The sequence below is a fragment of the Crocodylus siamensis genome, chromosome 4 (genome assembly GCF_052110815.1).
Source record: "Crocodylus siamensis isolate JL-2025a chromosome 4, ASM5211081v1, whole genome shotgun sequence".
NCBI lineage: Eukaryota > Metazoa > Chordata > Crocodylia > Crocodylidae > Crocodylus > Crocodylus siamensis.
In genome coordinates, this window is record NC_143398.1 from 138655141 (window position 1) to 138787678 (window position 132538).

At 43.5% G+C, this 132538-nt stretch overlaps 2 protein-coding genes across 7 annotated transcripts; both read left to right on the forward strand.

Moving 5' to 3' along the window:
* The first annotated feature begins 42749 nt into the window (after positions 1-42749).
* DYRK4 (dual specificity tyrosine phosphorylation regulated kinase 4) lies at positions 42750-69835 on the forward strand. Its single transcript, XM_090041618.1, has 14 exons — positions 42750-42773; positions 45397-45480; positions 47300-47452; positions 50329-50470; positions 51886-52049; positions 53300-53436; positions 54773-54913; positions 58120-58258; positions 59909-59990; positions 62967-63139; positions 65138-65198; positions 66058-66187; positions 68638-68819; positions 69365-69835. The coding sequence occupies exons 1-14, from the start codon at positions 42750-42752 to the stop codon at positions 69520-69522; spliced, it is 1770 nt and encodes a 589-aa protein (XP_089897744.1). The 3' UTR covers positions 69523-69835.
* Positions 69836-79599: 9764 nt separating this feature from the next.
* On the forward strand, positions 79600-105555 carry PARP11 (poly(ADP-ribose) polymerase family member 11). Of its 6 annotated transcripts, none has more exons than XM_090043901.1 (9): positions 79600-79748; positions 88597-88725; positions 88823-88943; positions 91312-91387; positions 97446-97518; positions 97646-97776; positions 102291-102442; positions 103659-104016; positions 104888-105553. In XM_090043901.1, the coding sequence occupies exons 1-8, from the start codon at positions 79713-79715 to the stop codon at positions 103970-103972; spliced, it is 1032 nt and encodes a 343-aa protein (XP_089900027.1). In that variant the 5' UTR covers positions 79600-79712; the 3' UTR covers positions 103973-104016; positions 104888-105553. The 6 variants fall into 6 exon arrangements, with proteins under 6 accessions (XP_089900027.1, XP_089900029.1, XP_089900033.1 ...); XM_090043903.1 differs by having other exon boundaries at positions 104916-105553; XM_090043905.1 differs by lacking the exon at positions 79600-79748 and adding an exon at positions 85290-85974 and having other exon boundaries at positions 104888-105554.
* Positions 105556-132538: the final 26983 nt, after the last annotated feature.

Consider the following 132538-nt stretch of genomic DNA (forward strand, 5'->3'; position numbering starts at 1 on the left):
TGCTTTTACCCTCTATGAGATTAAATATCTGTAAGCACATTGGTATTTATCTGGATTATATGTTTGAGTGGTCCTATTGTCTTTGCTGAATTTAGTCTGACAGGCTGATGGCTATGTCACTGTACACCACAGGTGCCCAACCTTTTTTAAAAGTGGGCCAACCCTTAAAATCAGAAATGAGCCAAGGTCTGCGTAGGAAAGCATTATAGTTCTGTAGTTGGGTATATCCTAATATTAAATATTTTAAGTAATATTAGAAAGGAAAACATGCACTTTGTTATTTTAGGCTTATTAATACAAAGTAAAAAATTCAATATTCTGCAGTATTATTTCAAATTTTATAAAAATAATTCAACTTTGAACTTTAAAATTAAGTTACCTATGTAGCAGCAGGGATTGCAGTTGATGGGCCACCAGGTTGTCACTTAATTCTGTGATTCTTTATGCAAAAAAATGTCCTTTGCATTTCAACACAATTCAGAGAGTCCAAAAAGCATGGGTTGATCTCAGCTGACATTTGGCATCATCCTACCATAAGCCCAATGAAATGAAAATCTGATCTTATCTGAATCAAATTAGTTTCTGCTGGGTTATATATTCACTGTCCTCAAACACACAGGGTTCAACAAGTTTGTATAAGCACTTGTCTGGAATGGTTTAGATAGGCATGATTCTACCTTGAGCAGGGGGTTGGACTAGGTCGGGGTGGACAAAATATGGCCCAAGTGATTGGATCCAGCCCACAGGGGGTGCCTGCCGGTTGATAGGACCCAGCTGGGTAATGTAGGGCCCCTGTTAGACTCAAATGGTAATCTTGTGACTATGCCAGACAAGAAAGCCGAAATTTTTAACAAGTTCTTTGCCTCTGTTTTCTTGGACAGGAACCAGGACAGCTCTCCCACCACAGGTAGGGGCAATCTTGGGGATAGCACTGCCAGGCCTTGGGTCTGTGCAGAAGTAGCTAGAGATCTTCTGGAAGGGCTGGATGTTTTTAAATCTGCAGGCCCTGATGCCCTCCACCCACGGGTGTTGAGAGAGCTGGCAGGGGTCATTGTTGTGCCCTTGGCCCAGCTGTACGAGCGATCATGGTCCATGGGCCAGGTGCCCGGAGATTGGAAACTAGCTAATGCGGTCCCCATTTATAAGAAAGGGAGAAAGGCGGACCCAGGAAACTATAGGCCCATAAGCCTTGCATTGGTTTTGGGGAAAATCCTTGAAAAAATTATCAAGGATCACATCTGTGAGGCACCAGCAGGGGAGATCATGCCCAGGGGAAATCAACATGGGTTCATCAAAGGCAGGTCCTGCCAGACCAACCTGATGGCCTTTTATGACCAGGTAACTAAATCCCTGGATGATGGTGTTGCTGTGGACATAGTCTTTCTGGACTTTAAGAAGGCCTTTGACACTGTCTCTCACCCCATACTCATTCACAAATTGAGTGACTGTGGCACTGATGCCTACACAGTTGGATGGGTCAGAAATTGGCTGATGGGGCACACCCAGAGAGTGGTGGTGGATGGGTCATATTCGACCTGTCAGGATGTGAATAATGGGGTCCCCCAGGGCTTGGTCCTGGGGCCTACGCTGTTTAACATTGTCATCAGCAATTTGGATGAGGGGGTGGAAAACCCATCCAAGTTTACCGATGACACCAAGATGTGGGGAGAGGTAGGCACGCTCAAAGGGAGAGAGAGGCTGCAATTAGATTTAGACAGACTGCATAAGTGGACGGATAGTAATAGGATGGGCTTCAATGTAGATAAATACAGGGTGCTGCACCTGTGGAGAAGGAATCCACAGCATACATTCAAGCTGAGGAGCTCCCCCCTTGCGAGCACAGAGGCAGAAAGGGATCTTGGAGTCATTATTGACTCCAAGATGAACATGAGCCGCCAATGCCAGACCGCAGCCAGCAAAGCCAACCGCACTTTGTTGTGCATCCAAAGATGCATCTCAAGCTGGTCCATAGAGGTGATACTCCCCCTCTACGCGACATTGGTCTGGCCTCAATTGGGGTACTGCGTCCAGTCCTGGGTGCTGCACTTTAAAAAGGATGTGGTCTGCCTTGAAAGGGTTCAGAGGAGGGCCACCGCTTGGCTGGAGGGCAACAGGGCAGGCCCTATGAGGAGAGAGGCTGAGGGACCTGAATCTGTTCAGCCTCAGCAAACGAAGGCTGAGGGGGGATTTGGTGGCTGCCTACAAACTCGTCAGGGAAGATCAGCAGCAAATAGGAAGGGTCCTATTCCCCCAGCAGCACCTAGGGTGACAAGGAACAATGGCAGAAGCTGCTGGAGAATAGGTTCAGGTTAGAGATTAGGAGGCACTGTTTCACTGTTAGGGTGGCTAGGATCTGGAACCAACTTCCTAGGGAAGTGGTCCTCGCTCCCACCTTGGGTAAATTAAAAAAGAGGTTGGATGAACAGCTGGTCTGGGGTTATGTGATCCTAGCGTGTGCTCCGGCCAGTGGCAGGGGGTTAGACTAGATGATCTCTTTAGGTCCCTTCTGACCCCTAACTGCTATGAAACTATGAAGCCCTCAGCAGCTCTGGACAGGAGCAGGCAGGGCTTGACCCTATGCAGAGCACTGCATGGACCACTCTGCCCAGGCAAGCTCTGCTACACCCACTCGCTGCCCCCATCTCCTTCCCCCTCACCCCCAGCTAGCTCCTGGGACCTAATGCCCAGGCACTGCCTCCCCACACAGTTGTGTACACCCCCACTCCACAACACCTTCCTCCATAGGGCAGGGGTGTGCAGGGAGTGGATTACTCTGTCCTGGGCCCCAGCCATGTGATCTCAGGGCAGAGACGTGGTCTGCTCCCTGCATGCCCCTGCCTGCAAAACCCATGCCCATTGCAGGGATGTGCAGGCAGCAGATAGGAGCTCTGACCTGGGCCACAGCCCTGTTCTGTCACTGCCCTGTGATTTCAGCCTCACCCACCCGTCCCACTCCCAAACACCACTCCCCATCCTCCTGCAGCCTCATCCCACATGGGGAGTTTTGGTGAGTTGATGCAGGGGTGGGGGAGAGGTGCTTAACAGGCCCCTGAATTGCCCCCCATGCACCAGGTGACCTTCTGAAGTCCCTTTTAGGCCTATTTTTCTGTGATTTGTATGTGTTCTAATAAACGCCTCAAGTGTCTTCCCTTTATTTTGATAAGTGATAGAAAAAAGGTCTGAATTGTGAGGATTTGAAAACATGCATTGCTTCCACATCAGTCACTAATCTTGCTCTCCGTTAATTTTCTCTCTGATTCACCACTTGTTGTTTTATTCTTCCAAAGCTGCTAAAGAACAAAAAAAAGCATCATTCATCTTAATATTGTTCTAATAAGAAAAAAAGAACAGAAATAATGTATCCCTGTTGTTCAGTGAGGGTTGGTGATAAGGACTCAAAAAGGCACCTATCTGTTTTTTATTTCTGACTAAACTAATCTGTGTGAGTCTGCTTTCTCTTTAGTATACCCATTGGTTTGGTATCTAGATTTCTCTATTTTATGGACCTTTACATTCACAATTTTAGTCATTGTGGTCAAGGCAACCACATTTTTGATGCCACCAAAACTTCCTACAATTGAAAGCCTAAGAAATCATTTGGGAACTGAAGTTAGGAAGCTATAATTGTTCTTCTCCTTATACTGGTGAGGTTTTTATGTAGACATCTCATTTCTTCTCCTTGGTTAGTGGTCTGAGAACAGAAAACTTTAATTTAATTTTGTGCATTTTCCAGCATTATTTATTATGTATTAGATTGATATGACACCCTCCCCAAAAGAAGCTTAGGGTGGCTTAGAATAAAAACAGATAAATGATAAAGACACATAAAATATTAAAATAATATATAATAGAACAAATTTACCATCTGGATTGAGAGGTTGATTATAATCAGCCCACTCTCAGAATATCTTAAGGTACCATGTTAGGAGAAACACAAGACGCAGATTGCCAAACTGCATGTGTGGTGCACAGCTGATTGGAGAGTGGCAGATAGGGCAGGAAGCAGAGCAACAGATCAGGCAGGGGAAAAGGATTGGAATGGCACTGGGGAGGATGTGGGGCTAATTTGGCATGCTTGCCAAAAAGGTTGGCCCTCGTTGCATTAGTGTATACAAAAAAAAATGCTCTGTGCACAGGAAATCAACGCTAGATGGCGGTATAATAAACGATGATTAGGCTGTAAAAAGGCAGGGACACGGTGCATTTGCACCAAAAAAAGAAGATGATTTGTGTGTGAGCATACAAGATGCTATAACTAGGAATAATGGATTCAAGTCAAGTCAAGTCAGTCCCAAGGCTACTGTGACTGTTGGACACCTTAGACTCTGTCACAAACCTCCTTCACTCTGTCCTGTGTTTGGATAGTTTTGTGCACTCTGTCAATTGAAGCCCTACCCAGTCCTTGAGATTGGTTCCCCAGCGCTTCTTGGGTCTACCTCTTTTTCTCTTTTCCTCCACAGCAACCTGCATTACGGTGTTGGCAAGTGTGTCCGGCCTTCTCGTGATGTGTCAAAACCATTGCAGCTTCCTTCATCGCACAACCTCCAACAACGGTTCGTAGGTTCCAGTTTCTTGACAGATTTGCTGTTTAACCGACTCATTGGTCTGGTGCTCAGCATATGAAACATGCAGCAGCCTCCTAAAGCAGCACATTTTAAATGCTTCAATTCTGTCCTCTAACTTCTTATCCATGCCTCACAGCCATAAAGTATCACAGAGATAACCCCAGTATGCAGCAGGTGTAACATAATATTGCTGCTTGTCCAGATTTTCTTTAGCTTTGTTAGTTGCCTTGTAGCAATGGCTATTCTGGTCTTAACTTCCTTTTCAGACATTAAGTTTTCTGTGATGGTGGCTCCCAGAGACTTAAAACCAGCTACTCTTTCTACTTTTTCATTACCGATCTTCACATCAACATTGCTGTTGATGATCTTGGAGGTTGTCATCACTTTGCTTTTCTCAGCACTTATTTCCATTCTGTAGTTCTTTGCAGTTTTGTCTAGTGTTTTGTAAGTTCTTAAAGGTCTTCACATATTCCTGATCAATGCCATTGGCAAAGCACAGGTTATTGATCTTCTGCCCTTCAATTGATACAGTTCCTGTGAAATTCTCTAAGGCATCTGACATGATTTGTTCAAGGACAAGGTTGAAAAGGCATGGTGAGATCAGGCAACTGTGACACACTTCAACTGAAGTTGCAAACTATTCAAAAATGTTGTCGATCAGCACTCCACTAGTGACACTGCTGTAAAATGTTTCTATTAGTGTTATCAATGATCTGCTGATATTATGCTTTTTCACTGTGAGCTAAATTGCTTTGTGCCATATCCTATCAAAAGCTTTCTTGAAGTCTATGAAGTTATGGTGAAGTTCTTTTTGGTGATCACTGTACTTTTCTCACAGTACTTGGGTGTTAAAGATTTGCTCTGCGGTACTTCTCCCCACTCTGAACCCAGCTTGCTCTTCTGCCAGCACGGTCTCTATTTGAGGCTTGAGTCTGTTCAGTATTATTCTTAGAAGTACTTTGCTTGGATAGCTGATCAAACTGATGGTGTAGTAGTTTGTGCGTTGGTGGAGATTCCCCATTTTTGGAAGGGGAATGATGATGACTGACTTCATCCACTGGGTGGCCAAGTTTTCTCACTCCATATCATGCTGCAAATTTTGTGAAGCATGCTTGTTATGTTGTCATCTGTCTTCAAGAGTTCTTCAGGTATGTTGTCTACTCCAGATGCTTTCCATTTTTTAATGGCATTGTAATCCATTATTTCCCAAGGAAAGCACCTGAGAAATAAAGAGAAATCAGGCTGTGGACTGGTTTTGCAAAATAAATGTTAGAAGTTCTAGTTTTCAGAACATTGAAAAGCAGATTGATCAAAGCTCTGCATGAGCATTTCTCATGTACAGTTGGCCCATGAGCAGCAGTCAGGGCGTGCTGTAGCAGGGTGGCGTGCTGTAGCAGGGTGGGGGAAGAGTTGGGTGACTGCCCCAAACACCAAAGCAAAGGGGCTCCAATAGGCAGTGCCCAGGTGGGGTGCAGGATGGAGCCTGGAGTGGCTTGTTTGTGGGGGCGTCGGACTGGGGGAAGAGTGGTTCCTGCCACTGCGTGCACTCTGGGCAAGTTTTAAATTTTACCTTTCCTGTAGCTGCAAGCAACATCAGGGAGTCTTGTTGGCATCATGTTGTCTGCAAGTTGGGGACAGGGTGATCTTCTGAGTCTTTCCCACATTGAATTTCTCTGAACAAAAGATAGTTACTAAAAAGCAAGTGAGTTTTCAACCAGGTGAGAACTGGTCACCAGATATGGGGTGTAGGGAATACAGCAATGACAGCAGTCCTCATAAAATCAGTCCAGAACAGGCGAAGGCGCTCTTAATTCATTTGGACGTTTTTGAGTCGGCTGGTCCAGACAACCTTCACCTGACAGTGCTGAAAAGAGCAGGCTGAGCTCTTAGCGGTGCCTCTGGCGGGGCTGTTCGAGGAGACGTGGAACTCAGGAGTTGTCCCTAATGACTGGGAAAAGGCAAATGTGGTTCCCATCTTTAAGAAGGGAAAGAGGGACAACCCTGCCAACTATGGACAGGTCAGTCTGGTCCTGAGGAAGATCTTTGAAAAAATTGTCAAGGAGGCTATCAACCACAAGCTTGCATCTGGTGGGGTACTGAGTAGCAATCAGCATAGCTTTGTAGAGGAGAGGTCATACCTAACAAACCTGGTGTCCTTTTATGACCAGGTAACTAACCACCTGGACATGGGACAGGAGGTGGACAGCATTCACCTGGATTTCAGCATGGCCTTTGACACTGTTTCCCATGAAATCCTCTCAGTTTAAGTTGGAGAGCACTGACCTAGACCAGGCTATGGTGAGGTGGATTGGGAACAGGCTCAGTGGCCGATCCCAACAAGTCGTAATTGGGTGGCCTTATCCTGGCAGGCCATCTCCAGAGGTGTACCCCAGGAGTCAGTGCTCAGGCACATGCTCTTTAACATCTTTACTAATGACCTGGATGAAGGAGTGAAAAGTGCAATGATTAAGTTTGTGGATGATACCAAGGTGTCAGGACAAGCAGGCACATCAGAGGACAGATCAGGGATTCAGGATGACCTGGACAGGCTGGTCCTATGGGCTGAGCAAAATCATATGAGGTTCAATAGGGACAAATGCCTGGTCCTTCATCTGGGTAGGAAAAACCCTTACCATATCTATACAAAGGGTAGTGGTCCACTGGGTGGCACTGCATCCGAAAGGGACCTAGGGGTGACAATTGACCAGAGGATAAATATGAGCCTCCAGTGTGACAAAGTCACCAACAGAACAAATAGAACTGTGGCGTGCATCAGCAGATGTGTCACCAACAGATCCAGAGAGGTGCTCCTCCCCCTCTGTTCAGCATCGGTGAGGCCACAGCTGCAGTACTGTGTCCAGTTCTGGGCACTGCATTTCAAGAAGGATGTGGATAAGCTCGAAAGGGCGACCCGCATGAACAAGGGCCTGGGGGACAGGCCCTATGAGGAGAAACTTTGAGATCTGGGTTTGTTCAGCCTGAGCAAAAGAAGGCTGAGAGGTGATTTGATAGCCGCCTACAAATATATCAAGGGAAAAGTTTTGGCTAGACATAAGGAAAAACTTCATTTCCGTACATGTAACTAGAATCTAGAACACGCCTCCAGCCGCGGTGGTGCAGTCGCCATCTCTGGCGGTCTTTAAAAGGAGGTTGGACAAATACCTTGTTGAGCTCATTTGAGCCCAATTACCTCCTGCCCATGGCAGGGGACCGGAATTGATGATCTTACAGTCCCCTTCTGGTCCTTCTTTCTATGATTCTATGATTCTTTAAAATTCTGATAACCATTTCGTATACCATTTTCTATAAGCACAGTACAGGTTATTTTTTCTCAGCCATTGGACACTTGAAGACCTTGACCTAGCCTGGATGTATGTGTTATCTCAAGAGAATGCAACCTGCTGTACAGTTTTGCTTTAGGTAGATTTACAAATCAGTGGCTTGGAGACACAAAATATTTATGCTGGTGTAAACAAGGAGTGAGCACACCGCATGCAGACCTACAGTGCTGTAAACTTACTTGAACTTAGTGGTGTAGAATTACCCTTGGAAAAATCAGAGGTAGAACTGTACAGAGTAAGTTGTACTGTTGTAAGTGGTGTTGTGGCTGCAGTTTGTCCTGCAGTTTATTTGCTTAAGGCAAGCAGGCTTTTACGCAGGCTTCCCCCCTCAGAGTAGCAAAGTATTATCATTGGCTATTGTGTGCAGCTACCCACAGGTAGTTGCTCAGTCTGCTTGCTCTGGCTCCCTGTTTAATTTAGAAAACTAATGTAAATTCTATTGGTATAATTGAGCCACAAATCCAGGCCCTTAGTTGCTCAGAAGAAGCAGATGTGATTTTAGGCTTACATTTTTTCAGTTCTCATATTTTAAAATGTCTTCAGAATGGAAGAACAAGTGAATGTTTACTAGCCACTAGATCTATTCTTACACTGTTTTCCAGGGGAAAAAAATATTGGGGATATATATAGATATCTATATATATAGATATCTCAATCAACATTTCAATGTGTTTCAATGCATCTACTAGCTTCATTACAGAATGTCTTTTCAGCATGGCAAGTATGTATGTTCAAGATAGTTTTCCCATGAACAAAGTGAATTTAATACCTAACTTGGTAGCAGTAATATGTATATATGTGTGTGTGTGTTTGGTTGTGTGGTCCCACTGATTAATTTAACCTGTTCTCCTTTCTCAGGAAGAAAATCACCTCCAAGCGTGGTAAACTACAAATAAGCAGATCTAGTGTCCTCCCTATCATAATTAAATCAAGAGAAAAAGTGTATTTAACACGTGCAAAGGTAAGAGCACTTGACTTTTTGCCATGCATTGATCTCAAAAGTTAGAGAAGTAAGTGTAAGGTCATGTTAATTCAGAATGCCCTACTACTGGGCAGTGCCAGAAGTTGGGATCATTTGGCAAATGCACTTATCTGAATGAAGCCACACACACCAAACGTTATGACCAAAGACTTTAATGGCAGTACACAAAGTTGCTGTACCACATGGGGATATCTGGTCCACTGTGTTTAGGAGCATGTTGTGCACACCTACTGTTGGAGACAGTGCTTATTCTTTGTCTTAAGGTTAGCAATGCAATACTTAATTAAACAAAAATGGATTTGAGGATTTTTCTGAGAATAGGAATGTTACTATTTTAGCTCAGTTCTGATCCTGCTCCTCCTCTTATTGCACCCAGTTTTGCCATTGACTTCAATGAGGATAGAAGCAGACAATCTATGTGAAGCACAGACTTGTAAGATCATATTTTAGTTAGTTTTGTAATAGCATCTGGGCTGGTCTCTCAGGGAAACAGCACTGGCTTGTTATTCTTCCCTATAAATACTGATACCTTTTCTGTCCATTTATTCTCTACGATTATGAAACCTGGTGTTTATCTAAACAGCACCACCTACAAGAATCAGTTTGTTAGTGGTTTTGTGAGGTACTAACAGTAGTAAGATTTTCTAGGTGTCTAGGTATCTAATTTTTTTTGACAGAGTACAGCATTTTTCATAAAACATACAGTTCAGCTTTCATACTTGTTTGCTTTCTTCTCACGAATACATCATATTGCTGCCATCCTCCCATGCTAAATGTCAGCATAATACACTTTGAGGAAAACAAGCTTACAGTGAAAATTCTAGAGTTATCCTAGCTATGTACCCATTACAGTGGCCAGCTCCATCTCCTTAGTACTGTATTTAAGGACCTCACAGTCCTTAATTAAAAAAATAATCTTTAATTAAATCCCTGTGAAGTGGGGAGTGCTGGTAATTCCCTTTTCTCTCTACTTCTGCATTTCCATACAGAAAAACTCTGTGCCTTGCCCAATGTCATCTTGATTTTCATTGTCAAGAAAAAAGTCATAGAAAAGCAGACCAAACCCTTCTATGAGCTACTGACTGACAGCACTCTCCTTATAAACATACAAACTGAATTGAAGGAAGATCTTTTTTATCCCCAACCAATTTGTGACTCATTTCCTAGCTCAGCAATGCAGAGAAACTCTTTGAAAATACACTAGAGTTGTGGTTCCACGTGCTCATTTATACATCTTTACCATATTATGATAGTAACATGTCATGCAGAACATGTTACTGCTGCTGCATTGCTGCTGCACAGCATTTTGCCTGGGGTTCAGCAGAAAGGTACAGTGAATTTTCACAGACAAACCCCGCAGGGGTAGTGTTTCCTGGTATAGAGCATTAGCAAAACTCGGGACTGAGCGGCTAAAAGAAATGTGGAGATAACAGTGTAATGCTATATATAGAGAGCACTGAAAACAAAATTTTAAATTCTGTTTTAAAATGATTTCCAATCAGGTCTGGCAGCAGGAGCAGCTTCAATACACTGATTAATTTTTTGGGTGTCTTGGCTACTGAGACTGCATGTAGAATTCAGCAAAACTGCTTGCTGATAGGGCTGTGCGAAACTTCAGCAGCTATTTCATTTCGGAGGTGTTTTGGCCCATTTCAAAATGAAATGGAAGGCTCCAAAATATCTCCGAAACAAAACGAAACTGTCTGAAACATTTTGGAAAATTTTGGAATTTCAGAGCTGGGCTTGCAGGGAAATAGAAACTAAGAAGAGGGAGGGGGGAGAGAGGGGAAGGACTGCTCTGATATTGACATCTGCAGCTAGCCAGTGTCTGTGATCTGTCACTGAGGCCCCTTCCAATCTCAGTGCTCTGGGAGAGGGACGGCAGTCTGCTGTCATCCTGCACATGTATCTGGGGGCATACACTCCCCGGGAGGAGTCTGGTACAGCCCCACAGCCCTCCCAGAGAGCGCAGGCCCCCAGATCTGCATGCAGAATGACAGCCTGCTGGAGCCAGCACCTGAGTCTGCTTAGCGCAGCCTGTGCCCAGTGCCAGAAAGAACCCAGTGCTGACGCTGGCCTCAGCCAGCAGTGGCAGCCTGCTGTCATCCCATGTGCAGATCCGGGGGGTGCGGGCCCTTGGATCTGCATGCAGAATGACAGCCTGCTGGAGCCAGCACCAGCACCTGAGTCTGCTTGGCACAACCCACACCGAGCACTGGAAAGAACCCAGTATTGCGGCTGGCTCCAGCTGGCAGTGGCAGCCCACTCTCATCCCGCATGCAGATCCGGGAGCCTGCACCCCGCGGGAGGAGTCTAGCACAGCCCCACTGCCCTCCCTTTGGGCACGGGCCCCCGGCTCTGCACGTGGGATGACAGCATACTGCCACTGCAAGCAAGTGATACAAGTTTTGCTTTGAACAGTTTGAGGTGCAGTTTCGGAGAAACCCCTGCACCTGTCTCCTTGAAACTTGGCAGGGTTTATGCCCTCAGAAGGGGCTACCATTTCTGCAATTTCCATCCATCCAGGCAAGAAATTACAAAGTTATAGGCATGTTAGTGATTCCCCATTACAGCCTATGGCCAAATCACTGAAACAGCGTTGACACTCTGAAACAGATTTGGCTGAATTGAAACAGAACAGTGATCTGAAACATCAAAATGAATCATTGTCCCTCCAAAATGCCCAAATCTGAAACTGAATCAAAACATAGCTCTTTCACACAGCCCTACTTCCTTATTCTTATTTGAATTTTACTGAATAATCAGTGAACTTTTCTTTGTATTGGCACTCCCACTTCTCCTGATAATAAGTTACTGGTGATTCCTGGCCTCTGAGTTTTTAACAGGCACCATGGTCACCTTGGGGGACCTGATTGACTCCTGGCACTGCTTGGTGTTTCTCATAATTTTTGCTTGTGTTGGGTTGTCCAAATTCTGCTTGTACACATGATAGCAATATTGATCTTTGCTTGACCTGATATGCCACTATAATTACAGTCAAGATCTTGGTACTGTCCTTGTTCCAAATGACTGCTCTATCATTGTTGGCTATGACTAGTCTGAGACTTACTTCATTGGCCCAAGAAAATGAAAGTGGATTCTGGTAATAGGATGTATACTCAGGCTACCTCTAGAACTCTAACTGCACATGTGGAGCTTTTTGGTTATGCAGCATGCATAAGCCCATAAGTGATATATATTATACGGCAGCAAGAGTATAGTATAGGGCAATGTGCTGGGGTACCATGGGGTGCTGTGAGATCCTTTTAAGGGAGCAATGGGGTGCTGTGCAATATCAGCACTGTTACAAGCACACACATACAAGGTTCACAAGATAAACACACAGATTTCAAAACAGAAATCCATACTGTCAAAAGCATTTTGACTTGTCATGATCTTTTTGAGTTCTTTGCCACAGAAGAACTAAGAGCTAGCATTTTCTGAAGAGTGCTTTGACTAAAAAGGTTGAGAAACTAGTGTAGGGGTTTGTATTTTCCCTCTCATATGAAGTATGATGGCTTCTGAGAGTGCCATTTCAAGGAGAAGTGCAAATTAGGACCAGCAAAAACAACCTCAGCCCAGGCAAGACTTCACAGCCCCCCTAGGGAGAAAGGCCCATGTTTAATTTCCTCACCAATAATAATAAAGAGCATAATGGCATGTTAATACGCTGTTAAACATGTGGTTGACAGTGCTTAGGGGTTTTTTTTGGATGTTATGGCCAAAAGCCAAAAACAGAGACTGTCTAAAGGTTTAATTAAGTTGCTACAGAATTCTTGGCTTAGAATTGTGCACCTCCTAATATATCCATTACCTCTTATGATCTGCTTGTTCATCTCATTCAGCCATTGTATTTTTTTGCATTTAAAGAACAGTAAATCAGAAGGGACAGTCAATGATTATATATTTATATAGCTCCAGAAAAATGAGCCCACCCAGCTGAGACCTTTAAGCACTACGTGAATATTAATTTTAAATGTTTAATACTAATGGTGATGATAAAGCACAACAGAAGCTCTTGCTCTTGCAGTTGGATACCCATGATCACCTCTTGGCCAAACTGCCCAGTTGTGACCTTGGCTCCACCACGATCCGCTGGCTGGGAAACTGGCTTCGTGGTCCGACCCAGAGGGTTGTGATTGATGGCAGTCACTCATCGTGGTGCCCTGTGACCAGTGGGGTCCCTCAAGGCTCTGTCCTGGGACCCATACTGTTCAACATCTTCATTAACGATGTGGACATCGGAGTCAGGAGTGGACTGGCCAAGTTCGCCGATGACACCAAACTTTGGGGCAAAGCATCCACGCCAGAAGATAGGCGGGTGATCCAGGCTGACCTGGACAAGCTCAGCAAATGGGCAGATGAGAACCTCATGGTGTTCAACACCGATAAATGCAAGGTTCTCCACCTTGGGAGGAAAAACCTGCAGCATCCTTATAGGCTCGGCAGTGCTACGTTGGATAGCACTACAGAAGAAAGAGACTTGGGGGTCATCATTGACCACAAGATGAACATGAGCCTCCAATGCGATGCTGCGGCTAGTAAAGCGACCAAAATGCTGGCGTGCATCCATAGATGCTTCTCGAGCAAATCCCGGGACGTCATTCTCCCCTTGTACTCGGCCTTGGTGAGGCCGCAGCTGGAGTACTGTGTCAAGTTTTGGGCTCCACAATTTAAAAAGGATGTGGAGAAGCTTGAGAGAGTCCAGAGGAGAGCCACGCGCATGATCAGAGGTCAGGAAAACAGATCTTACGATGACAGGCTGAGAGCCATGGGACTCTTTAGCCTGGAAAAGTGCAGGCTCAGGGGTGATCTGATGGCCACCTATAAGTTTATCAGGGGTGACCACCAGGATCTGGGGGAACGTCTGTTCACCAGAGCGCCCCAAGGGATGACGAGGTCGAACGGTCACAAACTCCTGCAAGAACGTTTCAGGCTGGACATAAGGAAGAATTTCTTTACTGTCCGAGCCCCCAAGGTCTGGAACAGTCTGCCAGCGGAGGTGGTTCAAGCACCTACATTGAACACCTTCAAGAGGAAATTGGATGCTTATCTTGCTGGGATCCTATGACCCCAGCTGACTTCCTGCCCTTTGGGCTGGGGGCTGGATTCGATGATCTCCCTTCCAGCCCTAATGTCTATGAAATCTATGAAAGCTATGAAATTTCACATCAAGTGCATATCTCTCATTTGCTTCATGTTGCTGCAGTCTTCGTATTGTTAGTTTACAGAAGTTACATTTGCCTCAAAATAAACTATTTTATCCCAAGATAAAATATAGTCATTCAGACATCCATGTCCATTATCCTGGAACAAACTCAAAAAGGTTCATAGGATAAGAAGTTTTCCTGGGACATCGTGAAGTGCATTTGAACAGTCAATCCCTTGACTCTTCTGTTCCAAGATAAGCACAGGCATAACTTGTCCTGTTGCTATCACTATCATCTCAGGAGACCTTTACCTGCTGCTACCTAGTTCTTTTCATTGTGGCCATCAATGTCACATGTTCTAACTGAACCTGTATAGAAACCAGCTATAAAGTTGTTACACATTTTCAAGCACTAAATTTGCAGCTGGTTGGCTCTTTTTATAGCTGGATGGATATTTTTCTGGCATGATAATTACTTTGCATGTGTGGTTGGTCTAAATTTTTTGCGCCATTAATCAGTTAATTGCATAATATACATAATGCGGCTATAGCCCCAGCGTACAAATTGTTATTCAAAATGCACTACATATTGATAATGTTTTGGCCTCAAGTTCACAAGCAGTTACTTATACTCTGAAAACTGTTTTTAAATAATATAGTGCACTCTTACCACCTGCACTGACTCCAGGTTTTGTTTCATTATGGGCTCCAGGATCAAATCCAAAATCTCTAGTTCTAGCTGTTCATTAGATATCATTTATCTAAATCATTCTTCAGTTAAAGTATGAAAAGTAAGGAAGTAATTAGAATGATGTGTTTTTAAAGTCCTAAAATGCTAGAGTTTAAAATTCAGCTTGTGTTGAGAAGGGTTTCCTGAGCTTGAGGGATTAGCTGCATTGAACAATATCACATTGTGGAGTTGCTTTCTTCTTACAGGACATAAGGACTGTTAAGACTCCAGGATTGTATATTTCAAAATCCACTGGATATATTAAAACTATACTTAACTCTTCTCAAGCATTTTTCATCAGTATTTCTCATACTAATTTACAAAGGAGATCAGTATCACCGGAGATATAAATACGAGTGCAGGACCTGTAAGCTATTTCATTCATCATGGTCTTGGGTCACACAATGATCACAATGAAAAAACTCCAGCTGTATAATGGAATCTTTTCTCTCTCTGATTTATAAGATTCTCCACATAGGATCTAGTTCTCCTTTCTCATCAGGCTTGCATGGCCTAACTCCATTCATTTCATTCAAATTAGGTTGTCCACCAATGTGAAATAAGAATTGGGTTTCTTCTCTCTACTGAATTCTATGTTCTTGTGGAAAGTGTGTGTGTGTGTGTGTGCGTGCACACGCGCGTACGCGAATGCATGCGTGCGTGCATGCTTAGGAGGTGGGTTTTTTGTGATATCTCATTATTGGACCAACTCTACATTTGGGATAGACAGCCTTTCAGGCACAAACTGACCTTCCTTATTGGGGTTTTGGATCATTAGAGACCAAGTTCTGTTTCCCATATTTAATTACTTTATTTTGTCCCATCTGTCTAACCAATAAGATTTGGAGTCGGCTCCTCTGTGGAGGTTGCAGTTAAAGTAATGTGAAATGTTTTCTCACCCCAGCTGTACCACAATCCCTTCCTAACCATAGAATGAGAAATGTGTAGCTAATAACACAATTTTTGACCTAAGAATACTTGGGGAGTGTGTGTGTGTGTGAGAGAGAGACAGAGAATTACTTCTGCATACATTTCTGATCCTTTCTGTGCACTTCACTGCCAGAAAGGCATTTCTGATTAAATTTTCTATAGTTTAACTGTATTTCTTCTTATTGCAGTGATATTATTCTTTTATACACAGTTACCAAATTTATCTTGCTCATGTCATCCTTCCACACAGGGAAAGGAGGTGAGTGCTGTTGTTCACAAAAGGAAACAAGACCATGAGAAAAAAAATATCAACCTAGTTCAGCTTAATTCCAGTGCATATGGTAAGCAATGAAATTATAATCATATTTCATGATTAAATGAGAAGGTTTCTTCTTCTTCTTATCCATGTAACCCAATACATAAGTGAACCTTATTACTAGTTCCCTAAAGTCATAAGAAAGCCCCTCTGTGGTACACTATTTCCAGTGAAATAACAATAGTGCAGTTTAGGCCACGTGTAGACGAAACGACGGGCATGCGTGCAAGAGTTTTAGTTTGCTACCCTACCAGCTGCGGAGTGAAGCACCAGGCTCTGTGCAACTCGGGCTCTGCAGGAAGCCCTGCAGGCAGCCTGGCAGCAGCCCAGGAAGGCAGGCTCTGCCCAAGAGAGGGGAAAAAAAAAGCAGCAAGCCTGATCTTCCCTCCCCACCTTCCCAACCCCCCATTGGGGCCCGGTGCTTCTCTCCACAGCTGTGGTGCCCCCTGAGACCGCCTGAGCCGGGTGCCTGTGGGTGGGTGCTGCTGGGGGAGGGGGCCGCTGCTGCCATGGTGGGAAGTGCCAGCCCCCGCCTCCCCCCTGCCCAGGAATGCACCACCCGCCAGCAGCTTGCCCTCCCCTTTCCGCCACCAGAGAGGCAAGTAAGTCAGGTGTGTGCACGACATGGGAGTTTAACTGGCCCTAAATTGAAGCAGTATTTTCAAAAACCCACCACTTCAATTTAAGGCCCCCATATCATCTACATACACCATAGTTTCTACTCCCAGGCTTAGGAGTGCGTGAAAGTCTCAGGCCCAAGGGACTGTAGCAGCCTTGACCTCTCAGGCTCAAGGGTGCAGGAAACCCCAAGGCAGCTGGGATCCCCAGGCCCCAGGGGTTTCATTTATGAATCCCTGGGGCCTGTGGGTTTCACCCGGGGCATCGTGCATCCCCTGTGGCTGGGAGTCTTGTCAGCTGACGAAGTTCCCAGCCACAAGGAAGACTTTGCTACTTGTGCAAATTAAAGCTTGATAGTAACCAGGTATTTTTGAGGTCCAACTTTATATCTGGTTGGAGCTTTTATCCTGTGATAAGTACTTTGCATGTGTAGCTGGTCTTAACGTAATTGTGCAATTAACCAGTTAATTGTGCAGTACCTGTAACGTGTAGATGAGGCGCATACCTCCTTCCCTAAAGGGAAAAAACTTTGCATTTGCTGCTAGATGAGGTGAAATTGATAATCATTGAGTTTTAGGTAAATGAACAGGAGTTACTTCTCTAAGTAAAGCTTTGCAGGTTAAAGTTGATTAGAAATGAGTTCCTTATTTCTTCCCTTCTTTCTCAGACTTATTGGGCACTTGTCCACATAATTGGCATTTACCCACTAAAAATGTTCCTGGTTTAATTTTCCTTTCTTAGTTTGTGATGACTAATTCAGCAATGTGGACATGATTTACCACATAATGAGTTATTATGCTATAACTAGTAAAATGCGCCTGGGGGCACATTAGAACAATTTTACCCTCCTGCCCTTTCAGTACTACTTTACTGCCAGGTGGCGTTTCAGGACAAGATTTGATATTTTGGTTAGTTTATTTTCTTGGGTTGTGCCAGGTTGCTTTTTGGGGGGAATTGTTGGTGGCCTTGCTTGAGAGCCACGGGTTTTTTGGGTAGGGGGTTTAGTTCAATAAGCAGTGCAGCCTGCCTCCTTTGCAAAACCTCCCACTTTTTTCTGGGCACTTGTTGTGAGTCATCCCATTGGCTTCAGTTATGCCACATTGGCCTACACACTTCCCATACTAACAGACTTTTTGGATATGAGGAGACATCAGTTTTGTAAGCTCAAACAGTCTTTGTATTAATTTAAAATAATCTTAGACCCTTCCCCTTCAAAGGCAAAGTTAATTTATTTTTCACATTTATTATTAATCAGTGAATTTTACTCATGCAGTATAGCATAAATTGATACTGCACTGATATCCTTATATAACAAAGCAGGCAGGCTTATCTTGAAACACACGAACAGTCCCACTGAAATGCATGGAATTACTCATATGCTTTACACTATGCATATGCTGAAGTGTTTTTCTAGACTAGGGTCTAAGGAAATTAGTTAATGAACTTCTCTTTCACCAAGATGGGTTTTCTTGATGACTAATATATATTCATTACAGTCACAGTGAGCACTCACTGAGACACATGCAGCATAGATTATAGTCTAAGCCACAGTGACTTTACCATTGTGTCTAGGCACTTCTAACTCTCTTAGGTACCTTTATGCACCTAAATAACAAAAAATGTGGCCCTAAAACTAGGGATAGGAATTACACACAAACTGGTATAAGTGATCAGAAACTGGTTCAAATCTGTAACACAACAGAAGTTGAACGCACTTAAATTACTTTCAAAATGACCAAAACTGGTTTAAGATAAACCTGGATAGATGTAGTATCAGGCTTAACTGATTTAGTTAAATCAGTTTATTGAACTTCTGTCTCACATCCCCAGCAGATTTAAGGCAACTCACAGTTCCCCAGCATCCCAGGATGCTTTGCACCTCCCCTGCAACTTCCCCCACCAACCCCCTCACAGGGTAGGTGAGTGGGCTAGCCTTGGCCCAAGCTGTCTACTCTAGCTGAGCAGGGAGGCATATTCTAGCACCCCCTGGCTTCTGGCCTGGGCCACTGCAGGCATGTGGCTGCATTTCTGGAATCAAAAGTGAATGTCTGTTCATTTCTTATTTCAGTCTATGGAGCTTAAACTAACCTACCAAGATTGAATCAATTCAGCCTTGGGCTTTTTGACTGTCTTTACTTAGCCCATGTGTTTGTGTTCCATAGGGACCAGTTGCTGAAAAAGTCTGTCCCTTCCTACCTCCATATTCTCTTCAAAGCAAGTAGCTTTATGCTGCCTGTGAAGTATTCCCACCTCTGAAAATGTGTACTTTATCATGTTTTTCTAGAACAGTGGTAAACAATAGGGCTGTGTGAAGGTTAGGGTGCTGATTCGATTTAGAGGAGATTCGGCCTGATTCGGTGGCCGAATCTCCGAATCTGAATCAAATCAGGGGACCAATTAAAAGGTGTGAATCGATTCAAAGCTCTCCGAATCTTTGGAAAAGATTTGAAGAGTTTCAATGATTTGTGCAGTCCCCAGTGGCTGCAGCAGGGAGCTGGAGCCGAACATGGAGCAGAAGTAAGGGGTGGGGGAGGGGACCATGGGAGGACCCCTGCCAGGCCGCATCCCTTCCCTGCTCCCCCAGCCCACCCCATGGCTGCCCTGCTTGCCCCAACTCCCAGTGCTTTAAAAAAAAGTCCCATTCACTGGGTGCTGCTGGGTGGGGGGGCAATCCCTGCTGCCCCCCCACTGCCCCATGCCATGTGGGGGGCTCTGCCACGAGCCCCCCAAACCCCCCTCACTCCCCTGCCTCCCCCATGGCTGCCCTGCCTGGCCCAGCTCTGGCCCTTTAACAAAAAAATAAACTGAGGAAAACCCTAGGACTCACCGCTCCTGCAGCAGCCTCGGGGCTTCGGGGGGTTCATGCAGAGCCCCCTGCGGGGCAGCAGCATGGGGGGATTTCTTCCTGCTGGGCAGTAACAGTGAGTCTCTGAATTAAATTTGGCTGAATCGATTCAGGACAGTGATTCAAATCACTGAATCGAATCACAGCCTCCCAAATTGGTCGATTCTGAAGGGAATACTGTCCACTTCGCACAGGCCTAGTAAACAATGTTTTTGGCTGGCGGCCCAGATAGGCAGTGTCCAGGCTGCCTGTGGGCCAGATCTGGCTGGTGGTGCTGATTTTGTATGGAGCGGTCACAGCAGGGCCCCATCCAGCTGCACAGAGCAGGGTAGGGGCCACCCTTGCTCCAACCTGGCCCTGTAGGGGGATGGGGGGGTGCGCCTGGCCCCACGGGGGAAAGGGTCATGGCTAACCCAACCCTAACCCAGCACCAAGTGAGGGAGGGGGGATAGCTCAGCCCCGGAAGGGATAAGGGGCATGGCCCAGCCCCGGCATAGCCTTATGGGGCATGGCCCAACTCCACAGGGGGAAGAGGGTTTGATCCAGCCCCATAAGGGGGATGGTAGCTTGACTTGGTACCAACATGTTCCAATTAAATGAAATATTTGGGAACCAGATAAGGCTGCTGATTCACCTTTTTAAGGCTACCTTACCTAGCTATGACCAGCTCCTGGCCAAGAAGAAATTACTAGCTTTTTGGAAGTTTGGAATGTACTTATTCCAGTGGCTGACACCATTAGGCTTCTTTAAAAAAAAATTCAAAACTAAATGTACAGAGAATAAAATAAATGTTGAAGTTTCAATCAGAGTGAAGCAGGACAGAACTGCAGTGCAAAACAGTTCCTTTGTTTCATCCATCCCTTTCCTTTGTCCCATGGAGGTTAGGGGTGCGGCTCAGCTCCAGCCTGGCCCACAGGAGAGATGGGACATGACCTGGCCCCATCCAGCCAGGGGGAAGAAGTGTGACCCAGCCTCATCCAGCCATGGGATGTGGAGAAAGGGCCATGACCTGGCTCCAGTGTGCTGCAAGGGGCTTGCAGTTTTGGGAATTTGGCAGTGCGGAAGGGTGATCCTATCTATTACCACCGCTCCCCTGCTGCTAAATTTCCCAATCTGTGGGGAGCCCCAAAGTCTAGATAGCTATGGCTCCGTGGGCTGCATTTGGCCCATAAGCTGGAGATTGAGCGCCCCTGTTCTAGACACAAAAGAGAGAGAAATGGGATTTACCCGATCAGTTAAAATAAGTAAACTGTCCATTCTGGTATGCTGCCCTCGCTGGTTTTTAATAAATGATGTATCTAAGGAAAGTGACCACCTCCTCCTCACGATGGAGTGTTGTAGGTTTCTGGTTATTGGATTTTCCCTTTGCTTGCATTAGTTTGCATTATCACAAATTAGTGGTCACAAAATTATTCAGGTCATGATAGAGAAGTAGAATGCTTCTTCCATTTTCACATTCCTGGATATAGAACAACCTCTACCACACATTTTGATTGTTGTCACACATTTTTGTGGTATGGTCCCCAGTGGTCCAGGTCACCACTTCTCCATACAGGAGTGATGTGTCTAAAAGAACATTGCTAGAGGCAACACAATGATAAACCAGGCTGAAAGCTTCTGTTCCATCATAAATATTATGTCATAAAAATGACCGTATAAGCCCTTTTCTTTATTTTAGACCTTTCTCACAGTTGGAAACATATGTGTTTCGGATGCTACCAGTCATTTGTTATCTCCGTTTCAAGAATTAAACTGATGTGGATAGAGATAATGTGGTGTTTGGTAAATGTTCATGAGCTGCTCTGGAAGCTGTGGCAATGAATGTTGTTACTGTTCCCCTGCTGCCAAATCTGTGGACCCATGGGGAGCCCTGTGGCCAGATGATGCAGACCTACAGGCCAGAGACTGAGTACCGTTGGTTTAATATATTAGAAGGGTTATGTTGAAAAGCTAGAATTAGGTGAGAACATCACAAATCATTTTCATTTGTTTCATCCACCCCTTTCCTTTGTCTATTATGTTAATCATGAAGTCACCCACAGTTGCTAATAAGCCCCAGGACTCCTTTTGTTCCTCATATTTGCTCATGTTGAACCCAAATTACACAAGCACTTTAATTCTCTCACTGCATCTGTTTTGATATATCATCAAGACATACATGTTTAGGGCTGTCTTCAATGTTTTTATCTGCGTATACGCCTTTCCTCATCTTAACTAAACAGTCTCGCTGCGTTTTTTAAATCTACTAGCAGTGCTGCAGCAACAAAGTTTGGTGCCCGGGACAAAGTCCACAGCAGCAGTCTGAGAGCCACCCTTCCCCCTAAATCTTTTGCCCCTGTGGTTGCTTCAGCCAAGCGCATTTGTGCCAAAATGTAATGCCTATCCTATTTTGTTGGTTGGACCTTGTTTTTCTTCCATTCTAAAGATATAATAGGATAAGGGGTTAATATTTTCAGGCTATTGTACATAGTTTTACATCGCTGTCTATGCATTTGTGTTCAGCAATTTGCTTTGCTTGTAGTTTATAATGTTTCTAGCCTGCCTGCTCAATTTTTAAAGTTTAACCCTGATAGTTAAATCTTACTATTTTTCAACGCCTTTTCCAAACTGCTTCTGGATACAAACCCCTGCCTATCAACTGTGCCCAAGCAGCTGGTGAAAAAAAATTACTTGTTTCACTTAATCTGATCATCTTCCCCCTATACAAGCCTGTTTGCCCTATACCATCCTGTCATTTTTAATGAGTCTGTAACTTTTGGGGATTTTAGGGGGGGTTTTTTGTGTAATGCCAATATGAAACTCAGCACAAAGTTGTTCTGTTGAGGGCCTCCTGTTGCTAACATGAGTTAATATGAATTAATCAGAAAAGCTGAGGTTAAATAAAAAACTCTTTGAAGAACTTACATCTTGGACATAGGCAGTCAAGAAACTTTTGCATAGCATAATCTGGAATATATTGAGTATATCTGAATAATTTTTATGTGCATTACTTTGTTGTGAATTTCGCGAACTATGCTATCTATTTAATGATGCTGATGATCATCATTCTTGCATTGCTCCAAAATTGTATGTGTATTTTACAGTACAAATAAAATAACATTTTATCTGCCCTGAAGTTCTTAACATCATTTGTGATATGCCTCAAAAAAAGGGACTAACAGAAATCAGAGAATGGCATTGAGCAGAACAAAGTATATGCTAATGAGCTCTCACAATTACTCCCTTGAGTACGTTTAGGGCCCTGCCTACCAGAATGACACGTTCGATCCCATTCCCCATCTAATTTAAGTGCACTGTTATCTCTAGTTGTTTTAATGATTTTATTCCCTCTGTACTATTACTGGATTTATCCCACATGTGATATTCCTTGAAACAGGAAGGGCCTGTAAAGGAGATGTGTGCCATTCAATATGCAAAAGAAAAACAGACCAAAACCAATCAAGTGAGACAAACAGTATTCAAGTACCTTTGGTAAGCAATCCAACTATGACAGGTATTCGAAATCGTGGGATGTATGGCCAGTCATAAGAACTATGTATGGGATGTATGGCCAGTCATAAGAACATAAGAACTGCCTTTATTGTAAAAGAATACGTTTTTAAAGAACTACTTAGTAACTTGGAAATATATGCACACAGGCAGAAATACAACATATTGTGGTCTGTTATCATTACAGTCCTTTCCTGACCAGACACCTGTAGACCAAAAGTGGAAACATGTAGAGTCTGATATCCATGATGGCAGTTACCCAAAACACAAAATCATGAATGGAAATTTGCTGCAGACAAACCAGAAGGACCTGCTGGAGGAGGTTAGAGAAAATGGGAGATAAGTGGGTCAGTTCTTTACTCAAGATACATTGATGTAAATCTGGAGGAACTCATTTAGTTTCAGTAGAGTTGCTCCAAATTTACACAGGTACGGTTTAGAGAGGAATCTGGATTTTGTGTAGTTTAAAGGGACATCAGAAAACGTGTTCTGAATTTTAAATATTTTAAAACCAAACTTTTAATAATATCTAATGGAAACAAAGCAAATATTTTAAACATATATATAAAAAATCTAATACTACATCTATGCAGTATCTGAGACTTTAAAGTTGCAGTCCTGAGGACACTTTCTGGTGTTCCTCATGGGAAAACTTGAATTATCTGTATATGGAATCATAAGAGCACTTAGCTATAATGTGCTACATTGTCAAAGTGTATGCTTGAAGTATTTTATGTACACTACTAATAAGCTATTAGTTTAATTTTGTTTTGAGCTCTCATTATGGGCAAGTGAAGCAACTCACTTTGAGAAAAAGGCAGACAAGTGTGGCTTCATCAAGAGCAGTGCCTTCAAAGAACTTTTATTACATGAAAGCATTATTCTCCAGAAATAGGTAGGATTATTAGGGCCACAGGCACAATTGGCTTCATTTTTTGTGAAAATGTGGTTAACCCTTGAAAAATGTGGAAATGTGCTTGGACTAAAGGAGTGAACTGGGGGTTAGAAACTCTGAATTGTACTCCCAGCTCAGTCACCAATTTGGTGTGTGGCCTCTGGCAATTCATATAGAGCTCACTTTTCAACAGAGCTCAGTTTTCCTTTAGGTACTCGAATGAAGTTGTTGGGTTTCAAAAAGCTCAGCACTAGTCAACTCCAGTTATCCTTTTGGGAGTGATTTCAGCTTCAGCAATATACAGATGGTAAGTCGTTATCACACAGTGGAATTTGTTGTGTAGTATAACCATTTTCATATGGACTCTGTTACTTGCCCATTTAAAATCCATTTCTTTCCAGCAATCTAAGAAAAGCTTTAATTCTATCCAGATTTACCTGGCAATTTATCATAAAGTACTCAAAAACACATTAAAGTCCTTGCAACCACTTGTCAGGTTTATAAAGCGATGGACACTTTTGAAACACCTCAGTAAGAAAGCTTCTGCCATAAAACGAAAGTCATCCTGACAGGCTTGTTGGAAGCTTTTAAACCACTTTTGTGCTGTGAGCTCTGAATCTTTCATGGAAGGGTAATTTTCTGGTGTCAGAGTAAATTGGTGTTGCAGACTCATCCAAGGCTGCTAGCTAAGATAGTGATAGAGTTTCACCTTAATGAATCTTTTATCCTGTCAACATTCTTCATACACCTGAATGTATATCCCAAAGAGGGGGGTTTTTTTGACAATGCTGTCAAGGTTATAGAGTTGTCATAGCTCAGCCTCGAGAATGTAATTGTATAATTACATTCCCCACTGTCCTTTGGGCATATATTTAGGATGGTAACTGGCAGAAGCAGAACAATTTCTGATACCAGGTTTACAAAAGTTTTGATAAGACATGGGCAAAAGGTAATTTTGTGTTCTTCTGATCAGCTTTTGGAAGTACTAGTTTCTTCCATCTGAGGTCGTATGACTTTCTGCCTCTCTTACCTACCTGTCATTAACTCAGACTTTCTAAACAGCAACTCGCTTTAATTAGTGCTTCCTGACTATCTCAGAATTTCACCCATCCCATCTGAGCCATGGCAAAGTTTTGATCCAAAATTACAACCACCACAAACTCAATATCCTCTCAAATTCAGGCTCGTTGCAAACGTGAAACATCTCAAAAGCAAAAATCATATTAAACACCCCATCAATTCAAGCACTTCTTTTCAGTTACATTTTCACAATGAAATATTTACAAACTTATTGGGACAGACAGATTCCAGACAGATTAGGATGATAATTTTTATGAAGCTTCCAGGTTTTCAAGTTTCCTGTCTCTTTTTCCGTCCTTCAAAACACCAACTGTTACTCCCAGAAGTACAGAAGACCAAGTGCTACCCCACAGAGGTAGAGACTGGTGTTTATTGTGGACCTTGTAGTACAGGCTACAGCATTTGTTATTTTTTGTTGATAAATCTCCTGCAATACAAAGTAACTACTTTCTCATCCTCTAACATGTTTGTTGTGGTTTGAGAGTCTACTTATACAACCTGGTTGAAAAATACTTAATTTGCTTTGTAGAAAATTTGGAGGGGAAACAATATTTTCTCAAGATGTCTTGATTTTTTTTTTGATGGAAAAACAACTTTTGGTTTTGGTTTCACTTTTCTCTTTTGGTTCATAATTTCTATCTTGTTCCCTCCTTTTTTTCCATTTTGCCACTCAAACTGAAAAAGGAAAAAAGGAAGAAAAACCCAAAACATTGGCATGTTATTTTTCCACCACAAATGTTATGGTAAAATTTAGGAAAGAAAAGTCATCAGAGCTTTTTTTTAAACTACAGCTCTTTTAATTAAAATGCTTTGAATTAAAAATGTTGCCCAGCTTTAATTTTAGATGTTCTCAAAGAACATTGATATGATTTTGACATCTGTTTTTTAAACTAAACCTGAAAGCATAGAATCAGAAAATTAGAGTTGGAAGGGGTCTCAAGGAGTCATCTATGGCAACTCCCTGCTCAAAGCAGGACCATCCCCAACTAGATAATCCCAGCCAAAGCTTTGTCTAGCCGGGTCTTAAAATCTTCCAAGGATGGAGAGTCTACAACCTCTCTGGGCAACCTGTTCCAGTGTTTTACTACCCTCCTAGTGAGAGAGTTTTTCTGATATGAAACCTAAACTTCTCTTACTGCAACTTGAGACCACTGCTCCTTGTTCTATCATCTACCACCACTGAGAACAGTTTAGCTCTATTCTCTTTGGAACCATGCTTCAGGTATTTAAAGACTATTTAAAGACTTCTATTAAATCCCTCCTCAGTCTTGTCTTATCTTCTCCAGACTATATAAACCCAGTTTCCTCACCCTCTCCTCATAAGGCATGTGCCCCAGCCCCCTCACTGTTTTCATTGCCCTCCATTGGACTCTCTCCAATTTGTCCACTCCTTTCTGTAGTGGATGATCCAGAACTGGACACAGTGCTCCAGATGTGGCCTCACCAGTGCCAAATACAGGGGTATAATTGCTTCTCTCGATCTGCTGGCAACGCTTCTACTAATACAGCCCAGTATACCATTAGCCTTCTTGGCAACAAGGGCACACTGTTGGCTCATATTCAGGTTATTCACTGTAACCCCCAGATCCTTTACTGTAGAGCTGCTGTTTTGTTAGTCAATCCCCAGCCTGTAATGGTGCAGGGTCATGTTGCTTGTCTTGCTTTTATACTTTATTTTCATAAAAAGCCTTTTTCCCCACATCCTACCATTTGACAGATAGGTTTGCTTTATCATTCTTAGAAGGAAAATACAGGAAATTGATGAACAGAGATTGATAGCTGTTTCCAGATGGAGCCTGCTCAGAATGTAAAACCAGATTATGGAGTTTTTTAAATAGTCTTGAATAAACGATCACTGAAGTCAGTTTCCTTAGTATTCCAAACTAAAGCTGCTCTCTCTCACTCCACAAGCATTTATTTTGCTAATGGAATATGTAAAAGGCTGTCAGGATTTGTGGGGGGATTAAACCAGAAGCAGCAGCAGGACTACTGAAAAGCAGTCATTTTAGGACTGTTCTAAGAACAAGCATAAAGCAGTGGGTGGGATGCACAGTATTCTTTGGATGAAAGATGCTTTCAAACTGTAAATTATCTTAATTAAGGAGTATGTGTTTACAGCAGCAAAGTCAATACTAAGGATGCTTCTTCAAAAGAAATGGAAAGAAAATGATACACCTTGTGCCTCAGGGGACAGTTTTGCAATCATGCTGTGCCTAATTGACGAACATGTTGTGCTGGCACTAAGTCCTCAAAGATTTCCTAGCACGTCAGCAAATATGCTAATATTCATAGTTGGGGTTGATGTTACTTGGTTCATGGCAGTTCTCTGGAACTGTGGTGAAGCAGTGTATAATTTGATACCAGGGATTTGACCATAAAAGTGGTCAGACAGGACACACTGTTATTTGCAGAGGCATTACCTGCTTGACAGATCTGGATTAGTGGTGACGGACTGAAATTTTAAAAGTGAAAAATTTCATGGAGACAGGTTTAAAACATGGATCTTTGTCATTATGGGGGGAGAAAGGAGCAGCGAAAACTGCTGTGATTTCAGCTTCTTCAGTAATTGTTGTTTACCAATGAGAAGAAACAGAAGAATCCAGCCTAAGGTAATAGGTAATGGGCATTTGTTTAGCTTGTATGCTGCAACCTTTCATGGGTTTGCCCTATGTTCTGACTTGGGCATTGTACAGAATAAACCGATGACAGAAAGGGGGAAGAAGTCAACTCAGTTATATGTAGTGTATGTGGTCAGTTCTGTATGACACATTTACTGAATTAATCATTACTTGTATTTCACATAATTTAAAGGAGGCAAATTGAGAAGCAGAAAATATTTAAGAAAAATATATATATTATTAATGCTGGGAGCTCATGCAAGGTTTACATTTTCATTTAATAGGGCCACTTCAAAGGTTTCATTAGAACCTGTCAGCAAATTATAGTTTTTTAGATTCCCAAACTATCCTTCCCATGGTTTTCACTAAGGTTTTGTGGTCTGCTAAGGAACTGCCTTTTGTAAACAGCTTGATTTTAATAATTTGCCAGCAAGGGAAATATGATCTGTAGAAGTCCTGATGAGTCAAAGCCATCTGAAATCAAATATTTTGCTTTTGAAAAATCTGTGTTTTAAGCATTTAATTTTAAATACAGCCTGTTAGTTTCACTGACTTTCTGTCTAAAGGAACATAACAATGTGAAACCTCATTCAAAAATAAGCTACTCCGGTTTTACACTGGAATAGCTCAACTGAAATATACAGTAGTAAATCAGGACCTGGGTCTTTAACTGTGAAGATTGCAGTGTTTACGAAGTTGTCAAGACAGAGAGGCAGCTGTTCTTCGGAGGTCAGTGGCATCTGTGACGGCCTTTTGTAAAGATACCATGGTAAGGATGACAAGTGCAATAATGGTGAATCTGACCAACACAGGGAAGACATGTTTCCTTGAGTTCATCACTTCTTGCCAACCCCCATTCAGCTCATCCCATGCATGATGAGTGGTAACAAATATAAGCTTGAACTTCTGTATGATTTCATGCCTCAGTGAGGTTCAACAACATCTTAGACATTACTTCAGAGGGTTGAGGATTCCTCTTCATTTTCAGCCTCCTTTGCCTGCTGCCTAAGTCCCCATGTCTTCTTAGTATAATTAGGTATCATACTGCAGTCCCTCCCTGTTATTTCTGCATCCCCAATATGTGTACCTTTTCCTAATTCTACTCCCCCATCTCTCATCCCTGTAAATTATGCCTCTTGGCATAGTTATGATTTTGGAGCTGCTATTTTGTTTAGAGTACTGGAACAGTCCTTGAAAACATCATTATGGTTTTGGGAATACTGTTGCACATCAATTTAGCAAACCAGGCCCTCATACAGACGTTCAGTTTCTGCTGGGAGATTCACAGATGTTCAGGCCTTTTCCACCCAGGGTAAAAATGGTCACTGCAGGAAAAAAAAAACAACCTTGGAATGACCAGGGTTAATCACTCTCAGGAGCGTTTCTTCTGAGAAAGCAAATGTCTGTATGTGCCACGGCTTTTCTCAGAAGAGAACATGGTCCTCCAGCATTCTCCCCTTGCCTCAGCATGTCACTCGCTGGACTCTGCTGCTCCAGCAGAAAGTAGAACATTCTCTGAACAATCCTCACATTGTGCTGCAGGGAAACGCAGGCTGACCACGAGCAGTCTTGGTCAGCCAGTCAGGGCTGCCCTATGCAGTGCTGCCATCTGTCCCTGGGCAGACTAAGGGAGCCTGCAGAGCAGAATGAGATGGGTGGTCAGGGCCCTCCCCTCCCCCCAGCTACATAGGGTTACTTACCATTGCCAGCTCTCCATTCTTCAGGGCCTCAGCACTTGAATGTTTGTACATGCGACTCTGGATATGTTTCTCTACCAGGGGAACAAACCTGGGGGAATTCTTCCAGATAATTTGAATGTGTGTCTATAGCCCAGGCTCTTAACTCACCCTACTGTGTTTCTCCTTGGAGTAATCAAGCTGCTGAGCACTTAATACCACTGGTAGAACAGAGTTTAGCAATTTTCTTAACACCCATTTTAAGCCCCTTGCTTTTGAAAACTATTTCCTTGACCCTCTCTGTGCCTGAGTTTTCTCATAGGTGAAATAATGGAACTTACCCATCCTAATAAAGTGCTTTGCAATCTGCAAGTGAAAGGTGTTACAGAACTGCCAAGTATTATGAATGTATTGTTGTTCACTATAAGCATGTCCAGATACTAATGGTGAAACACATTGACAGTAAGTGCTAGGAGAGCTGATGGTTGGCAAATAGGTAAAGTTTTATGAATTTTGCTTTCATTCAGTCGCATCCTAAACTGGTACAGGAATCTTTAGAACAACAGTTCATGTGTTCAGTAACCTAGTTATCAATTCTGTTTCAAAGGAGCTGGGTTTTGTTGGTGTTTGTTTTGGTTCATTTTTTCCAGGTAAATCTTAGAATTTATGGGTCCTTTGAAAGTGCTCTAAATATCAGGTTATTTCTAATTTTGCACAGATTAAGAAGTGTATTTACTGATCATCTTCATATATTACAGCAAATGGGACAGAAGTGGTATTACTAGTGCTGCTTGGATTCTTTAGCAACTGATCTCACCATTCTCTGGGGACCATCGTTTTTAAATTTTCTGCTGCAGGCTCTTCTCTGAGTGGCAGCATTGCATTTTACCATGCAGTTCAGTTATCAAATCCATATTTACATCCCTCAGTTTGCACCAGTCCAATTGCTGGGCACGAAAGGTTCAATTCATTGTTGCTGCTCACCTTGTGTAGCCATTTATGTCAGTGCAAAATGTGTGAGCATCTGTGTATGTGCATGCACATACATATAAGCATGCAGCTTGGGGGTATTAAATGCTTTCAGATTAAAACAGAAATAACTCATAGCCATCTTGAACTGGTGAAAATGATGGCATAAGGTGGAAGGTGATAATGGATGACCTCAAATGTCAGAGATGAACACAAATTAAGGGGCACTGAAATCTAACTTTAAATCTTCCATGAAGCAGATGGTCCTTGCCTGGAAACTGAGAGTTAGATGGAAATCCTGTTTGTTTTTTAATCTATTTACTGCTTTTTCTGATGGTAATTTTACCCCATGGTCAGATTGGTATGGACTGTGCGGGGTTTTTAGCCCTTTACCTGAGATTTCTTGAGCGTGTGTTAACAGCCTTGTATAGACAAAAGACATTGGCTGCCATGGTCCCACTGTTTTACCTGTGGCAGGTTAGGATGTTATGCCTTGTGTTGTGTTAGGGCTGACTGTAGTTTTACTAAGAGGTTAGATTATGGATTTCTGTAGAATGGTTTGGATAGGGACGATTTTTCCTCAGGAAGGAGGTTGGACTAGATGACCTCTGGAGATCCCTTCTAGCCTTACTTCTCTATGATTCTATGAATGGCTTCTGTTCACTGGATTTCTGAATTAGGAGTCCTTGCTCACTGGCTCCCTGTTTAACTTCTATAATGCCAATGATTATGTTTGACATTACCATTTGTTCAGAAGTAGCTCAGTGAATTTCTACCAGAATCAAGAGCGGTCCCTTTCCCTCCAATGAGAACAAATAATGTCTAAAAAAAACTTAATAGAAGAAGGAATAATAAAGTCTACCTGAAGAAAACCATGAGATTTTCAGATATCTGAACATCTCTTTTTTAATTCTAAAAACCCATGTGTAAAGCCCATAAAATGAGCTATTAGAGTGGAGTAGAATTTGTCCTTGTGTCTGGATCTTGGAGGAAGGCCATGTTTTGTAAATAAAAATGTTCTGTAAGTAGCATCTGAGCCTCATGGGTTCACAGGGGCAACATTCCTTAACAATATATTTCCAAAGCTTCTGTTTAATCTTTCACACAACTCTGCACATGAAAAAATAGGAAAACGTGCCTCTTTTGCTGCAGTAGCTTTTGTTTTTGAAAATTGTTTTACAGAGGAAATGTGACATTTTCATCTAACTGAAGACAGAGCTTGTCCACTTGGGGAACATGCACTTATTTGTCCCCATAACTTGCATTCCTCTGGTAGCAAAAGTTTGCTTCTCATCTCTCGAGCTTATGTTTTATACTGCTGCAATCTTACTGCATTAGTAATGTTCTCTTCTGAGCCACCATTTCTTTAAGGTTAATCTCGGGAGCAATGGTTTTTTGTCAGGGCAGAAATCTAGGAGCTAGGAGCTATATCTTGGCTCTTGTGTGTGACCAGGGCGAATCATGGTATGTCTCTATGCCTCTATTTCCCCATTTAGAAGATAGGAATAATAATACTTCCCTACCCTACAGAGATATAGTTGAGCTTCGTTAAGATGTTCCTGTACTGCTGTGATTAAGCCCATACAAATACCTGTAAAACATTTATGAATCTGTAATATATAGTTTGTGCTTTCTGGATACTGCTTTTTCACTTAATTTTGGGAGAGTCAGTTTTATTCCAAGAAGGTACCTCTTACCTGCTGTCTTTTAAATGTTGTTCTTCATAGTAAGCAACAAGTGCCGCAAACAAAGTGAGTGGAAATACTGCACATGCTTTTTGATCACCTGCCCTGCTGCATGTACTTGATGTTCACATAGAAGTCCACATGGAAGGATGGCTCAGAAAAAATAGCCTAGCAGACTTGTAAGTGAGGAAGTTGGCTAGTGTTTAATGTAACAGCAAGACTTTTATGTATATGCAACACAACTACGTTACAGGAATTGAGGCACTACACAGATAACATCCAGTATCAAAACTGTATTTTTCACAGTTAAAATGTATGCTGTATTTGTTTGTTGCCAGATGACTTCATTATCAAGTTACTCATAATTTTGGATTCACAAGTGAGAGTTAAGATTTAGAGTGTAAATACATACATCTGCATGTCTTTGTGCACACATTTGTGCATGTTTCAAATTCAACTCATTTAATTTATGATGTTACCATTTTTGTTACATTTCTTTATTTGGCTTCACTTTATATTTTCATTTTCTTTGAAAATGGTTTGCTATAGTAATTGAACATATTTGTGGGTTGGAAACTGTGTTCCTTTTGGAAACTGGCTGTGTACTTTTTGGTATGAAATTTAATTTTGGCAGCAGCTAAATTGGCTTAGAGAAGCTTCAAGCTTAAAAATAGAAGGCTAGAAAACAGGAGAGAGACTGCCAGTTGCTGAGTGTGGCATCTTGTTCCTAAGGCAGCTACCTCATGGACTATGTGTATAACAGTGTTTGTAATCAATAGGGACACCATGGGGATTGCTTAGATCTCTGAGACTATGGAGACACTTGCTTCCCCTCTGACAGTGTTGTCAGAGAATAATTCTGGGAGAATCGATAGAGATGGTAGGAAAACAGTTGAGTAGCTGTTGTGGGTGAATATAAATGTTAAGTTTGAAAGATCAACCCCTCGTTTTATAGCAAATGGTATTTCTGTGTATGAGAGCTTTGAAATAAAGATTAATAGGCTTAGGTGGTAATTTGTGTGACCTGAAAAAACAGGATTGTTCTTTGGTAACAGGTGAGGGAATGACTATTAATTATACAAGATGTGCTGTTCTTGATGAATTATTCCTAGCATTATGTTTCCATGGGGAGTCTCCGCACCATTACTGATCCAAGCTCTCAGGGGAAACTGTCAACAACCTTAAAATAGAATATGATTATTATTATTAATCATTATTTGTATTACATATTTATACTGCATCATAAATTAGCACAGCATTAATGAAAATATGGTCCCTGCCCTACAGAGAATAGAGCTTGAAGCCCTAACGTAACCTGTATGGAATCCAGTAGGATTGAGCCCTAAATTACAAAAAGAACCACAAATGACAAAATAAGGCCCAGCGAAAGAAGCCGCAAGGTTGTTTTCAGACAAATGCAGGCAATATATTAGCATTCCTCTGAAGCAGGTGTATTTTTGCAACATGTTAACAGAAATTAGAGCCAGTATTGAATATTTTGAAACTTCTCTGTGACTATTAATAGAGATAAATCTCCGAAACCCAAGCACCTAAAGATGTGCTGTGTGAATAGTGGAAATGAATTGTATCCACCAGTGGTGACAAATTAGACAGTCAGTTCTGCATTCTGTTTATAGGCAGCAGATGCTCCATTCTATCCGGCTTACAGGACCAGGGCTAGCTTGAAACAAGCAATTCTGTAGGTGCGTGTCTGAGATGTTGTCATGGATTCCCCAGGGGAGCACTTGCCTAGGATCCTCAGCCTTATACAATCTCTTGGGCTACAATAGATGTCCTATTTGTCTCAGGAGAAACCATTTTATCTGGACAAAGTGCACTAGTTCAGGTGTCCATGTCTGTTGTCCTGGGACAAACCCTAAAAAGGCTCATAGGAAGTATTAACAGTTTGTCCTGGGACATCACAAAGTGTGTCTGAATGGTTGTCCCAGGATTGCATCATTGAATCAAAGGCAGAAAAGTGGCAGTGCATTCAGCCACACACTAAACCCTGATTGGAAAAGTGATGTATGTATATGCCAACACTTTGACTTTTCTGTTCCAGGACAAATACAGGCATCACTTTTCCTGAGGCAAATACATCTTTTCCTAGCCTTGGAGAGCCCCCTGAAACTGCCAAGACACAGCTTGTAGATTTCATAGATTTCATAGACATTAGGGCTGGAAGGGACCTCGGGAGATCATCGAGTCCAGCCCCCTGCCCAAAGGGCAGGAAGTCAGCTGGGGTCATAGGATCCCAGCAAGATAAGCATCCAATTTACTCTTGAAGGTGTTCAGTGTAGGTGCTTGAACCACCTCCGCTGGCAGACTGTTCCAGACCTTGGGGGCTTGGACAGTAAAGAAATTCTTCCTTATGTCCAGCCTGAAACAGTCTTGCAGGAGTTTGTGACCGTTTGACCTCGTCATCCCTTGGGGCACTCTGGTGAACAAACGTTCCCCCAGATCCTGGTGGTCACCCCTGATAAACTTATAGGTGGCCATCAGATCATCCCTGAGCCTGCGCTTTTCCAGGCTAAAGAGCCCCATGGCTCTCAGCCTGTCGTCGTAAGATCTGTTTTCCTGACCTCTGATCATGCACGTGGCTCTCCTCTGGACTCTCTCAAGCTTCTCCACATCCTTTTTAAATTGTGGAGCCCAAAACTGGACACAGTACTCCAGCTGCGGCCTCACCAAGGCCGAGTACAAGGGGAGAATGACGTCCTGGGATTTGCTCGAGAAGCATCTATGGATGCAAGCCAGCGTTTTGGTCGCTTTACTAGCCGCAGCATCGCATTGCAGGCTCATGTTCATCTTGTGGTCAATGATGACCCTCAAGTCTCTTTCTTCTGTAGTGCTATCCAACGTAGCACTGCCGAGCCTACAAGGAAGCAGCAGGTTTTTCCTCCCAAGGTTTGAGAACCTTGCATTTTTCGGTGTTAAACACCATCAGGTTCTCGTCTGCCCATTTGCTGAGCTTGTCCAGGTCAGCCTGGATCACCCGCCTATCTTCTGGCGTGGATGCTTTGCCCCAAAGTTTGGTGTCATCAGCAAACTTGGCCAGTCCACTCCTGACTCCAATGTCCACATCATTAATGAAGATGTTGAACAGTATGGGTCCAAGGACAGAGCTTTGAGGGACCCCACTGGTCACAGGGCACCACGATGAGTGACTGCCATCAATTACAACCCTCTGGGTCCGACCACGGAGCCAGTTTCCCAGCCAGCGGATCGTGGTGGAGCCAAGGCCACAACTGGGCAGTTTGGCCAAGAGGTGATCATGGGATACCAGATCAAAAGCTTTTTTGAAGTCAAGATATATGACATTAATCTCTTCTCCCTTGTCCAGGTGATAGGTCACCTGGTCATAGAAGGAAATGAGGTTGGTCAAACAAGACCTACCTGCAACAAACCCGTGCTGGCTATCCCTTAGGATGTTAGCCTGGGCCAGTCCATCAAGGATGGCCTCCTTAATAAACTTTTCTAAGATCTTCCCCAGGATAGAAGTCAGGCTAATGGGCCTGTAGTTAGCCAGATCCACTCTCCTCCCTTTCTTGAAGATCGGCACCACATTGGCCTTCTTCCAGTCTTTGGGCACTACACCAGACCGTCAGGAGTTTTCAAAGATCCGTGCCAGGGGCTGGGCTATGACACTTGCCAGCTCCTTGAGTACCCTGGGGTGCAGATTGTCAGGGCCGGCTGACTTGAAGGTATCCAGCTTCTCAAGGTGTTCCTTCACGAGGTCAGCATTTATGGAGGGTAGGGGATCCCCATCACCCGGATCTCCCTGTCCCATAGCAGGCATGGGTGTCCCATGGGACTGATGAAAGACTGATGCAAAGTACCTATTTAATAGGTTGGCTTTTTCCTGGGCGTCAGTTGTCAGTTGCCCCATCTGGTTTAGCAGGGGTCCAACATTGCCCTTGCTTTTCCTCTGGCTCCCCACATATCTGAAAAAGGACTTTTTGTTGTCCTTGATGCTTGAAGCTAGTTGGAGTTCAGTTGCAGCCTTGGCTTTCCTGGTTTGCTCCCTGCAGGACCGGACCACCGCAGAATAATCCTCCTTGGAGGGGAATCCCATCCTCCATCCTTTGTAGGCTTTCCTTTTTAGCCGCAGGAGGTCCGCTAGGTCCCTAGAGAGCCAGGGGGGCTGCTGTGCCTTCTTGCTGCCTTTCCTCCACTCTTCTTGAACTCCCATCTCCCTGGGGTCACAGTCCCTGAGGGCCTGACCGACAAGCCTCTTGAGCTTGTCAAAGTCGGCTTTTCTGAAGTCAAGGACTTCTGTGTTGCTGACTGACTTGCCAGCTTTACGGCGGATGCTGAAGGTGATCAGCTCGTGGTCACTGTCACCCAGCTTCCCATCGATCACTAGGTCGCCGATTAGGTCATCCCCCATAGCCAGTACCAGGTCGAGCAGCGCTTTGCCTCTCGTTGGCCCATAGACTTCTTGAGTCAGGTAGAGGTCATCCACGCACGAGAGAAAGCTTTGCGACTGCTCGGATTTTGCTGAGTGATCTTCCCACGAGATGTCCGGGTAATTGAAGTCATCCATGACAACCAAGGTCCTGGAGCAAGCGGCCTCAGTCAGTTCCCGGGCGAACTCCTGGTCAAGCTCAGGACTTTGAGTGGGAGGTCTGTAGTAGACTCCCACCGTTGTGTCCCCTGTGCCGTATTCCCCATGAATTTTTACCCAGAGGGTCTCTAGCTGTCCATGCTGGTCGCCAACATCAGCTTGCAGGGACATGTAGCTTTCCTTCACATAAAGAGCTACACCCCCGCCCTTTTTGTCAACACGATCCCTCCTGTACAGGGTATAGCCCTCTATAGCCGTGGTCCAGTCATGGGTGGAGTCCCACCAGGTCTCCGTTATCCCAGTGACGTGATAATTCTTTGCACTAAGCAGGAGGACAAGCTCCTCCTGCTTGTTGCCCAGGCTCCTGTCATTAGTGTACAGGCAGGCAAGTGTCCCCTTGGGGGCTCTTGCCTTGCCCACAGGTTGTGCCAGGGCTGGGGCAGGGGTGGGCTCCCTTAAGTGCCTTGGTCTGCTGGCTTTGCAAGCGTCACTCAGCAAAGGTGAATCCTTTGCTGTGTGGACTCTAAGCCCTAACCTTTTGGTCCCAATCCTCCTGGTTATCTGTGGGTCTCTCAGGGAGATACTTTTGAGATTATCTCCTAGAGAGGGCTTTTACCTCCTCAAGGAGATGGAATGCACCCAAAGTCAAAGCAAGCAGCTGTTCAGGTTCAGGGGTTGGATCAGTGGTGCTATGGTGAGTCATCGTATACAAATCTGTCCATTTTGGTCTTAATGCCCTGTTCCTCACAACTTCTTTCTTATACTACCCCTACTAATAGAGCACTTTTGCAGGTCTGCCTCAAAGGTACACTTAACTCCTTCTTTCTCTGTATACAACCTAGTCAGGGAAACTGAGGCATGTAACATTATTGTAACATAAATACATTTAGCCTTAGAATATTATAAACACCACCATAATCTGTCACAGGGACCAGGAAAGGATCTACATGAGGGATCCCCACATTTAAAAGCCCTTCTCTTGGGGAAGTGCAAGAGCTTCCTCCTTAGTGTTCCCCCAAGTAGGTATATGATCCCAAATGAGGCAAGGATATGGGAAGATCAGAGATTTCCTAATGGGGGGTTCAGCATACTGCCACCCAAACTATGTGCAGATGGGGGTGAGGTGTAGCTAGAGCTCTGGGAGCAGCAGAGGACACTGGGGAGCCAGGCAGAGAAGACACCCAAGGCACACAAGTGTGGGACATCCAGCCCTGCCAACACCTCTGCCACTGTCCTGGGCTGAGCTGGGAGTGTAGAGGTTGGGCCAGTCACTCCTGCCCCACTTCATCTGGGAGCTGAGGAGTGGCTGCATGGCATGCCAGACTTGGCCATAATAGCAGCAGTGCATGGATCCTTCCTTCCACTGCCTGCTCCCTGCCTGCCCTTTCTTATCCTCCCTTCCCCCCTTGTGACCCTTGTAGGCCAGGAACAGGTGGTAGAAAAAGCTTCACACCACCACCCCAGCCCCCAGCTGAGCCCAGCTTCCCACACAACTGTTCTTTTTGGTACAGGCATAAGTGGATTAGGAGTTGTTCTAAGGCTCCCCCCGTGCTTATGTCAGCCAGGGACACCAACCCAGGTTCAATGAGAGACACATGCAAGGGAGGCACAGGCAGTGAGCAGACACTGGAAGGAGATGACTGCACTGACACTGCTCCCTGCTGAGCCTGGCACCCTGCAGAGCCACAGCCTGCAGCTGCAGTTGCTCTGGGACTCCCCTTGCACCCGGATCAGCCAGGGGCAGTAGTGAAAGAGGGGTGCAACCACACTGCTGTCCCTTTTCCCTGCTCCCCCAAGCATGCCTCCCATCCCTTCCTGGTCAGGGAAGAGATGAAAGGATGTCAGGTCCCATTGGAAGAATTCTGTGACAATGGAGCTTTATGCCATTCCCAACTTTGACAAGTAATTAGATACCACAGTTTGGTCCTCAGGGCTAGGGACAGACATTCAAAAAGCCTGAGCCTGAACGGATTAAATCTTTGCGGATTAGTTTAACCTGGCTAGGTTAAACTGGTTTGTAACTATACAGACATCCCAGTAATGTCGGCACATGCCTGCATGACTCATGTTAGAAGCTGGGGGGCACTAAAGCAGCCTTCCCTTCCCTTCTATAGTGCTGAGCTGACAGGGGCTGGGGGTTGGCTAGGCCCAGCTTGATGCTCTGATTAGGGAGGGGTTCCCCCCCCCCCCACTTGATTACAGAGCATTTATCAGCTTTGTTAACAGCATTTAACACCCCATCAGAAAAAAAGTCCTTCATTAATTCAAGCTCTTAACTTTTTCCAAGGAAGGGAACATTCCAAGGAGGGACATTACCAGCTACCTGTTGATTAGCTCCAAAAAGGACACAGTCTTGTCTATCTTTGTCTCATTTAACTCATCACGGACTGTAGTCAGCATGTGGTCTGCTAGCTAATGCTGAGAGGTGTCTGTGTAAGGCAGAGGGAAGGGGGGAATCCCTGCTTATCAAGTAGTGGTAAGGGAAGGGAGAGGAGCAAGAGGAAGCCAGGCAGATGCCTGCAGTCTCTGCCGGAGCTCCAGGCAGGGAACGGAGGGGAGGAACCAGCTCTGCTGTGGAGCAGAGAGCCCACCCCAGACAGCATGCCAGGATGCTAGGGGAGTCTGGGGAGTCTGGTTTAATTTAAACCAGGTAGGATAAACAAAGCTTATTGGCCTGGTAGAACAGCCACTCCTGCTGTCTTCATTTACAACCATCTTCCATGCAAGCAATGTTGGGGAGGAAGCTACACTGGCTGTTGAGAAGGGTTTCTAGGACTAAAAGATTTGGAAAAATAAATAATCTGATATGAGTACAACCCTTTTTCCACACCATCAGTGCTTTCTGATGATTCAGTAAAGAACGGAAAGCAAAGACGAATTCTGTTCATAGCCTGTCTTACAAGTGATATTCTGTGTTACATATGGAGAATTATTTTTGGCTAGAAGGCAGTGGAGAAATGAAGCAGATGGGTCTTAAAAGAATTCTACAGCTAAAGAGCCCTGTTACGTCTTCAGAAAGATTCCAATCTGAAGCCAAGTGGAAGTGTTGTCCATTTCTCAGATCAGGATACTATGTGGCTGGACCGGCACTTGGCATGCCCTGACAGGAAGAAGAAGGACGTTTTAAAATGCTTTCTGAAAAGGGAATGAGCAGCCTCTCAAGCAGCTAATAGTTCTAGCAGTTATGCTGACAACAGTAAGTGACAAAGCCAAGAGGAAATGTTTGGATTTCTGCTGTGCTCTGAATGGAGAATGCATTTGCTCTGCAGCTTTTAAATACACTACTGGATTTACCATCCTCTATATTACATAGCCTCTGCATAGTTTACAGGCTTTGTTCAGTTTTGATAGAGAACTGAGAGGTGAATTCAAAGCAATGTTTAGGCACCTGAATTCCCATTGACTTCCGTTGGGATTAATTTTAGTGGGAGTTTAAGTACCAAGACAAGGAAGTGCCTAGCTACTTCTTTGAATATGGCCCTTAGTGAATAAGGCTTTGATATAAAGGATGAGTTAACTGATTCCAGGTCTTATATACCTGTATAGTTGATCAGCCCAATAATGCTAATATGTTTCATAGTTTTTATGTTCGAATTGCCTTTCTAATATCGTTGCAGTTGCACAAACTCTACTGTTTTGCTCATGGCACTGCCCTGAATTGTATGAGAAAAAGCTTATCACTTTAGGCAATTGTCTATTGTAAGCATTGTAATTTCTAAGCAAAGTAACACGTACTAAGCATACAAAGCTCTATACCTTACAGGTTATGTAGCAGATGGTGGGAGGTACTGTGACCCATTTTAGAAATTGAGACTGACTAGATGGTGATCAGTAAGATTTGTTTTGAAAGGGCTAGAGTACTGAGGTTCATACACTGGGAATGATGTGAGCAGTGGCCCAGTATTATAATAGCAGAATAGCACTGAAATAAAACCAGGAAGCGGGAGAGAGAATGGAATAGGTGGAGTTGTGGCAGTTTGGCTAAAGGTGTATCTACCAGCAATAAACCAACAGCCGTTGTTGTCAGCTCTTTACTTTAATTACTGTCAAGTACAGATCTTCCACTGTGTGGCAGTATGGCCTTTTGCAAGAGCTGGGCCCTATCTTGTCTCAGTTTATCCATCTGAGAAAGAAAATAATATTTATCTCTCTCACAGAGTATTGTGAGGATTAGTTAGTCCCAGTTGTAATGTATTTTGTAAGCCTCAAATGAAGCATGCTTATCAACCAGAAAGACTTAAGCACTCTGGAAATGGCATAAGACCAAATATAGACTCAGATTCTCTTGTAAGTTACAAAAGCTACAATTATGGGACCAATTCTGCTCTCAAGTACACTGGCAGAAATCAGCAGGAACTTCACCAAAGTTGATGCCTCTTCACAAGTGTCATGTTGATATAAGTAAAATTAGAACCAAGCCCAATGCACACCTGGCTATTTTTTTAGTAGAGAAGCAGAAATTCTTATATTAGATCTTAGTTAGTGTTAGTCTGATGTTGTAGCTGTGATGGTCCAGAAATTATGTGAGAAGCAAGGATTTCTTAAGGTGATATCTTTTATTGGACCAACTGCATAGTTGGGATAGAGTTAAACAAGCTTTTGAATGTAAAACATTCTTCATCAGAAGCTTCAATTGTGCATTTGTAACTCAGTGGTGCTCTGGCACTGAGCCCAATGAGTGGTGTGAGGCCAGTCTGTAGGCCAAGATCAGGTCCTGAACCTTCCCTGTATGCTGGGATCAGGCTCTGCCCAGCCCCATGTCCTGTGACTGGGGCCCTGCACCATCCCCGTGTGCTAGTATTGCCACCACCCCTACCCAGCTGTGTGGGACTCTAAGCCTGGTGCATACCACACATGCCCATCAGGACAGGCCCTGCACCCGCCCAATCCATGCTGGGATTGTGTCCTGCACGCTACCCTCTGCTCCTGAGCCAGTGTGCAGGGTCACACTGTCTGGCCCACAGGGTTCCCCATGTGTCTAACTCTTATCTAACTCTTTTGGAACTTTGCTAATTCATACTTCCCAAGGGAACAAAAATCAAAACAATTCAAGGATCATACATTATACATGTGCTTGCACCCCTCTGTGCAGGACTTCTCAACTCAGCACATTCAAGATCTATAGGATTCAAGCCCAGCCATTCTCTGAAAAGCTCATTCCACTGAAGCCTAGATAGAGCAGGGCTGCTTCTGCTTTGGAGAGTCGCATGAATTAAGAAGATGTTTGATGTGCTTTTCATTATCCACAAGAGCTTGTTAAGGTACAAGATGCAGAGTTTAAGCTTTCATTTCTGGATGAAGCTATTAAGGATTCATTAGATGTGGAGAGGAGTTGTAAAGCTTCCGTGACCGTAAGGGACAAGTCTATGCCATTCAGCACACTGTCCATCAGGCAAGCAGCACTGCAGCCTACTGCAGAGAAAATGGCATTGAGGAATGACCTGTTATCAACACCCACAGTAGCACTGAAGCTCTTCTTATAGGGCTCACCTACCATGATGGCAGCAATAGTACTGCACTGGCCAGTATCAAACAAGCTAGCCATACATTCATAGCATACCATCACTTAGGCTTCAATAAGCCTTCATATGGTTGTGTCTGCCATATTCAAGGAAAAGAAAGAGACCTCTTTGGCTAGCCTGCTTACACCAGTCTACGATGAAATCTCAAGCCTCATGGCAGAGTAGCAACAGCCTGTTGTTTCAGCACTAAATGACTTGTCATTTCCGTCATTCAACATCCTTAGCATTGATATTGGCACCAGCTGACTCATTACAAAAGCTCTTTGTGCGAATTGCTTCAATTCTAGAAACAGAGATGTTTTTATCTGTGCTGAGAAATCTTACCAGGTATGAGGTGTGAGCAACTCTGTGTCCAGCCAAAATCACTCTTCCTTGTAAACAAGGGGCTGCTTGATCCATGTAAGGTACTGTGTCTGATAGCAGCTACAGTAATTCTGATGTCAGAACATGGAGAGGAGTAGGGCTTGGTTCCTTTATTTAAGTAGGACTACTTCTGTGCCCACTCCAACATGGAGCCCTCAGCTGTTTTGTCAGTACAAGAGAAGTCAAATGCTAAAAAAAGCATCCCTAAGTAAAAGGTCCCTAGAAGGGTCCACCTATTCAGGAACAAACTTCACTCCTCTTCCTCCTTTCACCTTCAAATTGCCAGGACTTTGTTGGCCACATGTGACTTCTTGGCTTGGAATAAACCAAGATCCTTGAATGCCTACAGTGAATGCCTCCAACATCACCACCAGATCTGTGGTCATGATGGTGGGTATGCGCATACAATATGGCTCGAACATTGGAGGTACAGGTATTGATTGGGCCTCTGATATTTAAGGGCATTACATTCATTAACAAAAAAGCTAACAGGTAGCTATACTACCCAACTGACATCTTGCACTTCCTGGACAGTTACATGCCAGTCCAGTATAAAAAGTCATACTGATGAGGCAGATGGGTGCCATCCTGTCACTCGGGGCAACCTAAGCATGATGCTAAGAAGCAGCAGAGATGCAACAGGAGCTGCTAGTCACTTTCTTCCTCAGTGGCACACACCATATTCCTGTGCCACCTTGGCAAATTTGACAGGACTGTCATGGACCATATGAGAGCCAACCCAAGAAACTACACCTTCAGAAACTGTCCTTGTCCATTGCATTCCTCATCCATGATCTGCAGTAGCATTGAACAGTTAGGTTTTAGACTTCATTGCCCATAGCTACCTCAGCTATTTCACTCTTTAACCCCTACCCTTCTCTCTTCCATGCCACCTTGTTGTGAGGGTTTGGCTGGGACAGGTGGCCAGGCCTGCAGCGAGGTCCTGGGGGTGAGCAGGGTGGGGGTGTAGGTTACTGGAGCTGAGAGGGAAGATCCAAGAGATATAGTTCAAGGCATAATCCAAGGTCAGGGTCAAGGAAGCTAAGCCAAGTCAGGATGCCAGAAAAACCAGTGCTAAGTTTCAAGGGAAATCCAAGATCAGGGTCAGAAAAAGCCAAGCCAAAGCCATAGAGGCTCTACAGCAGGGCTGGGCAAAATATGGCCTGTGGGTCAAGTCTGATCCACAGAGCAATTTTGCCTTGCCTAGCCACACAAAGGGCATTTGCTTGAGTTTTGTTCTGGGGGATTGTCATTCAGTTTAGACATCCTGAAACAGTAAAGTATTTAGTGCGGAGCATTAAGAAAGGTAAGAGCTATTCACTGGTCATGCAATTTAAAAATAGTGCAAAAAGCCCCTGCACTGCTGAGCACAAATAAGTACTGGAAGTTCAGTCTCCTAATATATATATATTTAGAAGATCTGACCCATTTCCATCACATGGGATCAACCTACCATTATATACAATAAAGGGAAAGGAACAATAAAATGTTTAAAAAGTGAGGGAGTGGAGAAAAGAGACAGTATAAGAAAAATTATTTGGCTTCATCTTCCCCTTATAGCAACAGCTCAGGGGAAAATAAGCTGTACTGCAGTACGGTGGCAGACATGCTGTCTCTGTGGGCACATCTACATACAGTTGACACAGTTAAATAAACTCTGGTGCAGTTCATGGCCAAGTTTATTGCTCCTGGGCTCAGTGTGTACACATGCACCTGGGACCACAGAAAGTTGAGCATAGCCCCAGCTGGCAGTGGGTCTGGGGGTCAGACTGCCAGCCCACAGCTGCTCCACCCTGGCTCAGCGTGCTGCGGAGGAGCTCGCTGGGGCACAAGGGTGTTATAGTGCGGGTTAGCTGGCAGGTCACCTTCTAGACATGCATTGCAGCACACTAAATACTCCACCATTGGATAGTACTTGTGTCGAGCAGTACTATTCTACAGTGGAGTTAATTCGTTTACTCTGACCTAATAGTGCTGCAGGTGTAAACAGTGATACTTTATTGCAGAGCTAATTAGTCTGTACACAGTCACAATAAAATGCACATGTAGCTGTCCCCTGTGTGTTCTGGGGAGACATTTGACCTCCTAGTGGCATGTTCTCTGTGATGCAGGGTACCTCTGCCTTATTGCCGGTACAACATTATTTTTAAATGACATGATTGAAATCTTTATGAACGTGTGTACAGGATGCTGGCACATCACTGTCCACCTCTTTTCATTGTGCCCACTCTATCCCACAATAGGGCTATGTTTGCTGCCAACTCCCATCTTTGAGTTTGTAGGCATATCCCACTGTCCAGCTGGACAGAATGGAGGCAGTTGCATGAAAGGCCATGGGCACTGGCTGGTACAGGTGCAGGTAGTCTCATAAACAGGATAAGTTGCTCAAAAAAGTTAGGAGCTCAATTATGTTGCAAGAGCATCTACCACTGAGCTAGGTGAATCAATTCTGACAGTAACATTGTTTTGCCCTGGATGAAAAAAGTAGAATATTAGACAAACTGCCTGCAAATGAAACTCAGAGATGTTGAATTGTGATCATATTAATGTGATTTTGCTTCTTGCATTCCCATTTTCTTACAAAATGGTGATAGCAGGTTGCCAGAAGCAGCATAACAGCAACAGCCTGAAGCTCTGCAGGGGACTAATTTATCTTCTTCCAAGGACACATCCAGTCCATAGTGGGAATATAACCAAAATGTGGTATCAAATAGAAGTTTACAATCATAGTCGTATTTACCATGGAAGTGATTGTTCTTTTTTATAAAAACACAGGTAAAATCCCAGCAGAATAAAAAAGCTATTAGCCACTCCGCAGCCTGCCCACTTGTTTTACCTAAGCACAATTACTGCTAAAATGATCATCTGTGCCATTTTTCTAAACCAATCTAATGGAGTAAATAGAATATTACATTGTATTTTTACATTACATTTTCATGATAGATTAGGTAGCTGCACTCAGGGTAGTGTTAATGGAGCCAGCAAAATTGAAAATATTGCAGTGTCATTTTTTTAGAATCGTCTTTATGAAATAAAATGTCCCATCATCTTTTCAGTCTTCCCAAGTAGATGCATTTTCTCAGTCCCGGCTGCCAACACAGGAGAGCAATCGTCTGGGATCTAACAAAGTCTTCCGTCAGGTACAGGAAACTTCAGTTAATTTTAAAGAATATCCTAATGCTTGTTTTCCAGGCAATCCAGCCAAAGTGTAAGAAACCTGTTCATCAGTATTTTGGAGCTATATCCTCTGTTCATTGGGGGATAAACAGACTTCCCTCCTACAGGATGTTCTCATGGGGTATATCTACATATGCAAATAATGCGCATGAATAAACTCGAGTCTATTGCACTGGAGTTTATTTGTGCACTGCACATGGAGCCCAGTCAGAGCAGACTGGGGCTGGCAGGGGGACGCAGGTCTACTCCACAGCAGCCTCTAGAGCAGCCTGCCAGCCCAGGGCTGGCTGGGGCACGAAGGTGCTCCATTGCAAGGCTGGCTGGCAGGCAGCCCCTGTGCTGAAGCACTCACATGCCCCAGCTATCCCTCTCACTGTCTACACATGTGCTGCAGTGCATGAAACAATGCCACTGTAGGGGACTACCCTGTGTTGCTATTTATTAGTCTACTGTGACGTAATAGGGTCACATGTGTAGGTGGTGACATTTTACTGTGGAGCTAATTAGTCAGCTCTGCAGTAAATGTCTCGTGCAGACATGCCCGTGGAGATCTCCATGACCCTCAACTCTAAGAATTTTCAGACCCTTCCATAGCATTTCCTACAAAAGAGAAAATATACTCATTTAACAGGGGTCAGGTTCAGCTGGTTTGGATTGTTTGTCTGTTTTTTAAAATACTACTGAAACTCAATTGTCATGAATTAATCCAGAATCAGACTTCCTTCTGCTAAGAGCTTAAAATTGCCATTGGGGAATGAAGATTTCAGTATGGAATGTGAGGTTCTGGTCTGGCCGCTAGGAGCACACAGACCAACTGTTCCGGGATTTGAGCCTATTTTTTGCATCGGTACCATTCAACAGAAGAAGTTTTTTTACCTTGAAAGGTTTCTTTGCAGATATTAAAGAGGATATTGTCTTCTGGATGCTAAATAATATTGCCTCCCAGCTTTCACAAAGATTACCACTACCCACATAAATAACTGACTTGAAAACACGTATGATCTGGAAATGTTTCATAGATAATGAAAGGGTCTAGTCTTCAAGGGTGCCTGTGGACATGCAGGATGCCTGCTCTGACATGCTATAATTACAGTGCATTGAAACAGACTCAATTAATGCTAATTATCACAAATGGTGGCAGAGGAGCTTTAACTACAGCTTGTCAAATGAGCTTTCATTAAAGCACCCTTACCTCCATTTTGAGCAGTGGGACACTGAATACATGAAAGTCTATAGACACTTTAATAAAAGCGGTTCCTGAAAGCCGCTCTAATTAAGGTACCCCCCTCCCACAGCACTTGCCCCAATAGTCTATCTCTTCTGAAAATTTCAAAGTATAGGTTGCATCCACTTTTTAGTTGTGTGTGGATAAAAAGCTCCTACATTTTATTCATAATAAGAAAGATGTATTGTGTTTGGCTCCAACACTAATTAATTTCTCAAATTTTTCAACAAATAAAAAATTGAGGCTGATAACATATAGGAAATTTTGAATTTAGAAGATGCATGTTTTGAAAAATAACAGTTGAGGAATTGAAACCAGATCATTTCATGGAAACTTTTTATATAAATCCATAATGAAATCTACTTGTGTTATACAGCACCTGTTTATCTGTTAATAATTTTCTTCTTGAACATATTTTTAAAATATATTCTGACAAATTATTTTTAAAAATACCATAAATAACTGAGCTCAGGCCTTCAAACTAAACTATTTATTTAAAAAAACCCCAAAAAACCCATTTGTCATTTATTATGTTATTTGTTTTATTTTTACTTTAGAAATTCAATAGCAGTGTTAGTTCACTCCCTCATCTGGAAGGCCATGCCAGGCATGGTGGTGTGATTGCAAGTGCTGCTAAAATTCATCCTCAAGACAGGAGCCTTCCTCAGATAGCACACAAGAATCTACAGAATGCACATACATCACTGCATGTAAGTTGAAGAACATCATCTAGTCTCATATTCCTCTGGGGTTTTTAACCTCTTTGTTTCTAATGGACCTGTGGATGTTTAAGGAATCTAATTAGTGAGTTTCTATCACTGGTTTCTAAATATCAGTGGTTTCTAAACTGTAGTGTGCCGACCGCTGAGGCCATGGTAGGCGGTATGTAGATGACCCCACATCTCCCCTTTCCAATTAAAAGTTTAGTGATGAAGGAGAATGGTGATCCATGTGTGCTGGAGATGAAATAGTATTGTGGTGCAAATTTGGAGTGTTGACCCAAAACTCTGTGAACAAGCAATTTGTCTGTGTGTATGTGTGTGTGTGCACACATCTGATAAATTACTGTATATATTTCCTTCAGTTTGTAACTTTCACTGGCATAGTTCTATTTTAAGGAACGTGTCAGTGAAGGCCAAGCACCTCAGGTTTGGCACCTTGATCTGGAAATGCCCTCAAAAGTTGTAATGTTTCCCTGAAGTGACACGAACTTTTGGAAGTTCTCTCTACTGCTGGCCTTCGGAAACCCAGCAACATCCTCCTTTTCTCATTCTTCTTTCTCTTTACCCTATCACAGGTGTCTTCATTCCTCTTTTTTGTGATGCAGATTAAATCTGTAATCTAAAATTGGTGATTCCCTTTCCCAAAAGCATAACAAGAAGTTTCTGCACCCTGAGCAGTTGGGAGGCAGGAGGGTGGGAGTGAGCAGAGAGAAGCAGAAGCAGCACGGAGCGAGCAATTCGCAGTGTGGATGCAATTTACAGCTCCCCAGCCCGGCACAACCCTCCACTGGCTGGATGCTGAGCTCACACACAGCCAGGGAGGAGCACGGTGGTGACTGAAAGCAGCAGCAGTGGCACAAGCAAAGCTCTCCAGCTCTGTGGGCCAGATCTAGTAGCTCAGCTGGATCTGGCCCACAGGCTGTATGTTGCTGACTCCTTTCCTAAGAAGCTGCAGCGAAGATAGCCTCCCTCCTTCTGCAATGCTTAGAAATTTAGAAGAAGCATAAAAATTGCAATATGGAAAACAAGCCAAAGGGCTTGCTATTTGTACTTGATTTTTAAATCTGTTTGTTGTATCTTAGCAATATAGATGCCGATGGTGAATCATGCAGTCGCAGAAGTCAGAGATGGAAAATACCATTTAGATTTTGAATTTGTAAACCTTTCCTATAAAAAAGTTAAAAGGTGAAAAAGGAAAAGTATTTCCCCCTCCCCTCCTCCAGGCCAAGCAAGAAACACTTGCCAGTAACAAAACACCCATTTCACCAGAGATTAAAACACCCTCCCCAGTGTCCTTCTTGGGGTTACATATTTAGGACTGGCTGTCTATCTTCCAATCTGCACAGTGCCCCCTTGATGGACCAGCAGAACTGGTCCACATTTTGTTGCGAGGTAAAGTATCGAAACTCAAAGGAGACTTGTGCCTAGTAGGGCTGTGCGAAGCTTCAGTCCCTTCTTCGATTTGGTGGAGATTCAGCCTGATTTGGTGGCCGAATCTCCGAATCCAGACTGAAGCAGGAGACCCTTTAAGCTCTCCAAATCAAATCGGAACCCTCTGAATTGATTTGGAGAGATTCAGAAACATTTGGAGGTTCAGACATAGACACAGCTTTAAATATTTTTTCTACATACCTCAAGGTAGCAGGCGGCTCCTGAATGCTGAGATGGATGGAGCATCCCACAGGAGCATGGGGGGGTCCCCAGAACACTTAGTGGCAGACCCAAAAGTGGACCAGAAGCACTTTCAGTCCACTTCCAGGTCTGCTGCAGAGTGCACGAGGGACCCCTGCCCCTGGCTTGGCGATTGGTGCCTCTCGGGTCTGAGGGGGCACCCAGGGTCTCCCTGTGGATGATCTGAAAGTATTTCTGCAGACTCCCCACCCTGCCCCCAAGCATGCAGACTCCCCCGACTGCCCCCATGGGATGCTCCATCCGCCCCACCATCACAGCATTCACGAGCTGCACCTGCTACCTCAAGGTATGTAGAGAAAGCATTTAAAACTGTGTGTATGGCTGAATCACCAATTCTCTGAATCAACATCAAATCTTCAGATTCAGATTTGGCTGAACCAAATTGGGGACAGTGATCTGAATCAACTAATTGAATCACTGTTCCCAATTCGGGCTGAATCTGAGTCCAAATCAAATGAGTCCCGTTTTGCACATCCCTAGTACCCAGAGCAGGAACTGGAAAAATTGAAGGGCATTATCAGAGCTGGCCCCTGCAAGCCAGTTTGTGCAGTTCTTCAGGGTTGTCATCTTGACCTAGCTCAGCAGGGAATTGGCCTAAGAGATCACATGCCTTTCAGCCACTTGGGACAGGATAGGGAAAACACACATAGTCTTAGAGAAGTCCAAGTCTAGCATGCCAAAGTGGGTGCTAAATGTGGCAAAGAGCAGGCACAGTCAGGGCAGTCTAGGAAGATACAGAAGATCATCTCCTCCTCCTCCTCACAGAAAGGCTAACATTCATGGGTCTAAATGGCAGACAAAGGTGCTGGTGGCCAGGGCCCTTTTAGAACATCTTGCCCCTTGCCTCCCACCCCCACCCCATACCCATTAGCAGAAAGACCAAGGGCTGCATCCTCACTTGATGTAAATGTTTATGGTATAAACACAGTTGGAAATTTCCGTGGCTATTGCTCATACCATACTTGTTTTGTGGATAAAGGGAAAACTGTAATCTTCAAATCACCTTGCCCTTTTCCAGTGCAAAATAAACATTGCAATCTCTCAAAAAGTCCAGAGCTTTCAGAGCTTTCTTGTGAGTAAGATACACATAGGATTTTTATGTAGTGAGAGGAGTGAGCTGAAAATGAGGGAATATAAAAAAAATCACAATAAAAATCTTTGTTGGTTGGCAGGAAAACAGATCTCGAGTCCAGCCACATTTTTCCCGATTTAACATTGCAGAAAGCCTGCCTGAAAATGATATCAAAGTCCAGTCAAATACATCAGAAATAGAAAGTTCCAATACCAGTCTCAAGCTCCCTCTGACAGCTTCAGGTACAGTATGGACAGAAAGCATGTATCCTAGACAAACTGGAGTAGCCCACAATACTTACTGCAGTAAATGTTCACTGAAATGCTTTATACAGGCTTTTGGGAAGAGGGAACAAGGATGTGTTACTGGATTTTTTTAAATTAATTTTTATTTTATTTTTTTTACATATTGGAAGCAAATAGACTAGTTTAAATAGTCAAGTGTTATTCAAAGTCCATTTTTGGCAGAAATTGTAGTGCAGTGATTAACATGATCTGACATGTCTCATTAAATGATACTATTTTCAGTTGACTATAACTTTGCCAATCTTTAACCATTTGGGCTCAGAATGTCCCTATTAGGAACCCATAGCCTGATGTTTTTGGGGTGGGGGCGAAGGATAGAGGAGGGGCAGTATGGAATTTCCAGTACGAATGGTTCAGACATTAAATGTTTCTGAGAATGACGCTTGGGAAAATACATTATTTTGCCTATGTTAAAATGTTTTTGCAAACTGTTTTGCAAAGCTCCCTTACCGCAATGCTTTTGAGCAGTGCCTTCGTACTGGGTTGTGGCATGACCTTTCTATCAAGTAGCCCTCAAGTACAAATTTGGTTAAGTTGTTGACCTTTGATAAACTGCGGTTAACACATGCTCACTCAGTAGAGACTTGCTAGTTATTAACAGCTAGAATCAGATTCTGCTGCTACCTCAGCCACTCTGTTTTTCTCAGAGCTTCTAGTGCTGATCAGGCTGCATATGTGTCATCCCCACAGAGTAAGTGAACATAGTTCAACCCATGGTTTTGAGAGCTCAGAAGTACTTTCTCCATGACGGCTTCTCCTAAATGCTTCAGGCCAGGGTGGATCTGGGCACTACGGGAGCTTGTACAAAATGTTACATGAACTAAAAGCAGGGATACCCCTCCTGCCTAATATGTAGGATACCTGGAGGAGGAAGCCACCTGGTTTGAATGGCAGAGGATCAGAGAAAAAGGAAGGAGTAAAGGACAGTAATGAAATTGGAACTGGAGAAGAGAAAAGAAAATGGAAATGAGACCCACTGGGCAAGAAGACTGAGAACTGGGGGTCAAAGAAAGCTTTACCTGAGAGGGACAGAAAGCTGGGATTGCAAGTTACAGTGGGGAAGCAAGAATGAAACTGGTTGGGAAGGAAGACCAGGACAGGCACAAGAGATTGGGACTAGGAACCAGTTAGTGGAGGGCTTGGAGTACCCAGACAAACAGAAGCATGAGAAGGGAGTGAGGGGACTGGAATTTGCTGGACAAGGAGACGGGGCTAGAAAACAATGTGGAGGGAAGTAGGGGTGGGAGAAAGGAGACCAATCTAAAAAAAGCCCTTCTTAAGAATGACAGTAGAATTGTATGGCTCAGGTGATTCACATCTTCCCCATTGTTGTTGCTGTTTCTCCTATTTAGAAGCCTTGAAATATTTCAGAAACCAATTAACAGTCTATGAACAGAAAGAAATTCTAAGCTATGCAGAGCTGTGGTTTCTTGGCCTAGAAGCTAAGAAGGTTGAAGGTTTGCCTGAAACGCAGAACAATAATTGTTATGATGATGAACATGGTTCCTACCTAAAGGTAAGGAAATTCTGGTATTTAGAATCTGGATGAGAATATTTGTAATGGGGATTGTCTGCCCTTGGCGTCTGGTCTGTGTAGGGTAAATGTTCTCAGGCCACCCTATCAGAAACCACTGGTACTGACAACCTGTTTGAAATCTCAGCAGAGAATTATGGAGTGGCAGTGCATCTTTCTTCTTTGTCACGATTGACACCAGACATATTGTTTAAACACAAATACATCAGGGAAACCCGCAGTTCTGTATTTGTCATATTTATCCTATGGGCAGATGACTTCAGTAACTGTCAGTCCAACACATTTCCTGCACAGTGAGAGCTAGATCCAATTTCACTTTCTGTCCCTACATGACAGCTACCTAGCTGCCTATATGCAGTTTTTGGCACTTAAGCACAGTTTGTCATTCTGTTCTGGGTGCAGTGAACTGCATTTGGTACTCATTGGATGAAATGAATTGAAAGCAGTGGAGAAGTTTGTCCTCCATTAGGAGCAAGACCCCAGGGGCCTTTCCGATTCAACTCACTAAGCTACACGCCCTCTATCTTGTTTTTTTCTTCTTCTGGTCTCACATATCTCCCTTTCTGATTGCCAGAGGGCCAGCTTCATAGGGAATACCGGAGAGAGGCATGATAATGCATAATCTGTGGTGTGGTGGTTAGAGCACTGTGCAGGGAAGGAAGAGATGCAAATTCAAATATCCTTTAGGCAAGTAGGGTCTGGAATCTGAACCTTCCACTTCGTGGATGAGTGCTGTAACCATTAGGCTGTTGGGCTAAAACAGCAGTCAACAACTTTTTCTAGACAGGCTTCTGCTAAGACCTAACTTCTGCTGCTGCTGCTGCCACCACTTCTCCTCACCACTGTCTCTCCCAAGCCAGCTGTGGCACAGTTGAAGCTCCCTCCCTCCACAGCTGAGATGACCCCAAAGCCCCCTGACCCAGTGGGCTGGACTGGGTGTTCAGTAGGCCATAGGTTGTTAGTCCCTAGGCTAAAACATATACTCATCTTCCTTGCTTCCAGAAGGCAGGAGTACAGAGGATTCTGTTTTTTCAGAGGTCCAAATAAAATTAAAAAATGGTGCATACATGTAAAAAATGACACTTATATGGCTGGGTAACTGCTATTTCTGTGCATAAAATTGAGATAGGAATCTTCCCAACAGTCACACACCAACACATCATATTAGAAGATGAATCTTGAATTACTGCCTGGTGCCTGAACTTTGCATTTTGTTTCCCTTTCCTTTGGAGGTTTTACATGACCATATTGCATACCGATATGAAGTGCTGGAGATCATTGGGAAAGGATCTTTTGGCCAAGTAGCGAAATGTTTGGACCATAAAACCAATGAAGTAGTGGCAGTGAAAATAATAAGGAACAAGAAGAGGTATGGCAGCTTGTAACTTCAACTCTGTATATAAAACATAAAGCGTTGGTTATTATACTAATACTAGTTTATTCAAGGAAGTAATCTGCCCAGGTTTTATGCTGAGTTATTTCAGAAGTAACTATCTACTATAAAAATGCATTTTATACCATTTCCAAAGGTTTTTGGAATACAGTTTTTTCAGATAAAACTCTGCTGTGTGAGCTGCTTGTTTGGGAAGATGTAGAGTTCACTGGCTCTTGAAAAACTCAGGAATGAAGTAGGCAGGAGTGGTGCAAGTCCCCTTCCCCCAATCCTGACAGTGCACCTCATTCCCAACCTGTTGATCCCCTGCCCTTTTCACTATCCCACACTTTCCAACTTGCTGCACTCCTACTCACAGCACTTTCTTTTCCTGTGTCATGTCTCCTGAAGAGGCGTGTTACAGAGCTGTCTGTACACATTAGAAAAATCCAGAAGTCCAAGTCACATGGTGAAAAATATTGGAATAGTAAGATTCTTTGTGGGAGAGAAAAAATATTAAAACTAGCTGGTTTGATAAGAAGAAGAAGGAGAAGCAGTATAAAATAATGAATGGCAAGCAAAAAGCCAGGTTGATGCCTCTGTTTATTCCTTCTCAAGGACAAAGGAGCACCCAGTCAAAAGATGGCAAGTTTAAAATTGGTAATAAGGAAGCACTGTTTCTTTTAGTACAGACGCAGTTTGTACAACATGACACAGGGACAGATAAAATTATTCAGGCACTCAGTGTAATACAAGTTAGCTTATTTAGGCTTGATCCACCAATGTTGGAGTAAACTATTGTTGCTTTGACTGTTAAGGGAATGGGATCAGGTCCTTTAGTTGTACGTTACATTTTTTACCGCATTGACCTGAGTGCAAAGATATTATTAAAAATGAAAACTTTGCTACTCTAGGACTGAAATCCAGGACCAACTGAGGTAAAGGGAAAGATACCTGTTAATTTCAGTAGGGACAGGATTTGCCTCTAGATGCTCAGGCAAGTTTCATTTGATGCATTTTCACATTACATTATTTTGTCAACCAGGTTCCACATAATGATTCTAGAGCATCGTAACCATTATGAGGTCAATATTTGACAAAAGTCACTGAAGGGCATTTCACGTATTTAGGTTAGAAATAACTGTTGCATCTCAAGACTCCTTGTGTGATTATTCGAGGTAGCTTGATTCATAATGGGCCCCTTTATCTATTTTATGTTTGCATCAAGATTATATCAATTGTAGCATTGTTTTTGCACTGTGATAAAATTAGCTTTTATTCATTGGGTTTCCACTGTCCCATTTAACCTTGTCCTATTCACTTATGCCTTTAGATTTCACAGTCAGGCTATGGTGGAAGTACAGATTCTTGAGGCTCTCCTTAAGAAGGACAAAGACAATACTCACAACATAGTGCATATGAAGGAATATTTTTACTTTCGCAATCACTTCTGCATTTCCTTTGAACTGCTGGGGTAAGGACTGTTTTCCCTTACATACAGTCTGGGACAAATGATACAGGTTTGCAGATCCCTATGTGTTATGAAAATACCTTGTTACTTATTTTCTTGCCTTGCAGGATTTTCTGGTTTGTTTGGGGTTTTTTTATTCTACTTTGTAATTGTTGAATTCAGGTATTTGTTGTAATTTATGCATACTTTGTTATTCAGGAAATCAGAGTCCTGGAAAAAAGATGATGACAAAAGTAGAGAAAAATGGCCTGTAAAGAACACCAATAGCTCACTTCCTTATAGGGCCAGATTGTAGCTTTCAGCCATATTCCTAAGTAGGGTAATTTTATCAGCACCATCACTTGGGGGAGTCAAAGAGGGATAGTGCTTGTTCCAACCTCATCTTTTCCCTAAATCAGTGCTTCTCAACATCATTAGGCTAAAGACACCCCCTGGAAAATACCAGCTCTTAGCTTTCACTTGTTTTTTGGCTATAGAAAAATAATAGAGCAATTCTTCTGTTGCAAAGAACTTAGAAAGACCACAACAAGTCAGACTATTTTTGATGTTATGGATTCCTGTTTAAAATCTCTAAGTTTATCTTGTGAATCACATGTAGGTGTTTGCACATCTAACTGTGCTAATATTTTGTGGCACCCTTAAAAGGATTTCACATCACCCTGGTTGGAATCATTGGCTTAGGAATTCTGCAGAGATGGGGCATTCTTTCTGAAATTGCTGGCATATCAACACTAGAGCGGTCTGCCAGCTCACAGCTGAATGAATGTCTGAATCTTTGGACTGAGATTTTTTTTTTTCAGAAGTGGATGCCTTAATTCACATTTTAGGTTTTGGAAAATGTGGCCTGTTTTTGTTGTTTCAACAGAATTGTATAGCACCCTGCTTGCAAATCACTGCTCTAGATAGTTTTAAGGGTGCTGGGCGGGAGGGGCTGCTCAGTATTGGACATGGAGACATCTGTACGTGATACATGTAGTAATCTTTCTGAGTTCTTTGTTACAGATGAATTGCTCTATTATTTTTCTGCACTCAAGAAATGAATGAAGCACAAGAGCTGGCGTTTTCCAAGCAGTGTCTTGAGTCTGATGAGAGGTGCCTTAAGTGTAAAGGGGTTGAGAACCCCTGCCCTAGATTTCCAGAGTGCAGGGGGACTGAGTGTAAGTGCTGCAGTACACAGTGGGTATGGCTGTGAGGAAGTAAGACCTGGCTTTTCTCCATCTGCTTTATGGGTGCTTTGCCTCCCTGTGTAGGACCATTAAAGGACCATTTCTGAACATAGAGCCTGTGATTGACCTTAGCTTTTGATGCTAGACTGGAAAAGGTCCTTTTAAACTTTCCTTTCCATGGACACCATGGAGACTCTCATTATACCTCAGACAATCTGGTCCTAAATTCTTATGTTGTGCATATGCATGTTTTTACTACATAGAGTTAAGGAGGTAGGAAAAAAAGGATAAAAAATAGGGTGCAGGATTGCTGAACTTCAGAGTTTGTTATGCTGATCTGCCCTCTTTTGTTGCATGTGAAAAACCTGAATGAAGTAGGTTTATCCTAACACTAAGTCTAGTGCTATATAAAATTGCTGTACAGCCTAGCAATTTTTAGCAGAAGAAAACAAACCATGACAAACTCCCATAGGACACTGAGCTGAAAAAACCCCATGATCTTATGATTCCCTCCAGTAGTAACAAGTACAAATGATAGAACAGGAGAAAAATACAGGAACTGATAAATCTGTACAGTGAATGAACATGACCTTTACAGTTGTGCCTGTTGGCCAACAATTGTAGTAACATGTACCAGGAATGTGAGTTTGTGGGGTTTTTTTTGAATGCGAGTATTCCATGATTTCATCTATGTTTAAAGATTCCATGTGTCAGAAGTTAAAAATGCAGCTATTGTTGTTTCTTTCTGCAAATAGCTCCCATTCTGTAAATGGATGTTATGGGAGGAAGTTTAAGGAAATCAGTTTTATTCATCGCATTACTTGTAACCAGAATGTCACATGAAAGTTCAAGTGGTTGTTATTTTTTTGTTCAAAAAAAAATGTCTTCCTGAATCCTAGATGGATTTTTCAGGCTGTTCTTCTCATTTTTTCTAGCATGTTCATCATCTGGATGCGTCAGCAGGTTATTAGGAGGTTTGATCTCTAACTCAGACCTCTTTGTCATATCCAGCTCACACTGGCTACAATAAGTGGGTGTGCTGCACTGCACATGTTGACTAATGTGGTATAAGCAGAGGCCTCTTGGTCCAGTAAAGGCAAATGCCTGGGGTCTCAAAAATTCAGTATGGGAAATGGGTAGGAAAACATTTACTAACGTTTTAGCATGTCCATTCATTTCTGAAAGAGCTGGAGTCTTTGTAACATGAAATGTATGGGCCTGATTGTTTTAAATATTACTAACATGAATTGCTTGATCCATGAATTTCTTTTCCCACAGAATGAAAGTGCCTTATCCTGTTACCTTTGTTTACTAGGGAGCAGACTGTCCATCCTTTGTGTGGATATGACAAGGAGGAAGTGGAAAGAGCTTCCCTACACAAAGAGCACATCTACATGTGCATTTAAGTGTGACTAAATTTAATGTGCATTAAGCTAATGTGCATTAAGTGATTTCTGGCAGGCTGGGCAGACCCAGCACTAAACAGATGTTGAGTGGTGTCTACATGTGCGTTAATGCGCTTTAACTAATCACACCTAAATTTGATACCTGCATTTGCAGGTATCAAATTTAGGCATGTTTTGCCTATTTTTGCCATTTTAATGTGCATTAAGGGTGTGCACATGTAGACGCATGCCCATAAAGTGCATTAAATTAGGCTAATGTGTATTAACATGTCTCGTGTAGATGTGTCCAAAGTCTTGTTACCCTGTCTAGGTGGTTGAACGCAATTCATGAGGGAATGTAATTGCAGTGCCTTGCTAGTATTTCCATTGCACCATCTGTCTGAAAGCAAGTTGGGTAAGGGCAGAGCAATGACTGTATCCCCAGCCCAGGTGGCTAGGCACATCAGAGGAAGCACTCTGCTCCCCAAAAGGGGAAGCACAGTGCTCCCCAAAAGGAATACATCTTTTGTTTTATTCTGGCTGACTTCCTTCCCTTGTATAGGAAAAATATAAGAAATTTTTTAATGGACTATAAACTTTTCATATCTTAAACATTCAGTGCCCTGATCTCTTTTTTTTCCCCTGTTGCTTTCTGCAGGATAAATTTATATGAGCTGATCAAAAAGAATAATTTCCAAGGTTTTAGTTTGTCTTTGATTCGACGATTCACTCAGTGTGTACTGAAATGTTTACAAATACTTTACCAGGAAAAAATTATCCACTGTGACCTCAAACCTGTAAGTATGGTCATTTTGTTATGGGTTGCTTGTACAGTGCAAGTGAGGCACATTTTATTATTTATTAATGAAGATGATCTTGAAAGAATATTTAGAAACCATCAGATTATAGGGGTCATTTGGTCCCCAATGGAATGAGTACTTCATTATTTATGCTACTTGGGAGATTCTAACCTAGTTTTGAGGGGGGTTGCTGAATATTCCAAAATTTTTTGAAGTTAGATCGATTTGACTTGATTCTTCAGAACCATCAGTGAAATGAAAAATGAGCTACTTGCATTGCTTCCATTGTGACCAATAAAATTACCCTGGGTGATATTTTGCTATATTTAGTTGCACAATGCACCTTGACTTATAAGTTCAAATAGTCGCATATTCAGGAGACCAATATATTAATGTGGGTCTGATCTGCTGACCTAGGAAGAGAATTTTATCCTAATTCTGTGGTCACTTTAGATTTTATAAGAAGAATGCCTATTATCTAGCATTGACATCTGTTACTCTTAAGCATCCCCTGTATCCTGTATTCCTAATACAAACTGGAGTGAAAAGCTGTTCCTATGTTGGGTAATCCTGGTCCTCAAAAGCTATTACTGCAATCACCATCCACATGCCATGAAGAGGGGAGATCCAGCATCAGGGCAGTGTGAGAGGGAGGACTAACTGCAAAGAAGCTTCACAAGGAGACATAGATGCCTTCACAAAATGGAGGAGGGAGGTTTTCATCCCCGCCAAGATAGAAGTAAGGGCAGCTGGATCCAGAGCACCAAGAGCTCTGATCTTATCTTCCAACAGCAATGGACCTTCAGTCTCAGGCACGTGGCTTCCTAATGGTTGTAGAAATTACCCAGGAAACTAATTGATCACCAGTTGGTATTCATTTGGGAATGGCTCTGCCCCTTCAGAGTTAAAAGCATCATCAGTATAAAACTAATTAGGGAATGTAGTCAGTTCTTTCCCAATGAGTGGAAAACAGTGAACAATCAGAACGAAATTCAAGGAAAAGTTTTAGGCTACACTATCTAATGAAAATGAAATCCAACACTGGGTGCAGTGGGGAGGAAAGTATTGAAGGGAGGAGAGCATTACTGGCTATGTATCCTCACTAGGAGCCATCCTTCAGGTTGGATGGATGTGAGAAGGTTAGCAGAGCATGTTGTTTGGGTGTACTTTGTCTCTCATATAAGTGACAGCATGTTTGGCTGTTTAGCATGTGCTGCTCAGTGCAGCATGAACACGGACTGGCAGGTACTTAGACTTCTTCATATATCAGTAGATAATGCACACAGGAGAAACAGTGTGCCTGTGCTGGCTGGATATTGTTCCTAGAACTGTGAGGAATGATGTTGCCCTGCTGCTTGTCCTTGGGGAAGAAGCTTCCTACATGCTGTTATGACACAAGTGTCCTACTTGGCTAAGCCTGAATATTCATTTATTTCCTAATTCTCTTTTTTGATTTGTTTCATTTGACTTCTTTCAGAAAACTATACGTAACTGCCCTCTACTGTCAGTGAAGCATATGAACAGGCAAAGCAAAATGATAAGGGTTTCTAGTGAATATTACAGAAGTAAATATAATTTCAACATATGGTACATTACTAAACTAGTGGGGGATTACACCCTTTTTTCTCTATGATTTCTCTTCTTTAGGAGAACATATTGCTATACCACAAAGGCCAAGGTTCAGTTAAAGTTATTGACTTTGGATCAAGCTGCTATGAACACCAAAGAGGTTTGCAGAAAAGTCAAATTGATGTAATTTTCTGAATTAGATTTCTTAATTTCTACACAATTTGAGAAAAAAAAGTGTTTATTCTATTGACCTAATCGTGACACATGCCCATTACCTTCATCAACTGAACTAGTAAGCCAGAGCAATGACTGTATCCCCAGCCCAGGTGGCTAGGCACATCAGAGGAAGCACTCTGCTCCCCAAAAGGGGAAGCACAGTGCTCCCCAAAAGGAATACATCTTTTGTTTTATTCTGGCTGACTTCCTTCCCTTGTATAGGAAAAATATAAGAAGCTTTTTTAATAGACTATAAACTTTTCATATCTTAAACATTCAGTGCCCTGATCTCTTTTTTTTCCCCTGTTGCTTTCTGCAGGATAAATTTATATGAGCTGATCAAAAAGAATAATTTCCAAGGTTTTAGTTTGTCTTTGATTCGACGATTCACTCAGATTGGATTAGCAGTAATGGTAGCAGAGAGATAAGCAGGCACCCCAGGGCATCTTCCATCTCTGTGCTGAGCCTGATGTACTTCCTTTTCCACTGACGATGATATAGAAACTCCAGTATAATGAGTCTATGTGAATACTCCAGCTGACTTCAACAAAATTTACTCACTTGAGTAGACATTGGAGGTTCAGACCCCTAGCTTCCCTTCTTATAGAACAGTTAAAACAGAGTTTACATACTTTAGGTCCAACATGGTCAACTTAGCTAGAAGGAATGGAGATTATCCTTCCATGTTAAGTATTTCTTTTACTATTTTTCAAGTTTTAACAGAATATTAAAAAATTAAAACAAAACCTATAAAAGGAATTAAACCATAAAAATGTGCTATATGAATGAACTAATAACAAATTATTCATAACATTAATAGACATGCTAGGCATGTCTACACATGCAAATGCTGTGCAGTGGGTTTACTCTAGACTAAGTTACTCTAGAGTAAACCTATCCTGGGCAGGTGTCTACATGAGTGTGGATGCAGGAGCAGATTTGCTGCTCCTGGCAGCAGTCTGTTCCCGCCCTCTCTGGCCCTGCACTCACCCCTCTGCAGCAGCTAGGGAGAGCTCTAGGCTCCCCCTGGGTGCCAGCTCAGGGGCTGGCAGGGTGCATGGAGCCAGGAGACAGTGGTCTCCTGGCAGGGGCTGAGAGATTTCTCTGTGCCCCTGGGAGCTGCCTGCTGCCAGGGTGGGCTCCACCACTGCCCCTGCCCCAGCCCCAGCAGCAGGGAGCTCCTGGCCTTGGCTCCCCAATTGGAGGCAGAGGACTTGGAAAGAGCTGCAGAGGAGGGGAAGGTCCCAGCTCCCTGTTCCATCTGCTGGTGGGGAGAGATTCCTCACCCAGCTGGGGGCTCACTGCTAGCTGCCCCACTGGTGGATCAGAGCAGGGGGCTGATCTTCCTCTCCACTGCAGCTCTTTCCAAGCCCTGCACCTCAATCGCTCGATCAGGGCATGGGGCTGGGACCTGCCCCTAAACAGGACAGTTCCTGGCCAGCCCCAGGCTGTGCAATGAAGTCTGCACATGCAGCCCAGAGCTGGCTGGGGACTGCCCAAAAGGGTGGGGACTGCTCAGGGCTGGCTGAGGACTGTCCCAGGCAGGGGCAATCAGAGCCAGTTCCAGGCTGGGTAGGGAACTCTCCCCATGCAGGAAGCTCCCAGCCCCTGCTCTGGGGTGGGGGCTGGGGAGTTTATGTGTAAAGTCATTTGTTAATCCCTCTTTATGGAGGTCTGGTAAAGCTGCACCCAAAATACTGCTTCTTTTTCAGAGCACCTCTCTCCCACAAAGGTGTTGAACCAGAGGATATTAAAACAAGAAAAAACAAATAAAAGGATCAACAGGCTGGCAGGATTGTAGGAGGAAAAATTAACAGGGCTACTGTACTACAATTGTATGTGGTTTGGTTGAATATGAACTAAGAGTGTCAGTTTGTTCACTATGGTTCAATTCTGAACTGAAATCACTTGGTGGCACCTCCTGTGCAATCATAGCATCCAAATTAGGACAGTGATGAAATCCTGACCTCACTGACATCAGTGGGAGTATTGGCATTGATATCAGTTGGGAATAAAATTTCACCCAGTGAATCTCTGTGGAGGGGATGGCTCAGTGTTAGCAGATCCCACTGCAAGGGTGTGGCCATAAGAAGTCTTACCAAAGACAGGAGAAAAATTGTTCAGTCTTGAAAGAGTGATACAAATGCAAGTAAGGAAATGGACAACAGATATTTTACGCTAAATTAGCCTATTAGTAGAATTTTCCTACCAGTGAAATCTGTTGTACTATGGCATAATTTCCAAAAGAAGTACAGGTTTCCCTCACTTTATGTAGGTTCTGTATGTGCAAATTCGCTCTTATGCAGTGACTCTTTTTATACCAAAACCTTGTTATATGCAAGGTAAATTCACTTGTAATGAGATTGGTGTGGTGAAAGCCCACAGCCAGCTACTTTGTGCGGTGCATTGTGGGAGTGACACACGCCAAAATATAGTCTCCTTTGTAGATCTGTGTGCTCCTCACTCATTGTCTGCAACATGTTTCTATAGTTGCCAGTCCCATTATGATAGTGCCCTGTGCTTGTACGTAGTGTCTGCTGTTGGTGAGTACCAAAATTGTCTGGTAAAAGTGGTAGAAATGGGTCTGGGGTCAGTATAGTCAAGGTCTTGGAACATATCCCTATTCGTTACATTGTAAAGTGGGTTCCTTTTATGCAAATTTGAGTTATGCACCATTTTCCAGGACTGCATGTATAGCATAAAGCGAGGGAAAGCTGTAATAGGAAGCATTTCACTTCTGCAGTCTACAGTGGCACTGGGCAAAGTGTTAGGAACGTGCTGTAGACAGTAATTCTCTTCTGGCAGTTGAAAGAGGGATTCAGGAACCTCATGTGCATTCCTCTTTTCTAACTTCTGCAATTTTGTGATATAAATACATTCCCTTGATAACCCCTATATCCAACTTTCTTTTTAAATGTAGTGTACACATATGTTCAGAGCAGATTTTATCGTTCACCTGAAGTAATTCTTGGTCATCCCTATGCCATGGCTATTGACATGTGGAGTCTGGGTTGCATCATGGCTGAACTTTATACTGGCTATCCCCTTTTTCCTGGAGAGAATGAAGTTGAGCAACTGGCCTGTATCATGGAGGTAGCTGCCAAAATTTCTTTTGTGTGTATGCATGTATATATAAAACACTGAACTGAATTTGTATTTTCATGGCTTCTTTGAAGAATTCCTGCCCCAGGAGCTCATTGAAATGAGCTTCAGAATCAAATGTTAGCTCTTCATTTGCTAAACCACACTCTCAACAACAAAAAGAAATATGAAGTGACTCTGGGAGATTTTTGGAGGTGGGCTGGCTGTGAGAGAAGCACTTAGCACATCTAGGGGACCTCTTGAAGCAGACAGGATGATTTGGGAAGTCACTGCTCCTCTTTGGGTGCTAGAACGGTTCGCCATGGTGAATAGTGTTGCACAGGGCTGCAAGTCGCTGGGAGCTGAGCCCGGTGCTCTGCTCCGCTTCCCCCCATGGGCTCACTTCTCCAGTGCTGCCAGTTGCTCAGAGCTGAGCCCAGTGGTGATAGGCACTTCCCCCTACTGGGCTCAGTTCCCCAGCACTGCGAGCTGCTGGGAGCTGAGACCAGTGTGGGAAAGCACCTCCTGCCACTGGGTTCAGCTCCCAGCAGGGGCGGGGGGAGCACGCAACCCTCAACAGTCTATGCTCCTCTCCACTGGCAGATCGGGGGCCGCTCCTCTGCCTTCTCTCACCCTGCTCTGGGACCATCTCCTCCAGCTCCAGGGTGAAGGTGTCTCCCCCCAGTGGAGGGCTGGGAAGTTTGGGCAAAGCAGGGACCAGGCTGGTGGCCAGCCGGCAGGGCTCACGGGTGAACTGCAGCCTCTGTGGCCACCCATTGGTCTTGCCCGGCCCAGGAGCCCATGTCAAGCCCCTGCAATGGGCCAGAACCCACGGCACTGAGGTGTCCTGCTGCTGTCCAGCCCCAGGCGATTGGAGCGCAGGCAAGGGGGCCTCGGTCCTGGCCCTGCAAACCTGGCCGGGAGGCAAAGGCCAGGGCCACAGCCAGCCTCTTCCCCCAATCTGCCTCTGCTCCAGCCCCCAGTGCTGGGGAACTGGGCCCAATGCGGGGTAGCACCTCTCGCTACTGGGCTCAGCTCTCAGAGGCTTGCAGTGCTGGGGAGCTGAGCCCAGTGGAGGGAAGTGCCTCCTGTCACCAGGCTGAGCTCCCAACGACCTGCAGCCCTGTGGAACTGAGCCTGGAGAGGGGAAGTTATAGGGTGTTTCATGCTTTCCCATTATAGCCTATGGGTGAAACATCGAAACAGCATCAAAACAGCAAAAAAACATTTCAATGAAACTAAATGGAACAGTGCTTTCAAAACAGAATGAAACTGGAAACGAAACACTGTTCCATCAAAACAGAAGTCAAAGCAGAACACTGCTGTTTCACACAGCCCTAATAATTATGGCATATTAATGAACTTGTACACATGCCCAATGTGCTGCAGTTAGTCATCTAGATTGGCTGACAGATAAGAACAAGTCGTGCTGTTGCCAGTACTAGACAGTGTCTACAGCTCTGATTTTTAAACCATTTCAAGGCCCAAGTCCATACAATTCCTAATTAATATATTCACAGTTTTTCCAGGGACAGCTTGTGTCTCCCTCCTCTGATCGCATCTGTAGTCAGCAGGAATAATATTCCTGAGAGTCCATGGGCGTGTCTACACGTGCACCCAACTGCACGGTTGTTACTGCACAGTCATTTACTACTTGCTTTAGCAAAAGTAACTGCCAGTACTGCGTGCACAGTCCTGGTGCCGCGCAGGTTGTTTCCAACCCTACTGCGCAGCAACAAGCTACTGTGCAGTAGCTCATCGCTACTGAGCAGTGGCAGCAGCATCACAGTTTGTGCCTACCAGTGCTACGTCACCGTAGACATAGCGTCTCATGTAGATGTGCCTCCTGAGTGTAAGCCTCGGGACTGGGAAAGCATTGTAAATTGAGTAGACATGTTACTGTGACTTGCACCAGTGGGGGATGCCTTTTAAATTGGAGCAGGAACAGCACCTCCCCAGCCACGGCTCATGAAACAGTGATTTACCCCTTCTCTTAATGTTGTCTTAAAGGTACTGGGTCTTCCACCTTCTGATTTTGTTCAGACTGCATCAAGAAGGCGAACATTCTTCGGTAAATACCTATGATTGTCTTATTTTCTTGTGTTTTGCTGACAGTGCTAGTGAAGTCTGCTGTTGCCTTTTATGCTTATATGGAGAATGGGAGTTAGAACACAGCCTGTTCAACTTCTAAGCAGCTGGCTGCACCGTGGGCTGTACTTGTGCACCACACAGGCTGTACCAGCATGAGCATGCTAGGCACGTGCTGCATCACATGTGCACCGGCCTCATCATCCCCAGCCATGGGATCCCCCAGCACTGTGGGCTGTGCTACATGGCACCACCCTGGCCCACCCCCTGCAGTGGCAGCTGGAAATGGAAGCTAGAGGAGAGAGGGGAAGCCCAGAGGATGCAATTAATTCCTGTAGGCCCCCAGTCAGGCAGCCCTGAATTAAAGGAAACTCAGATTCTTCTAACTTAACCTGACCGCTGCTTTGAGGAATATTTAAGTAATACGAAGTATATAGGAAAACCTGGTCATGTGCTTTCAATTCTTTAAGGACATCTTAAGGCAAAGATGATGGGAGGGGGTCTGGGAAATCTGTGTATTCATTTTCCCATTTAAAAAAAACCAAATTTTTTCACTGTTCTAAGCATGAAAGGTAGAGTGGCACTCAGGAACAAATGGAACTGCTGTGCACCTGACTAGAAATTATTATAATTTGACTTGAATATAACACAGCTCCATCAATAACACTGCAGTATTTAACCTGTGAAATTTGAAATGGCTCTGCAAGAAGGAACGTTCACCCAGCAGGAAAAACTTTGTGCTAGTGGGATGGGTGTCATAAAAAAAAAAAACTTCCATTCTTCTCAGAGGGTTCTGTGCAGGACTCAACACAGGACTGAAAAAACATATTTTATTTTTAAAGACTCCAGGGGTTTTCCTAGAACTATCACTAACAGCAGGGGGAAAAAGAGATATCCAGATTCCAAGGATCTAAGTACAGTGTTGAAAACTCACGATGGCATTTTCCTGGATTTTCTGAAAAGATGCCTAAGGTGAGTTAGTTTAACTATTGTTTTTGTCTTTGTTTTATTTTCTTATGCCTTTTGTTTTTAGTATTTTAATCCTAATATTGGGGGCTGGGGTGGCACAGGTGCTAAGGTGCATAAGTGGCACGTCACAAGTTCAAGGCCATAGCAGAAGTGCTTATGGCACGGCCTATCAGATTCCAATGAAATCTGCAAACTCTGCTAAATACCTTGTCACAAGGACACAGAAAAAGAAGGGTCCTAATTTTTATGGGATTATCCTTGTGGAATTTGATTCTTTACAAAAGTTTATGAACTTAGCCAGGAAAGTATAATTATTCCTAGTGTTTAGCAAGGGGAAACTAGTACACAGAAAGATCTAAGTCAGAGCCATCCAACTTTAGAGTAGACAAGGGATGAACCTGCAGGCCCCCTTCAGTCACACCTTGTGCAAACCCCCTGCTGCACCACTGGTACCTCCACTGGTGACCACCTCCACACAAGGACCCCCTTATTACACCATGCCGTGCCACACCATGCTGTGCCACACTGCACAGGTGACCCCTGCCCTCCTGCACAGGAACCCTAGGGCAGGGGTAGAAAGCAGAAATCAGATAATGGAAGGGAAGCCCAAAGACCCCAGCAGCAGCAGCAATGGTAGGAGTGATGGCAAGGTGAGAGCAAATTAACCCCACACAGGAAGTCTGTGAGGATCCAAGAATAAAAATCCTATCTTTTGTTTCCCATTCCATCAGCTGAGCCATGAAAGACATCCTTATTCATCTGATAAAGACCTAGTGATTAATCTTGTCTACCTGTTAGAAAAGAAATTTCATGTAGGTAACTTCTTGGGTGTGGCAACAGGAAATCACCCTGTGCACCACCCAAGATCAGAGTTTCAGTTTCTTTTAAAAAACCCTCTCAGGACAGCGCATGACAGCCTTTCTATTTACTTCAATAGGCATTGTACTGAACACTGATGTGCCCTTCTGTCCTATGGTTTCCGTGCTGTGGTATGGAAAAAGCCAATAGAGAAAGCACTGCAATGTACAAATCATGGTTCTTCTTTAAAAACAAAGTATTCTGAAACTTTATGAGCTGAGCACAAAATGCATTCACCTGTTGATATGTAAAATAGTAGTATTTTACTCACCTGTCAAAATAACAACTTTGAGTATAGATAGAAGTTTGTAAAGGCGCTGTAGAGAATTAACCAGATTGTGCTCCCTCATAGGTGTAAACTGGGCACTGTGGAATTACTCCTGCTTTATATTTATGTAAATGACAAAAGAATCAAATCCCACAGCATTTTCACTAAGCTCTGTATAAACTTAGTATCTGATCAGTGCTCACCAGCTTTTTACTAGACTGCTTAAAGGCTGCTTTTCCTGCAGCTGTCTTCGCAGCTGCATTGTTTTGGAGTGTAATGTGTTTAAAGAAAAAAATCTTTCTCCTTTTCACAAGAAACAGCTCTTGTTAATATTTCTGTGCGCTGTAAATAATTGTTTGTTTCTGGTTTTCAGAACAAATCAATTATTAAAAGAATAATGTTGAAGTGGAATGGCGCACAATCCCTGCCACTGGTGGTAGAGGCAGCAAGCAATGAGCCTTTGGGGTGCTTATGGTCCTGGGGCTCTGCTGGGAGGAAGGTCCAGGTCTCCCCACCACTTCCAGTGGAGTCCCAGAAGCTGCATGTGATGGCAGGGAGCGTGGCAAAGTGAGGTTTCCCCCTGGTGGTGTGCAAGCCCTGGGAGCTGCACATGAGCCACAGGGAGCTCCATGCCACCAGGTGGCTGCACCTGCACGAGCTGTGACCATCCCAAGGGCCTGCCGCCTGCTTCTGTCACCAGCAGTGGGGGCTGTGTGCCATGGGGGCATGTACGTGGGGGGTCCCCATGTTCCTTACCCCACAAACCCCACACACCCACACCCTGATCACCTCAGCTCCACACTCCTGCCACCCCACTGGATGCAGGCCCCAGGCTCCCTACTCCTGCCAGCCCCAGCTCCATGTTCCCACCCAGCTGCAGCTTCCCACCTGCTGCCTAGAGGAGGCACTGCAGCAGGGACATGATAAGGAGCTGCTGAAAGCTGGAGAAACCGAACAGGTCTCCAGGTGGCTGCTTCAGTGGCACCAGTGGCCAGAGGTGTCTGTCTGATTGTCAGCACCACTTCTGAAAATGAAGATCAACATTCTTAAGATTTTAAGCGTCTCAGATACAAATAGACAGTAAACCTCCTGGTTAATACCAGAAGTTTCATGTGCATATTTGTGGAAAAAATGGGCCCTCTGTCACCGCACAGTAACTCAGGCAAGTTGAAAGGAAGCAAAAGAGTGAAATAAATGGCAGTGTGGCTACAATCGCACAGATTTCCTCTTGTTTTGACTGTGAAAAGTGCCCTCATGGCAGGATTTTCATACATTATAAAAAGAATAATGATTACTGTTACCTAATTCTTTGACATCAATATGTAAGGTGGGAACCTGCACAACGCATGACTCCAGATGAAGCAATGCAGCATGAGTGGATCCAGGAACCAAAAACACAGAAACCCAGACCAAAGCCCCAGACTACAAGGGGAGTAAGTGACAGCTCCTTTCTAACCCCAGAGAAGAAAAAAGAAAATGTACATAAATATGCACTAACTGGACAAGAAGGTACAGTTTTCTTAATATTTTAACTTCTGTATATACTCAATAATATTCATCATGGTCATCATAATTTCTCTGTTCTTTAATGTTCAGACAATGGCTCTGGTAAAACTAGTGGCTGAAGTAAAATAAACCGATCTCTATGGTTGGCCAAACCCACACCCACTTGTACCTCTTGCTTCTGTAGAAATAAAAGGTCCTAAGGTTTATTTGTAGCCAGCAGAGTAAATAAAAGGTTTCATAGGTTCAGTTAAAAATAGCCTTTATCTCAGACACCAATCCTGTCACAATGCATTTCCATTTTAAGTGCATAAAAACTGCTTTTGGGTTGATGGTTCTTCTGAAATCCTGGAGAAATAACTGATTGATCCATTGACGGTTTACAGAACTTACAGAACTTACATATTTAACTGCAGTATCATACTATAATTTTACTGTAATTTTCCCAGAAGAAAACAACTTTCATGACCCTCTTGACAAAGTGAACTATTAACTGACAGAAAAGTCTGCTTCTGCAAATGCAAGACTAACTCCCATCCTATCTCCCTCAGACACAATAGAAAACCAAGAGCAGAACACAAATGAACAAACTATTCCAGAAAAAGAAGCAGAAAACACAGCAGAAAAAACTGTCAAGATAGACCAGGCAGAACACGACAGTGAAACGGTTCTTCAGAAAAATTCTGTTTTTTTGCCGCCAATTAAGTAATGTTCAGCATAAACAGTGACTGGTCCAGTTTCCATACATGGTATGTTTTAACTACTTAACACTGTACTCTGTTACAACTGTATTTTAAGTTATAACTGGGTAGATACATTTGTAGACCTTTTTAATGCACATTTTAATATAGAATAGCCCAGGTAACCAAAGCAGAAAGCATGTGGAAAACATCCTTTCCCTTTACCAACATTCTTGTTGTGATTACAGATTCTTCACAACCAGCAGCAATATTTTTAATAAGAAGGCAACTATAGAAATGAATAGTGACTTATTCTTGATATGACACTGGACACCTGCATTCAAGAATTCCTTTAACTTCCCGTGGCTAAATCCTAAAATGATCATTTAAATCACAGAATCTGAGTCTTACTTTTTTTTTCTTTTTTTTTTACATCTTGGTTAATCAATCAGGAGTAACTAAAGAATGTGTTAGTGAATTGACATCAGTGTATATAAAAGGTCAGAAGAGAAATCAGATCCATACTGTCTCCCTGTCTGTGAGGGATGAGTCAGAGAGAGTCACTGACAGTACCTTAACAGAATTAGAAACTCAGATTAAATTGTATAGGGAGGTGCAGATCAGGGATTTGTACACAGCAACAGCAGAGAAAAATGTTTAGCTCTAGTGCTCTGCGTGCCCTTCTGCAGGGAGCCTTTGATATGAAACCAAAATGGTGAATGAGATAGTGTTGGCATTCTAGTGAATTAACCTGCAACAGGAATTTGACTTTGTTCGCTACAGAATCAGATCTGTATGACTGCAAATCACAGTCATTAACTTAGATCTAGACAGTAAGGACTTTGGACAAAGGACCAAAGTTTTACCACGTGTGTGTAGAACAACCAGAACAGTAAAACTCTCACCCCTAATGGCAGTCCATATATCCTGCTGTATTGTTACCATATTGATGATCTCACAGTGGATCTAAGTCAAATGAAGACCTCTGTATGATATTATTTACCATACCAGCAGCCTGTCACAGGCAAGCACAAAAGTAGTGCTGGACACAGGAATGATCAAACCAGTGATGTCACAAAGCTGTTTTACAGGATAGAGCAGTGACTGTATCCATGAGTCTACAGAGGCCCCAGACCAGTTGCCCTATGACATATACAGATGACCTATAACAGTGACTTCAGAAGCCTGGGTCTTCCAAGACATGCAGTGCAAACATAACGTTGACCTCCGACAAGCAGTAGGACAGGGTAAGCCTCCTACAAGAAATGGGTCATCACATCAGAGTGATAGTCTGTTTTTCAGTGTGACATTAAAACATTGGTGTTCTGCAGAGAGGAAGGAGTTTCACCCCTCGAAGGGACTGAATGAAGTTGCTGAGAGTGGTCAAATAGTGTTGCAGTTCATAGACATACAAAGGCTGTTTGCAGGTGAAAATATTGGGCAAGAAACAAACAACATAGCACTGAATAACTGCCATTATTGATGCCTATTAAGCAGGAAAAGGAACTAAATATTCATATTAGCAATGCATCTTTAAAATGTGTGTGTTAAGAGCAAGGTTCAGCAAGTTATGAAGGTCAGTTAGAGATGGAAAGAAAAAATCTCAGCAGCCAGAACTCAGGAGTAGGGCCTGCAGCCAAAATCTGGGGTGCAGAGCCCCACTGGGGATGTATTTTGGCCATGGTGGGGCAAGTGACAGCTGTCTTAACCCCCACAGCTTCCTAATGCTGCTCACCTCACTGGTAGAGATGGGTTAGGATCCACCCTGCAAGGCTTCTCACAATGTGGATGCAGCCCACAAGGAGCCCCATTGTCCAGATCTTTCCCAGAAGCGAAACGCATTTGATACGCCTGCTTAATACAGTCAAGTTCCCAGTCACCATATTAGTTCTGTACCATGGAAGCTGATGTCCTTACATACCTAACCATGCTAATATGGTGTGGCACTCCACCGCACCCTTAAAGGGATCTCACAGCACCCAAGGGTGTCATGGCACCCTGACTGAGAATCACTGGCTTAGACAAATCTTCTCTTCAGTACCTTCAGTGCACTTGTAGCCATCCTGCTCTTTGTGCAATGAAAAGTGTCTCTGAAATCAGGACCACTTCTGTGATCACTGCTCTGCTCATTTCATCTGCAAACGGCACGTGGCAGGCTGCTATAAGCAGAAGGCATAACTGAGTGACATAATTCAGCCTTTTTTTCCCTATTGGAATAAATGTACATTATTCTTGTCATTTTAATATTTTACTTTCTCTCTGAAATCACATTATAGAAACTGTTGTCCATAAATAATAGTAGCAGCACTTCTTCTGTAGCACCTGGTATTTCAGGAACCAAAAGCTTTTTGCAGATCCTAAATTCTACAGCACCCCTAGGAGGTTTTTTAAATGTCATGCATAAAGTCACATGTCAGGTCACTCTCAGGGTTTCTGATGCCTGTATCTCTTGTTTTTCTTTCCTGCTTGGTTTTAATTGGTTTGTTTGTTTGTTGTTTTCTGTAATTTATTTAAAGTTGCTAAAGTGTTATGTAATTAATGTAACATTCTTAAAATGCTAAATTGTAAATATAAATGACCCAATCAAGGAGCAGAGCTTTACAGGGTGTTGTCTTTACAGTATTGCTTAGATACCCATTCAGAGCTCTCTTGCCATCTAGTATTGAAACTAGTTACCCTTGTTGAATTTTGAGAATATTTTTATTGCAGTTCTTTGGAATCTCTGTTTACTATCATGTCTCTTTACTCCGCCTACACCCCTCAAGAAAAAAATATGCAGCCAGGCTATTGGGGTATGAATGAACAGATTTCGCACTTGTCTCAGGAGAAAGTCTTTTGTCCTGGGAGCATAAAAACATACATGTCCATTATCCTGCTTCAAGTCTCTCTGAAGTATGCTGTATAAAATGCACTAATACTTTTTCCTGGAACAGCCTGTTGTACATCTGCAAGGCTACTGAGGTTTATTCCTGGGGCGAGCCTTTTAGTCTGTGTGCTCTCGCTGGCTGCTTACTGGTGACAGAAAACAGCAATGCAACTCACAAGAGTGATGTCTGTACTCACCAGTTTTAATCTGGGTCACATGAGACTTCTGTTTACAGCCTAAGTTTACTTACTGAGCAGTGTGCAACACTGGGAGGATTTCTATAACAAGAATCTAGTACCATGAGTCAGCAGGGGCAAGCAGTGCTAGAACAAGGTTCAGCCTTGAACTAGAAAACAGTGCCTTAGCTATCTTAGGTACAGAGTTCACCAGCGTTAAATCCATCAGTCCTTACCTGGAAGAAAATCTAAGGCTAGTTACAGCCCCCCTGACACAATGCAGATCAAAAACCTAAGAAAAAAGTGTAAAGAATCTGGGAACAAAGCCTTCTCAGAATTACCTTTTTTCTGTACTTCATACTTTATTCTCATTTTTCTCTTATACAAGAAAAAGTTTGCAGAGAATAAAGTTGTGAGCTCAGGGTACAGTGATCTCTGTAATGGAACATGGATGTGAACCACTTGTAATGCTAAGTCATGGGTAGTAACTGATGCCAGGATATAAGAAGTCTTTTGTCCGTTGTCCTTCACATCAAACCTTTATTACTTTGAGCCAAGAAGGTTGTTGCGCGTTCAAATTGGCTTTGCAGAGAAATCAAAGAAACTGACTCTACAGACTGAGCAACTGAAGATTTACAATAATTTCCGATAGGGGCATGACAGGAACTGTAAACTGCTAGACAGTTGTTCAAAAATGTCCATACCGTGATACATGCATGAACATCACTTGGACATCGTGGGAACTAATAATTTAATGTTTGTCAAGAACATTGAATGTGTAAAGTGCTAAGCATTATGTATAACAAAAATGCTATTCCGCCCTGATTTACACTTTGTTGGAGATTATTTGTATTGATGTGTCCCTAAAATGGCCTACTATTATATCTATTTTATCTACTGTGAAGAACAGAAATATCATGCAACCTCCATAATGTATTAAATAACATATGGACATTTGAGTCCTGAAGCAAAACAGATGCAAAGAGCAGCTACATCAATTCACTTTGAGCTTTGGTGAAACACACAGATTAAGATCTACTATGTAGAGCATTAAAGGACAAGTTCAGATTTGTAAAGCATTTCTAATAAATGGCATAACCATAAAGGGGGTTCATGCTTATTGTATCTCACTGACTCTAGACCAAATCCACTTGGTTTATAAGTACAGAGATGGTCTGTTTAACTGTTTTTTCTTCTAGCCAGCCTCTCCTCAAAAGCTCTCTCTCTTGGTTTCTGCTCAGGGTCAGGCTATAAGTGCTTCTCTGGCAGCCTGTAAGGTTTTGTTCTCTGCTTCTGTTGTGCGTTTTCTGTTTTTCTCTTTCTCTCACCAAACAGTACCCCACCTCCCATTCTGCATTCAACCCCCAGTGATACCTCCCAGTGATCCCCCTCCCCACTCCCCCCACCTACCTCCTTTGCCACACAGGTCAGATTCATGACCACTTTTTAGCATGTGGTCCTGTGGTTTATAAAGGAGTTTAATGCTGTTTCCTGAATGAAGGGCAGCAATTATGTCCACCAGCTTCTATGAAATTTCACTCAAGCTTCAGCACAATTAAACATTTGATTATACATTTGGTGTTCGCTACAAAGTTTTATTAACATGAATTAACATCTGTCACTATAGGTTTGCATGTGCCCACACATATGTTTGATGTAAACTGGTAAACCAACTTTTCACTCTGCTTGGTACCACCACCTCTTGGATGTCATAAACCTTCCACCTGGAAAGCCAGTGTAGACACTGTGTTACTTGTCTCAACAACCCTCCAGCCACAATCCCATTATAAGCGTGTTCTTGCAACTTTGACTGCTCCAGTTATAATTCTGAACTCTGCTAACCAGAGGTCAGTGACCAGAAGGTCCACCCCCGCACTGAACTCCAATTTAGTTTTAAAAATACTGTGCTAGCTTGGCTTTTCAAGCTGACAGATAAGGTATAAAGCTGAAGAGACCTGCCTAGATTGGGAAAAGATATCCTGAATCTCCTCATCCCACAGTCCTCCTGCTAAAGGACTGAGCCAGGTCAGAAAACCAAAGAAGCACAGACGATGACATGTTGTATTCACTCTATAGAGGCTGCCAACAGAAAGAATTAGGAGATCTAGCAGACTAGTATGGGCAAAAATGCCATAAGAATCCTTCCTGTGGTTCACACAGTGCAATGCTTTCTTTGAGGAGCAATTTAATACCTCTTTAAAGCAGTGGTGCTCAAACTTTTTGCCTGGAGATTGGATTGGCAGTGCCCAATCCATCTGCAGGCCAGATCCAGCTGGCATTCCCAATCCAGCACCTGAACAGGCACCATCTAGTCAGATGGGGAGGGTAGGCTGGCCCCACTGCAGCCCCGCAGGGAAAAGAAGCTTGACCCGGCCCTGTGGAGGTGGAAGGCGGCTTGGCCAGGTCCCAACCCAACCCTATAGGGGAAGGGGACATGGTCCTGCCCCAAAAGAAGCAGGTGTGACCTGTCCCTGGCAGGGTGGGGAGTGCATGGCCAGGCCCCAGATAGGTCCCAATGGGAGGGAAGGGGGTGTGGCCAAGCCCCAATCCAGAAGCAGGTGGGGGTGGCCTGGCCCACAAGGAAGGGTTCCAGTCTTGCCCCAACTGGGCATAGAGGGCTTAGGGATTGGGAATTTGGCAAAGGGGGGGGTGGCCATATTAGTGGCCACCACTCCCCACCCCCCACCAAATTTCTTGACCTGTGAGGAGCCCCACGGGGAGTCCCATGGGCCAGACACGATGGCTCTGCAGGCCACATTTGGCCCATGGGCCAGATCTGGGTTGAGCACCCCTTCCCTAAAGAAAAGTGCTGGTAGAACCAACACCCTTCCCATGTCTGTGGAAAACAAGCTAGGCATGGACTCCAAATACATAAACCATGGGTATTACAGGCTCCATGCAAAGCTTGCACTTTCCTTAACGATGCGATAATTTGAAATCACTTAATTTTTTTTAAATATTTTTTTCACACTGACCAAATGCTCTGAGTGTTTTTTTCATGTTTACAGGCTGTAGTTACTGTCTGTTTTTGCACCGAATGATTTCATTGTACTCTTTATTACAATGCCCAAGTTTCATTTACTGTGAAATACCATATCTCAAAGACTATATCTCAGTAGCTTCCTTCCCCCCTGACCTCACGACCAACACATTTGTAGGGATGCCATTTTGAGATACAGTCATCATAATCTCCCTCCACTTCCAAATGGCTTTAGCAACTTGGACACATTCCACCTGTGATTTTCCTGTCCATGTGGTAATATTTTTGCATCACATTGGGCTTGTCTTGACATAAGACGCTATGTCACTGTAGTGATGAGCTGCGGCAATGTAACTCTTCACTATGGTGACGTAGCATCGGTGGACATGAATCATGACACTGACGCTACTGCGCAGTAGGGCTAGGAACAACCCATAAGCAACCAGATCTGTGCTAAAGTAAGTACTAAATGACTGCACAGTAACAACTGTGCAGTCAGGCACACATATAAGCACACCCATTGTCTCTGAACAGCCTCTTTTCCTTTTCACCATTCACGGCTCCACTATGTTTGTGAGGTCCAGTGTTTTGGACACATGGCCAAACTATTTCAGCTTCTGTCTTTTTACTTCTAGTAGTAGAAGCTCATAAGATCCAATTATTCCAGTTACTGCTTCTCTAATAGAATTATTAGTCTGTATACCTGTCATATGGGATCTGTAGAATTCTTCTGAGACATCTAAATTCAGAGGCTTAATGTGTTGTATTGCTGTTGTTAGAGTCCAGGCTTCACATCTGCACAGGACTGCTGAGAACACAGTCATTCTAAAAATTGTTATTTCTGATGCTCTTACAGTAACAGCTTGCATCCCGTTATTCCACCTGAGATGCTTTTACAATAACAGTGCACATTCCATTATTCAGTCTTTTACAAATATGCAATACAAAACCCCCCAGCAACACACAATAAACATACACTCCAAGACACAACGCTAAAGTGATCTCTGAAGGCCTCTCTCAGCAGAAAAGCTCCCAGGCAGACTTTAGTAACAGTTCTTATACCTAATAATTCAAGTTCAGCAGATGCACTTCCTCTTGCCTCCCTGCTAGCAAAGCTTCCCCCACTTGCTTCACAAATATACAACACAAAGCATGCAGCAGTAACAACAAGAGAAGCTGACTCGCTGAGACCGCCTAGTCACAAGACATTGTAAATCTTTTCAGTCAAGGATAGTACATTCGACAGTAATCCTGGACCTGCTTAAATGGTTACTGAATCCTTCTTTCTCATTGTCCTATTGTCCAGTGGCTGGCTTCATGAACCAAAGCCTCAAAGAAGTGGCTTGCTTCCCTCAGAATTATTATGGGCATTTCAACCCCGTCAGTGTAGATGTACAGGCTGTGAAAAAGACCTGTGGTCCCAAAGGTACAAGCATCACACACTTTCCTTGACCATCCAGTGCTTGTGTTAGTGAAAAACCCTTGGTGACCTGCCAACATGTGCTTATGTTGGCCCTTTCTGTTTATGTACTCAGAGGCAAGGTATGAGGGGGACAAAAAACTGGGCTGTGTCTTCATCTATCCCCAGCCAGGTTTTGGGAAGTCCTTTGCCTCAAATCACTTTATTACTTTCTGCACATTGCATGCAAATTCTTCTGCTTTGTGCATCTACATGATGAGTGTTCCCACTTGTAGATTTTCTGACCCTAAACTGATTGTCCATTGACTGGTAACAGTCTGGGGCTGCAAAGCTCGAGACAGTGATCACCATATGCTTTTCTGCTCTCAAAGTGCCTCTCATTTGGTGTGCCTGAAATGGAAGACAGGGTGTGCACAGTTGGAGGAATGCGTCCTTGCCCCTCAAGACATTCTGCAGATACTGTTGATCATTACAGATCTGCATTCCCATGCACCCCCTATGTTTGGTTCTTGCTTTGTGCAGTTTTTATGCACCCTTTTTCATTAGACCAGCAGTAGGCACAGGTGCCAGAGCATGGCACACAAAGACATTTTGTTTGTCTTGTGTACCTTGGGGCAGATGGTACGGAATGGGCTGGGATGCCACAAGGAGTAGCTTGCTGAAGCATTGGGCTCAGAGTAGTAATCAATGGCTTGATGTCTAGTTGGCAGCTGGGATCAAGTAGAGTGTCCCAGGGGTCGGTCCTAAGGCTGGTTTTGTTCAATGTCTTCATCAACAACTTGGAAGATGGCATAGAGTGCACCCTCAGCAAGTTTAAAGATGACACCAAGCTGGGGGAAGTAGTAGACAAGCTGGAGGGTAGGGCTAAGATTCAGAGTGACCTAGACAAATTGGAGGATTGGTGCAAAAGAAATCTCATGAGGTTCAGCCAGGACAAGTGCCAAGTCCTGCACTTCGGACAGAACAATCCCATGCACCAGGACAGGCTGGGGGCTGACTGGCTGGGCAGCGCCTCTGCAGAAAAGGACCTGGGGGTTACAATGGGCAGTAAGCTGAATGAGCCAATGGTGAGCCATTGTTGCACAGAAGGCAAATGGCATAGTGGGCTGCATTGGTAGGTGTGTGGCCAGTAGGTCAAGGGAGTGATTATTCCCCTCTGTTCAGCACTGGTGAGGCCACATCTGGAGTGCTGTGTTCAGTTTTGGGCCCCCCACTACAGAAAGGATGTGGACAAAGTGGAGAGAGTCCAGCAGCGGGCAACAAAAATGGGAGGGGGGAGGGGAACAGGGGCACATGACTTATGAGGGAAGACTGAGGGAACTGGGGTTATGTAGACTGAGAGGGGATTTAATAGCAGCTTTCAACTACCAAAGGAGGGTTCAAAAGAGGATGGAGCTAGAGACTGTTCTCAGCAGTGACAGAAGCAAGGTCAGAACAAGGAGCAACAGGCTCAGGTTGCAGCAAGGGAAGTTTAAGATAGAAATGAGGAAGAATTTTCTCACTAGGAGGGTAGTAAAGCACTGAAACAGGTTACCCAGAGAGGTTGTGGGCTCTCCATCCTTGGAGGTTTTTAGGACCTGGCTAGACAAAGCTCTGGCTGGGATCACCTAGCTGGGGACGGTCCTGCTTTGAGCAGGGGTTGGGCTAGATCACCTGAGGTCCCTTCCAACCCTCATTTTCTATGATTTTAGGGACTGGGCCTCTAGTAAGTCCCCCACCCCCAGCACAGCAACATCTTACAAGTCAAGGCTGCAGGTGTTTTCAGCACCCTGCCCTAAAACTTTGCCGCCCCCTGCATTAATCACTCTCCTGCAGCACTCCTCCGTCGGCGATGCTCAGCTGGATGGAAGGGTGGCCTGTGGTGTCACCAGATCCTCTGAAGGGTGCCTCCAGGTGTGAGGTGACACGTGAATTGTGAGGAGATAAAACAGATTAGCTAAGCAGAGGCTCTCCCTGCCTAGCAGATCCCAGCCCCTCTGCAAGGAGGTAAGTCTTGTAAGGCAGCATTTCTCAACCTGCGAGACACATGGCTATATGAAAGGTCACGAACAAACTTTAAACAGATCAACAATCTTTAAAAATGGGTCTTCCGTTAAAAGAGAAAAGCCTGGGAAACGGTGGCTTTTCCCTTGCAGGCTGGCAGACTTCCAGCCTGTGGGGGGCTGCTTGGCGCTCTGCCATGACCCACGCACTGGCTAGCACCTGGGGGAAGCGGGTCAGGAGTGGGGGGCAGCGGGCAGAGACTAGCCATCCATGTCTACAAGTGGGTCCGCATATGAAAAAGGTTGAGAACCGCTGTTGTAAAGGATCGGTCGAGTTTTGAAACCGGGTGCTCCTCAAATCACAAAAGCTACGGAAATGGGTCTCGAGTCCCAGAAGGCTGAGCAGCACCGCCCTGGGTCACACGCGGCACTACCAACCCGGTTGGTGCAAGAAGAGTTTGTTGGGCCTCGAGATGTTTCCCGAAGGCTGAGAGTATGCCAGAGCTGATGCTGGGATTTCCCGGAGCTAAGTCTTTCTTAAAGCAGCGCCTCGGTCCGCGCCCACCGCCGGGCTGCGATGCAGCCGGACCGGCGCGCGGGTGCGAAGCGCCCCACCCCCACAGCTGGCGGGTGGGCAGCGCCTCATTTGCATGGCGCCCCGCCCCCCTATGTGACCGCAGCGCCCCGCGCAGGAAAGCCCCGCCCCCTCCCGCGCTGTCGTTAACGGAAGCGCGCAGCGGCGGCAGCCGTGACGCGCTCGGAGCGGCTGGGCCCCGGCCCCCCTCCCCCAGCAGTATGTGGGGACCGGCCTCGGGCCCCGCGGCCGACGCGGTGAGTGCGAGGCGAGGGGCGGGGCGGGGCGGGCTGGGGCGGGGCTTCCCCTTCCTCCCCTCAACCGCCCCCTCCCCCCGCCGCCGCCTCTTCCTCCTGCGCACGCGCGGCCCCCAAATAGGCTTCTCCGCGGGAGTGGTTCCCAAAGGGAGGACCCAGCTGTGCCCATGTGGCGGCGGGCGCAGAGGGGCCCGGCCTGGGACCCCAGTGGTGTGAAGCAGAGGTGGGTGAGGACCTGGCTGTGTGGCAGATTTTTATTTACTTTTCTATTTATTTTTCGGAAAAATTTTCGTGTCCCAGGTCAAATTGGTTAGATCCGGTCTGAATCCTTCAGATTAAGCGTTGTTTGTGCGCTCTATGTGACCCTGCAACTGGCAAGAATCCTCCACCCTGGACTTGTCCTCACTGGGGCTTCAGATGCTTTCAAACACGTCTGCAGGTGTCCTACCAGCAGGCCCAGGCTGGGAAGCTTGTGGTTCAGATGTAGCCCTTGCCCTCAGCCAGCGGCAGCAGGATCCAGCTAGGGAGGAGTCCCATATTTCCATAAAGTAGGCATGTAACCGAGATCCTCCCACTGGAAACTGGCCTGTGGGAAGCTAACTATGAGGCTCTCTTAAGGAGTCCTGGCCTTATTTGAACAGGGGTGCACTCTCCACTATATGCTGCCGTTTAAATCCATTTTGGCTTGGGGATTGGACCAGTGCAGTGACTACACTTGATCCTTAGCTCACAAGAAGCCAAGAAGTGAGGCAGATGAGACGGGAGTGCACAGGGCAGAAGCATAAGGAATAGCCACTGCTCTCCCCAGCCCATAGCTATGCGAGTGGCAGGTCAGCTGTCCAAGTCAGACACCTGTCCCACATGTCATGAGAGAGGTGGCCCAAGTTGAGGGTCAGCTGTTATGTTGCAGCTGGCTTGCAACTAGAGAAATGAAGAAGTGGGTTTGCCATGTATGTTCAGACAGGCCCAGGCTGCCTTGACTGATTCAGGTGCTGTTGTGAGAGTTGCCACTCCAGGCCGAGGGACAGTACCTGATGTCTCCTCTATCGTTTGCATTACCAGCTGCCTCAATAAGTTCCAGGTGCTGGCTTGGGTCTCTGAGTGAGAAAAGGAACCCTGGCAACTTGCAAACTTCATAGTTTCATAGTTTCTAGGGTCGGAAGGGACCTGAGCAGATCATCTAGTCCGACCCCCTGCCATGGCAGGAAAGAATACTGGGGTCAAATGACCCCAGCAAGATGTTCATCTGACCTCCTCTTAAACACCCCCAGGGTAGGAGCCTGCACCACTTCTCTTGGAAGCTGGTTCCAGACCCTAGCCACCCTGACTGTGAAGTAGCGCCTCCTGATATCTAACCTAAACTTACCCTCTGCCAGCTTGTGACGGTTATTCCTGGTCACTCCTGGCGGTGCTCGGGAAAACAGTGACTTCCCCAATGCCTGCTGATCCCCCCTGACTAGTTTATAACAGGCCACAAGATCCCCCCCCTCAGCCTTCTCTTTTGGAGGCTGAACAGGTTCAGGTCCCGCAGCCTGTCCTCATAGGGCCTGACCTGCTGCCCCCTGATCATGCGAGTGACCCTCCTCTGGACCCTCTCGATGCCGTCGACATCCCTCTTGAAGTGTGGCGCCCAGAACTGGAGGCAGTACTCCAGCTGCGGCCTGACCAGTGCCGCATAGAGGGGGAGGATCACCTCCTTGGACCTGCTCGAGATGCATCTGTGGATGCATGCCAAGGTGCGGTTGGCCTTCCTGACTGCCTTCCCACACTGCCGGCCCATGTTCATCTTGGAGTCACTGATGACCCCCAGATCCCTTTCCGCCTCTGTGCTTTCAAGAGGGGAGTTCCCCAACCTGTAGGTATGGTGCCGGTTGTTCCTCCCGAGGTGCATCACCTTGCACTTGTCTGTGTTGAAGCCCATCCTATTCTCGTCCGCCCACCCTTGTAACCTGTCTAGGTCTGATTGTAGCCTGTTGCATCCTTCCAATGTGCCCACGTCCCCCCACATCTTAGTGTCATCAGCAGATTTGAACAGGGTGCTTTTCAGTTAATATTTACTGGAATAATCAACAAAATCTACTTCTTTGGTGTATGCTGGGCAGACTTGATGCAAAATTATGGGGCACCATGAATAGTCAAAGGTAGAATGTCATTTTTACTGAGTCCAAACAGCAGTTTGCCTGTTCTGTTAGTGTTGCTTTAGGTCTAGGTCGTGACCCTATGGAAAAAAACACGTGCTGGGATCTGCCTTGGATTGAGACCTTAGGGCATTTATACACATGCTGCAGAAGACAGGAGGGGGCACTCAGAGCTCTGCTAATTAAGGTGGCTGGAGTGTTACGTGTATCAGCATCTCTGTGCTGAAAAATGGCAACAGGGTGCTTTGTACTAAAGCTTGTCAAATGAGCTTTAAAGTGCCCTGCCACCATTTTTCAGCATGAGGACACTGTTGGATGTGATACTAGGGTCAGCTGGACTGCAGTAATTACCATCCTACAGCAAATTTGATTACAGCATGTCGAAGCAGACTCCATTAATTACAGTGTTGGAGCAGCCTCCCTGCATGTGTATTGGCACCCTTAGAGTTTAAATTCATTGCTAGGAGCATGCATGTATGTAACAATGCATGGCATATTTTGGAGCCAGTAGAATACAGATAACTATGATGTCGTGTGTCCCTCACCCCCACACCACTTGTCATCTTTTGGCTACTGTGGTCACCTAGTCGCATTCCCTCATGAGTCAATCCCCCCTGGTCCTCGGATTATTTTTTTCAAAGCCTTCCTCTGAATCCTCTACAGTTTGTCAATGTCTCCTAAAACTACTTGCATTCCAAAGCAGTACAGAGGGCAAAAACATCATATCTCCCCATCATGATCTGATGCATCTGTGCTGGCAGCTCCAAATTACATTTGTCTTCATTATAGTCTTAGCATGTTGTAAAGCCATGCCTAATTAAGTATTGCTTAAATGGTAAGGTGTGCTTAGAAAAACAGAAAAGGGATTGTTTAGTACAGGACTTTCCAACTTGTGGCTTGTGGGCTATATCTAGCCTGTGAAGGGTTAATGTGTGGCCTCTGGGTTCTCAGTGCAGACACCCTTCCCTCTAGTATTCCTTTTGCTGTCATGGGGGCCCTGAGGGGCAAGGTGGCTTTGTGCAGCTTGTGGAACCCAAGAGGCCCACAGCACTGAAGATATGTGGTCCTGTGAGGCCCGTGCAGTGGGAGTGAGTGGGGCACCGGCTGTGTCATGTGTGGCCTGAAGGCATGGAGCCCCCAAGCTGTTCAGAAGTTGGTATATTATCACAATCACAAAGGATTTGAAGTTGGGTCTTTTGATTTCTGATCTAAAAAAACCTGTTGTCCCATACAGTTCTGAAGATAAACTTCCAAAAAATATAACTGATCCAGTTTTGGAGAAACTTTGGAAATTTTCCAGTGCTTTACCATCTGATACTTTCTGTATAGCCTCTCAGCCATGATTTGATCTGTACAGGAAGATCCCTGGTGGACTTCATGGAGTCATGGTTTCCCTCCATCCCATCCCATCCCATCCACCCCCTTCCCTAACACATGGTTCTTATCAGCTGGTTATTGATTTGGCTGCTTTGATTTTTGTTAGGAAAGCTTTCTCTAAGCGGAGGGTCTAGGTGATTATATATTAGTTTAGTTTGAAAACCACTGGAAATTATTTTATAATTGTATCACTATAATCTTAGCTAAGGATGCTTTACTCCTTTGATTTTTTTCCCCCCTGTATTTTGTGACCTGTATCCTGTCAAAGGAATGCAGGTGTCTGAAGGAGTATATTTGAAGATGTGGTTAAAATTGTAGCTGGTTTTGTACCCATCAATAACCCTGGAAATCAGGGTTTCCTATGGTTGCTAGCTCAAATTCATTCCACCCTGTAATCCAGTGTTTCTCAACATCTGATGTCCCCGTCCAACAATACTGTGCAAGTAAAGCAGCTGTGGACAACCTTAGCAATCCTTGTCAGCCTTCTTTACTTTTAAATTGTAAATGGCCATGAGCAGTGTTGGAGAATCTGGCATCCAACCTGTTACCTGTAAGCCATGGGTGGAATACCACTGTTGTAAGCATATTGTGGTAGCCTTGGGGTAGTCTTGATTATGTTTGGAAAAAAATAAACTACACATCTGGGGACATTGGTATACTGTTAGTAGCAGCATTGGTATCATCTCGTCAATTCCGTAGTGGCCTCATGAGGATATTGAAGAAGAAAAGGGATAGGGTGGATTGCTGGGGGATTTTGAAGGTAAGGGTCCTTAATGAGATGCTGGAGCCATTGCTGTGCTCTGCCACCTACTCTGTAGGATCATGGGAAAGTAGGACTGGAGGGGATTTCATAAGGTCATCTAGTCAAGTTCCTGCTCAAGGCAGGATCATCCCTTACTAAACCATCCCAGCCAAGTGTCTGTCCAGCCTTGTCTTGAAAACTTCCAAGGATGGAGATTCCACACCTTGTCTAGGTAGCCTGTTGCAATGCTTGACCACCCTTATAGTCAGAATGTTCCTCCAAATCTCCAACTTACATTTCCCTTACTGCAATTTGAGGCCATTGCTTCTAGTCCTGTCCCCTATGGCCACCAAAAAAAGCCCATCTCCATTCTCTCTAGAATTGTCCTTAAGGTTTATTAAGACTGTTATCAAATCCTCCTCAGTCTTTTCTAAGCTGAATAACCCTAACTCTGTCAGCCTTTCCTTATAAGTCTTACTTCTAATCATAACTCAGGCCCCTAATCATTTTTGCTGCTCTCTGCTGAACACTTTCTAATCTGTCGTTCTTGCAGCATGGGGTCCAAAATTGGACACAGTACTCCAAGTGAGGCCTCACCAGCACGGAACAGAGTGGAAGAATCACTTTCCTTGATTTGATTGCAGACCATTTTTCCCAGTCTGTCCAGGTTATTCTGGATCCTAGCCCTACCCTCCAAAGTGTTTCTAGGTCCTCGCAACTTGGCATCCTCTGCAGATTTGCTAAGTGTATGCTCAATCCCATCATCTAAATCATTGCTGGTGATGAAGATAGAGTACTTGCCAGGTTCTTTTGACCCAGGATTTATCAGGATATTAAAGACCACTGCTAGTCCTGCACTGAGTGTCAGTTGGTGGCATCATGCCCCAGGAATTGGGCACAACCGGTGCCTCTGCCCTTGGTCGGTACTCCCTTTGAATGGTTTGGCATAGACCTAGTTAGACTTTTGGAACCAAACGCAATTAGGTGTCATTTAATCTTTGTGCTCATGGATTATACTGCACAGTAGGCAGCAGTAGTAGCTGTCTGTAATACCTTGGCCCAAACAGTGGCCACATAGCTATTAAAAATATTTTTGTGTTTAGGTCTGCAGGAGCTATGGTGTTTGTCTCACTGCTACAAGAAGTATGGACTCTTTTTAACAGTCCACCTGTCAGGACCTCTGGCTACCATCCCCAGATGGATGGTCTGGTGGAAAAATTAAATTGGACTTTGAAGGGGATGTTGAGGAAGTATGTGGCACAAGGACCCTGGAAATAGGATACGTTCCTACCTTATTTGCTATTTACTATCCATGAGATTTCCCCAGTCCTCATTGGGGCTCTCTCCTTTTGAACTCCTGCACAGGAGACAACTCTGAGGCATTTTGGACTGCCTTCACAAGACCTAGCAGATGCAGGGCATGTGGTGTCATAATGTCATATAGTATGTACTTTGGCTGAATCTAGTGGGAGCATTCACCCAGGAGAATCCCAGGACTATGCACCACACTCAAGAGCAACACTGTTATAAGAATTCATGAGTCTGCGTGTATTGACTTGGGACTGGGGTTTGCTTCTCTTGTTAGAGAATGAAATGCTTGCTAAATGGTAGGGACCTTCCCTCTGAGATCAGAAGATGAGTTGGAGTGGTGGATTATGAAGTTCATGTGGAAGGGAGATGGCACAGGTCCCAGATGTACTGCATAAACCTCTTCTGAAACTGGTGAGCCTTAACAGCACATTCAGAAAATGCAGAAAACAGTTTGACTCCCAACCACTGAAGCTGCTCTGTGAGGAAAACCAGTCCACAGCTCATCAGAAAGAAGCAAGGTCCCTGCTGGAGGACTTTCCAGAAGTATTTACAACCTCACCAGGGGGTTAGCACCCTGGTTAGTCATCAGATTGTCCTGAAACCAGGGTGTCCCATCCAAAAAGGGTTCTCCTGAGTATCAGAGCGAGTATCAGAAATGGTAAGAAAGGAAGTACAGAATACGTCACACATGTGGATGCTTGAAGAATTGCCAAATGAATGGTGTAGTCTGATCATATTGGTTCCCAAAGTGGACAAGATGATCTGGTTTTGCATTGATTTCCATAAACTGAGGCATACCTTGTACCCCATATTGTGTCAATGAATTGTTACAATAGCTGGGGAAGGCCACAAAGGTACTAGCAAATCTGCCTTGCTTTGGAATTGTGAGAACTAATAGCATTCACCAGACCTTGGGGGTTCTTCCAGTTTAGAGCCTTCCTCTTTGATCTCCTTGGTGCCTTAGCCACATTCCGGTCTATAATGGATTAAGATGCATCAGCTGCACCAAGAGTATGTTGAAGCATATCTCAACAGTGTAGTAGTGTGCTTTTCAGGCACTTGTGAAAATCTGCAGCATGTTGGCAGTGCTGCAATCATTTTGGGCCACAGGCCTAATGTTGTACACAGCAAAATGCTGACTGAGCTGTACAGAAGCCAGATATTAGGGGTAAGTGCTAGGCAATGGGGAGTTTAGGTTCCTTTTTGATAAAAATAACAGCCTTGGTAGAGTTCCCTGTATCAAATCCAAAAAGTAGCTGAAGTCTTTTCTTGGATTGGCAAGTTATTATCAAGACTTTATCCTGCAGTTCTCATCAGTTACTACCCCACCCAGAGCAGTCTCCAGCATGTGTTGGTGCCTTCAGAAAATAAAACAGATACTTTATACTACTGTGGTGCTGCAGTCTTGACTATGACCCAGGTCAGAAATTTATTTTACAGACAGCTGCCTCAGAGCAAGGCCTTGGAGATGTTTTCTCTCAGAACTTTGGGGATGGCAAACACATGGTCCTGTATTTTAAGACAAAAGCTTTGCCCACGAGAACAAAACTATTCCATAATTGAGGAGTCCCTCACCATAAGGTGGACACCTGGAACCTTCAGCATCATCTCCTTGGAGCCCCCTCTACTCTGGTTACCGATCACACTTGTTACAAGTGATGTGGGCTGCCAACCTCAGACTGATGTATTGTAGGTATTACAATCCTATGCCTTTGACGTCTGCCATCAACTTGAAGTTTTGCATACCAACACAGACTTCTGTAAACCAGAAGGTGGGGGCGTAGATTTAGAAGAGTGGGTCTTGGACTCTGCTTTTGGGAGGGAGATATGTAACTGGGTGGGCAGCAGCTAATCATAGGGAAATCAGTGAGTGGGAAAGCTTGTCTATCTTAATCAAATTTATTTTTAATTTGCATTTACATTTCTTAGTTGTTTTCTTAAATATGGTTTAATTCTTCTCTGGTTCTGTTTAAAAAAAAGTTTATTTGATTTAGTTCATTGTATGCTAAATATGTTACTTTTTGCTAACTAGAGATATACTTTTTCTATACACAGGTTTTTAAGAATGATATATTTCAGCATACATTTATTCACATTCTTAATTTTTAATCTTTTTATTATAGTATTTTGAATGACAGTTTGCTGATTGCTAAATAACTTTCACTTTTGATAAGTGTCAAGCTGCATTTTAAAATTGTTCTCAATAGTTAAATCAGCATTTAGAATTGGTAACACAAATAAGCTTTTGGGTTTTTTTGGCAAGTATATCAGAAGAGCCACAAGAATGAACTTCTGTATGCTTTTGGCAGCCCAATAATAGCAGTTCAGTTTCTCACAAGACTTTTTCATGCTGTAAACTTTAGTTTGGATGCACAGTTTGCTGCAGCTACCTGTCTCTCAAGACTGGATTACTTTAAGAGTCTCTGTTAAGATCAAACGTGGAAGACTTTCAGATGGTCGCAGGGAATATGTTACATCTTTGCTCCATGATTGGCACTAGTTCCTGTTTGTTACCCAGTGAAATTAAAAAAGCTGGTTTGGATTACTTAATCTTCCTTTCTCCATGTTTGGGCAGGACTTGAAAGCAGTAAAAGTGTTTGAGCTCCCCTGGCTACATAGGGACTGGCCTGATGACAGAGCCTTCCATTCTGGAACTCCTTCATTGTCACCTCTTCGTCTCAAAAAGCCTGGATCTGTTGTCTGTTGCAGCTTGCTGCAAAGTTTTGTTTCTTTCATATATTTGAGAGAGGATTCTCATGGGAAGGGTTTAAATGAGCGTACAGTCAAATAGCCATCCTGAGCCTAGCTGCCCACTGAGCTAGCATAATTAAGACATTCCAGTGTTGGTAGCCAACAGCACAAAGCAAGGGTGTCCACCTTTGGCCATCACATCTGGCCACCTTTGACTCAGCCTGAACTATTTACAGCTAGTTTGGCTGGGGGCAGCTTTTATAATAAGTCTAGAGCCAGGCTGGAGCTCGCACCTCTGAATCCATAGTGGGATGTCTTAACCATTCTTTCACTGCACCCCTATTAATCTGGTAAATTTATGGAGCAGTATTTACTAAGAGGTAGCAGTGTTTTTAGGGTATCTGAGATCTGCCTTTTTTGCCTTGTGTAATTACTTTGTAAAGTTATTACCCAACTTTCTTTTTAAATAAGAATTTTATGCTCAATTTGTCTTGATCTTTTTTTTTTTTTTTCCCAATTGTGCTTCTGAAATTGTGGGTTTCCACAATAACGCATTTTTCACAGAAGCTGTTTCTTATGGACATTTCAGGAGATTCTTCAAGGGGCAGCAGATGAATTCTGTACCAAGATGGAGAGTGCTGTGGAGGACATGGATACAACTGATACCCAGTGGGGTTGGTTTTATTTGGCTGAATGTGGTAAATGGCACATGTTTCAGGTAACTATATGTGGGGCTATTGGCTATGATAACTTCCACACGATCAAACTGGCTATATGTAAACATTTAAACTTGTGCTTTCTGGTTTGTTTTGAAGACTGACTCAAACACTCAATGTTCAGTTAGCAGTGAAGACATTGAAAGGAGCTTCAGAATGAACCCACATGGCTCTCTTTGTTTTACTACTGCAAAATTTAACTACAGGTTAGACTTTTCAGGTATGTCTTTTCTAAAAATAAAGTAATTCTAAGTGTCCCATGACAAGAATTAACCAGAATTCAACAAGTTCTTGTTTGGTAGTGCAAAGGAGTCAGGCTTGAGAAGGCCTTTCTTACATGAACATACATGTGAAGCTTTAGGGAAACAGTTGTATGGTTCAGTTTTCTAGCCAAATGAATGTATGTAGTATGCTGTGTTCAGAAGCCTCTAGTATTTGTCCTGACCCTTTCATTGTATAAGAGATGCTTTATCATACAGTCACTGAAAAGGGCACACAGCTTGTTTTCTTTTTAAATATCCCCCCAAACTGTGTTGCAAAAAGATTTCTGCCAATTTCAGAAACTGTTTGAATAATGCTAATACATAATGGAAGCTTTTTGTGAAATATTGATGATCTAATTCAACTAGCAGGCAATGCAACAATCAAACTGTGCTTTAAGAATCAGCGTATTACCAGATACAATTTACTGGAAAACTATTTTAGGTCAAAATCTCATTTATATTGTGCATACCCTTTATTATGGGTTACCACTAGTTTTCACTATAGTTACCACAACATTTTAAATTGTAAATGCATTTGACCTTTTTGACAATTGCACTGTAATAACTTCTTTGAGTATTGCCAACCATTGCACCTATGGTTTTATGTAGTGTTTCATGTTAAATTCTGGAAAGTCCTGCCATTAGGCTCAGGGGAAGGGATGTTCTATACCTGTGGTTCTCTTAGACTCAAGTCACTCCTTGGAAACTGCCAGCTCTTAGCTTTCACTGGTTTTTTACTTTGTAAAAATAAAACAATTCTTCTGTTGCAAAGAACTGAGAAAAATCATACTAGATCAGAATGTTCTTAACACTTATTCCTATTTCCTGTTTAAAATCATGGGTTTATATTGTGAATCATGTCTGCACATTTACCAGTGCCAACATGGCTTGGCACCCCACAGCATCCTTGAAAGGACTTATGGGATTGCAGGGTGCATCTCTGTTCTGTACTGCGTAAAGCAGTTTCTTTATTGTGTTTCTGCTCAGCAGTACTGAGGCTAAAAAGTGATGGACTGTTAGAACATGAGTATATTCATGGAGTTTGAAAAGGTAGGCATGCATGATGAGGTGTATCATCATATATAACACACTATACATTTTTCTCCAAGTAAAAAGAAACTAGAAGGTTTACTAATAAGCTTGGGGCCTAGGTCTTTATTATTCTGTTTAAGATTGATGCAGAAGCAAATATAACTTTATTGGAATGGGTTAAAACCAGTCTCCAAGACTGAAATAAAAGTTACATTATCAGGAGCAGCTAACAGAGCAGAATTGGAGAAAAAAGAGCTAGCTTGATTAGTGGAACATCAAGACCATTAAAAAGGAAACAGGTCAGTAATAGGGCTGTGTGAAACAGCAGCGTTCTGATGGAACAGTGTTTTGTTTCGAGTTTCATTTCTAAAGCACTTTTCTGTTCCGTTTCGTCAAAACAATTTTGCTGTTTCAACATTTTGTCCGTAGGCTATAATGCAGAAGCACAAAATGTCCTATAATTTTGTCATTTCTTGGCCTGATTCTGATGAATCTTGGAAGTATGGTAGCCCCTTTTGAGAGCATGAAGCCAAGTTTCAAGGAGGTAGGTACAGGCGTTTCTAGGAAACTGTACCTCAAGCTGCTGACAAGCAGGAGCTGGGGAGCAGGAAAGCATCCTGTGATCTGGCAGGCAGATCAGGGGCCTGCACCCCTGGGAGGAGTCCGGCAGAGCCCTCCCAGGGGTGCAGGTGGACCCCCAATCTGCTTGCTGGATGACAGGAGGCTGCTTCTGCCGCCTGGGACCTAGCACTGGGAAACTCAGCTCGGCTGGGGAAGCACTTCTCCCAGCCAGGCTGAGTTTCCCAGCACTGGGGTCAGAGTTTCTCAGCTCCCAGTGGAGAGCCCCCGTGGAACTCAGCCCAGTGCCGGGAGATGGAGCACAGCCCCAGCTCTGCCCGCCTTTGGCCACCGGGCTGAGCTCCATGGGGCTGGCGGAGCTGATTGGAGCGCAGTTGGGAGGTGGGCAGAACCAGCTGCACTCCAGTCAGCTCTGCCAGCCCCACAGAGCTTAGTGGCTGAATCTCTCAGGCATCACCAAGTGGCTAGCCCTCATTTAAAGCGTGCTAACTACCACGGTGTTTGGAAGTCCTAATGTTTCTGTATTGCAATATGAGTAGAGTTGGAGGCCAAATGTTTTGAAATGCTTATATGAACATATTAACTTGAGACAACAGTTTCTTTTGGGCAATTCTACTGGTATCATTTTTCTGCATAATATACTGTATTTAAATGCTTTACCTCTCTGTAGCCTGAATGCTTCTGGATTTCACTTAATTTTGGTTTTATGTACAGTGATGAAGCAAACGAATTTAACTACTGAAAAACAACGTCCAATAAAGCGAGCTCCCTTTTCTATCAGCGCTTTCAGGTAGGAAGTATAGGTGACTACCTGTTTGAATGTAATTCACTGTAACTCTGAGTAAAGTAAACTGGAAATATTTTTTAGTTTCTGCTTCATTTTTTAAATCAAATTAAATCTGGAGAGACTGATTGAAGTGAGACTAGGAATAGAAGGTCTGGTGGAGGAAGCATGACAAAAGGATGCTTTTTATTAGAGAAAGTAAAGTATGTGAATTAATAGCTTGCAAAGTGTATCAAAGGCTAAACCCTGATTCAACACGATTCTGAAACCTATGCCCAGCCTATTCCTCAGCAAGGGCATCAGTGGGATTCCTCACCTAAGTACTTTACCAAGTCAGAGCTAAAAAGTGGAATAAAAATGTGAAAGAAAAGACATGGTAAGAGAGGAGGTTTGTCATAATAGCTAATTGCCTCATTTTAATTTGCATAGTACACATACTTGACTTTTCTTTTTGTCAGTGAGCCTACGCTCAAGAGAGATTCTGTCTGGCCTTCCCACCTTGTGTAGTCATTGACACTGAAGCGGATGTGAAGTACCAGCACATGAGAATACACATGTGAATCTGATTATACTGAGTTTTACAAATTGGTGTCTTCACATTTGAAACAGGCATTAGTCAAGTTATGAATTTTTGTTTTGTAAGCAAAGTAAGCTGACCTTTGCAGTGACATTGCCACAACTATCGTCTAGTTTGAATATAGTCTTTTAGAATTTTAATTTAATTCTCAATTTCAGTTAATTTTGCTGTCATAGATTCATAGAAGTAGGGTTGGAAGGGACCTTGTAGATCTTCTAGTCTGCCCCCCTGCCCTGGGCAGGAGAGAGAACCGGGCTCAAATGACCCCAGTCAGGTAGACATCAAGCCTCCTCTTTAGGAGCCATCACCACTTCCCTTGGAAGTTGGTTTCAGATCCTGGATGCCCTGACTGTGAAGTAGTGCCTTCAGGTGTCTAGTCTAAACCTACTCTCTAACAACTTGTGGCCATTATTCCTTGTTACCCCGGGGGGCACTCGGGGGAACAAGGTCTCTCCCAAACCCTGCTGATCCCCCCTAGTCAGTTTATAGACAGCCATCTGCTCCCCCACAGCCTTCTCTTGTGAAGGCTGAATAGGTTAAGGTCCTATAGGCTCTCTTTGTAGGGTCTGCCCTGCTGTCCCTGGATCATGTGGGTGGCCCTCCTTTGGACCCTCTCAATGCTGTCCACATCCCTCCTGAAGTGCGGGGCTCAAAACTGGACACAGTACTTCAGCTGCGGCCTGACCAGTGCCGCATAGAGGGGGAGGATCATCTCCTTGGCCCTGCTTGAGATGCATCTGTGGATGCACGACAAGGTATGGTTAGCCTGTCCAGGTCCTGCTGGTATCTGTCCTTCCCTACTAGCATGCCCACCTCACCCCAAATCTTGGTGTCATCAGCGAATTTGAACAGGCTGCTTTTGACCCCGTCGTCCAAGTCACTAATAAAGAAATTGAACAGTGTGGGCCCAAGGACCGAGCCCTGGGGGACTCCACTGTCTACTTCCCTCCAGGTCGAAAATAACCCATCCATCACTACCCTCTGTGTACGACCCTTCAGCCAATTTGCAATCCATCTGACTGTGTAGGCATCAATACTGCAGTCACCTAGTTTTTTTAATGAGAATGGGGTCGGAGACCGTGCTGGCAAAGGCCCTGCATCCAGTGCTTTTGTGACCTGATCGTAGAAGGCAATCAGGTTGCTCTGACAGGACCTGCCCCTAATGAAACCATGCTGTTGGCCCATCACAGATGTGCTTCTTGATAATCTTCTCAAAGAGTTTTCCCAGGATTGAAGTTAGACTAACGGGCCTATAGTTGCCCATATCCTCCCTCTTCCCTTTTTTAAAGATGGGGATCATGTTGGCTTTCTTCTGGTCTTTTGGCACCCAGCCAGAGCACCACAAGCACTCATAAAGCCATGCCAGGGGCCCCACAGTAACCCCTGCCAATTCCCTCAACACCCTGGGGTGGAGAGCATCTGGACTTGCTGATTTGAACACATCCAGCCCCTCCAGAAGCTCTCTAACCCAGTCCTCCCTGACTTTAGGCCTGGTGGCGTTTCTCCCAAGTCCGTCTTGAATCTCAGTAGGGGAGTCCTGGTCTCTGCACAAAAAAATGGAGGCAAAGAATTTGTTAAAGAGGTCTGCTTCGACCTGGAGGGATCTGGGCAGTGGGGTCCCCCAGGGCTCGGTCCTCGGGCCCGCACTGTTCAACATCTTCATCACTGACTTGGACGAGGGGGTAAAAAGCACCCCATTCAAATTTGCTGATGACACTAAGATGTGGGGGGATGTGGGCATGTTAGAAGGAAGGAATAGGCTACAATCGGACCTAGACAGGTTACAGGGGTGGGTGGATGAGAATAGGATAGGATTCAATGCTGACAAGTGCAAGGTGCTGCACCTGAGGAGGAAGAACCAGCACCATACCTACAGGCTGGGGAACTCCCTTCTTGTTAGTGCAGAGGCAGAAAAGGATCTTGGAGTCATCATTGATGCCAAGATGAACATGGGCCGGCAGTATGGGGATGCAGTTAGGAAGGCCAGCCGTACCTTGTCATGCATCCACAGATGTATCTCAAGCAGGTCCAAAGAGGTGATCCTTCCCCTCTATGCAGCACTGGTCAGGCCGCAGCTGGAGTATGCGTCCAGTTCTGGGCGCCGCACTTCAGGAACGATGCAGGCAACATGGAGAGGGTCCAGAGGAGGGCCACTCGGATGATCAGGGGGCAGCAGGGCAGACCCTATGAGGAGAGGCTACGGTACCTGAACCTGTTCAGCCTCCACAAGAGAAGGCAGAGGTGGGATCTAGTGGCCTGTTACAAACTAGTCGGAGGGGACCAGCAGGCATTGGGGGAGTCTCTGTTCCCCTGAGCACTACCAGGAGTGACTAGAAATAATGGTCACAAGCTGGCAGAAAGTAAATTCAGATTAGACATCAGGAGGCGCTACTTCACTGTCAGGGTGGCTAGGATCTGCAACCAACTTCCAAGCAAAATTGTGCTGGCTCCTTCCCTGGGGGTCTTTAAGACAAGGCTTGACAGTCACCTTGCTGGGGTTGTTTGACCCCAGTACTCTTTCCTGCCACAGCAGGGGTTCTGACTTGATGATCTGCTGAGGTCACTTCCGACCCTACTAACTATGAAACTATGCTTTCTCCTCTGGTGCAACCACCAGATTGCCAAGCATATCCTGCAGGGGCCCAACATTACCCGGTGCCTTCTTCATTCTCCCTATATATTTAAAAAAGGACTTTTTATTATCTTTGATCCTTGACACTGGCCCTAGCTCCATATCTGCCTTAGTTTTTCTAAAAGCTCCCCTATAGACCCCCGCAGTGGAGGTATACTCCTCTTTGGTTATAGCCCCTCCCTTCCACCGGGTGTACGCCTCCTTTTTGGCAATCGGGCATTACGAATGCCTTTGGTCAGCCAGGGGGACTTTTGGGCACTCTTGTCCCCTTTGCTTCTCGTTGGGATTGTCATCCCTTGGGCTCTGAGTATCATCTCCTTCAGGAACGACCACTCATCTTGGGCACTGAGTTCCCCTACCCTCGAGGACCCTAGCATCTCTCCAGCTAATCTCAACTCGTTGAAGTTAGCCCTCTTAAAATCTAGGGCTACTGTCTTGCTGCAGAGCTTTGACACCTTGTGCTGGATGGTGAATTCCAGCAAGCAATGATCACTATTGCCCAGGCGGTCGAGGACATGGAGCCCTCTTGCCAGGTCATTGCCTGTGGCCAGGACCAGGTCTAGCAGGATATTCTCCCTGGTAGGACTGTGCACCTCCTGGGTTAAATGGAGGTCCTGTATTTCAGCCAGGAACCTGCGTGAGCGGTCCGACCTGGCTGACTGCTCCTCCCAGCAGATATCTGGGTAATCTAGATCACGCGTGACAACTACATCCCTTGCCTTAAGTGCCTCCGCAAGCTGACCCGAGAATTCACGGTCCAGCTCTTCGCCTTGGTTGGGAGGTCTGTAGTAGACCCCCACCATTAAGTCCCTTTCCCCATGACCCCCCTGTATCTTGACCCAGAGCACTTCAGCCTGCCCCTTCTCTGACCCCATCCTACTGGTAGAGTATGTGTATTGCTCTTTGACGTAGAGTGCTACACCCCTGCCTTTCCTTCCTGTTCTGTCTCGCCTCTAAAGCCTATAGTCCCTAATGTTAACTGCCCAGTCATGGAATGAATCCCACAATGTTTCTGTAAGCCCTACTATGTCCGGGTTTGAACAGGCTATTCAGAGGGCAAGTTCCTCCTGCTTATTCCCCATACTACGAGCATTGGTATAGAGGTATTTAAGGCCTTGAATTGTTGCGTGTGCCACCCCCTGATTTTCAAGACTCTTTGGACCTCTGTTGCTTACGTAGGTACTCCTTGCATATGTCACCTGTCTTGGTTGGGAAGTGTCCTTAAGTCTTCCTGTGGCCCCAACCCCAGGCAAAGCTAGTTTAAAGCTTGCTGCACGAGATCAGCCAACCTGTGGTAGCAATTGTCCAGAATTGGCCATTGTAATAATAAGCATAAATTCAAATGTTCAAAATTCCTATATTGTTAACGTAATATGTAATTCAGCCCCTGAACATCTGTGTGAAATACCATATTTACTTGATTCCAGGACAAGGCTTTTCTCCCATGTAACCTTGTGTGTGTGTATTTGGGGGGTAGTGAGCCACTTACCTCGGAATGAAATATGAGGTAGCGGGGACAGGCAGCTGCTGTAGCTCTGGCTCTGACTCTGGGTTCAGCTCTGGGTGGGGACCACAGCTAAAACTACTGCTGGCCCTTCCCCCCGCCTCTCCCCATAGCCACTTTTGGCCTTTCCCCACTCCTCCCCTGAATTGCTTCTGCCACCTCTGCAGCGTCAGGCCCAACCTTCCCCTTATTCCTCTTCTTCCCAGCTTACCCTTGCTCTAGTGCCATAGGTTTTGTTCCTGCTGCAACCCAGGAAATGGAACATAGCCCAAGCCCATCCCGATAGCAGTGGGGGGGCGGGGGGGAGAGGGAGTGTAGAAGCAGCGTGGGGGTAGATGGGAGATGGAGGCAAGGGCCTAAGGCTGCTAGGGGGGCAGGCACAAGGGGAACAAGTGGCCGGGGGGGGGACACAACTGGCAGGGAGCAATCTGCCTGCCCCCCACTGCCTGATCTTCACTGCCTGTCCCCCTACCACTGCTTTCCCTGCTGTAGCGGTCAGGAGAAATTTAAGATGATCTTCCAATAATTAGATTCTATGCATGGAAAATTATAACAAATTGAAGAGTTGTCTTAAATTCAGGGTCATCTTGGATTCAGGTAAATACAATAGTGGGCATTTCCATTTTGCAACTGCTTCTCTGGCTTCCGTTCTGAAGCAGAGAGTGCTAGTAGCAGAACAGCTGAGAGAATTGAACAGTATGCTACAGAAAATATAAATGCTTTTTTTTCCTCCACGTGTCTATATTTAGCACTCCATGTGTCCTGTTGGTCCTCTTCTTTTTCTATATTGTTGTACCATTTTAGTGCTTTAAAACAAATTGTGTATTAAATCAATTATTTTAAGCTCTACTTACATAGTTTGGTATTTAAACAATGGCTTAACTGTCAGAGGGTTTGACCCTAAGCAGCTCCCAGTTTTCTGTAAAAAAAAAATGCAGAGCATATAGGCATCCATAGATATTGATTTAGAAGCCTAACTTTTAGCATTTGGTGTAGCTGGATCATGGTAAAACTTACTTATTATTACTGCCCTCCAATATTGTATCAGAATTTGGGTGAGTTCCACAATAAAACTGTTTTAGTTCTAAAAAAAACACATCATGGCACTGAAACATTTTTGTAGTGATTCACCCAGGTGTTAACTATAGGTGATGGTTTTAGCAGATCTCTTGCTTTTGTCCCTGGTAGTTGACAATAAACATCTTTTGAATTTGAATCCACTTCAAGACCGAATTACCTATTAAATTATCCATTCTGTACAAAATATTTTACAAAGTAGGAATTCTGTAGGAGGAAAAAAAAGCTTCTGCTCTTGAGTCATTTATTTTTACTTCTTCTTTTGTGTTTGAAGTTACATCTGTGAAAATGAGGCTATTCCCATGCCTCCACACTGGGAAAATGTAAATGCAGATGAACCATATCAGGTAAGAGATAAGATATGATTTGAAAAATGTAAAATGTATACATCCATGCAGGATGAAGGAATACGGACCTCAATGAAAATACTAACCTTTTTATTCTCTCTCTCTCCCTCCCCCTTCCCACACACAGCTTATTCCTTTGCAAAAACAGACAAATGAGTATAATGAGGTTTCTGGTTTCTTTGCGAAAACAATGGATAGCAACCGAATTAAAAGAATTCAGAGAATTCAAAACCTAGACTTGTGGGAGTTTTATTGCAGGTGAGATTATCTCTAAAATAATAAATGTTGAGTAAAGTTAGTTAATTGAACAAATTTTAAAGGAATGTAGCAGAAGTATTCAAGTGCATCTATTTTAAATATTTGTTTAGTGTCAGCATCCTTTCTCCATAAACTCTTTCTTCATTTGTCTAATTGTTATTTGCTTGCATTGTATATGGCAGTAGTCCTGTCACAGATCCAAATATTTTCTGGGTATAGAACTTAATGATGCTTACCATTAGCTTCTTATTATGAAAGCTAGTGTATGATGATGTATATTGGATACAGTTCTACACCATAAATTGAGGCTCAATGTATTACTAAAGCTTCTTCTGGTTGGGGAGGAACCCTGCTTTTTTCTCCCGTTATGTACTGAACAGTGCTAAAAGAATTAAAAGTTCCTGAATTTTGTTCCCTCCTCTTTTCCCTGGTTAGCCTTAGCTCTTGTGAACCATAAATAATTATTACTGTGTTGCCCCTAGAGCTGCAGATGCATACTCTAAAAAAGATATATATAAGGGGCAGCATAAAGATATATTGGATTATTCTGAGAATTAGATCAATGTGAGGAATAATATTAAGATAAAAAATAAATTGTACGGCGTTTGTTGTAAATATTTATCACAAGTTACTTTTCAAATAAAAGATGATGAGTTATGGCTGCATGTTGAGTCTTAATTTTCTCATTTTCCAGTCTTTTGAATGGGTCACTCTTCTGTCTTAACTTTCTATTGTTATACCTATTTGTATAGAGTATATTTAAATGTATAAATATACATGTATAATAAAAAGATAGCCATTTTGCTGCTTCAAGAATTCTGTAAACAAGGTTTCCCCATTGTTATAGGCTACTTACCATATTTATTTGCATACTGTGTACCTTTAAATACGCCATGCACTGTGTTTTGGGGAGGCAGAATGGGAAAAAAAAAAAGACACTTCCTTCCCCTAATTTTTTTTATTCCTAATTTTTGGTAGAGGTGAGTACATTGCATAAATAAATAAGGTAACTTCTAGTGTCTTGTGAATAATAACTGTTGGCAAATTATAGCGTAACTCTGTTCACTACTGAGTTCTTGGTGCAGATATGTGTTTTATATTTCTCTAATTTTGCTCAGAGAAGGAATTGATGTGCAGCAGGGTCTACTGTTTTATTACTTCAGTGTGGTAGATTGTGTTCTAAAGTTGTCAAGTTCCCACTCTTATATCCTTGGAAGCATGAATTCAGGAGTAGAAATCTAATATAATTATATAAAGTATGGTTATTTCAGTACAGAGGTGGGTGTAGGATACTGGCAGCGATCTTCAAAGGTCAGCTGTTTTCAGCCTGTCCATCAGAGTATGTCTGGGGTGAAATAAGCCATCCTGTGTCTCTTACCCAGTCATTGGGAGCAGGTGGATTTCATCAGCAATAAAGTGATCGTTGCCCAGAAGCCTGTGATACAAAGAAGGATTCCAGGCTCCTTGTGACATCTCTATTGCAGAGAGAGATGGTTGCCCCTATACCCTGTATGGGATAACAAACTGGTGATATGTGGTAAACCTTAGCATGGCCAGACTTTCCAGTGTTTGAGTTGTGAGCTTTGAAAGCTCACATTCCAGAGGAGCAGAGCAAACAGAAAGCACTGCTGTAATACAAGCCTGCTCTGCCGGGTAAAAACTTAATTTCTGTTTTAAAAAATGTATTAATCTGTGATTGATGATGGGGAAAAAGTAGGATTCAGGACACTGATATCTTTAGAGTCATTAGAAGCTCATTAAGTATATGATCTTGAAAGAGAATATTAAACTAAAAAAACCCTGTCGTCCCCCCACCCCCCGCCCCAGCCGGCGCCCTGAAAACCACCTCCTTGGCACTGCTGCACATACTATACCATTTGAGAACAAAAATGACATCCTTTTTTTCTTTGACTTCTTTCCAAAAAAAGCATATTGTTTCTTTGAGGGGATAAGTAGCTGAATACAAACAGCATGTGCTTTTTGACACAATTTGTTCATTATGCATTTTGGCCACCATAATGTTAGTTTTTCTGTCATAAAAGCTCATGTGTTAGTGATTGAATATTATAGTTGTTGTGTATTTTTAGTAAAAAAAAGTAATGACCGTAGGCTCAGTTCAATAATAGATAGTGGTCAGCTCTGTACAGGGCAGATTATTTATTGTTGTGGACTCTAGTAGATGCATACTGTCTTCCCACTCCAGATACCATATTGAGCTGACATCAGAGTTGTCTGCATTGACTCAGTTTTGTGGAAAAAGAAATAAAGTCTTATCTCCTAGGTCAGTTGCTGCCAGATTCTGTTCTTGTCATTATACTGACAGATAAATTATGGGTGGGAAGAAGGGTTCAACATCAGTGTAGTGGTTAAATCTCAGTTTTGTATCTGTTTCAACAGATTTAGTTGGAAAGGTTAACTGCCTTGCTTGATGCCTAGTGGGAATGAGTCTTGGATGAAAGTTTTTTTTTCTAGCTGTTTGAAACTCAACTAGAAAAGACTGGATTATGCTGATAGATTATAGAAAATGGTGAGGGGGCTGGGGCACATGACTTATCAGAAGAGGCTAAGAGAACTGGGTTTATTTAGTCTGGAGAAGAGAAGACCAAGGGGGATTTAATAGCAGCTTTCCATTACTTGAAGGATGACTCAATAGAGGATGGAGCTAGACTGTTCTCAGTGGTGACAGATGACAGAACAAGGAGTAATGGTCTCAAGTTGCAGCAAGGGAAGTTTAGGTTAGATATTAGGAAACACTTTCTCACTAGTAAAGCACTGAAACAGGTGCTGAGAGGTTGTGGAATCTCCATCCTTAGAGATTTTTAAGACCTGGCTAGACAAACCCTTGGCTGGGATGATCCAATTGGGGGTGGTCCTCCTTTGAGCAGGGCATTGGACTAGATGACTTCCTGAGGTCCCTTCTAACCCTGATTTTCTATGATTGTGTGACTGAGAGAATTGGGGAAGGAAATATATGCACTCACTCCTTATCAGAGGTGTTCTCATGACCACCTTTCTCAAATCTTGTGAAACCTATAAGTGTGGCTCTGATGGCACAGTTAGGCCTGTGGTATGTACTAAGTGACCTTTGCTGTAAATACCACATACATTTTGTACCTAAATCATTTTTGGATGTTTGTGTTGTTTAGTGGCACTGTGGGTCTTGTGGTCTACTGGTTTTAAGACAAATCTCAGATACTGAACTAAAACTGTTTTATTTGGTATCCATTTTATTTTTTTTTAAATAGGCAGTTAAGTTTTGAAGACTGTTAGTTAAAAAATGTTGTTGGGATGAACATACTATTTTTAATTTTTGCCTTTTTTGTCAGTGGAACACATTATTCGATCCTGTGTTTTCTTTTTTGTTTTTTTTCCTTTCATTGTGAAAGACCATTTGCAGAAAGTTACCACAGAGATATAGGTAGGGTTTGCATCCTGGGCAGCTGTAGGCTCCAACTTGTTTGTGGGACCCAGGGAGTGGGGGGCCCTCAAGGCTCCCAGCATCTAAAAACTCTGGCTGCTTGGAGCAGGGAAAGGTGTCCCCCTACCCAAGGAATTCAGCTTCTTGCCTGTCCTGCTCCCATGTCCCCACAACTGTCACCAAATCCCATGCTGACTGATGATATAAACCCCTTAATTTCATGGTGTCTTCTGGAGAGGAGAGAAGAGGTCAGGGGCAGGCAGTAGGCTTAACTCCTTGGCTCCTCTGTTCTGCGCAGCCAGAGCCTATGGCAGCTGAAGCCTCAAAACCCCTCAAAACCATTCTGGCACCCATAAATGTCTGGGGCTCATGCCTCCTGGCCTACTGGTTATGAGTAATGACTTACTGTACCAAAAGGGCTGTCAAATGGAGAAAAGACCGTTAGAAGAAAAAGAGGTATTTTTTTCTGTTTTAATAATCTTGGGTTTTACTTGCAATAATCCGATATTAAGTACTTCCAAAATAAATGTTTTATATGTTGTGTTAAAATAATCTTAAATGGCAGAGGTCTGAACTGATGGAAGAATAGTATCAACATTTAGAACCACAGAAAGTTGGGATGGAGGGGACCTCTCAAATTCATTTAATCCATCCTTCTTACCCAAGACAGGATCACCTATACCTCTTGGCATATTTTTGTCTAATCTGCGTAAAAATTCTGATGTTGAATATTCAACACCTGCTTCAATATTTAACTCCTGGATCTAGTACAGAAGCTCCATAAGCCGGTTTAACTTAAATCAGTTAAGTCTGATACTACATCCAATCAGGTGTATTTTAAACTAGTTTCGGCCATTTTGAAAGTGGCTTAAGTGCACTGAACTTCTTTTCTGTTACAGGTTTAAACCAGTTTCTGGTCACTTAAACCCGTTTATGTGCAACTCTGTTTCTAGTCTCAGTCATTTTCTGATTGGGTAACTTTGTAACTTTGAATTTTAGCTCTTAAATTCTTCAACTGTTGGAGTAGCTTTTCCATCTTGGAAATACAGTTAGCTTCATTTTGATTACGAAAGTTTTTCTTGTGCTTGTTTTTCAGGAAGAAAGCTCAGCTAAAGAAGAAAAGACATGTTCCTACCATTAATGAGCACATGTTATTTCATGGCACTAGCAATGAATTTGTAGAAGCAATATGCATTCATAACTTTGATTGGAGAATAAATGGCATGCATGCTTCCGTATATGGAAAGGGTAAAATATGACATTTTTACCAACCATGTAATTTGAATAGTACATTTGTCAGTCTCCTTTATCACATTGTAGTGCAGTGTTTCCCGTGCTTTGGTTTGCATGGGGTATTTGTTGCATATGTATGGAGACCTGGTCAGTTTTGTTCCATACTTTTAACTGTTTTTAACTAAACTTAACACAATGCTTGGAGGCTCTTTGTATGCAGTTCTTATAGTTTCCATAACTGAATTGGGGTGTAGTGTGAGGTAGTTTGTGAGGCAGTTTTTCTTATGATGTTCATGCCTTGAAAAATCTTGGTGTGTTCTACTAATAGTTGGCATTTACTTGATTCTGAGACGAGTCCTTTCCACCCCATTTAACATGAGAGGGAAACCTTCATCCTAGAATCATGTACAAGTGAGGGAGGGGGAACCACTGCAGCTCAGGCTGCAGCCTCTATAGAGAGTCAGGGCCATACCCACAGCTGCTGCATGCCCTCCCCACAACTGTTCCTATCCCCCTCCATCTTACCTCTGCAGCCTTTTCCTGCCCTTTTCCCCTTGTCCTACCCTACCTTTGTTCCATGCTTGGAGGCTTTGTCCATGCTGCAGCCTGGGGCACTGTACCTGGCCCATAGCAGCAGCACAAAGTACACATGGCTGCTGTAGGGGCTGGGCTGTTGCCATGCTCTGTGTCTCAAGCTAGAACAGGGATGGAGCCTGTTTGCACGTAGCAAAGATAAGGGGGGGGTGGAGGGAGCAGAGGCTGGGTAGGGGGGAGAAGCAGAGGTGGAAGAAGGGGCCTGAGGCTGTGGGGGCAGAGATGGCAGGGGAGCAGGCACAAGCAGGGGTCAGACTGTTTGTTTGACATTCCCACACCACCTGTATCCCCACTGTCTGCCCCCCTACAGTATTGAGGGATGAATTAAAGACAGCCCTCAAATAATTAGATTTCTGTACATGGAAAATTACAACAAACTTATAATTTTTTCATGTATAGAATCTAATCTTAATGTAGGGGTCATCTTAAATTCATGGATGTCTTAAATTCAAGTAAATGTGGTAATTCTTTTAAGTTAGTTGGATTGACTTACAAGCATAGAAGACCAGGGTTTGATTCTTAACTGTTACCTTTTTGACTTTCAAAGTAAGTAGGATCAGAATTGGAAAACCTAGAATTTTATAACTGATGACAATATGATCATCAATTTCTTTCATTCTTTTTTTTTTTCTTTAAGGGACATATTTTGCAAAAGATGCTTCATACTCTAGTCGGTTCTGCAAAGAAGATATGAAACATGGAGACACTTTTCAGATTCATGGTGTGAACTTTCAGCGCCATCTGTTAAGAACATATAAAGTCATGTTTCTTGCCCGTGTATTAACTGGTGACTATATCAATGGCGAACCAAAATACGTAAGGCCTCCCTCAAAAGATGGGAGTTTTGTGAACTTATATGACAGCTGTGTGGATAACACTTGGAATCCGAAGATCTTTGTTATCTTTGATGCCAACCAAATCTATCCTGAATATTTAATAGAATTCAGTTAAGTTGCAGGGAGCTGAACTGGACATTAGGTTAGATTTTTTGGATGGTAAGTATGACTTTACAAAAGAAATATATGAATTGTAAAATTGGCTCCCTTTTGTAAAAAAGGGCATTGGAAAGCTTTGAACTAGTCTTACTATTATATATTTTCAAAATTGGTATGTATTTATTCATGTTAAAATATATATATATGATGTCATATGTGCATGAGAAAAACTAATCTTTTATAAAGATTTATAATTTTATAAAATACAGAGGACTTAGTATTTCTTCTGATGTACTGTAGTACTCATTGCTTTGCATGTTGTGTCTCTTTTAGATTGGGGTTTAAATGTCCAAACTTGTCTGTCAGAGGAAAAAGGGTCTAGACCCATCTGAACAGCTGCTAGGTTTAAACTTAGTTATCTGGTACTGCTTAAGGCAGTCTTTCTTTAATACTATGATCTCAGAATGTAAGTTGAATTTTCATTGTGACAGAAAGATATACCTTTACAGTGGGTGTGATCATTGGTCAGTATTTAGCTGGGTATTTAACCATTGAATCCAATGCTGGAATATTAATTGTAGGATACTTATGATCCATGCAGTTGTTTTCATACTAACATTGCAGGTTTTCCATTTTGGGCGGGTGTATGCGTGTGTGTGGATGGTTTCAATACACTACTGCTACTTCTATTTTCTACAGTTTGGCTGAGATCTAAAGCAGCACTCACTGTCAGTTTATCTTCTTCATTGAAGTAGAATATAATAATCCTCTTAACTTCAATGGGAAACAAAGTTAAACCAGTTGAGCTCTTTTTTTAAAAAAATCTACCCCCTCCTTTTTTTTCATCTTTTTTTTTACACTTCATGGAAGCTTTTAAGAATGCTTGTGCATGGTGGCTATTTGTGAACCAGATTTTTCTCTATTTACATAGATTCAGAAAGTATGGATTATTTTTCCAGGAAGAACCTGATTAGGGGAGGAGAAGAGGGATCAGAAATGGATAAAGAAAAGGATCACAGAGACTCAAATACCTAAAGAAGGGAGGAACTACATTACCAACAATTGATTTGAGGTTTTAAATGAATAAAAAACAAATTGGGCCCTCCTTTTTGAAATTGCCTTCTTGGATTTGTGCATAAGATCTTTTTGACAGACATACTTACATCTATGGGATGGGAGGCTGCTGGTTGTTGTACATGCACAGCCTGATGGTACATCCTAGGTGACAGAAATATATCCTTCGCCTTCCTTGGTCCTGTTATCTTTGCTTGTCAGCAAAGTGTGCACTTGGACCATGTGTCACTCTCTTGTGCTCTTTAAAATTTCATGGAAACATTTCCTAGATTTCTGTCTTTAAACTGTTCAGGGCAGAGACTATAAATGTATAAGTTGCCTGGCACAGTAAGCCATTGATCTGGGGCCTCTGACTGCTTGGCAAACACAAACAATTATGACCTTTGCTAAGTCACAAGACTTGTAAAAACAGACCCCTTTCCCCACTTCTCATAAAAATTTCATAGCAAAGCCTGTACAGAGTTCCCATATTAGAGTCCTCTTTTTTTTTTTTTTTTTTACAGAAATATTCTACAATGCATTTCCTTTATGCAGTTATAACAAAAGTTGTTGAAATAAAAATCATGGATGCAACAACATCATGTATTGATTTTGCTTTTTCACTAATTTCCCAAATCCATTAAGTGCTAAACTTACTAACAAACAAAAGAAGAAAAGAAAGTTAATTATTTCTATTGCCAAGAACAGTAGTTCTCAATTCTAGACCCAAAACATCTATAATTGTTTTTTCTTAATTTAGCAGCACCTCAGTTGAGAACCACTGTAGTACTGCCTCTGCTTAACTCGCTGGTTTGCATCTGGGGCACCAGTGCTGAAACTGGATGAAATTGCCCCGCATGCCTTGTACAGAGCCTGACCAGAAAGTGACTGACCTACATTTGGTTAATAATATGATCATCCTATTATAATGCTGGCTTGCTTCTATTGATCTTAGAATCCTGGAAAAAGGACTGGATGGGACCTCAGGAAATCATTAAGTCAGCCCCCTGCTCAAGGAAGTATCGACCCTCTCTAATTTTGTTTTTTCAGCCACTCTTAAAAATTTCAAAGGATGGGGATTCCATACCCTCTCTAGGTAATCTATTCCAGTGCTGAATCACCTTCATAGTGGAAAAGTTCTTCATAATATCTAATTTAAATTTCCCTTGTTGCAATTTAAAACCATTACTTCTAATCCTGTCCCCTTTGACCCCAGAGAAATATCTATTGCCTTCTTTACAACCACTCTTCCAATCTTTGAAGACCGAAAGTCTTTCTCAACTAAATAATTCTAGTTCTTCCAGCCTTTTTTCATAATCATGTTTCCTAGACTTCCAAACTTTTTTGTTGCTATCCTCTGGAGTCTTTCTAGTTTGTCTACAATCCTCTTGTACCTGCTCTGAGATATGTGTTCAATTGTTACCTGAATTGGTTGCAATCCATCTAAAGGCTACATTGTTTATACTTGGAGAGAGAGTCTCTTTTGGTCCTATCTTATTACAGGAGCTGCTTGTAAAAAATGCCCTTTGTTTTTAGACTTGCTGATTACAAGCAAGCATACTGCTACTAGAAAACCCTTCTTTAAAGGCTAAGGCAATTTCTGTAGCCTGCCAGAAAGTATTCAAATGTGACTCTTACTGAAAGCAATGGGGGGTTTGTGTATTTTTTTTTTTTCAGTTCAGCTGTGAACTTGATGCCAAGGTCAGTGTAATTCCAGTTTCAGAAAAGCTGTTTTATTGTCCCTCTCTTAACAAATCAAAGCAATTTATGTATAGTAGCCTAATCAGTTCCCATGGGTGAAATTTTATTCCTGGAGAATTAATTATGAGGAACTTCTTCAAATAGTTGTCTGTGTGGATTCCACCCTTGATGTACATGTGACCAGCATTGGATTCCTTTGGACATCAGGTTTCAATAGGGCCATACCTGTGATCTAACTGTCCTACTGCCCATTTACTGAAGGACACAAAGAATGGAATGAGCTAAATGTGTCACAGGTTTTATTAGCACTTGTGGCAGCAAGACAGAACCCTTGGCAGTGTTTGCCTGTTTAGCTGTGATTCTCTTGCTGTTAGTGATTAGATACAGTTTGGCTGTTGATTTTGGATATGATCATGAACAGCATGATCCAGGAGGTCCAGGTGGCAACACGGTGGGCCTACTTTTGGTGGGGTAGCTCCTATAAAATAACACAGTGTTATGGCCTCCAGAGTGAGGTGAGTATAAGGCACCTTAAAACCCTAGTCGCCACTGCCCTGTGGGTAACTCTTTGCTTAGAGAAAGGCTAAGGGACCTCACAAAAGCTCCCTTGCTGAGGCATTAGGCAGTCAGCAGCAGTTTTCATCTGTTGCTCTCTGGCAGAAGCTACAATCATCGAGGGACTAAATGTTTGGATTCAGTCTGGTCTTTGGATTCTCGTCTCAGTGGTCTAAAGTGGGAATGGGTAGATCTTGGGCATCTTCCTCTCCTCCATACTTTTGCTGAGATGTATGCATTTGAAGGTCTTAGCATGATAATTGCAGGACTATGTGCAAGCAGATTCATCAGACACCTGAATAGACCTTTTATGAGTACACCATGATCCAGAGGATCAACGGTTGCCTATTAGCCATTGATTTTTACCATCCCCTATTTCTGTTTTTCAGAGATGGCATTCCTGTACAGTACCAGCTGATAAGGTACAAATCAAGTCTCCTGAGTTTAAGTTGTAACTCTTCTTCCACTCGACGCTTGGCACTTTAAATGTTTTTGTTGATGTTTTTGTTTTGGGGGGGAGGGTTGATTTAGGAGGAAGACATTCATCTGTTGCTTCATCTGCCACCCTTCCTAAGCACACTAAGATCAGAGAGACATGCCTAATGTCGTTTTTTCTAGAGTGCTGTATGAAAGCCTTTCCACACAAGGCTCCTTTTCTTCCTCAAATCTTCCTCAGTTAGTTGTTATTCCATACTAGGATCCAGGCATGCAACATCTGAGACTCCCACTGCTTAAATCTGATCCACATGTGAACAACTTTGAGCAAAGGAAAGAAGGGGCATATTCCATTTCTCTCGGGTCAGCAGAATTAAGGCACAAGAGTCTACGTGTTAGGATTGCTTCAAACTCTACGGCTGAAGAGCAGCCAACAAATAAATAGCCTATGATGGGTCCCTCTCTGTAACCAGTAAAGGCCCCAGAATGCCTGTGAGTACTGCCTAAGACTTTCTTCCCAATCTTTCAGCTATCTTTAGCACTTAGAACCATGGTACTTATTGGTATCCAAAGATTATTCCTTTTGGTAGTCATGGCATGTTTGGCACTGTAGACCTGATAGGGGGTTTCCACTTGCTGGTTCATAGAGCATTGTCTGTACTAAGTGGGCTTTCATTTGCTGAATTTACAATATTGTATGTCATACTTAAGTAATTTATACTGCTTGCTTTTTCCATCTGGGTGCACTCTGGCCCACTAAAATGGAAATCACCTACCAACTGCAGGATATTTATTCCTACCTTTGTCAGGACAAGCATTCACCTGGTCAGCTGCCTTCCTTTCCACTCTGTGGATACAATACTGGGAATCAGAGGGGGCCTCTATTCTTTAAGCAGCAACATAAGAATTAATCTGTTAGCATCCTAATTTTTCTTACTGTGTAGTGACAAGCAAGGTCTTCTTGTATCATACATAATTTGCAGGAGTCTTCTGCTCACCATCTAGGAGTTAAAAATAAAGTATGTTACAGCAAAGTTTGGCAGAGGCTAACTAATGGTTTTGTAGAGAACATTTATCAGTTAAACAGGAAGTGAAGGGATAGGCAGTGGTTATAATTTGGTGCTTTTTTGGTCCCTACATCACCAGTTTGAGATTCTGTGTATAAAGGAGGAGGGTTTGTGGTGTGTGTGTTTGTATATAATAGATTACAAGAAGAGGCATGATGGTATCTGCTTTTGTGTGCAGAAACGAAGTGACAAAGATGGATGTGTATGGAAGTAAGCAGGAAGGACTCTGACATTTTGTGGAGTGGGGGAGAAAGGGGGAAGATGCAGTATTCACATGAAGGGAAAATGTAGTCTTCTGAATTCTACATACTTGACACCAAAATAAGGTGCCAGTCATATGGATCTTCGTACAAAGGCCTTTCTTCCTTCCATTTTTTAATCGGCAGTGCAATGGATGTTAACATAAAAAGGTTGTAGTTGGATGTTAGTATTATTGTGTTAAGGTAGATGGAATCGCAGGTGCATCCCAGCTGCTGTTGCAGAGCTGAGCAGGCATTACATTAATAACTTTGGGTTTATAAGTTAAGAATTTCATATTCAGCTACAATTTAGACACTTTAAAAAAAAAAAAAAGAAAGCTTATGGTTGCAAAGAAAACCTTGAATTTGGATTTAGTGCAGGGTTGTCTGAGTCCATGGCCCCGAGCTCTGCACTGGCACTTTTGAACTATGAAGTAATGGCTCTGGAGTCTAGTGAAGGGAGAAATAGGTGCAGACATGTGAGGGCCCCAGCTTAGACTTGGGTTTGGGTCCATCTCTGTTACTAAGCATGTGAGCTTAGGAATGTCATTAGCTGAAGTTCCACCACTTTGCTTTCTGTAAGCTGGGGGAGATAACTTCCTCCCACTTTTGAGCTTAGTATTTAAAATTTTCTAAATATTGAACCTTGTCTGATTTGCTCTTAGAAGGAGGAAGAATGAGAAGAGAATGTATTTGTCCACATTAGCGGAAGCTGCTGTGGGTTAGGGTTGAGAAACTGCATGTGTATCTGTACAGGGTGGCTGAGGATGGAAACTGTGTCCAACCTTTTATCGAGAGCAGCTAAACCTGCTTCTTGTTCTTCCTGCTTGCATAGTCAAGCAGGAAACGCTGAATGGTTTCAGAGAGAATGAGACCAATTGTGTGTTTGTACCAAACTGTGTAATTAAAATATTTGAACTTGTCATAATCTGAAGAAAACAAAAGTAAACACTGTAACAGTTTCTTGGCTCCTCCTTTGGCTGTGTGCTTGAAGAGCTTAAGACATTTTGACTAATAGGATTGTAGTATGCAAATGATATGGAAGAAGGTGGTGCCTGGCTGACCCAGCTGTGATGCTGTACTGTAAACTTATAGTTTGGTGGAGTTTCCCACAAGGGCAACAGGGTAAACTAAGGAAGAAAAGAGCTGAGTTGCACTATTCATGCTGCTGCATAGATGAGTAAGTAAAAACTGCAATTGTCTGTTGGTCAGGCCCAGATCATTGACAGTTTTACAATCTGAAAGGGAAAGTTCAGCCCTCTATTTTAAAATATGTCCTGTAAACTAAAGTTAATGGACATTAACACAGGTTATTCTGGCATTCAAAATGACTTTTTGTAATAGTGTTAATCAGACAATATGGTATTGGGTTAATGACTCGCCTCCTTCCTAATCCATTTAATTTACTCATTTTTTCTTGTTTACTTTTTTAAATATTCCTTGCCCACACATAGGCTTGCCCTTCTCTTCAGAAATGAATAGTAGGGGAAATATTACAGTGAACTTTATCCAACTGATTCTAGGTATAAAAGGTGCAGACAGAAGTGCAGTTCCCTAGTCTAACTGATCGTGCTTCACTGAAAGTGTCATGAGTTAGACCAGTCCTCCCAACCCGATAGACAGTAGCTAGTGGGTCAGGAGGGTGGGGGCGTTGAGCTCCAATTGGGAGTCAATCCAGGGAGAGAGTCTGCATCTCTGTAACCTCTTCTCCTAGCCTGGGCCCCCCTCTCCTGGCTCCCTGTGCTGCCTCAGGATGGGAGGGGGAGAAGGCAGGAGAGGGAGATCTGTTCTGAGGTTTCCCCAGCCTAGGCTGCAGTGTGGGGTGGGGGGTGAGTGGATTGGAGCCCTCAGCCTCAGGGAGACTCAAGTCCACCTACCTTACCCTTCGGCACCAGCTAGGCAATCCCCAGAATGAGCTCCCTCCACTCCCTTCCATGCCTCTCATTCTAAAAACAGTGCTGGGAGAAGATGCAAGTTAATGGAGGTGCTCCGCTTTGGACTGCCTTCATCTGAACCCTCATGTAGCCCTTTTAAAGCACTCTGCAACCATGCACTTATATTTGGTCACAGCTGTAGAGCACTTTCAGGAGCTAGATCAGGCAAAAATTGTCACTTCTGTGTCCACCTATAATCTGCTTCCTCACCGATTTGGCAGTACACAGAGCATAAAGAAATAGTAAACTCCTAGTTGGGAATGCATTTTTAAGTGTATGTCATGCTCTTAATATCTTTATCTAATGCTTAAGCAAACATTAGTTGGGCAATGAGCTTGGGAGCCCAAGTAATAGTGCTACTTAAAACACACCTTATTTACATGGAAATGATGTAGGAAATCCTTTGAACTTTTTAAGAATGTTATCCCCAGATGAACAATTCTTGCTGGCATAGCTTCAGTGTTACATTTTTCATCTAAAAAGATTATAGATTTTGAACTAGTCGGATTTAAATATGAAGTGTAGTTCCATGGATAGGAAACAAAATGGATACTCAGGTGATTGGGTTCTGCTCCTGGCTTTGCCATGAAATGACATGTCACCTTGAGGAAATCACTTCACTTCTTTCTGTCTGTTTGGCTGTTTGTCCGTGTCGTTTTATAAACTCTCAAGAGCAAGGATTGTGTTTAGAAGCTGTACAAATGCACAGTGAAACTCAGTGCCCTGAGCCTAGTTTTGGCCCCTAGATGCTACTGAGCACATTAATTCAAGTTGTGCCTGTATTACTGAAAAAACCTGGTCTGTATATGATCTTGGTAATGTTTAAGCAATTGATAAATTTTTCAAAGCTATGAAGCTTTGCTGAAAGAAACAAAACTTTTGAAACCTAAAACCAGAGCTGGCTTGCTTTGCTAAGGGAGCAGGGTAAGGAAACTGCTTACAGCTGTATATGCATCCACCCATTACCAACTAACAACTATGTATTAAGAGTTGCTTGGCTTCAAGTGTTGGCTTCAAGCTGAGTTTGTGTGCGTCTACATGAGACACTATGGCAATGTAGCATCAATGGGCTTGTCCTGTGATGCCGCTGCTACTGTGCAGTAGCAATAAGTTAGTGTGCAGTAACTCATTGCTACTGTGCATGCAGTAGGATTGGAAACAATCCATGCTAAAACAAGTATTGAATGACTTCGCAGTGACAACTGTGTAGTCGGGCACATGTGTAGATATGTCCTTTGACATAGAAGGTTAGAGAGAAGAGAAGGTGAAGAAACAACTCCTAAGAAAGAAAGGTATTGAAATAAAATTTAAGATTAAGTATGGTGTAAAAATCCTAGTATCTCTGTTTTTAACTTGTTCCAAATGCACCTCCTATGCTATTAGTATTCTTGATTGCGTATCTCCTATTCAGTGTTCTCTAGTGGGAACAGAACACTGCACTGAGAGTTGGGAGGCCTTGTGTAAGATTTGTCAAGTCTTTGCTGGCCTCTGTATGCTAGTGTGAAGGGGACCAAAAAGGCCTTGAACCACCCAGGAGATAATTCTGTCAAGGCAGGAACTGAGGGCGATTTGTCTTAGAACCCTTTGTAAGCCCTGAATTTCAGAGGCAGGGTAAGGACATGGTCAAAGCACGCAGTATTATACTGTTAGGGTTAGGCTGCTGTAACTTACATAGGTCCTTAGGAATATCTAAATTTGAGTTCCAGTCTGGCCCTTGGAGCTGCCTAAAATCAGGATTATTGTAAACTGCCTGCTACTTCTTGCTCCAGCCCCAAGTTTTAAGCTCTGAACTGATGTTAAGAATATGGCCAAGATAAAAAAACCTATTTTAACATGCTTGTCCTAACTGGTCACCCCAGGTTTATTGATGAAGATGTACAGTGTTTGGAGACTTCCCTAGTGTTTCTGCCTTCTGAAGGGTCAGTCCTGCTCACCTGTAAATGATGCTGTCTTGACAGAATAGACATTAACCATTTAGCTTCTAAGCTGTTTCTCTGCTGGTCTGTGTTTTTTGCAGTACCTAGTACAATTAAACAATCTTCTCAGTTAGTACTTAAGAATTACTAAAATCAGCATGCTTGATTCATTATGGATCCCAAAATGTTTTCCAAAAGAGCCAGAGGAAACTCAAGTTTCTACCAAACAAGGTCAGAAAATAAGAAGTATAAGAAGTGCTATACTGGGTCAGACCAGTGCTCCATCCAGCCCAGCATCCTGTCCCTGAAAGTGACAGGAGTGTATGCTTTAGGGAGACCATTGAAACAGGTATATCTGGAGTGATCTGTTCCTTAATCATTACCCTTCCTGGCATCCACTATATTGGTTAACCTATTTTTAACCTATTTTTACTTTGACCTGCGAGCCCTTCACCAGATGCTTTCCTTTCCATGCAAAAATATAATCTTATACAGCACTTTCTAATTAAATCAAACCTAACTAAAGACCCTATGAGATAAGTAAATAGAAAACTTCAGCTATTGGTGACTTATGTTATGAAACGGGATTCAGGACTAGTGTATAAAGGATTGATACAACACTTGTTTGATAAATGACAGAAAGATTTTATGTACTACAACTATTCAGTATTAAATGAGCCTAAAGAAAAGTCCAGTAAAAGCGATAGTATCTCACCAATACAGGCAGAGGCGGTCTTGGTCTTGTCAGCTTCTCCAGGCATGGATCTGTTCACCAGAAGATCAGCTAGGTGCAGTAGCAGTTCTTGTCAGAATGATTTCGCATTCTTGAAGCTCACCCTGTTAGCTGCTTCATTCCTCTTTATATCCTTCAACTCAGCATCTTCAAGGCATTCTTGTAGTTGTGTAGATCGTGAGAGAAGACCCAAGCGATAATTAACAGAAAAATCCTGTTAAAGTGTTCGATAGGGCTGTGCGAAACAGCTGTGTTTTGATTTGGTTTTGGATTCAGTTGTTTTGGAGGACAGTGATTCATTTTGGTGCTTTGGATTGCCGTCCTGTTTCATTTCAGCCGAATCTTGGAGATTTAGCTCCAGCAGATCTCCTCCGAATCTGTTTTGAATGGGCTGCAAGCTTCACACAGTCCTACTGCCCAGCCAGGCGGGGCTGCAGGGCCCCAGTGGGGAGCAGGGCAGGTCTGTAGGTGGTTTGTCTTGGGGAGGGGAAGGGCTGCTGCCCTCCATGCAGGTGAGGAGACCCCCACACAGATCTCTGATCCCTGTCATGGGGCAAGGAAGCAGTACAGATCAGCAAGCAAGCTTGCTGGTCCCTGCCATGTGACTCGGCTCTGCAGGGAGCAAAGATCCGTGCTGGGGATCTCCTTGTCACTGCTGCTTGCCCTGTGCTGCCCCAGATCTCCACTCCTTGCAAGCCAGGTCACACAGCAGGGACCAGCACTGCCCTGTCAAATAACCTGGCTCTGCAGGGAGCAGAGATCCATGCCGGGGGTCTCCTCGCTGCTGGTGTCTGCCCTGTGCAGCCCCATGTTGCTGGGGCAGTGTGGGGCGGGCATCAGTGGCAAGGAGACCCCCAGCACAGATCTCTGCTCCCTGCAGAGCCAGGTTATGTGGTAGGGCAGCAGTGTACAGCTGTTTTCTTGCAAACCTGGTTCCAAAACTCGAAAATGTTTCAGATGCCTCGTTTTGTTTTGGAGATGTCTCAGAGCCTTCCGTTTCGATTTGGATTTGGTGTTTTGGGCACCAAAGTGGTTGCCAAAATTTTGCACAAGCCTCCTGTTTGTTACTGGTTATCAGAAAGTCAATTTTGATTGAATTACCTTCCTCAGTAACAGGAGGGTTATCAGTTTCTACTGAGTTGGAATATATCAAGAAATTGATTAACAACCAGAAAAAACACAAAGTTTCTGAGGAGTTGTCTTTGGAAGATCAAGGGAACCTCTGAGTAAAAAAAAGTAAATCAGGAGGAGACGCCTATTAAAACCACATATGGAGAATGTCTCTTCCTGCATATAAGCATGAGTTATTTGCAAAGAAATATTTGCTATAATAATAAATCAAGAATAGACATTTCATTCAGTCACATACCAGCTGCATAGGATCCTGCTTAAAATCATCATAAGTATAATAAGATAAGCTGGAAGTGATGCCTCATTATTCCTTTTCAGAAGGTCCAGCCACAAACTTACATCCTCTTGAACTATGCAGTTGTCATCGCTATTTTGTATTTTAACTTTTGTGAGTAGGCCCAACTCAGTTTAAGCTTCACAGTCATCAATAACCTGTAGTGCTTCTGGGATAGACCACCTAATCTGTGAAACTCTTCACAGCAGTAATATACAATAGATGAACAGGCCATGGACAAAAATACTATGTCAATTTTAATTTCAATTTCAATTTATTAAGGATTCTGGCCAAATGCCATGCTTCTGAAAACAACATAACACACATATGACCATAATATAAATAAGTTAGAACAAAGTAACCAAACTACAATTATACTAAAAATAGAGCCTACCAATAGGAAAACATTATTAATAGAAATACAGTAGTAAATCAAGACATGAATCTATAATATTGTTGTATGTAGATCCACAATTGAGATAAATCAAAAGTTAAAATGTATCACTCATATCAGTAATAAAGGATATTTAATTCTAATCACCTCAGCCTTATAAGCAAAAATTGCAAGACAGTTTTCTAAATTTGAATCTGTTTTCTGTAAAAGCCAGATTAATTTCTCTGTTTGAAAAATGCATCAATTTCTGCAAGAACAGTAATAAATAAGTTCTTATGTCATTATATAAAGAACGTTCTAAAACATAGTGGATAGTATCTTCCAAAACTCCTAGACAGCCTGGGCAACATCTTTTAGCCCTTGGAATGGAAAATCTATGTCCGGTCAGAACAGCTGTGTGCATCTGTTTGGTCCGGAGTCTAGTCAAAGAGGATCGTAATTTATTATTGAGCTCCAACTGTAAATACCTTTCTCCTCCCCCAATCTAATTTCCAAAGAGTATATAAAGGGGCAATACGAGTAGCCCTAACCACTGCAAAATAATTCTGCCTGACAATATCTCGTATCCTCTGGAAAACCTGAACCTTTTTTATGGGGGAGGAAAATGTCTCATTATCTTTGAGATAGTATCCCATCCCACAAAATACAAAAGAAATACTGTATCTAACATAACGATCAAGGATTTAGAAAGCAGCATGTAATTAATTGAATTGGCACAGGGGTCAAGGCACCCTTTTTATGAAGTTTCCCAAAATCTTTGATGGCTATGTCTTGGCAAGATGATGGTTACATGACCAGCAATTCATAGTGTTCTAAATCCTGTTGGGGCACTGGTTCAGCACAGACTTTGCAGGTATAGTGTCGTCTTTTGAATCACTGCTGACATCACTTTCTGTAGCTGGGTTTCACAAACATATTTTCTGTTCAAAAGCTAAGCCATGGTACACTGATAAATCTAATGGGATATGGTTGCAAGATGAGATGACTCCCACTGGGAATCTTCACTGCTCTCCACCAGCTCCCGTAGGATGTTTTGCTGGCTCTAGAGGCAGTTTGATTTATCCCCAAGAGAAGAAGCCCAGAGCAGCACAGAACGATGAAACCAGCCTGAAGGGGGAAAAACAGCCATTGCAGATAACAAAGTTATTTTAATTTTGCTTTGGAAAAACATCAAGTGGGAGAAAGTGATGTTTATAAGTTCTGTCAGGCATAAAGACACTTTAAGCTGCATTGGAGAGAGGAACACTGAGCATGGGGTGGTAAGGGCCATGAGTGCAGGAGGGGACACAAGACAAAGCATGCATTAAAGGTTTTAAGGGCTTGTAAATGTCTTTAGTTAATATTTGAACTGCTGATTTTCTATTTGTTAAACCCTGTTCTTTATGACTGAATTTGATGTAGCCTAGCTGAGCAGAAGTACTGATTTATGCAGTAGTCCTAATTAACTGCACTATCATGTGTCAGTTTGAGCTAATTACAATTTAAATGTTTTTTTAAAAACCCTCTTTCCAATCCAAATTGGTGAATATTAAATCTTATTTTCAACATTGTTTATTTATGATACATTAAAGAATGATTGTAAGTATATTCCATGTATTATTTAATAGTTCCAGGGCAGCCTAGATAAATCAAGCTGAGCTCTGTTGAAATGTGCTTAACACTAGATGGCATTATCTCACCAGAGAACATCTTGTTTGTACAAAACATCAAAATTGATGGGCCAAATTGTGAGGTAAAGGAATCTAAGTTGATGTCATTTAAACACTTAAGAGATTGGAAGAGCAAATGTTGTGTGCTAGCTCAAACTACTACTCCAGGCTTGCAAATACGGAATTGCAGTCTGTTACCAATCTGTATAAACATAAGTAAGTTGCTTTGGCCCAGTAAGATTTGCTGCTTTGCTTGTGAATATATTATGCATATCTTTTTAAATCTTAGTTCCCCCACTATCTTCAGTATTGCTGAAACCCTGATTTACTAGGCCTCACTTTCATAAACCTTCAGTCCTTGTAATATCAGCAGGTATTGTAGGTGCTCAAATATTTCCAAAAATCAGGTCCATCTTGTTTTGCCTAGGAGTTATTTCAGGAGAGAAAGCTATGAGATACAATACGAATATTCTTCAGTTAAAGAAACATACACATTAAAAGGTGTGTTTTCTAGGGCTGTGTGAAATTTTGCCACCAGTTTTGTTTCGATGCTGTTTTGATCTGTTTCGAGGTCGAAACAGCAAAATTGAAACAAAACAGATATGGTCAAAACAGCCTCGAAACAAAACGAGGCAAGTTGAAATGTTTCACCATTTCGATGCTGTTTCGACGTTTTCCCCATAGGCTATAATGGGGAAGGTCAAAACAACCTATAACTTTGTCATTTCTTGCCAGATTTGGATAAAATTTGCAGAAATGGTAGGCCCTTCTGAGGGCATGAAGTTTCAAGAAGACAGGTTTAGGGCGTTTGGAGAAACTGCACTCCAAAGTCTTGACACAAGTTTGGCGCTCGTGTATGTGTTAAGCCACAGCAGGGTCAAAACTACAGGAATGCTAGCCCCTGATGAGGCCACAAAACCTGCCAGGTTTCAAGGAGATAGGTGCAGGGGGTTCAGAGAAACTGCACGCCAAAATCCTGAAAGCAAAACTCATGTCATGTGTATGTGTTAAGCCACAGCAGGGTCAAAGCTGCAGGTATTCTAGCCCCTGCAGAGGCCAGGAGGCCTACCAAGTTTTAAGGAGATAAGTGCAGGGGCTTGGGGGAAACGGCACCTCAAGCTGCGGACAAGCAAAACTCATGGCATGGGTAACACTGTGTTTCAAGGTGCAGCAGGGTGAAAGCTGCAGGCCTGCTGTGGCCCCAAAGCCTGCCAGCTGTCAGGAGATAGGTACAGCGGGGTTCTGGGGCCCTGCACCTGTAGCTGCTGACAGGCAAAACTCATGTTATGGATGCTTGTGCAACTGCTGCCCCATCACTTATCACCAATTGACCACAGTATGAACATGAGCTGGCAGTGCAATGCTGTAGCCAGCAGGGCCAACCATACCCTGGTATGCATCAATTGATGCATCTCCAGCAAAACCATTGCAAAGAATTGATTCTCCTGCTCTTCTTGGCTCTTCTCAGAATTGGTGAGACCGCAGCTGGAGTACTGCATCCAGTTCTGGGCTCTGCACCATATCAAGGATGTGGTAAAGCTTGAGAGACTCCAGAGAAGGATTACCCATACGATCAGAGACTTGCACGGCAAGCCATACAAGGAAAGGCTGAGGGACCTGGGGCTCTTCAGCCTGAAAAAGAGAAGGCTGAGAGGGGACTTGGTAGCAGCTTACCACTACATCAGAAGTGTACATCTAGGGCTCGGTGAACAGCTGTTCACCAGGGCACCCTTGGGAAAAACTAGGAGTAATGGTCACCGTCTGGACACCCTAGTTGTGAAGTAGTTTTTCCTGATGTTGAGCCTGAAATGAATCTGAAACAATCTTCCAGGAGTTTGTGTGCAGGGGTTCGGGGGGAAACTGCATCCCAAATTCTTGAAAGCTCAAGCAAAACTCATGTTACCTGTATGTATTAAGCCACAGTGGGGTCAAAACTGCAGAGGTGGTAGCCCCTGGTGAGGCCACAAAGCATGCCAAGTTTCAAGAAGATTGGTGCAGGGGCTTGGGGGGAACTGCACCCCAAGCTGCTGAAAGGCAAAACTCGTGACAGATGATCCTGAGTGTGGTAAGACGCAGAGGGCTGAAAACTGCAGGGCTGTGGCCTCTGCTCAGGCCACAAAGCCTGCCAGCTGTCAAGGAGATAGGTGCAGGAGGGTTCTGGGCCCTGCACCCCTAGCTGCTGATGGACAAAACTCATGACATGGATGCTTGTGCAACTGACTGTCTATTCTGGGGTAGTTGATTGCCTGTATTGATTATTTCCTCTGCTTAGCCTGTGGTTTTGTAGGTGTTAATCCATGCTCATTAACTTGTTATGTGGTAGCTAGGTACTGTGTATTGAGCTGGTTCCTGAGTGAATCATGATTAATTGGTAACTGGTAATGCAGTAGCTTAGCAGCCAGGCCTGCAGTAGTCCCCCTGTCCCCCTAGACAGACACAGTTCCGCAAGCACCCATGTCAGAAGTTTTGCTTGTCCACAGCTTGAAGTGCAGTTTCCCCCAAACCCCTGCACTTATCTCCTTGAAACTTGTCAGGCTTTGTGGCCTCAGCAGGGGCCCCTGCAGGTTTGACCCCACTGTGGTGTGATATGAGCTTTGCTTTAAAAAATTTGGGGTGCAGTTCCCCCCAAACCCCTGCACCGATCTTGAAAGTTAGCAAGCTTTGTGGCCTCAGCAGGGGCTAGCAAGCCTGCAGTTTTGACTCCACTGTGTCTTAACACATACGCATAACACAGGTTTTTTGTTTTCAGGATTTTGGGGTGCAGTTTCTCTAAACCCCCACACCTATCTCCTTGAAACTTAGCACACATCATGCCCTCAGAAGGGGCTACCATTCATGCAAGTTTCATCCAAATCTGGCTTGAAATGATAAAGTTATAGCTTGTTTTGACCTTTCCCATTATATCCTATGGGCAAAGCATGGAAATGGCAAAACATTTCGACGGAATGAAATGGAACAGCCGTTTCAACTCGAAACACAAGTTGAAACAAAATATTGTTCTGCTGAAACATCAAAATGCTGGTTGAAATGGAACGCTTCTGTTTCACACAGCCCTAGTGTTTTCTACTTTTTATACATTCATAGCAACACTGATTTTCAGCAGCTTTACCTGCTTGTGATTTTTTTCTGTGTGCGCGTGTGCGCGCGCGCGTGCACTGCTCTTAATATCTCTATTTACATGATGGAAAAGACCGAAATTCTAAAATGCAACTAATGACTTTGGTTAGATTCTTTGTGTTCAGCAACAGTACATCTGTCACTGGAAAATCTCGGCTATTATGACTACTTGCCAGTTGAAAGAATCTTCTATCTGCACAACAAAAAGAAATGCTGTGGATTGTGGCAAGATTTTGATATGTTGGATTGGAATGATAAAAACTCTGACAGACTGTGCACCACCAATTTAAAATGATACAACCTTAAGTACCACCAGCAAATTTTTGTCATATAAAGTAATTATAATAAGTCTGTTAATGCATACCACTGATAGGTTGTCTGAGTACCGCTGCTGGTACTTGTACCACAGATTGGGAACCTCTGACCTAGTGGGTACTGGTCACATTTTAGGAGATGTGATGCTAACTGAGAGCCAGGGAAATGCATGGTACCATTTACCCAAGTCCAAGACAACTTTGACTTTAAGATTGTTGTAATTATTTTGCACTTGCTAAGTGCTATAGGTGGCCATGTTCGCATGTGTTTAGTGTTTATGTAACAAGTGCTGGGTGGATGGGAGACTCTGGGGCTGCAGCATGGAAGCACCATGCAGCTGGAATTTTCCGCATGGAGTCTCTCAAGGGGAAGTCCAGGGCCTGTCAATAATGTGACAGTCGCCGCTTCGGGCCAATGAGAAAGCGCCACATGTAGTTAGACCACCCTGCATCACAGAGAGTATAAAAAACATCGCGCTGTGAACTTTGGGGTCTTTGCGCACCCGACGGAACGTACGGACTGAATCGACTCGGAGCGACCTTCGGCCTGGCCAGCTGGAGGGGAGGATGCCAGACCCGCCTGATCCCGGCGACCCTTCCCGGAGATACAACACCAGTGTGAGTGGGTGCTCACTGGTGCACCCAGCATAGTTGATTTTGTTTTGTTTAACCGTTATTAATAAAATTAAGCCTGACCTTTAAAGCGAGCGTGATCTGCGTAAGCCCGACTATCAAAAGATCCTGTCCACAAAGATGATTCCCCAATTCTTAAATTCTGTACATGGAAAATTAATAAATTTGTAATGAATTTCCATGTATAGAATCTAATTATAGGGGGATCATCTTAAATTCATCCCCACACAGCTGCTGCAGGGAAAGCAGTGGGGTGTAGACTAGTGGTGGGGGAGGAGAAAGTACCTGCCCCGCCCTGCCCCCACAGGGCCTATAGCCTTCTCCCTGTGCCCACTTCCCCACCTTATCTGTGCCCCCCAGTGCCTGTCACCTGAGTTACTATGTGTTCCATGCCCCAGACTGGAATAGGGCTGGATCCAGGACTGATGGTAAGGGGCTGTGCAAGGCAGGGGGAGCAGGTGGCTGCAACATGCTCTGACTCCAGCCCTGACCCAGGCTCAGAGCTGCAGAAGGTGCCTGCACCCCAGTCCTTCTCCCAACACCTTGTACTCAAATCCAAGACAAAGGGTTTTTTCCCTTCGTGTTGAGCAAAATACTGTAGCTATCATGATTGGTAAATTGGCATGTGCTGCAGACAAGAATCCTATCTTTCTTTCCAATGCAGGGAGAGTCATTCTCAGGTTTCACCAGACTGATGTTGGCTGCTCCTGAAGTGGCAGCTCTGTTAAAGCAGTCCCATGTACAGAGCATTCAAGTAGAAATTGATTTAAAATCTATTTTTTATCACAATTTATATTGATTTACTTTTTGCAATCAGTTTCACATCTTTATACAGTGATGCCTCCCATCTGAGTTTCATGCACTAATAATTACACTTTCCATGCATACAGGCTTGCCTCTCCATCCAAGCCTCTTGTAGTACTTTAGATGTTATTTTTCTCCATTTTGTAGATGGACAAGCTGAGATGCATATAGCTCAAGTCACTTGGAAGGTCAGAAAGAAACTAGAGGCAGATCCAGAAATAGAATTCTAGTGACTCCCAGTCACCTGTTCTAGCTTGTACAATTTTCATGGGTTTGGGCACATAATTCCTAGTGAATTTCACTGGAATCCAGATACCCAGCGCCCATCGGTCTTTTAAAAATCCTGACCTGTATCATTTAGCAGAGCATTCTAGTAACTGGATTGTGAAGCACAGGGGAATATCTAAATCAAAGTGAAACTAATGGAGGTATTTCTATAAAATATCTCAATGTTTAAAATTTGGTTTTACAAACTCTAAGTTGTGAACAAGCCTGTCCCATTGAAATCTACCAAACATATGTTTTCAGTGTTTGCTAATGTACTTTTCAGGACAAAATACAGTTTTGCCAATGATTTTACTTTGCTTTTGAAATAATGTGACTTTTCTTTAGGGCATGTGTTGAAATGGTTCTTATCTGGAGGATCTTAGATATGGAATTACTCCAGGGTGAATACAGGTAAAACTTGCCAGCTGCTTCTTCCTCTGAATTTATAGTGCAGGTAAGTTATCTTCTCTGGAACATATAGGACAACATTGGAACAATGTTGATAGGATTGCTGCAGGAGGTAACAAAGCATCAGGTTCTGTGAGCTGTTGCATGTCAGCATGGCTTAATGGATAGGGCACTGGTCTCCTGAACTGCAGTCCATCGCTCAATTCCTAGTTATGTCAGTGGTTTGCTGGATGACCCAGGACAAGTCAGTTCACTGCTCTGTGCGTTGGTTTCCCCATCTCTAAAACCAGAATAATGATATTGACCTCCTTTGAAATCTAAAGATAAAAAGTTCCGTGTAATGGCATCATATTATTACTGTATGTTCTCTCATTTGCTAAGAGAGCCTTTGATTGTTGAAAGGACATAATGAATGGCAAAATGTGATTAAAGGAGACAGCAATAAAAAGCCTAATGCTAAAATTGCTTCTGACTTCCCTACATTAACTGGAAAAAAGAGATCTATGTTAATATCCGTCTGAGGCTTGATAGGATCTTGTGTTCTTCAGACAATCATAATTAAAATTAAATGTTAAAACCCCATTTTGGAAGGTAATTTGATCTGGAAAGATGCAGGGTATTTATATACGAAGTGGGCTCAATTTACAATTCTGTATGCAGGATTTCAAATTATTAAGATTTAGGACTTTTGTGAAGGCTCTACTGCTAAAATATGACTGGATGGAAGGGGAGGGAAAGGTTTGGGCTGATGGATCTGCCTGGGTGGGAATTTCATCTCCATGTCACTCTCCCCCCACCGCCACATCTTTGGATAGTGCCAAAGCACACCCACCAAAAACCGCTTGTCACTTGGGCTTTTACAAATAATTCTAAAGAGGCCTTCATTCTTCATCCCCCCCGCCCGCCCCCCATACATGCAACACTTGCAACCACTTTTCTAGGATGCTGGATAGTGCTCCGGCAGTGTATATTTCTTCTGCAGGGCTTGCCTCCCTATTGGGTGACTCTTATGATACGGGAACCATTTTCATCCATCACAGGATCCCTATTCTCTGCAACCTTATGTTTTAGTGCAAGGTTTTATATATGAGGGATCCCTTTTTTTTTAAATGTTGGCAATGCTTCACTAATTTGTAACTGAGAATGATCCAAGACCTAATCCAAAGTCCAGAGAAGTAAAGGCAAAAATTTGTATTGCATTTTATTGTGTCTGGCTATTAATTTGCCTAGTCAGAAGGGGTGTGTGCCACAGAGATCTGATCTGGGTCAAGATTTGGGCTTTCGATTCCAAGATAATACCCATCCCAAAATTTTAGCAAGAACATTTAGAGCCAAGGTTTTATTCTGAGCTTGCCTCTGCTTTATATGGAAAACGACAAAACAAAGCTTCATTTGTCCAAGCCAGGCTTCCTGACAGCATTGATATAGCAAGGTTTATAGTGGTATGAAAGGAATTATCTTGGTAATCCAAGATTTGGCCAGGCTGTCAAGTTCCCTCAGGCTCATGTGCTTCATAGGCAATTAAGAAGCACATCAGCATGGAAAATGCAAGGGTCTGTTACTTTCCTTCAAGCATTTGGCTGTTCAGCTGCACTCATAGCACCACAGTAAGATACTTCTCAAGAATAAGATAAGCACCTGTCACCCTGAGTAAACTGAAATGTTGAGAATCTTATTTAAAGAATTTTTTTCATTGCACTTAACATTCCTTGGCTGAGTACTGCAGGTGGCTCTCTGCTGGGAAACTGCTGCTGTTTATGGCTCTAGCATTGTCATAATCCAGTAGAAGAACCAGCTTCCTTGTTTTAATATTAGTGTAACAGTCCAAAGCAAGCTGTAATATCTGGGCATCCTGGTTGGTTGTTTTTCTTCAGGTTGGGATTTTCCAAAGCTCTCAGCATTGGCTTAACTGCTCTGAGAAAAAACAATGGGGCTTTTATCCATGACTCCAGTAAGGGTAGAGTTTAGGCTAAGAAAGTATGTTCTTGAAAATCCTACCCTTTGTGCTTAACATTAAACAACAGTAGGAAAAATGGAGGGCTTTGACAAAAGGCGTGTCAGAACCTGAACAGCTGTCCAGCTAGTGTGGTTGAAAGCACACCAGCTTCTGCAGCCAGTAATGCCAAGGGAGCAACAGTGCAGGGTGGCAGGGGACCTGGTGCAGAGGCATCTGATAGCATAGCATGTGGTAGTAGGTGAGGCAGGTAGAAGGGCAAGTGATTGGGGATGGGGAGCCACAGAGGAAATAAGAGACAGGGGTTGGGAGATTTTGGACTTGATTCTTTGTCTCATACTGGTTCAATTCAAGTGGAGTGATTCCTGGCTCATGCTGGTGTGAGTGAGCCTAGTTCCAGGCCACTTCTCCAGTGATCTTATGCTGGCCCTCAAAGTTACAGAGAGCAGAACTTCCAAGTGATCAGTGTTCTCTCTCTCCTCTGAGCTGGGGAGACAAGACATGCCAGACACAGGAGAGAGGGTTTGATGGGGGCTTGGACTGCATATGTTCCTTCCCACCATCACACCCGTTCCTTTTTAGATGCAGGAGACTGGAGGGAAGTGCTTATTGCTACACACAGTGGGTGCATCTACACATGAAATAAAGGTGAAGCAATAAACTTCAGAGCAGTTTCAGCTAGAGTCAAATGTTCCCAAGTGCAGCAGCCCCAGGCTGGGAGGGAGCACAGAGGGTCAGCCCTGGGCTTTGGGTGGCAGTGTCAGGTGGCAGAATGGCTGGTTGGGGCATGAAGTTCAGCCAGGAGTCTACCCCCAGCTGACTGGGATGACCAAGTGGAATAAAGGGTTCCCATCTACATGTTTGTTTTGTCACATGTAATGATTCTGCTGTAAGATAGTACTGTCTCCAACAGTACTATCTTATGGCAGATTTAATTAGTTTACTACATTCTGTTACCAGTGCACATGTAGACTGTGACACTTTACTGTGGAGCTAATTAATCTGCTCTGCAGTAAAGCATGCATGTACATGCACCCAGTGAGCACATTTACAAGAGTGGGGATATGCATTTCCACAAGGACAAATAGTGGCACACAGTTGTGCCAATGCTAGTTGGCCCCAGGCATGTCCCTGTATGTGTGCTCTGGAGTGTGGTGGGGTAGAAGAGGCTGAGGCCAGCACCTGAGCTGGCCCCAGCTGCCTTAACTGGCATCTAGGGGGCCTCCTGGGCCATCAGTGGTGGTATTCTGGGTGCACTCTGGGTTTTTGGCAGTGCATGCTGCAGCCATATGCATTGCCCTGCTTTTTCTGCCATGGTTTTTTGGATACTGGGATTTCCCAGTATCTAATTTGACTGCTACGCTGCAAATACACAGTGTGACAAACAGTCATGAGCGCTGCATGCATTTTGCGGCACCTCAAAAGGCTTTGGGGCACCAAAAACTGCATGTATCAGCTCATGGGGATACAGCCAGTGAGATCATAGATTCATAGATGCTAGGGTCGGAAGGGACCCCAACAGATGATCGAGTCTCACTCCCTGCCTGGGCAGGAAAGAGTGCTGGGGTCAGATGACCCCAGCCAGATGCCTATCCGGCCTTTTCTTAAAGACCCCCAAGGTAGGGGAGAGCACCACCTCCCATGGAAGCCTGTTCCAAATTTTGGCCACCCTCACCATGAAGAAGTTTTTCCTGATGTTTACCCTAAATCTGGTGTTGGTTTTGTGACCATTGTTCCTTGTTACCCCAAGAGGTACCTTGTTACCCCAAGAGCATCTCCAATACCTTGCTGCGCCTCCCCCGCCCCTTAATGAATTTGTAGGCAGCCACAAGATCACCTCTCAGCCTTCTCCTCTTCTCCCTTAGTTTCTCCTCATAGGTCTTGGCCTGTAAACCCTTAACCATAGGAGTGGCCCTCCTCTGAACCCTCTTGAGGCTATCCACATCCTTCTTAAAGTACAATGCTCAGAACTGGATGCAGTACTCCAACTGTGGTCTGACCAATGTCACATAGAGGGGAAGTATCACCTCCTTGGTTCTATTTGCCTGCTCCTCCCAGCAGATGTCAGGGTAGTTTAGATCCCCCATGACAACCATGTCCCTAGACTGTACGGCCTCGAAGAGCTGCCTCAGGAATTCCAAGTCTAGCTCTTCCTCTTGGTGCAGTGGTCTAAGTGTGGTTAGCTTTGTTGATCATTTTGTCACACTGACAACTAGTGTTCATCTTGGAGTCCACTATGACTCCAAGATCCCTTTCTGCTTCTGTGCTACTGAGAGGGTCATTTCCTACCTAGTAGGTGTGCTGGATGTTTTTATGCCCTAGGTGCAGCATTCTGCATTTTTCTTTGTTGTACTGCATCCTATTGTGTTCAGCCTACTTTACCAACCTATCCAGGTCCATCTGCAATCATTCCCTACTCGCCAGTATGTTCATTTCACCCCACAATTTAGTATCATCTGCAACCTCGGACAGAGTACACTTCATGCCAAGTCACTGATGAAGACGTTGAAGAGTACAGGTCCAAAGACCAAGCCCTGCGGGACCCCAATACCCACCTCCTTCCAGGTTGATACCAACATATCTACTACCGCTCTCTGGGTGCAACCCCCAAGCCAATTTGCCACTCACTGGACTGTGTAAACATCCAAGTCACAGCCTCTTAATTTATGTATGAGAATGGGATGAGGCATTGTATTGAAGGCCTTGCTAAAATCCAGGAGAATGACATCCACCTCTACTCCTGTGTCTAAGCATTTTGTGACCTGGTCATAAAATGAAACCAGATTGGTCAGGCATGATCTATCTGTTATGAATCCACGCTGGTTGCCCTGCTGCATTATTTTTCCCACTGAACTACCACAAATATGATCCTTAATAATCTTTTCAAAGGCTTTTCCAAGGATGGAGGCGAGACTAACTGGCCTATAATTACTCAGATCTTCCTTCCTTCCCTTCCTGAAAATAGGGACCACATCAGCCCTTTTCCAGTCCTCTGGGACCTGACCTGAGCACCACGAGCGCTCAAACAGGCATGCCAGTGGTTCTGCTATGACACCAGCCAGTTCCTCTAGTACTCTCAGATGCATCTCATCCGGGCCTGCCAACTTAAACACATCCAGTCCATCCAAGAGACACTGCACCAATTCAGCGTCAACAGTTGGTGGGCTGGTGCCCCTCTACCCATCTAAGAACCTGTTAGGAGATTTATCTTGACCCTTGTTCAAGACACAGGCAAAAAACTCATTGAAGAGCTCAGCCTCATGCCCCCCCTGTCTGTCGCTAATTGCTCCTGCTTGTTCAGTAAGGGTCCTATGGTGCCCCACATCTTCCTTTTACTCCCTGCATACCTAAAAAGAAGACTTTGTTGTCTTTAATTTGTGTTGCCAGCCTCAGGTCTGTAGTTTCTTTGGCCTTTCTGACTGCTTCCCTTCAAGTGTGGGCCAAGTAGGTATACTCCTTCTTGGTAGGTTCCCCCGCTTCCACTGCCTATATGCCTCCTTTTTTGCCCTTAGGCTCCCCTGGATTTCTCTGTTTAGCCAAGGAAGTTTTTGGGCCCCTTTCCCTCACACTGGGACCATCTCCCTCTGTGCCCAAAGGCTCGCTTCCTTTAGGAACAACCATCCTTTCTGGACTCCCCTCTCACCAATACTCTTATCCGGCAGTGCATCATTAACTAAGCTCCTGAGCCCACTGAAGTTAGCCTTCCTAAAGTCAAGCACTTCCACCCTACTAGTTATCTTACCCACTGTATGCTATATTGTGAATTCGATTGATTGGTGGTCAGTGTCCCCAAGGTGACCACGAATCTGAAGCTCCCCTACCCAATAGCCAACACCAAGTCCAGTAAGGCATTCCCCCTAGTGGGACTGGATAACTCCTGTGTTAAGTGAAGGTCCCGTTCACAGGTTGGGAACCTATGTGAATGGCTTGATTTGGCTAACTGCTCCTCCCAGCACATGTCAGGGTAGTTTAGGTCCCCTATGACAACCACGTCCATAGATTGTACGGCCTCGAAGAGCTGCCTCAGGAATTCCAAGTCTAGCTCTTCCTCTTGGTGTGGTAGTCTATAGCAGACCCCCACCACCAAGTCTCTTTCTCCTCAACCTCCATGTATCCTAACCCACAATGCTTCAACTTTCTCCTCCTCTGATCCCATTTTGATTACGGTAAATGTATAATGCTCCATAACCTAGAGAGCAGCCCCCATACTTTCCTCCCTACTCTGTCCCATCTGTACAACCTATAGCCCTCAATGCATCCTGCCCAGTCATGGGTAGGGTCCCACCAGGTTTTTGTTAGCCCCACTATATTGAAGTTATTTTCTGCAAGCTGGAGTGTGAGTTCTTCTTGCTTATTTCCCATGCTCCTACCATTAGTGTAGAGGCACTTGAGCCCTCCAAATGGTGCCTTTGGTAACCCCTGTTTTGATGCCCGGTGGGCCCTGGGATGTACTGATGCATGTCTTGTAGTTTGCAGGTCCTAGATTCCCTCCATTTCCTACCTCCCCATCCCCCGTTGAACCTAGTTTAAAGCCTGATGTAGGAGATCAGCCAACCTATAAGAAAAGAGACTGAAGTGTTGCTTCCTTACTCTGTGTCCTTTAGTGAGTTCAGAGGCCTTGCAGTTTGACCTTGGCAAAAGCACTCCCCTCCTGATGTTTGCTGCCCCTTGGGTTCAAACAGCACATTCAAATGCTCTATGTTATGTATTCTTTCAGACTGTGTTTCATCAGGCACAAGGTGCCATCCTGCAGCATACAAACACAAGAAAGAGCTAGGACCTGTCCCCACCCCCCAAATTCTCACCAGGGGCACCACCTGCCTTAAGCTATTTCAAGCAGGGCTTGTACCAACTGATCAGTGAGATCTAGGCTTAATATACTATTGCTTGAGAAGAATTTGGAGTTTCCTGGTCCTAGAAAATTCCTGGAAATTATTCTGTAGGCCAGTCCAATCCTGATAGAGTATTCAGCACAAATAGGAGTGAGTCTCATATCCACTGAAGTTAACAGGAATTATGTCAATAGATGGTAGGACTGAACTTGGCACAGAGAACATTAAAAAAAAAAAACAAACAAAACATAGCTGGCAAAAATTTCATTTCCTGCTTTGCTATCAAAAAAATCTACTGGCATGAACTTTGCTGCTGGGCCATTTTGCAATATGTGGATCCAGAAAAACCACTCTTTCTCCAAATCCAGAAGCTCAGCTATCTGAAAGAATGCTGCCTGGCTCCTTTGTAACTGAAGGTTGCTGTCGATACTCAGAATGAGTTGCATCACACTGTGCTTATATTATTTAGTAGCTGATGTGCAAGTGAGGAGAAGACTATGCTAGCTGACCAGGTAGTATCCATACAGCATGTTCATTGTACTAAAACATATCTCTTCTCTTTACTCTTTGTTCCATTTTCAGGTTTTCATTAAGGAAATTGGAAGGCTTTTCCTAGCCCGTGACAGGGACAAACATGTTTGTGATTCACACAGAAGAGATTACTGCTCCCCAGTCTTAACCTGTGATGAAAAGCACCAATCCTTTGTATAAACTACTGGTGTTAGAGCCAAGCATGCTGTTGCTAACCTGTTTATTAACCTGTTCAGCCTGAAGTTCTGAGTCTTCCCCAGTCTTGGCTAACCTCAAAAATTGTCACTTGTCCTTTTCCCAGATCATTATAATAAATATCTTAAATGACCTTGGCCTATTTCCAAGATCATTAATAAATATATTAAATGACCCTGGTCCTAGTATGAAACATAGAGGCACTCTAACTTTTTACCACAATGAAAATTAACTATTTAGTCCCACTTTTTCTGTTCCTCAGGCAGTTTCTAATCCAGGTCAAACTCTGTGCCTCTGATTCTATGCTTAATTTTAATAGCCTTCGGACTTTTTAAAAGTTCAAATTGAGAGGCAAAGATTTTTTAGGGTGGTATCTTTTACTGGATGATTGGAAGAGATTTTAGACAAGGTTTAAAGCACAAGGTACCCTTTCTTAGGTGTGGGGGAAAAAACAAGCACAGCTTGAGCTAGGTATTAGCTAGAATGGTGGTGCTCAACCTTTTGGGCCTCTAAGACAGATGAGTTCTATGGGCTGGATTTGTGGGGTTGCTGCTCAGATCTAACCCGCCCTGCCCACAGATCTGACCCTGCCCTACCCAGATCTGGACTTGTGCTGCCCAAACTGGGTCTGGCACTTCCAGGTTCTGTTTCATCTGCCGGAATCCCACTTTATCCTACCCTGTGTACCTAATCTAGTGAGCAGGCCTGTGCCATCCAGCCCCCAAGGCTACCTGTGGGTCCAGAAATTTGGCAGCTTGGAAGTAGCAATTAATGCTACCACCACTCTTCCACTGCCAAATTTTCAGACCTGTGGGAAGTCTGGTGGGACAGATGACATGGTTCCACAAGAGCACCCTTCAGATAGAACAATGGCTTATGTATATCTCTATATGTAAATGAAAAGAGTTTGCTTAAGGAATGGAGGAAAGCTGCCAAATAGGACCAAAGAAGTAATATCAGCAGTAGCTGAAAAACGAGAGAAGAACAAGAGAAAGGATTGTGCATCACCATTTCAAATGGTAAAAACTTTAAAATTACAGCACAGCATCTGGAGAAACAAGCCTGCTACTTAACAAAAGTTTATGTCATGCCTCTCTGATTTAATTAGCCTACAAGGTGCAGATCTGCCCTGCCTTCTGTCATTACCTAGCATTTACCAGCTATCTTTGTTAATTTCTCTGCATTTCACAGAAGCTAATGACCTTCTTCCCTCTTGAATGTTTTTGCTTTTTTACCAATCAGGTTATTCTCTCCACTGCACTCCTTTATTATTTTCTTCATTTATTATTTTACTGACAAAGTCTAAGAATTCTAATAGTGGTGAGGCACTGTTTTCCTTTGCTGAAATCATGCTCATTATGATTTTATCATATGATAAAATATGATTATCCTGGAATTTTATCATTCTGATTATCATTTAAATCAGTTTATATGTATAGATATAAGGTGTTCTTTCTGCAGTTCTCCAGTTAATTTCCAGTGCCTTTTTTTGACACCCATGAAATTTGCTATCCTCCAATCCTTTGGCATGACAAGCTTTTTTTTTTTTTTTTTTTACAGGAGATTGCATATGTTTGCAGGAAGCTCAGCCATATGGCTCTTAAGTTCCAAGGTGAATAATCTCAGGGGTGACTGACTTCTTGCTTTGAAATCTGTAAGTTTCTTCCAGCATTTTTTCCTTCTGACACCTCCATCTCTCATGGTATTTCATCGTTATTTACCAGAAACTGTGGGTTTGTAATAGGGATCTATATAAAGGAGTGCCAAGCTAAGTGACTTATTAAATATAAGGAGATGTTTTCTGCACACATGGTGGTCAGGTTTGTCTGAAGTCTGCTGAGAAGGTTGTGGTGTATATGTGTGGCTTGAAGTAATGATCACTGAAAAAGAAGAGTACTTTTTAATATCCTAAAATGTTTCTGCAGTGTACAACCAGCCCAAGCCAATCTTCACACACTCTTGGGCACATCACTGAGAGAACAGGGTGGAATTTAAAACTAACATTATAAACATACTTGCAAAAATGATCTTATTTCTCTCTCTTTGACTGTGAACTCATCCTAACTGCTGTGGATGTGCTTGCCAACACAGCTAATACTTTGAATGAACAATTTGCACTAAACAATTGCATGATTTACCCGGCATAATTTTCTGCTCTTGACTGGCTGTCTGAAAGTTTTGCAGTAGGAGAAGCATGCTCAGCAAATGCTGCTGTTAATGCACAAGTCTCCCTGCTTACAAATGAACTCGAGCATTCATGGACAAAAAACACAGCAAACAAAGCCACATTTGCCACTAGTAAACTCAAAGTGGTAAAAACAGGGTGGAACTGAAGAGCTCATGGAAAGCTGCAAACAGATTCAGTTTTTAGCCAGCTTTAACTTCAGCACTTTCTCAATTTGTTGTCCTGTCAGAGCCAGGTCTGTAAGCTTGAAGACCCCCACCT

Bases quoted from the DNA above. Each gene is read 5' to 3' on its own strand.
- DYRK4 (XM_090041618.1), top strand. From the start codon at position 42,750: ATGGCTCGAACATTGGAGGTACAG. The intron at 54,914-58,119 runs GTAAGGACTGTT...TGCTTTCTGCAG, and splicing joins ATTTCCTTTGAACTGCTGGG to GATAAATTTATATGAGCTGA. The intron at 66,188-68,637 runs GTGAGTTAGTTT...TCAATATGTAAG, and splicing joins TTTCTGAAAAGATGCCTAAG to GTGGGAACCTGCACAACGCA.
- PARP11 (XM_090043904.1), top strand. From the start codon at position 86,999: ATGTATTGTAGGTATTACAATCCTATGCCTTTGACGTCTGCCATCAAC. The intron at 87,089-88,596 runs GTGGGGGCGTAG...TGGACATTTCAG, and splicing joins AGACTTCTGTAAACCAGAAG to GAGATTCTTCAAGGGGCAGC. The intron at 102,443-103,658 runs GTAAAATATGAC...TTTTTCTTTAAG, and splicing joins TGCTTCCGTATATGGAAAGG to GGACATATTTTGCAAAAGAT.